The sequence below is a fragment of the Pogoniulus pusillus genome, chromosome 41 (assembly GCF_015220805.1).
Source record: "Pogoniulus pusillus isolate bPogPus1 chromosome 41, bPogPus1.pri, whole genome shotgun sequence".
In the NCBI taxonomy this organism is placed as follows: Eukaryota; Metazoa; Chordata; class Aves; order Piciformes; family Lybiidae; genus Pogoniulus; species Pogoniulus pusillus.
Window position 1 is genome coordinate 4,247,920 of NC_087304.1, and position 134,349 is coordinate 4,382,268.

The window sequence follows — 134,349 nt, forward strand, 5'->3', positions numbered from 1 at the left end:
CACCCCTGGAGTGCTGTGTCCAGTTCTGGGCTCCTGAATTGCAGAGAGATGTTGAGGTGCTGGAAGGTGTTTGGAGAAGGGCAGCAAGGCTGGGGAGGGGCCTGTGAGGAGAGGCTGAGGGAGCTGGGGTGGTGCAGCCTGCAGCAGAGGAGGCTGAGGGCAGAGCTGATTGCTGCCTGCAGCTGCCTGCAGGGAGGCTGTAGCCAGGTGGGGTTGGGCTCTGCTGCCAGGCAGCCAGAGCCAGAAGAAGGAGCCCCAGGCTGAAGCTGTGTCAGGGCAGGTTGAGGCTGGATGTGAGGAGGAAGTTGCTGGCAGAGAGAGTGATTGGCACTGGAATGGGCTGCCCAGGGAGGTGGTGGAGTGGCCGTGGCTGGAGGTGTTGAAGCCAAGCCTGGCTGGGGCACTGAGTGCCATGGTCTGGTTGATTGGACAGGGCTGGGTGCTAGGTTGGGCTGTTTGAGCTTGGAGCTCTCTTCCAACCAGCCTGATTCTACGCTTCTGTAATAGAGGAGCAGGGGGCAGGCAGAAGAGGATGAAGATCAAGCCAGGCCTCACCTTTCCAGCTGTGCATTGAGCCCTGGGGCTGGAGTGTCAGAGTTAGGTAGCATCATGGCACAGTGTCCTGTAGCCCCAGGCTGGCTGAGCAGAGCCACCAAGACAGCAGTGCCTGGCAGAAGTCAGGTTCAGGCTGTGCCCTGGGGTGAAAATGTCCTTCTGTGCTTTTGCTGCAGGCCAAGACAGCAGGCAAGTGGCCCCTGAAGTGGTATGCCCCAGAGTGCATCCTCTACCACAAGTTCTCCAGCAAGAGTGATGTGTGGAGCTATGGTGTGACCATGTGGGAGGCCTTCAGCTATGGGCAGAAGCCCTACAAGGTGAGTTAGAGCTGGAGCCATGGGGGTTGGATGCCACAGCAGAGCTTCCTCCTCCTCCCTGGCAGGCTGCCACACACTGGAACTGCAGCACCTGCTTGGTTCTGCAATTCTATGGCTCTAACCCTGCTGCCAGCTGCAAAACCATTCAGCACTTCCCACTCGTTGCTGTCCTAGAAACTGAAAGGCCCAGAGGTGACTGGCTTCATCCAGCAGGGCAAGCGCCTGGAGTGCCCCACAGACTGCCCAGCAGAGATGTACAGCCTGATGCAGCAGTGCTGGACCTTCAGGTGAGGCTTTGCCCAGCTCAGCTCCTGGCTGGGCAGCAGGTGCCTCAGAACAGCACAGACTGTCTGGGAAGGGACAGCACAAAGCAGATGTTGTCTCCTGCCTCGCTCTCATTCCCTGCTCCATGATGCATCTATTGCTCCATTCTCACATCCCTCAACCTGCCACTACCATTCCTGCTCCCTGTTGCATCTATTGCTTCAGTCTCACATCCCTCAACCTGCTACTACCATTCCCTGCTCCCTGTTGCATCTATTGCTCCACTCTCACATCTCTCCACCTGCCACTACCATTCCCTGCTCCCTGTTGCATCTATTGCTCCACTCTCACATCCCTCCACCTGCCACTACCATTCCTGCTCCCTGTTGCATCTATTGCTTCACTCTCACAGCCCTCAACCTGCCACTACCATTCCTGCTCCCTGTTGCATCTATTGCTCCACTCTCACATCCCTCCACCTGCCACTACCAGTCCTGGAAGATATGGAATCATTGAATTGTTTGGGTTGGGAAAGCCTTCTAAGGTCATCCAGTTGTATAAAGATGCCACAGGCTCTGTGCCTTCACAGGATCACAGATGTTAGGGGTTGGAAGGGACCCAAGGAGATCATAGAGCCCAACCCCCCTGCCAGAGCAGGACCACACAACCCAGCTCAGGGCACACAGGAACACATCCAGACAGGCCTGCAAAGGCTCCACACAAGGAGACTCCACAACCTCTCTGGGCAGCCTGTGCCAGGGCTCTGGGACTCTTCCAGACAAGAAGTTGCCCTTGTGCTGAGCTGGAACCTCCTGTGCTGCAGCTTCCATCCACTGCTGCTTGTCCTGTGCCAGGGAGCAGTGAGCAGAGCCTGTCCCCCCGTCCTGACCCCCAGCCCTCAGAGATTGACAGACATTGATTCAATCCCCTCTGAGTCTTCTCTTCTGCAGCCTAAGCAGCCCCAGGGCCCTCAGCCTCCCTCAGCAGGCAGTGCTGCAGTCCCCTCCTCATCCTCAGAGCCCTCTGCTGGACTCTCTCCAGCAGTTCCTGTCCCTCAAACTGGGGAGCCCCAAACTGAACACAGTATTCAAGATGAGGTCTCCCCGGGGCAGGAGAACCTCCCTTGATCTGCTGGACACACTCTGCCTAACACACCCCAGGATGCCTTCACCCCAGAGCAGTCCCAGCTGCCCCTCTAAGCCCTGCTACACCTGCACTGCTCTTCTCCTCCCCTGGTTCTTGGCTGCTGAGTATCTTCTCCTCGAGCCAATCCACTTCCATCCTCTCTGTTGGTCCTTTCTGCAGGTGGGAGGAGCGCCCAGGGTTCAGCACCGTGGAGAACATCATCCGCTCCTACTACTACAGCATCGCCACCAAGACAGAGAACGGGGCAGACACAGGGGACAAGTCCCAAGCAGCTCTTCCCTGAGCTTCCTTCTCTGCTCCTCAGCACAAACCCTTCCTGCCCGGGACCAAGAAAGGCTCTTAGTGAATTTTGCTTTTTCATCTCTCCAGCACAGGTTTTTGTTTCTCAATTAGCTCCAGACCTAAGGAGGTGATGCTGCCAGGGCAGCCAGGGGCACTCAGCTGTGCCTTGTGTCCCCAGGCAGCTGGCCATGAGGTCTGGGTGCAGCACAGCACAGCACAGCACACACAGCATTCGAGTTCCTTCTTAGCCACTTCCAAATACACTCAGCATAGAACCACAGTGTCAGGGGCTGGAAGGGACCTCCAAAGCTCATCCAGTCCAACCCCTGCCAGAGCAGCAGCATCCAGAGCAGAGCACACAGGAACACATCCAGGGGGGTTCTGAATGTCTCCAGAGAGGGAGACTCCACAGCCCCCCTGGGCAGCCTGTGCCAGGCTCTGGCACCCTCACAGGCAAAAAATTCCTCCTCATCTTTAAATGAAGCTTCCTCTGCCTCAGCTGCCACCACTGCCCCTTGGCCTGGCACTGGCATCCCCCAGCAGAGCCTGGCTGCAGCCTCCTGCCACTCACCTGCACATCTTGAGAACCACTGCTGAGGTCACCTCTCAGCTCCTCTGCTCCCAGCTCCCAGCCCCAGCTCCTTCAGGCTCTGCTCCTAACAGAGCTGTTCCACTGCCTTCAGCATCTCTGTGGCTCTGGGCTGGGCTCTCTCCAGCAGTTCTATGTCCCTCTTGAACTGGGGAGCCCAGAACTGGATTCAGTGCTCCAGATGTGGCCTCAGCAGGGCAGAGCAGAGGGGCAGGAGAACCTCTCTCAGGACCTCAGAGCTGAATTCCAGGCAGGCTCACTAAGGGGGAGTTGACTCCTGCATTTCCCCAGCTCCTTCTCACAGCCACAGGAAACCAACTGCACATTTCTGCTGAGGTTCCCATGGGCTGTGGCAAAGGACAGGGAGCCACTGGGTCCCCTTCTCCTTGCCCTAGGGGAAGCAGCAGTTGCTGCACTGATGGTTCTGGGGGGGAGCAGTGGAGCTAAGCCCCACGGTGCTACTGCTTTGTCCCCTGCCCACTCTGCAAGTCACAGCTCTCAAATCCCAGTGCACTGCCATGTGTCTGCTCAGCACAGAGCATGTGCTTGAGGCTGCTGGATCTCACCTGGCCCCTCAGTGCAGATGAAATCAACACCTTGCTGTCCAAGCCTGGAAATCCATTATCCTGTAAATAAACTACTCTATTTTTCTAACATACCTGTGGCTGAGGCTACTGAACCTGCACAAACATAAATGATTCTATAATCACAGAATCAGGCAGGTTGGAAGAGAGCTCCAAGCTCAAACAGCACAACCCAGCACCCAGCCCTGGCCAACCAACCAGACCATGGCACTCAGTGCCCCAGCCAGGCTTGGCTGCAACACCTCCAGCCACAGCCACTCCACCACCTCCCTGGGCAGCCCATTCCAGTGCCAATCACTCTCTCTGCCAGCAACTTCCTCCTCACATCCAGCCTCAACCTGCCCTGCCACAGCTTCAGCCTGGGTCCCCTTCTTCTGGCCCTGGCTGCCTGGCAGCAGAGCCCAACCCCACCTGGCTACAGCCTCCCTGCAGGCAGCTGCAGGCAGCAATCAGCTCTGCCCTGAGCCTCCTCTGCTGCAGGCTGCACCCCCCCAGCTCCCTCAGCCTCTCCTCACAGGGCTGTGCTCCAGGCCCCTCCCCAGCCTTGCTGCCCTTCTCCAAACACCTTCCAGCACCTCAACAGCTCTCTGCAATGGAGGAGCCCAGAGCTGGACACAGCACTCCAGGGGTGGCCTGAGCAGTGCTGAGCACAGGGGCACAAGAACCTCCCTTGTCCTGCTGCCCACACTGCTCCTGAGCCAGCCCAGGATGCCATTGGCTCTGCTGCCCACCTGGGCACTGCTGCCTCCTCTGCAGCTCCTCTCTCCCACCACCCCCAGCTCCCTCTCTGCCTGGCTGCTCTCAGCCACTCAGTCCCCAGCCTGTAGTGCTGCTTGGGGTTGTTGTGGCCAAAGTGCAGAACCTGCCCTTGGCCTTCTTCAATCTCATCTCACATCTGCAGCTGCTTCAGGCTAACAAGAACCTAGCTGGGATGTCCCTCCAGGAGCCCAGAGCTTCCCTCCTTGATGCTCTCCAGAGCCTTCCAGAGTCACCAACCTGACCATGCCTGGGCTGGCTTGGCTGCAGAGCTGAGGCTCTCTTGTAGCTGATGCTCAGCTGTGTCCAATCTGCAAACCCACCCACCAAGGCTCACACTGCCCTTCCCATCCCCACCTGCAGTGGTTTACCCATGCTGGTGGGACTGTGGTCTCCACCGTTGCAGAGCATGGGGGTGGTTGTGAAGGCCGAAGGTGGGGGGCAGGGGGGGGAAGTGAGGGAAGCAGAAGATCGGAGCTGTGAGATACAGTGACTAGAAAAGCTTATCTGGCACCATCTGCTGCTATCTGAGAGCCAGGCAGCAGCTCACAGAGCTAAACCAAACAGCTACAGCCCAGGCCAGGTCACAGCTCTTATCTAAAGCCTTGATGGGAAGTGGATTTGATCTGCAGAGAGCAGTTCTGGGGAGCAGTTAGGTGCAGATGCTGAGATTAAAACCCCTTGAAGCAGCCTGATGGCATCTCTGTGGCTCTGGGCTGGGCTCTCTCCAGCAGTTCTGTGTCCCTCCTGAACTGGGGAGCCCAGAACTGGACTCAGTGCTCCAGGTGTGGCCTCAGCAGGGCAGAGCAGAGGGGCAGGAGAACCTCTCTTGACCTACTCACCACAGCCCTTCTAATCCACCCCAGACTGGCACTGCCCCTCCTGGCCATGAGCTGTGGACTCCCCAGTTCAAGAGAGATGGCTGGAGAGAGTCCAGTGGAGGCTGGGAAGCTGCTGAGGGGCCTGGAGCAGCTCTGTGAGGAGCAAAGGCTGAGAGCCCTGGGGCTGAGAGACTGCAGAAGAGCAGCCCCAGAGGGCATCTGAGCAATGCTCAGCAAGAGATAAAGGGTGGGAGGCAACAGGATGGGATCAGACTCTGCTCAGTGACATCAACGACAGGACAAAGGGCAATGGGCACAAACTGGCACCCAGAAGGTTCCATCTGACCAGGAGGAGAAAGTTCTTTGGTGTCAAGGTGCCAGTTCCAGGCCAGGATGCTGTAGAGCTTCTCAGCCAGCTGGGCACACCCTGGCTCACGTTCAGCTGCTGTCAAACAGCATCCCCAGGTCCTTTTCTTCTGGGCAGCTTTCCAGCCACTCAAAACTGACAGCCACAGAGCCAGCAAGCCCAAGGCCATGCAGGCAGCTGGGTGAGCTGGCAGGACCCGAGGCAGCCCTGCCCATCAGACATCCTGGCCAAGGGTTGCTTTGTTTCCACCGAAAGCTCTGACGGCATCAAAACCTTTCCACGGAACACTTCGGTTCAGTCCACTCAGCACTTTCAGATGCAAAACTCTTCTGGGGAAAAAAAAATTTCCATCCAGCTGAAGTCATCCACTCCTGGGGCAGATGAGTCTGATGTGGGTGTAGAGTGAGGCCGTGGCAGAGCTGAGGCAGTCGCCACATCCTTTGGCATGATGTAAACGCAGCGTAAGAGGGGCTGGAGAATCAGCTCCCTCCCAGGCCCTACAGCCCCGGGGAGCTGAGTCAGCCTGGACAAAGAGCAGATGGATTTTGGCCACGTTGTCAGTGGGAATCTGGGGGAAATGGCTGGAATGGCAAGCAGGGAAGAGCCTTGGAAAATGAAGTGAAGAGGAAATCCTCTCCCAGCACGGAGCATCCATCGCAGCCTCTCCGCGGTCCCTCAGCCGCTGCTGTGCGGCAGAGCAGAGCTCTCCAGAGGTGCACAGCTCACTCCAGCCCTGCAGCAAAACCCCACTCGTGGACATTCACCTCTTCTGCTTCCCTTCCTGTGACTTTAGAAATGAGCAAACCCTCCCCCCAAAGAAAAACAACCCTTCCCTAGTTTTTCTCAGGGAGGTTTTCTACATCGATTACAGTCACAGAATCGGCAGGCTTGGAAGGGACCTCAAAGGTCAGCCAGCTCCAGCCACCCCCAGCCCCCCACACAGCATGAGCTGCTCCAGGCTGCTGAGAGCCCCATCACAGAACCACAGAATCCAGCAGGTTGGAAGAGAGCTCCAAGCTTAAACAGCACAACCTAGCACCCAGCCCTGCCCAGGCACCAGACCATGGCACTCAGTGCCCCAGCCAGGCTTGGCTGCAACACCTCCAGCCACAGCCACTCCACCACCTCCCTGGGCAGCCCATTCCAGTGCCAATCTCTCTCTGCCAACAACTTCCTCCTCAAAACCTGCCCTGCCACAGCTTCAGCCTGGGTCCCCTTCTTCTGGCCCTGCCTGCCTGGCAGCAGAGCCCAACCCCACCTGGCTACAGCCTCCCTGCAGGCAGCTGCAGGCAGCAATCAGCTCTGCCCTGAGCCTCCTCTGCTGCAGGCTGCACCCCCCCAGCTCCCTCAGCCTCTCCTCACAGGGCTGTGCTCCAGGCCCCTCCCCAGCCTTGCTGCCCTTCTCCAAACACCTTCCAGCACCTCAGCATCTCTCTGCAATTCAGGAGCCCAGAACTGGACACAGCACTCCAGGGGTGGCCTGAGCAGTGCTGAGCACAGGGGCACAAGAACCTCCCTTGTCCTGCTGCCCACACTGCTCCTCAGCCAGCCCAGGATGCCATTGGCTCTGCTGCCCACCTGGGCACTGCTGCCTCCTCTGCAGCTCCTCTCTCCCACCACCCCCAGCTCCCTCTCTGCCTGCCTGCTCTCAGCCACTCTGGCCCCAGCCTGTAGTGCTGCTTGGGGTTGTTGTGGCCCAAGTGCAGAACCTGCCCTTGGCCTTGTTCAGTCTCATCCCCTTGGCCTCTGCCCACCCATCCAGTCTGGCCAGGTCCCTCTGCAGGGCTCTGCTCCCCTCCAACAGCTGCACAGCTGCTCCTAGCTTGGTGTCATCCAGCCTGGCATTAAAATCATCCAGGGATTTGGCTTCCCCTTCTCAAGAGCTCCTGCTCTCTGCACTGTGTTTTATGGATTTTCTGCCTTGCTTCTCTCTATCCAGGCAGCAGAACAAGCAAAGGCTCCTGGAACAGGCTCCATTTGCTTCCCATACTCAACCTGGTTTGCTCCTTCTCTACACAGGGGTCAGAGGCCAGAAGAGGATGCACACAGCCAGCTTGGCAGGGTGGAGATGGGAGGTCACAGCAATGGAGAAGGACACAGCTTCCATAGTCCTCCCTCTGTGGCAAGCTCTGGAGGAGGAAAGGAAAATACATTTCCTAAGCAGAGTTCAAATGCAGAGGGAATGAAGTGGGAATGTGTGGAGCTCATTCTTCCCAGCAGAGCCAATGGAAGGAGGATGCAAATGTTCCTCCTGAGCTGTTTCCAAGGGGCAATGTGACCTGCAGTCAGAGCAGGGCTGGCTACAGGCTCACAGAAGTCAGGGGTTGGAAGGGACCCAAAGAGCTCATCCAGTCCAAGCCCCCTGCCAGAGCAGGACCACACAATCTAGCTCAGGGCACACAGGAGCACATCCAGACAGGCCTGCAAAGGCTCCACACAAGGACACTCCACAATCTCTCTGGGCAGCCTTTGCCAGGGCTCTGGGACCCTTCCAGACAAGAAGTTGCCCCTTGTGCTGAGCTGGAACCTCCTGTGCTGCAGCTTCCATCCATTGCTGCTTGTCCTGTGCCAGGGAGCAGTGAGCAGAGCCTGCCCCCCCCTCCTGACCCCCAGCCCTCAGAGACTGATAAGCATTGATTCAATCCCCTCTGAGTCTTCTCTTCTCCAGCCTAAGCAGCCCCAGGGCCCTCAGCCTCTCCTCAGCAGGCAGTGCTGCAGTCCCCTCCTCATCCTCATAGCCCTCCCTTGGACTCTCCCCAGCAATTCTGTCTCTCTTCAACTGGGGAGCCCCAAACTGAAGGCAGTTCTTCATTTTCCCTTTCTGAGTATTAGAGTCTTGACCCTTCAGACTGCAGCCTGACAGCTCTGTGGCACCTCATGCCCACAGAGAGATCAGCAGGCCCCGTGGCAGGTGCAGGGGAGCTTCGTGAGTGTCCCTGCACACAGGCACATGAGGACTCCCCCTTCAGCTCTGTGCTTCCATGCATAGGAGAGCAAAGCCTCTTCTTTTGTGTGCACTGCTCACACAGGAGTCATCATCTGCCAAAAGTGGGAATCTCCTGGGCATGAGCCAGCAGTGTGCAGCCCAGAGAGCAACCAGAGCCTGGGCTGCACCAGGAGCAGTGTGGGCAGCAGGGCTAGGGAGGGGATTCTCCCTCTCTGCTCTGCTCTGCTCTGCTCTGCTCTGCTCTGCTCTGCTGAGACCCCACCTGGAATCCTGCATCCAGCTCTGGAGCCCCTGGGACAAGAGGGCTGTGGAGATGCTGGAGAGTGTCCAGAGCAGGGCCAGGAGGATGCTGAGAGGCTGCAGCAGCTCTGCTGTGAGCACAGACTGGAAGAGTTGGGGCTGTGCAGGCTGGAGCAGAGGAGGCTCCCAGGGGACCTTCTTGTGGCCTGCCAGCATCTGAAGGGGGCTCCAAAAAAGCTGGGGAGGGACTTTGGAGGCTGTGAGGGAGTGGCAGGAGTGGGGGGGATGGAGCAAAGGTGGAGGTGGGGAGAGTGAGGCTGGAGGTGAGGAGGAAGTTGTTAAGCAGGAGAGTGGTGAGAGCCTGGCAGGGGTTGCCCAGGGAGGTGGTTGAGGCCCCATGGCTGGAGGTGTTTGAGGCCAGGCTGGCTGAGGCTGTGTGCAGCCTGCTCTAGGGTAGGGTGTCCCTGGGCATGGCAGGGGTTGGCACTGCCTGCTCCTTGTGGTCCCTTCCAACCCTGACTGATGCTATGACTCTGTGGGTGCTGTGTGGGCATTAATATCCCAGTGAAGGGTCCTCTGCCTGCTCCAGGCAGAACACCACAGGGCTCTTGTGCTGCCCTTAAGTTCATCCTGAGTTGTTCAGACAGCCTCATCCCATAGCCCAGCAGCCAAAGGGTGCAGTGAGGCACCAGCAGAGCCTGGTCCCACAGTGACAGTGCTGACACTCCAGATGGCAGAGTGGTTTAATAGCAGAACCTCTGCCAACTCTGAAACAATGGCTCAGGCATGACAGAAGGGACCGAGGAGCTTTCCAGCCCCTCAGGCCAGCTGCTTCCCTGGGGTAAGTCCTGCCAAAGCCTTGGACTGAATGCACAGAGCTGCAGTGAGAGAAGCAAAACCCACCCCAACACCAACAACCTCCAAGGGCAGAGCAGTGAGGACTCAGCTAAGGGCTCCCCTCCTGGCAGTCCAACCCCAGGTCAGCAGCCATCCCCTCTCCACTGCTGGCTGAGCTGTCTTACCTCCAGAATTTACCCCTATATGAAGGGGTTTTGCCCTTCATTTTAGGCTGCAGTGGGCAGTGTCTCTGTTAGACCCCTGGAGCAACTGGCAGGGCAGGCTGAGGAGCTGCAGACAGGGACTATTCTTCTTGGTATCCTGGGTGAGTGACCACTGGGGGCAGCTATGCCCTAAAAATACTGTTCTGGCCCTTCCTACCCCCTCTCTGCTGCCAGAACATCACTCTTGAAGCCACTCAGATGTGCATGCAGGTAGAAGCTGGAAGAAAGGAGGTGGCAGAGCCTGGGAGAAAGGAGGTGGCAGAACCTGGGAGAAAGAAGATGGCAGAGTCTGGGAGAGAGGAGGAGGCAGAGCCTGGGAGAAAGGTGATGATAGAGCCTGGAAGAAAGGAAGTAGCAGACTCATGAAGGAGGTGGAGGAACCTGGCAGAAAGGAGATGGCAGAGCCTGGAAGAAAGGAATTGGCAGAGCCTGGAAGAAAGGCGATGATAGAGCCTGGAAGAAAGGCGATGATAGAGCCTGGAAGAAAGGAGCTGGCAGAGCCTGGAAGAAAGGTGATGATAGAGCCTGGAAGAAAGGAGCTGGCAGAGCCTGGAAGAAAGGTGATGACAGAGCCTGGAAGATAGGAGGTGGCAGAGCCTGGCAGAAAGGAGGAGGCAGAGCCTGGAAGAAAGGTGATGATAGAGCCTGGAAGAAAGGAGGTGGCAGAGCCTGGCAGAAAGGAGGAGGCAGAGCCTGGAAGAAAGGTGATGACAGAGCCTGGAAGAAAGGAGGTGGCAGAGCCTGGCAGAAAGGAGGTGGCAGACCTTGGAAGAAAGGAGGTGGCAGAGCAGTGATTTGTTTGCTGGCATGCAGGGGAAGAGTGCAGAGAAGCCAGAAGGGAGTCAAGGTCTCAGCCCCCAGTGCAAGGGAGGGGCACTGTGGTTGCTGGTGTGGGTGCAAGGCTGAGGTGAGGGTTTGAAGATGAGGTTCAGATACAGCCTCTCACCAGGAAAGGTGCAACCTGGCAAGACTCTGGCAGGTCCTTTGCTGCTTGCTGCTGCTCCCAGCACTCAGTGTGCTGAGCTCTGCCACGAGTTAAGCAGAGAAAAGAGAGAGGGACTGCAAGGCTGAGAGACACAAAAGAGCCCTCAAGGAAGCTGGGCAGAGATTGTCCTCACCACTGCCCCCCACGACTGTGGATTTAGAGCTGTTTGTGAATTGGCTCTTCCTGGCAGTGACTTTGACAACAGAAAAGCAGCAAAAAAAGGAATTAAAAGGTTGAGGTTGGGTTTTTTTTTTGTGTGAGAAGCTTTTGCTTTGCAACTTTTGGAGCCATTCTTCAAACTGCAGCTTTGAAAAGTGAAGGGGGGAAAAAAAAAACCAACCCCAACACAACCCAAACTATTTGGAGATCTTTTTGGCTGCAAGGTTTTGATTGTCCAAGCTGAAAAACCACTGGGGAGAAGGAGAAGAAATAAAGAGTGGGTTTCAAAGGTCTGTTATGAAAGCTCAGTTATAGCTGAAAATTGATATCTGCTGTGGGAAGCTGCCCCTGGATGGGAGCACAAAGCCCTGAGGAAAAGGTGGTTTGAGCAAAACAGTTGCCAGAGTTCTTGCCCTGCACAGCAGAGGCATGGGATGGATTTGCCTGAGCTCTGCAGATCAGAGAGTCATAGAGTCAGGGCTGGGACCACAAGGATCATTCAATGGACTCAATGATCCTAAAGGTCTTTTCCAACCTGGTTAATTCTGTGATCCTGTGCAAAGCAGCAGAGGAGTTCATAGAATAGAATCACAGAATCAGGCAGGGTTGGAAGGGACCACAAGGAGCAGGCAGTGCCAACCCCTGCCATGCCCAGGGACACCCTACCCTAGAGCAGGCTGCACACAGCCTCAGCCAGCCTGGCCTCAAACACCTCCAGCCATGGGGTCTCAACCACCTCCCTGGGCAACCCCTGCCAGGCTCTCACCACTCTCCTGCTCAACAACTTCCTCCTCACCTCCAGCCTCACTCTCCCCACCTCCAGCTCTGCTCCATTCCCCCCACTCCTGCCACTCCCTCACAGCCTCAAAAGTCCCTCCCCAGCTTTTTTGGAGCCCCCTTCAGGTCCTGGCAGGCCACAAGAAGGTGCCCTGGGAGCCTCCTCTGCTCCAGCCTGCGCAGCCCCAACTCTTTCAGGCTGTGCTCACAGCAGAGCTGCTGCAGCCTCTCAGCATCCTCCTGGCCCTATCTGAAATGAGAACTGCTCATAAAATCCCAGAATCATCTGGGTTGGAAAAGACCTTTCAGATCTGGCAGAGACCTTTCAAGGTGGAGCAGCTCTGCTGTGAGGACAGAATGAGGAAGCTGAGAGAGTTCATACCTGGACCAGACTCTGGGGGGTATCTTAAAGTTGCTTTCCAGTGCCTGAAGACATCCTCCAGAAAGGCTGCAGAGGGGAGAATGTCTAGAACCAGGCCAAGGGGGATGGTTTGCAGCTGAGCTGGAGGTGTTCAAGGCTGGGCTGGATGAGGCCTTGAGCAGCTGAGTCTAGTTGAAAAGTGTCCCTGCCCATGGCATAGCAGTTGGAGGGTTTGGCCACAACAACCCCAAGCAGCACTAGAGGCTGGGGCCAGAGTGGCTGAGAGCAGGCAGGCAGAGAGGGAGCTGGGGGTGGTGTGAGAGAGGAGCTGCAGAGGAGGCAGCAGTGCCCAGGTGGGCAGCAGAGCCAATGGCAGCCTGGGCTGGCTCAGGAGCAGTGTGGGCAGCAGGACAAGGGAGATTCTTCTGCCTCTGTGCTCAGCACTGCTCAGCACACCCCTGGAGTGCTGTGTCCAGTTGTGGGCTGCTGAATTGCAGAGAGATGTTGAGGTGCTGGAAAGTGTTTGGAGAAGGGCAGCAAGGCTGGGGAGGGGCCTGGAGCACAGCCCTGTGAGGAGAGGCTGAGGGAGCTGGGGGGGTGCAGCCTGCAGCAGAGGAGGCTCAGGGCAGAGCTCATTGCTGCCTGCAGCTGCCTGCAGGGAGGCTGTAGCCAGGTGGGGTTGGGCTCTGCTGCCAGGCAGCCAGGGCCAGAAGAAGGGGAGCCAGGCTGAAGCTGTGGCAGGGCAGGTTGAGGCTGGATGTGAGGAGGAAGTTGTTGGCAGAGAGAGTGATTGGCACTGGAATGGGCTGCCCAGGGAGGTGGTGGAGTGGCTGTGGCTGGAGGTGTTGCAGCCAAGCCTGGCTGGGGCACTGAGTGCCATGGTCTGGTGACTGGGCAGGGCTGGGGGCTGGGTTGTGCTGTTTGAGCTTGGAGCTCTCTTCCAACCTGTCCGAGTCTGTGATTCTACGATTGCATCTCTGAGCTCCCTTCCAGCCTGAGCTGTTCTCCGCTTCTGGCTGCAGAGCACTGCGGTGCGTTCCCTGCGGTGTCCAGCAGGCGGCGCAGCGCGGGCAGGGCTGCAGCCGGGCAGGGAGGCAGAGCAGCGCCAAGGTCAATCGCAGCTCCTGGGGACTGCCCCAGCACAGCCTTAGGGTCTGACTCGAGCTTTTGTGGTCTCCTGCAGTAGAGAGACGAAGCCCTCTGGATGAGGTGTGCAACTCAGGCTGCACACCCCGAGGCAGCAGCGCAGGGCAGGAGCAGCCCTCCTCCTCCTCAAGGAGCACTGGATGGAAGCTGCAGCACAGGAGGTTCCAGCTCAGCACAAGGGCAACTTCTTGTCTGGAAGGGTCCCAGAGCCCTGGCACAGGCTGCCCAGAGAGGTTGTGGAGTCTCCTTGTGTGGAGCCTTTCCAGGCCTGTCTGGATGTGTTCCTGTGTTCCTGAGCTGGATTGTGTGGTCCTGCTCTGGCAGGGGGCTTGGACTGGATGATCTCTTTGGGTCCCTTCCACCCCTCACATCCTGTGAGCCTGTGATCCTCCTCTCCATGTCACATTGGTGCCCATTACCCCTTGGGGCTGCCCCGTGCCACCTCCAGCCACGGCTTCCACCTCTCTCAGCTCACAGCGGTGGCTGCTTGGCTCTCTGAGTGACTCAACACCTACAACAGCAGCTTTTAGAAACCCCAAGCTCGGGAGGGAGGCCACCCCCCTCCCTGCCACTGCACTTTTAAAGTGTGACTGCTAAGGGGAAGCTCGAAAGCAGCTGTGATGCTGAGTGGGAGCCACCTGACCCCCGCCACGATGCTGCCTGCTCTGCCACCTCATGTCGCCGCCTCTTACGCAACGACTGCATGACTCCAGCTTTCCTGGGGCCTGGCTATGCACCCAGCAGCAACAACCAAGAGGCAAAAAGACTCCTGAGTGACCCACTGTCACAGGGCACTCAGCAGTGGGTGTGTGGTGAGGCAGCACCTGGCAGGAGTTGGTCGCCAGCCTTGCGCCCTGCCCCGGGTGGCTCTTGGCCGAGCAGTGCCTGCGGAGCGGCCGCAGGTGTGGTGGCCAGGCTGGAGGTAAGTCCCTGGGGACAGGGAGGTGATGGCTCTGGGGCTTCTTCAGGTGGTGTGGGGTTAGAGAAGGCAGCAATACCCTCCCAGAAAGCCTGTGCTTGTCCCTAGGCTCCGGCTGGCTTTCCTGGCAAGAGGATGGCTTTGGGTGGGAAAATGCATCCATTGTTTTTCCTCTCCTTTTTCCCTCTCTTCTTCTCCTTTCCTCCTCTTTTTTTTTTTTTTTGCTTCTCTTTTATTCTCTTTCCATTTTTATTTTTCCTTATCCCCTTTTCCTTTTTCCCTTTCCCCTTTTCCTTTTCCCCTTTCCCCTTTTCCTTCTTCCCTTTCTCCTTTTCCCCTTTTCCCTTTTGCTTTTCCCTTTTTCCTTTTCCCCCTTTCCCCTTTTCCCTTTTCCCCCTTTCCCCTTTTCCCTTTTCCCCTTTCTCCTTTTTTTTCCCCTCTCCCTTTCTCATTTCCCTTTTCCCCTTTCTCCTTTTTCCCCTTTCCCTTTCTCATTTCCCTTTTCCCTTTCTCCTTTTCCTTTTTCCCTTTCCCTTTCTCATTTCCCTTTCTCCTTTTCCTTTTTCCCTTTCCCCTTTTCCTTTTCCCCTTTTCCTTTTTCCCCTCCTCCTTTTCCTTTTCCCTTCCTCCTTTTCCTTTTTCCCTTCCTCCTTTTCCTTTCCCTCTTTTCCTTCTTTCCTTCCCCCCCTCCCTGTCTCCCTCTCTCCCGTGTTATTCCCAGTCCATCCCTGACCTTCTCTCTTCCTCTGACCTCCTCCCATCCCTCTCTCCTCCCTGCCACACCTGCCAGCACACACGGATGAATCCACACTGGCAGGAGGAGCAAGAAGGAAACCTTCTTTACTTCTAAGTGGGGTCCTCTGATCCACATCCTGCATTCTGGAAGTGTTTGTGTTGAAGCCAGGAGCTGGGAAAGGCTGGGATCAGGAGCAGGAGAGCTTGGCTTTGGTTTGCCTGCTTCAAGCAAAGTGATTTCCAAGGTCTGGGTGATTTCACCCAGGGCTCTGCTGTGTCTCTTTGGCTCAGCAATGTCCTGAGGGCCTAATTCAGCTCCCTAGATAAGGGGGGGTTGGAAGTGATGCTACAAGAAGTGGGAGAAGAGGGAATGAAGAAGCTGCTGCAAGTTTTGGTGGTAGAACAAAACACTTTGGGTCAGGAGTTTTGAAGAGATGTGGAAAAGATGGAGAAGGGAATTGGGAAGATCCAAGACAGGAGACAGCTGCTTTTGTCCTGACCATTGGCACTTGCTATGGAATGGAGCTTGAAAACACAACCATGGTCTGATAGAATCATCTCAGTTGGAAAAGCCTTTTCAGATCCTCCACTCCAACCATTCTCTACCTCTACCAGGGCTGGGGCTAAGTCATGGCCCTCAGCACCACAGCTCTGCCTCTTTGAAGCACCTCCAGGGATGGGGATTCAGCTACCTCCCTGGGCAGCCTGTGCCAGGCTTTGAGAACCCTCCAACGAAACAAAATCCTTCCAGTATCCAACCTAAACCTCTCCTCGTGCAGCCTGAGGCCCAAAATGAGGTGGAGATGATTTTTTTTTTACCAGCTATGTTCTGCTTTGCCTCTTAAAGTCCTGTTAGGAACATCACAACCACAGCACCTTGGCAGCTTCTATAGGGGCTCCACTCTGGTTTAAACCAGAGCTCTCCTGTGCCCCCCCCCCAGGACCTACTCACAGCAGCTGATTTGATCTAGGAGCAATTAGAAAGGTGTTCAGTCCTCTCCTGGTGGTTCTTGACTTCTGATTTCCAAGAGAGAAAGCCACTGCTGTGCTAATGTCAATGGAGAGAAAGCCACTGCTGTGCTAATGTCATCAGCAGCCCTGCTTGGATCAGTGAATCATAGAATGGTTTAGGTTGGAAGGGACCTTCATGATCATCCAGTTCCAACCCCCTGCCATGGGCAGGGACACCTTCCACTAAACCAGGCTGCTCGATGTCTCATCCAACCTGACTCTGAACATCTCCAGGGAGGGATCATCCCTGAGCAACTTGCTCCAGTGCCTGCCCACCCTCGCTGTCAAGAAGTTCTGCCTCACCTCCAGTCTCAATCTGCCCTCCTCAACTTGTCTCAGAACAGCTCTTAGCCTCTGCTTGATTTTAAGCTTTGGCCTCATCGATTTCAGAGCCTGCAGTGACTTCCTTGTGCTATGGAGAGGAAGAGCCTTGCCTTTGGGTCTAGAGCACCTCTCACTTCTGCCTCATGATGAGGCATCGGCGCAACATCTGGGGTAGCCTTCAGATAGTTGTGATCTTTATCTCTGTGAATTGATCTTCACTTTAAAAAAAAAACCCAAGAAACAAACCCAGCCTCCTTTGACAGCAGTTTTGGTCAGGTTCAGTTTGAACCAGATGGAATTTTCCATCCCTCTGGGTAGGCAGAGATAGGTGGAGAGCAGCTGCAGGGCTGCGCACGCTGCCGCCGGCACACGGCGCAGGAGCGTCCAGCTGCGAGCTCCTGGGTGAGTTCTCCTCTGCTCTGGTGGGCTGGAGAGGGACTTTGCATGAGGATCTCCTCTAGCCCCTTTCAGGTACTGGCAGGTTGCTTTTTCCAGTGAGAGAGCCTTGGGTGTGCTGATTGCTGAGCAGCTCCCCACGAGCCCTCCTGCAGCCCAGCAGGCAGCTGAGCACTGGCTGCAGGCAGAGGAGTGTGGGCAGCAGGGCAAGAGAGGGGATTCTGCCTCTAGGCTCTGCTCTGCTCAGACCTCACCTCCAATCCTGCCTCCAGCTCTGGTGTTTCCAGTAGAAGAAGGACACAGAGCTGCTGGAGTGAGGCCAGAGGAGGCCACAAAGATGCTCCAAGGGTTGGAGCAGCTCTGCTGTGAGCACAGGCTGAAGGAGCTGGGGGGGGTGCAGCCTGCAGAGGAGAAGGCTCCAGAGGGACCTTAGAGCTGCCTGGCAGTGCTTGAAAGGATCCTGCAGGAAGGCTGCAGGGAGACTTTTGCTGAGGGTGGCTGAGACAGGCCAAGGGGGAATGGTTTGGAGCTGAGGCAGAGCAGGGTTGGACTGAAGCTGAGGAAGAAGTTCCTCAGTAGAAGGGTGGTGAGACTCTGGGACAGGTTGCACAGGGAGGCTGTGGATGCCTCCTCCCTGGGAGATATTCCACACCAAGCTGGATGAGGCCTTGAGCAGCTGAGCCTAGTTGAGAGGTGTCCCTGCCCACGGTGAGGAGGTTGGAGTAGAGGAGCTCTGAGCTCCATTCCAACCTGAGCCATTCTAAGGTTCTGTGCTTCTCCCATCAGTCATGTTAGCAAGGACTAGAGGCTGGAAAAGACACCACACTGAGTTACCCCAAGGTGAGGTACACCTCAGTAAGTGCAGCCACACCTTGCTGTTAGCACAGCAACCCAAAAGTGGCCATTTAATTTATGGAGAAGAAGGAAGAGGTTGGTCCCTGCCACCTGCCTGCTGCACAGCCTGTGGGGGGCTGTGTGCTGTCTGCTGCTCCTCTGTGAGCTCAGACACAGCTCTGGTGCAGGTCCTGCAAACCTCTGAACCTTCATTCCCAGAAGCTGGCAGTTGGTCTCTTCTCCCAAGGGCCAAGAGGGCCAATGGGATCCTGGGGTGCATATGGAAGAGTTTGTCCAGCAGCACTGCCTGGGGAGGAGAGGCTGAGGGCCCTGGGGCTGCTTAGGCTGCAGAAGAGAAGACTCAGAGGGGATTGAATCAATGTCTGTCAGTCTCTGAGGGCTGGGGGTCAGGAGGGGGGGACAGGCTCTGCTCACTGCTCCCTGGCACAGGACAAGCAGCAGTGGATGGAAGCTGCAGCACAGGAGGTTCCAGCTCAGCACAAGGGGAAACTTCTTGTCTGGAAGGGTCCCAGAGCCCTGGCACAGGCTGCCCAGAGAGGTTGTGGAGTCTCCTTGTGTGGAGCCTTTGCAGGCCTGTCTGGATGTGTTCCTGTGTGCCCTGAGCTGGATTGTGTGGTCCTGCTATGGCAGGGGCTTGGATTGGATGAGCTCTTTGGGTCCTTTCCAACCTCTGACATCTGTGAGCCTGTGAACAAGCAACAGGACAATAGGAAATGGCCTCAGGTTGCCCCAGGTGTGGCTCAGGTTGGACATCAGAAGCAATTTCTTCCCCAAAAGGGTTCTCATAGGCTGGCACAGGCTGCCCAGGGAGGTGGATCCCCATCCCTGGAGGTGTTGAACAGAGGTAGAGATCTGGTGCTGAGGGAAGGAGAGAGAGATCCTTGGTAGTGGTGGTGAAATGATCGACCTAGAGGTTGAGAGCTCGATTGCAGCCACAGCAGAGTGAGGCTCCCCAGCTGCTGGGTGAGAAGTGTGCCTTGGTTAAAGCCAAGTGTCTATCACCCCCTAGGTCTGCTCTGAATCAGTTCCTGTCAGGTACAGACCTTCTTGGAGGGCCACTGGAAAGTGCAATTCACCAAAGCCTGCTCTGATCTGCTGCTCTGGGGGGAGATAAGAGAAAGAAGGGAAGATAGGTTTGAACCAGATCTCTGAACACTAAGATGGGCTTTTGTCAGTGGAAGGCAATCACTTTTACCCAAAATGAGGCTCTCTTGGCCAGGTAGATAAAGAGGCTGCACCAAAAAGCCCTCCTCAGAACATCTTCTGCATGGGCCAGAGGTGTGAGCAGAACGTGGCTGATGCTCTGGCAAGAGGTTAGCAACCTCCTCCTGCACTGCAGGAGCTCAGATACCAAAGCACCTTAGGAAATGGCAGTTGCTTAATTTGTGTGACCAACACAGTCCTCCTGTCACTGCTGCTCTTCATCTTTCCACTGGTCCCTGTGGCCACAGGCTGAGCCTCACCTTGGACGCTTGCTTCCTGCAGCCTGCACTCACCAAGAGCTCCCCCCAGGCAAATGTGTGAGTTTAGGTGTGAGTTTGTGGGCTGCAGATGTGAATACCAGGTGTAGTTTTAGACTCTGTGGCCTAAGACTTGATGCTTTCATGTATTGCCTCAGCTTAATCTTCATCCTTGCCCTTAAAAGGCCAGATCCTGCCTCGGACCAGAGCTTCCCCTGCCTCTCGCTGTCCACCCAACCTCCTTCCAGAGCTTCCCCACCTCCAAGGGAGGAGGTGTAGCTGTGGCCTCCCTCTGCTTTGACTCCTGCCTCTTCTCCCTCACCTCTCACTACTCCTTTCCACCTGCTTCAATCCATGCAGCACTAAGTGGGGATCTGAAGGAAGTTCCCACCTGGGCAAAGTGTGAGGAATTTGACCTGGGAGAGCTTAAACCAATGTGCTGAGATGAGTTTGCTGGGAGGAGCAGTCAGGTTCTGTGTCCCTTCTTTGTTCTGCCTCCTGAATGCCTGTTTGGGATCCTTTTCCCTTCCCATCCTTCCCAACTGTCTCAAGCCCTGAGTGTTGCTTACAGTAAAGCTTGAAACCTCTTAAGGGCATCTCCTCATGACAGGTGCCGGGAGCGAGAAGAGGACTGCTGCAGCCAGTGTGGGTTTGGAGTTCACGGAGTGAAAAAGCCACTTGTGGGTCTCTGACTCATTCAACAAAGCAATCACGTCAGCCAGGGGCCTGAAAAATTCCTGGTAAGTGATTAAGCCCTGAAAGAATCACCAAGTGCTGCCTCCTGCTGCCGTCAGAAACCGCAGCGCTGCTGCCTGCCATTCACACCTTGCTGCTCGCAGGGCAGAAGTGACTTGCACAGAGGCAGCAGCACAGAATCACCCAGGGTAGCAAAGCCTCTCAGCATCACCTAGCCCAACCCAGAACCCTGCTCTACAAGAGTCACCTTAAACCATCTCCCTAAGCACCACATCCAAACCATGCAGGTTGGCAAAGCCTCTCAGCATCACCAAGTCATAGAATCATAGAATCAACCAGGTTGGAAGAGAGCTCCAAGCTCATCCAGTCCAACCTAGCACCCAGCCCTATCCAATCAACCAGACCATGGCACTAAGTGCCTCATCCAGGCTTTGCTTCAACACCTCCAGGGACGGTGCCTCCACCACCTCCCTGGGCAGCCCATTCCAATGCCAATCACTCTCTCTGGGAAGAACTTCCTCCTAACATCCAGCCTAGACCTACCCCACCACAACTTGAGACTGTGTCCCCTTGTTCTATTGCTGGTTACCTGGGAGAAGAGGCCACCCCCCACCTGGCTACAATGTCCCTTCAGGTAGTTGTAGACAGTAATAAGATCACCCCTGAGCCTCCTCTTCTCCAGGCTAAAGCCCAACCCAGAACCCTGCTCTACAAGAGTCACCTTAAACCATCTCCCTCAGCACCACATCCAAACCATGCAGGTTGGCAAAGCCTTTCAGCATCACCAAGTCCAACCCAGAACCCAACTCTCCAAGAGTCACCTTAAAGCATCTCCCCAAGCACCACATCCAAACCACCCTGAAACACATCCAGGCTGGGGGACTCCAGCCCCTCCCTGGGCAGCTCATCCCAGTCCCTGACCACTCTCTGCGTGAAAAACCTTTTCCTGATGTCCAATCTCAACCTCCCCAGCCTCAGCTTGAGGTCATTCCCCCTTCTTCTGTCTCCAGCTACCTGTGAGCAGAGCCCAGCAGCAGCCTCTCCACAATGTCCCTTCAGGGAGCTGTAGACAGCACTGAGGTCTGCCCTCAGCCTCCTCTTCCTCACACCACCCATCCCCAGCTCCCTCAGTTGCTCCTCATAATATTTAATCTCCAGGCCCTTCTCCAGCTTTGTTGCCCTCCTCTGGACCTGCTCCAGCACCTCCACAGCTCTCATGGATTGCAGTGCCCAATTTTAATTCAAAGCCAGAGGAATTTCCCCCCCAAATGTATTGATGCCAAAGGACCTCCTTTGGTTTGGTCTTCACTTACTCCCAGAACCTTTGCACAGTCATAGAATCACAGAATGATTCTCAGTGATCTCTGGAAGTCACTTCCATGAGGGTGGTGAGAGCCTGGAATGGGTTGCCCAGGGAGGTGGTGGAAGCCTCATCCCTGGAGGTGTTTAAGGCCAGGCTGGCTGAGGCTGTGGGCAGCCTGCTCTGGTGTGAGGTGTCCCTGGGCATGGCAAGGGGGTTGGAACTGCCTGATCCTTGTGATCCCTTCCAACCCTGACTGATTCTATGACTCTGATTCTATGATTCCAACCTCTAATGTTCTGTAAATGGTAGGGGCTGGAAGGGACCTCTGGAGGTGATTGAGTCTAAACCCAGTGCCAAAGCAGGGTCACCTAGGGCAGGTCACACAGGAACACATCCAGAAAGGTCTTGAAAGCGTCCAGAGAAGGAGATTCCACAACCTCTGTGGGCAGCCTGCTGGAGAGCTCCAGCACCCTCACAGCAAAGATGATTTTCCTCATGTTCTTCTTCAGGTTCACATGGAACCTCCTATGGCTCAGCTTCCACCCACTGCCCCTTGGCATCACCCAGCAGAGCCTGGCTCCAGCCTCCTGCCACTCACCCCTTACATCTTTATAGCCACTGATGAGGTCACCTCTCAGGCTCCTTCTCTCCAAGCTCCAAGCCTCAGCTCCCTCAGGCTCTCCTCATAAAGAAGATGTTCAACTTCCTTCATCATTTTTGTGGCTCTGTGCTGGACTCTCTCATAGAATGAAGCAGGTTGGAAGAGAGCTCCAAGCTCACCCAGTCCAACCTATCCACCAGCCCTGGCTAATCACCAGACCATGGCACTCAGTGCCCCAGCCAGGCTTGGCTTCAACACCTCCAGCCACAGCCACTCCACCACCTCCCTGGGCAGCTCATTCCAGTGCCAATCACTCTCTCTGCCAGCAACTTCCTCCTCACATCCAGCCTCAACCTGCCCTGACACAGCTTCAGCCTGGGTCCCTTTCTTCTGTTGCTGGCTGCCTGGCAGCAGAGCCCAACCCCACCTGGCTACAGCCTCCCTGCAGGTAGTTGTAGACATTATTGGGATATTCAGAGAGCTCAGAGTGCTGAGGGACAATCCTGACAGGAACCAACAGCAGTGCATGCCACGTGGAGAGGATCTCAAACTGGCAGTCCATGGGAATCACAGAAGCACAGAGTCATAGCATCAGTATGGGACTGAGGTAAATCAGTTCTGCTCCCTGTGCCTTCCTTATCTGCACAAGAAGAGCAATGACTTTTACTTCCTTTGTAAGGCAGGATGAGATCAGTGGGAGATAAGCAGCAAGTAAGAGCAACCTCGTCCCAGGCAGAAAGAGACATGAGGGTGCTGGGAGTGAGGAGCTGCAGAGGAGGCAGCAGTGCCCAGGTGGGCAGCAAAGCCAATGGCATCCTGGGCTGCCTCAGGAGCAGTGTGGGCAGCAGGACAAGGGAGGTTCTTGTGCCCCTGTGCTCAGCCCTGCTCAGGCCACCCCTGGAGTGCTGTGTCCAGCTCTGGGCTCCTGATTGCAGAGAGATGCTGAGGTGCTGGAAGGTGTCCAGCTCCTGTTCAGCTTTTCCTCTCCCCAAACCCCCAGGTCCTGTTCCTCAGAGCTGCTCCAGCTCACGTTGAGCTTTTCCTCCCCCCAGACCCTGCCTGTTCCTCAGGGCCACTCCAGCTCACGTTGAGCTTTTCCTCCCCCCAGACCCTGCCTGTTCCTCGGGGCCGCTCTCAGCCGTTCCCCACCCAACCCGTACCTGTGCTGGGCGTCGCAGAGGCGGCAGCCCGCGGCCGCGCTGGCCCCATGGAAGGTTCCCTGTCGGTGTGCCCCAGCGAGCCGGACCGGCGGCGGCAGCAGCAGCAGCAGCAGCAGCGGCGGCGGCCGCAGCAAGCCGAGGTGCCCCCGGGCAGCGCTGGCAGGCCCGTCGGGGTGCCCCGGCGGCAGCGGGAGTTCATGCCCGCCGAGCAGAAGGACAGCAGGTACTGGGAGAAGCGGCGCAGGAACAACGAAGCGGCCAAGCGATCGCGGGAGAAGCGGCGCCGCATCGACGTGGCCATGGAGGGGCAGCTGGCTGCCCTCGGGCAGGAGAACGCTGCCCTCCGCGCCGAGCTGCTGGCCCTCAAGCTGCGCTTTGGGCTCCTCGCCCCCCACGCCGACGCCTCCCGCGGGCAGGTCCTGCAGGAGCTGCTGGGAGCCTACCTGGGAGGGCACGGAGCAGCCGCCCGGCTCCTGGAGGCAGAGCCCTTCTGGGGGCAGTCCTGCTGCTTCTTCAGGCCGAAGGTGCTGCGGGCAGACAGCTTGCCCTGCGGATTCTTCTGCCCTTCCAGAAGCGTCCTTGGCTGCCACTCAAAGCCTGCACCCACGGACACGCAGCCCGAGGGGCTGGAGGTAGCCCTCAGCCCTCCAGCTTGCCCTCGGTTCCTCGACTACCCCTGCCCAGACAGCTACACCTTCCACCTGCCCTCCTCAGGCAGTGCCTGCTTCTTGTGCCCTGCCTCTAGCCCAGCCCAGGTGAGCAAAGACAGCTGCGGCGCTCCCTCGGATGAAGATGATGAGCAGAAAGTGCCTAAAGATCCTCCTCTGCCCCCAGGCAGCCTGCCCTGCCCTGCAGAAGATCATCCCAAGAGCAGAAGCTGTGTTGCACTACCTCACAAGCTCCGGATTAAGACCAAAGCCCTCAGTGGCTTGGAGGAGAGCAGCACCTGGGAGTGCTGGGGGAGAGCATCCTTGGCTTAGTGGAGCCAATGGGAGCCCTTCCAGAGACGTGAAGGCTTTTGCAGGTGAGGGTGGGAGGGGAATGAGCCTTTATTACAAGGAGGCAGATGGAAAAGACAAGGGATGAAGGGGACAGGTTCCTGCTGGGGAGATTCCTGCTGGGCTCTAGAAGCAAGCAAACAGGTGGACATTGGAATCAGCTCCCAGGGGAAGCAGTGGATTCCCCTACACTGGACAGCTTTCAGCCTCAGCTTGCCAGGGAGCTGGGCCAGCTCGTTTCAACTGTGCTGTGACCTCAAAAGGTTGGAGCAGGTGGTCCCTGGGGCCCCTTCCAACCTGGCATTGGGTGAAAAGGTTGGAGCAGGTGGTCCTTGGGGCCCCTTCCAACCTGGCATTGGGTGAAAAGGTTGGAGCAGGTGGTCCTTGGGGCCCCTTTCAACCTGGCATTGGGTGAAAAGGTTGGAGCAGGTGGTCCTTGGGGCCCCTTCCAACCTGGCATTGGGTGAAAAGGTTGGAGCAGGTGGTCCTTAGGGCCCCTTCCAACCTGGTATTGGGTGAAAAGGTTGGAGCAGGTGGTCCCTGGGGCCCCTTCCAACCTGGCATTGGGTGAAAAGGTTGGAGCAGGTGGTCCCTGGGGCCCCTTCCAACCTGGCATTGGGTGAAAAGGTTGGAGCAGGTGGTCCTTGGGGCCCCTTCCAACCTGGCATTGGGTGAAAAGGTTGGAGCAGGTGGTCCCTGGGGCCCCTTCCAACCAAGCATTGGGTGAAAAGGTTGGAGCAGGTGGTCCCTGGGGCCCCTTCCAACCTGGCATTGGGTGATCTCCGTGCACAGCCACAGCCAGAGAGTGATGCTTGCAGACAGAGAAGCCCCTGGGGTGTAGTGTGAGGGAGGCAGCTGTACTGTACTCACTGGCATGAAGGGAAACCAGAGCGTGGCAAACACTCTTCAGGTGTGAAACTTGAGGCAGTGTTGCTTTCAGATTCAAAGAAACCACAAGAGCTTCAATTTCCTGTCCTCTTCCCTCTGTCCTCTTCCCATCAGAACAGGCAAGGACAGCCCAGAGCAAGAAGGTGGCTTAGAAATGATTTCTCCAGAAGAAATTGCCTGCCCTGTGCTCCCTCCCTGCCCTGGCACTGCTGGACCAGCTTTTGTCACTGTTGGGGTTGTTCAGCCTGGAGAAAAGGAGGCTAAGGGGAGACCTTCTGGCTCCCTACAGCTCCTGAAAGGAGGTTGGAGACAGGTTGGGGTCAGCTTCCATGGGGCAGCAACATTCCCTTGGGCCAAGGAGGCAAATGGACTCCTGGAATGGCATCCCATAGAGTGCAGCCAGCAGGGCAAGGGAGGTTCTGCTGCCCCTCTGCTCTGTCCTGATGAGACCACAACTGGAGCATTGTGTCCAGTTCTGGGCTCCCCAGTTTGAGAGGGGCAGAGAGACACTGGAGAGCATCCAATGGAGGCTACAAGGATGATCATAGAATCACTGAATCACAGAATGAAGCAGGTTGGAAGAGAGCTCCAAGCTCAAACAGCACAACCCAGCCCCCAGCCCTGGCCAAGCACCAGACCATGGCACTAAGTGCCCCAGCCAGGCTTGGCTTCAACACCTCCAGCCACAGCCACTCCACCACCTCCCTGGGCAGCCCATTCCAATGGCAAATCACAGGACAAGAGGAAATGGCCCCAGGTTGCCCCAGGGGAGGTGTAGGTTGGAAATGAGGAACAATTTCTTCCCCCAAAGAGCTGTCAAGACCAGGAACAAGCTTCTGAGGGTGGTGGTGGAGTCATCCTTGGAGGGGTTTGAAAGCTCTGTCAGTGTGGTGCTCAGAGCCATGTTTCAGCAGTGCAGCTGGTAACACTGGGTTAGTGATTGATCTTAAAGGGCTTCTCCAGCCAAAACGATTCTCTGATTCCAGGGGTTTGATGCTCACAGTGGGGGAGGTACCCTACAGGACCTACCTCTCCTCCCCCCCCCCCACCCCATCTCTGCTGCTTGAGACCCAGGGTGAGGCAACCCTGAGATGTTTAAGCTTGCAGCTGCCCCAAGGTGGCTCTTTGTGGGCAGCAGGCAGAGTTCATCTGAAGAAGATGAAGAAATGAGTAACATTTCCTGTTTGTTGTGTACCTTCAATCACAAACCAGAGGCCAAACCTGGAGCAGGGCCTCATGGTGCTGCAAGCTGCTGGGCCAGCGTGGAGGGGGCAGAAGGGTGAGACAGCAGCAGGAAAGCATGAGAGGGTGTAAGGGGAGGCAGCCTTGGTCTCACACCTGGCTCACCTCTCTCCTCCTCACAACCCCTCCACCACTTCATCATCCTTCTCTGGACCTTCTCCAGCACCTCAGTGCCTTTCACTAGTGATGCTCTAACCCCAGTGGGGAGCTGCAGTGCACAGCTGGCTCAGCTCACACTCATCACAACCCCTTCAACACTTCACCATCCCTCTCTGGGCTTTCTCCAGCACCTCAGTGCCTTTCACTAGTGATGCTCTAACCCTCATGGGGAGCTGCAGTGCACAGCTGGCTCAGCTCACACTCATCACAACCCCTCCACCACTTCACCATTCCTCTCTGGACCTTCTCCAGCACCTCAGTGCCTTTCACTAGTGATGCTCTAACCCCCGTGGGGAGCTGCAGTGCACAGCTGGCTCAGCTCACACTCATCACAACCCCTCCACCACTTCATCATCCCTCTCTGGACCTTCTCCAGCACCTCAGTGACTTTCACTAGTGATGCTCTAACCCCCGTGGGGAGCTGCAGGTGCTGGAGGCTGCAGTTCTGTTGTTTCCCATGCAGAGAGCTGCTGTGGGGCTGGACTGAGTGACCGCAGGCAGTGAGAGCTTCTCTACCTCTTATCTCTTGCTGGCCTTATCAGCCACCAGAGCTGCTCTGCAGAGCTCTAGGCTGCCTGAGGTCCACCCCTGTCCCTTTCCTGCTCAGCTTTGCCTTTGAACACCCTACCAGTTGTGCATACTGGTCCCAGTTCTCCTCTCAGCTTAGCTACCCCAGTGCCTTTTTGGCCCTCTCTGTTCAAACAGGGAAGAGTATTTTGGGAAGCAGGAAGGGCATTGGGGATGGGTTATGAAATGCCCCCCGGGAATGCAGAGAGGATTCTTCTGCCCACCTGCACCTCTGGCAGCAGGACCAGGCAGAAGCAGCTGATCAGAGCCTCAGAAGCAGTTTGGTGCACCCTGAGCTGCACAAGGCAGTGCCTCGGTGCCTGTGGTCTTGAGCTTCCAGGGGACTAAGTGCTCTGAGGGCATGCTGAGAGAGTTGGGATTGTTCAGCCTGGAGAAGAGAAGGCTTTAGGGAGAGCTTCTGGTGGCCTTTCAGTGCTTAAAGGGGCTGAGCAGTGAGCTTGGGACAGGCATTTTAACAGGGCCTGTTGTGACAGGACGAGGAGCAATGGTTTGAAGCTGGAGCAGGGGAGATGTAGGTTGGACATAAGAAGTTCTTTGCAATGAGGGTGGTGAGACACTGAACCAGGTTGCCCAGGGATGTGGTTGAGCTTCCATCCCAGGAGACACTTGAGGTCAAACTCAATGGAGACCTGAGCAACCTGCTCTTGTGGAGATGCCTCTGCTGACTGGAGAAGATGACCTTTGAGGGTCCCTTCCAACCTGCTGCATGTCCCTGGAGGTGTTCAAGAAAAGCCTGGATGGGTCACTTAGTGCCATGGTCTGGCTGATTGGATAGGGCTGGGTTGGACTGGATGAGCTTGGAGGTCTCTTCCAACCTGCTTGATTCCATGATAGGCTTAGGTGCTAGGTTGGACTGGATGAGCTTGGAGGTCTCTTCCAATCTGGCTGATTCTATGGTAGGGTTGGGTGCTAGGTTGGACTGGATGAGCTTGGAGGTCTCTTCCAACCTGGCTGATTCTATGATAGGGTTGGGTGCTAGGTTGGACTGGATGAGCTTGGAGCTCTCTTCCAACCTGGCTAATTCTATGATTCCATGATAGGGCTGGGTGCTAGGTTGGACTGGATGAGCTTGAAAGTCTCTTCCAACCTGCTTGGTTCCATGGTAGGGTTGGGTGCTAGGTTGGACTGGATGAGCTTGGAGCTCTCTTCCAACCTGGCTGATTCTTTGATTATCTGATTCTGTGCTCCTATTCCTTGGGTGTGCAGAGTCAGTGTTTGTGTAGCTACCTTCCAGCTTCTTTCTCTTATCAGACTCTTCAATTTGTGCCCAACTATGAAGGGGAAAAAACCAAACAACAACCCCAACAAACCAAAAACCCAACAAACCAGAATGGAGCCCAAAAGAAGCAACACCCTCCCAGGAGGCTGTAAATATGATGTAGCAAACATCACTGAGAAGTGTGAACAAACAAAGCTCTTCAGCTCTGCTCTGCCCCTCTGCTATCAGTTCCTCTGAAGACCACAATCTCTCATCTCTGGCATGCAGCCTTACTCATACTTGATAAGAGCCTTCAAACATCAGAGGGACCCAGGGAGGTTTGGCAACTCCTTGACCTCAAAGAAACTACACAAATAGCAACACTCTAGGGGAATAAAAACCTTCCCTCACTCTGTTTGGTTTTGGTTTTCATTTTTTTTTGGGGGGGAGGTGTGCCAGACATTAAAAAGTCTTCACAGTTGTGATGGGTTAGGGCTGGGTGTAAGGAAAACAGCAGATAACTAAAACCTGGCCCCAAACTCAACCTCAGTCCCAAAACCTGAACTAAAACCTGGCCCCAAATTCAACCTCAGTCCCAAAACCTGGCCCCAAACTCAACCTCAGTCAGTCCCAAAACCTGAACTAAAACCTGGCCCCAAACTCAACCTCAGTCAGTCCCAAAACCTGAATTAAAACCTGGCCCCAAACTCAACCTCAGTACCATAACCTGAACTAAAACTTGACCCCAAATTCAACCTCAGTCCCAAAACTCAACCTCAGTCCCAAAACCTGAACTAAAACCTGGCCCCAAATTCAACCTCAGTCCCAAAACTCAACCTCGGTCCCAAAATCTGAACTAAAACCTGGCCCCAAACTCAACCTCAGTCAGTCCCAAAACCTGAACTAAAACTTGGCCCCAAATTCAACCTTGGTCCCAAAACCTGGCCCCAAACTCAACCTCAGTCCCAAAACCTGAACTAAAATCTGGCCCCAAATTCAACCTCAGTCCCAAACTCAACCTCAGTCCCAAAACCTGAACTAAAATCTGGCCCCAAGTTCAACCTCAGTCCCAAACTCAACCTCAGTCCCAAAACCTGGCCCCAAACTCAACCTCAGTCAGTCCCCAAACCCTCTCCTATGAGGACAGGCTGAGAGAGTTGGGGCTCTGCAGCAAGAGCAGTGTGGGCAGCAGGGCCAGGGAGGGGATTCTACCCCTTTGCTCTGCTCTCCTCAGACCCCACCTGGAGTCCTGGGGGCAGTTCTGGAGCTCTCAGCACAAGCAGGACAGGGAAGTGTTGGAGCCAGTGCAGAGGAGGCCACCAAGATGCTGAGAGGGCTGCAGCAGCTCTGCTCTGAGCACAGGCTGAGAGAGTTGGGGCTGTGCAGCCTGGAGAAGAGAAGGCTTTGAGGAGCCCTTGGAGTGGCCTTGCAGGATCTGAAGGGGGCTACAGGAGGACTGGGGAGAGAGTATTGACAAGGGCTTGGAATGAGAGGAGGAGGAGGAGGAATGGGTTTGGAGTGACAGAGGAGAAATTGAAAGTGGATGTAAGGAAGAAATTGTTTGCAGTGAGAGTGGTGAGACACTGGCAGAGATTGAGGGTGGTGAGAGACTGGCACAGGTTGAAGGTGGTGAGACACTGGCACAGGTTAAGGGTGGTGAGACACTGGCACAGGTTGCCCAGGGAGGTTGTGGAGCACAGAAGCACCCAATGTGATCAAAGAGGGGGATTGGAACTGGCTGAGCTTTGAGGTCCCATCCAACCCAAACCATTCTATGGTTCTATGAACCTCTAGCAAGAAGCAAACCAGATGCTTCCATCTGATTTCTCCTTGTCCTGGTCCCGTGGAAGGTGTCCTTGCCCATGGGAGATGTCCTTGCCCATGGCAGGGGGTTTGGATCTGGATGACCTTCAGGGTCTCTTCCAACCCAAACCATTCTGGGATCCTGCACCCTGGGTGTGAGGGAAGTGCTGCCCAGGCAGAGGAGAAGCCTGGCAAAGGGTTTGTTGCTTGCAGATCAGCAAGTTGCACCGTGGCAAGAGGTGTGAGGAGTGCTGTGGCTGTGCACATGTGTCTGCATCCTTCTGAAGGGGACAACCCCCCCACTGTTAACCACAGCATTGCGTGAGGACACCAGTGGGGGGAATGCCAAACACCCAAGAAGAGGCTCTGGGTGTTAGAAACCAGAGGCCTTGTTTCATCTGCAGGTTTCCCCCTTCCTGTGCTTGTTTTCTGCCCCTCTGCTTGGGATGAATAAGTTCTCCATGGGACAGCAACATTCCCTTGGGCCAAGAAGGCAAATGGGCTCCTGGAATGGCATCCCATAGAGTGCAGCCAGCAGGGCAAGAGAGGTTCTCCTGCCCCTCTGCTCTGTCCTGATGAGACCACAACTGGAGCATTGTGTCCAGTTCTGGGCTCCCCAGTTCAAGAGGGGCAGAGAGACACTGGAGAGTATCCAATGGAGGCTACAAGGATGATCATAGAATCACAGAATGAAGCAGGTTGGAAGAGAGCTCCAAGCTCAAACAGCCCAACCTAGCACCCAGCCCTGCCCAGGCACCAGACCATGGCACTCAGTGCCCCAGCCAGGCTTGGCTGCAACACCTCCAGGCACAGCCACTCCACCACCTCCCTGGGCAGCCCATTCCAGTGCCAATCACTCTCTCTGCCAGCAACTTCCTCCTAACATCCAGCCTGACCCTGCCCAGTCACAACTTGAGGCTGTGTCCCCCTTTTAACCCCTCCCAGTGCTGTGTGATGCTAGAAAGCACTCAAGTGAAAGGGAAGGCAGCAGTGAAAGGTTAACACTTGCCCTGGGTGAGCAAGGAGGCAAAGATCCCTGCTCTGAACTCGCCTCTGCTGCTGAGGTCATCTCCCAGCAGTTTGCTTTGGGGCTTTTCTTTTCTGCTTGGTTTGGGGTTTTTGATGTTTGGGTTTTTTTTTTTCTTAGAAGACCAATTTAAATCCCTTTGAGTTTTGGGGTTGAGTTGGTTTTTTTTTTTCCACTGTGCTTGCTCACACCTTAGTGGAGAAAGGAGCCTGCTGAACATCATGGGGAGCTCTCTGGTCGTCAGCCTCTCCACAGCCATAGCTCACACCTCCCACACTCTCCCTGCAAGAAAAACCTGGCACAGGCTGAGGAGGAGATGACAGCAGAGAGGGGAAATAAAACCCAACCCAGGCTTTCCACTGAAGGATTGCAGTGGTTGACTAAGCTCAGGCCCCTGCCCTCCAGTAGCTTACAAGGAGGTTGGGGTAGGAGGTGTTGTAATGGCAGGTGGAGGAGGAATGGGTTTGAAGTGGCAGAGGGGAGATGGAAAGTGGATGTTAGGAAGTTCTTTCCAATGAGGGTGGTGAGACATTGGCAAAGGTTGCCCAAAAACCTTTCCTATGACGTGCTGAGGTAGTTGAGGCTCTGCAGCATGGAGAAGTCTTTGATGAGACCTTGGAGTGGTCTTCCAGGATCTGAAGGAGGCTCCAGGAGGGCTGGGGAGGGACTACTGATAAAGGTTGTAATGAGAGGGGAAGGAGGAGGAATGGGTTTGAAGTGGCAGAGGGGAGACTGAAAGTGGATGTTAGGAAGAAGTTGATTGCAGTGAGGGTGGTGAGAGACTGGCACAGGTTGAGGGTGGTGAGACACTGGCACAGGTTGAAGGTGGTGAGACCCTGGCACAGGTTGCCCAGGGAGGCTGTGGAGCACAGAATGGGATCTTTGATCAAAGATCCCATTCTGTGCTTCTGTGCTCCACAACCTCCCTGGAGGTGTTCAAGACCAGGCTGGATGAGGCCTTGAGCAACCTGTTCTAGTGGGAGCTGTCCCTGCCTATAGCAGGGGGGGGTTGGAACTGGCTGAGCTCTGAGGTCTCTTCCAACCTAACCCATTCCATGATCCCTTTTTCCTGGTCCCTTACTTCCCAGAGATGTGCCATAAGGACTTTTAGCACCCAAATAGAAGCCACTGGTGAAAGAGCACCCAGCACAGAGCTGCCCCATCCCCTGCAGCCTCTGAGCCTGGCTTACATACTTAAAATCACCAAAAAGTGATTTTTTTTTCTGGGGTTCATTAAAAAGATTGGGGCCAACAGGTCAAGGGAGGTTCCCCTCTGTCCTAATGAGGACACATCTGAAGGACTGGATCCAGTTTTGGACTCTCCAAGAGAGACAGGGAATTACTGGAGGAAGCCTATCAGAGGCTCCATAGCTGCTGGTGGGGGCTGGAGCAGCTCTGATGAGGAGCAAAGGCTGAGAGCCCTGGGGCTGAGAGCATTGCTGCCTACAGCTGCCTGCAGGGAGGCTGTAGCCAGGTGGGGTTGGGCTCTGCTGCCAGGCAACCAGCAACAAAAGAAGGAGACCCAGGCTGAAGCTGTGTCAGGGCAGGTTGAGGCTGGATGTGAGGAGGAAGTTGTTGGCAGAGAGAGTGATTGGCACTGGAATGGGCTGCCCAGGGAGGTGATGGAGTTGCTGTGGCTGGAGGTGTTGAAGCCAAGCCTGGCTGGGGCACTGAGTGCCATGGTCTGGTTGGTTGGACAGGGCTGGGGGGCTGGATTGGGCTGTTGGAGCTTGGAGCTCTCTTCCAACCTGCTTGGTTCTATGATTCTATGATCTGAGCAATGCAAATAACTATCTACAGGGTGGAGGTGATGAGGATGGGGCTGAGCTCCTCCCAGTGGTAGGATATGGAGCAGTGGATACAAACTGGAAGCAAGGAGGTTTAGCTGGAGTTTATAGGAACTGGTGGATAGCTCAGGATAGGGCACCTGAGCCTTTATCCCAGGCTGCTGCTGAGGCTGCTTCTTCCCCTTCTGGAAGCTCTGCTGTGGCCAATGTGTCCCTGAGGAGCACAGACATTTGTTGGCTTCAGCTGTAGAGCTGCAGCCTGGGTCTGTGGCTGGCAGCTAAAGCTCTCAGCTGGGGATGGTGCAGGGCTGTGGGGCAGAAGACAGTGCACAGTACAATGTCCTTTATGGTTGCTTCTGCTGCCTGGGCTGTAGCTGTGCAACGACTCAGCTGCTCCCACTGCTGTCCTCTCAGTAGCATCTCTGGTGGACAATTCTTGGCCCCTCTTCGTTGTACTCATCCCTTCGAATCCACCAGGTTTGGAAGTTCATGAGGGAGGTGAGGATGGATCCTCCTGTCCACGCTGAGTGCCTGCCCAGAGGGGTTGCAGCCACTTTGACCTCTGTCTTGGGGGGCAGGATTTGGAGGAGCTGACTCTGAAACCTGCTCTGCAGCCCCTCAAAGAGAGAGGACCCCCCACAGAGGAGGATGTTTCTGTACATCACTGACCTCATTTCTTTGGGCAGTTGGCTGAGGCTCCTCTGAGCCATCTCATGGATGCCCACGTAGGAAATGCCCCAGTTTGGTGGAGGGTTGAAGAGCATTTCTGGGCAGTGAAACCTCTCCTTGCTGAGGCTGATGGTCTGCCCATCGGGCAGGGCATAGTCCAGGGTGTAGTTGCCTGGAGGGAGCTGGCACTCAGCCTCCAAGTTGGAGGCAACGTAGCAGCACTTCTGCTTGATGTCTTCCACCACCTCCTGGCTGAGCACATGCCCTGTGCCCCTCAAAAGCTGCCTCAGGTACCAGGAGAGCTGGGACCCTGCCAGGGCGCTCCTCTCGCTGGCACGGCGCAAGCTGTAGCCCTCATGGACTGGCACAGCAGAGCTGGCGGCGTAGCCCACGTCCACCACCAGGCCACTGGTTCTGCCGTGGGCATAGGCAGAGAGGACAGGCTGCTGGGCAACGAAGAAGGCAGGGCAGCCCAGGGCCTCGAAGGCTAACTCCACCATGCCCTCCCGCTGGGCGCTGGGGCTGAGCGGGGGCTCGGTGAGCAGCAGTGCATGCTCCTCGGCTGCCACCTGCAGCTCCTGGGCGAGCAGATGCTGCCACAGGGCTCCAGCTGCTTCCCAGTCGGTGATGAGAGCCTTCTGCATCAGCTCCACGGCAGGCTCAGGGCGAGGCAAAGCTGCCTCAGCAAGGAAAGCTTCAGGCTTGTTTTCTCCTGCCCCTGGGGGCCAAGCCAAGGGGCACCCCCCCAGCAGGGTGCTGACTTCAGCCCTGGGTGCCTGCTCGCCAGAGAACCCTGCCCTGCAGCTGCTGCTGCCCAGGTCAATCACCACTGCTCCTGTTCTCAGCTCCAGCTCCTTGCTTGAGGAGGTGCTGGGGGTGTTTAACCCAGAGCTGCCCGAGCCTGCTGCCAGCTGAGCAGGGCAGACACTGGGCAGTGAGTCCCTGCTCCTGGGTTGTCCTGGCCCCCACTTTGGGGAGCTCATGGTCCCTGCAGAGCTGGCCTGCAGTGCACCCACCCCCAGGGGACAGCCAGCCCTGAGTGAGCTTGGGAGCAGAATACCTGACAAAGGGAACTATGATGTCAGCTGGGGCTGGGGAGCTGGCAGCAGGGCCCCCTGGGGTACTGCATGCCCTGAAGTCTTACCTAGACCCTCCTGCCTGGCCTCTGGTCCACACCGAGAGGGACAGATCTGCTTTGCTCTGGGGGGGCCTGAGCAAATATCATGCTTGAGCAAAGAGTTTTGCCAGGGCAGGTTCAGGCTGGATGTTAGGAGGAAGTTGTTGGCAGAGAGAGTGATTGGCACTGGAATGGGCTGCCCAGGGAGGTGGTGGAGTGGCTGTGGCTGGAGGTGTTGAAGCCAAGCCTGGCTGGGGCACTTAGTGCCATGGTCTGGTAGGTTGGGCAGGGCTGGGTGCTAGGTTGGGCTGTTTGAGCTTGGAGCTCTCTGCCAACCTGCTTGATTCCATGATTCTATGATCATCCTTGCAGCCTCCATGGGATGCTCTCCAGTGTCTCTCTGTCTCTCTTGAACTGAGGAACCCAGAACTGGACACAATGCTCCAGTTGTGATCACCAGGACAGTGCAGAGGGCTGGGTGGTCAGCTAGGGCTGGGGGCTAGGTTGGGCTGGATGAGCTTGGAGCTCTCTTCCAACCTGCTTCATTGTGTGCTTCTATGAAACACTCACCCTGCCCACTCCACTTCTTTGCTGGCTCTTTGTCCCCTGAGGTGCTGCTGTGCCCAGGGAGTCTTTTCTCCCAGGGCAGGGGAGGTGACAGGGCCAAGATGTTCTTGAGGCAAAGGGAAAATGCTAAATATAATTTATTAAACATTTTTCTAGGACTGGTAAACGTTTTTCTTTCCTTCATCAACGGAGGAACAGCTCTGGGAGCAAAAGAGGTCTGGGAGCAGACCTCAGCTCTTCTGTCAATGCACTTTGCTTGTGCTCGGGTGTGGGAAGTAGACTCCATAGATGCTTTGTTGAACCTGGTAGAGATCTGACTTCCTTCTTAGGCAAGAGGCAATCTGGTGGGAGAAGAATTATGGTAATGATCCCCCCCCTCCTCCCAAAACAAAAGTGAGCCTGCACCTTGCCCTTTGCTAGGTGCAGCCCAAATCATGTTTCCAGGTAGGACTCTGACTAAGATCACAGGATGTGAGGGGGTAGAAGGGAACCAAAGAGCTCATCCAATCCAAGCCTCCTGCCACAGCAGGACCACACAATCCAGCTCAGGGCACACAGGAACACATCCAGACAGGCCTGGAAAGGCTCCACACAAGGACACTCCACAACCTCTCTGGGCAGCCTGTGCCAGGGCTCTGGGACCCTTCCAGACAAGAAGTTGCCCTTGTGCTGAGCTGGAACCTCCTGTGCTGCAGCTTCCATCCATTGCTGCTTGTCCTGTGCCAGGGAGCAGTGAGCAGAGCCTGTCCCCCCCTCCTGACCCCCAGCCCTCAGAGATTGACAGACATTGATTCAATCCCCTCTGAGTCTTCTCTTCTGCAGCCTAAGCAGCCCCAGGCCCCTCAGCCTCTCCTCCTCAGGCAGTGCTGCAGTCCCCTCCTCATCCTCACAGCCCTCCCTTGGACTCTCTCCAGCAGTTCCTGTCCCTCTTCACCTGGGGAGCCCCAAACTGAAGGCAGTGCTCAAGCTGAGGTCTCAGCAGGGCAAGGCAGAGGAGAACCTCTCTGTATCTTCTGGACACACTCTTCTGAATGAACCCCAGGATCCCATTAGCCCTCTTGGCCACAAGGCCACATTGCTGCCCATGGACAAAGATGCTTAACTGAAGCTGCCCAGACACAACCTCCAGATCTCAATCTGAGCTTTTTTGGCTTCTTCTAAATCTTGCTGAGTGTAAACTTTTACCCCTGAGCCTCTAAGGGTAGAGATGTTCTCTGTGGATTCAGCTGCTCTCCACCAGCAAACACTGCTGTTAAGGTGTCCCCCACCAAATCAACACCAGAGGTCAGCCAGGGATGTGCTCTGCCCTTCCCAGGGGCACACAGCTGGAGGCCAGGGGAGGTCTAGGCTGGATGTTAGAGGGAAGTTGTTGGCAGAGAGAGTGATTGGCACTGGAATGGGCTGCCCAGGGAGGTGGTGGAGTGGCTGTGGCTGGAGGTGTTGCAGCCAAGCCTGGCTGGGGCACTGAGTGCCATGGTCTGGTGCCTGGGCAGGGCTGGGTTGGACTGTTTGAGCTTGGAGCTCTCTTCCAACCTGCCTGGTTCTCTGATTCTGTGTTTCTGTGAGTCTGTGATTGTGTATTTCTGTGACTCTTTGATTCTGTGTTTTTATACTTCTATCTCTCTATGATTCCAGCCCTGCCAGGCTGCAGCAGTCTCTGCCTACACAAGCCTGGATGTGACTGCTGCAGGTGGTTAATGTCATCCAGGTTATTCCACATGGCAGCTTCTGCAGGCCTTTAGCTGCATCCTGACTACCCTGCAGAGCTTCGAGCAGGGAAAGGCTTGAAGGTGCTGCAGTAGGTCACAGAATCAGTCAGGGTTGGAAGGCACCACAAGCATCATCTATTTCCAACCCCCCTGCCATGGGGCAGGTCTCTTAGTTCAACCTGCTTCTCATCTTGGCATTTGCCTGACCTTTTGGTTTTCAGGTCCTTTGCAGAGGGGAAAAAAAAGAGATCTCAGTCATGCCTCACTGCTTCCTCTCCTAGAGATCTACATGGCTGACTGAAAACCCTCCCCCTCCTCCTGGGCACAAGCTGGCAGTGGCTGAAAGAGGGTTGGAGAAGCCACTGGTCGTTGTGCAAGGTAGTGGGGAAGGTCCTGCTCCCATTGGGCTTCTTGAGGATGTGTCTGTCTGTCCCTCCTGCAACCCTCCCCCAAGCTGGTTGGGCACAGGTAGAAGTAGGAAGTGAGAGATTCACTTACCAGGAAGCATAACAAGAGGAGGAGGATGAAGCCAATCAGGATGAAAACACAGATGAGGATGATTGCCCAGAACTGAAGCTCTGTGAAGGCAAAACAGAGGCAGGGCAATGGTTTGGAGCCCTCTGCATGGGATTCAGAGGGAGATGTAGCCCTGGCAAGGCTCAGCAGCATTGAGCAGCTCAGGAGTGAGGTCACACTGCTGAAAGGCAGCATCTGACCTTCCCTGGCTGCAGGGCAGCTGTGCCCAACAATGCCAAGAGGGGCAATGGACTTGTAGAGTGGAGTAAGCATCTCCAAATCAGTGCCCATCAGAGCCCTCAGAGGGTCTCAGGTGGCTTCAGAGGGACAAAACTCTTCCTCAGCTGCTGGCTGGACATTCTGGGGGCTGCAGGGTCAATCCCTCCCCCAGATCACTTACCAGGTCTTTCAGACTGATGTTCCTCTGTCTTGATTGGAGAGTAACCTGGAAATGAAAGGGAAGGGACAGGTGAGAGATGGAGTGCCCTGGAGCTGCTTAAACCACCACTAAAGAGCACTGCCAGAAAGCCCCCCCAGGTGCTCTCACCTTCAACCACCAGGCTCTGCTCTTCCAGCCTGTAGCTGGAGCCCAGCTTGCTGAAGCCTTGTGTCAGGCCTGCCAGCTCCTCATACACCTCCTGCTTCTCTAAGGTCCTTGAGGAGGCCAGGATGAATTTGCAGATGGAGACAACCTCAGTGTAAGGCTTCCCATGGACAGGCCTGGAGGGTGACAGCCAGAGGGGTGATTATGGGACAGCAGAAAGAGAAGCAGAGCTGAGCAGAGGCAAGGAGAGGGGTTCAAAACCAGGCTTGGGGTTGCAGATAGAATCAGAGAATCACAGAACCAAGCAGGTAGGAAGAGAGCTCCAAGCTCAAACAGCCCAACCTAGCACCCAGCCCTGCCCAGCCACCAGACCATGGCACTCAGTGCCCCAGCCAGGATTGGCTTCAACACCTCCAGCCACAGCCACTCCACCACCTCCCTGGGCAGCCCATTCCAGTGCCAATCACTCTCTCTGCCGGCAACTTCCTCCTCACATCCAGCCTCAACCTGCCCTGACACAGCTTCAGCCTGGGGCCCCTTCTTCTGGCCCTGGCTGCCTGGCAGCAGAGCCCAACCCCACCTGGCTGCAGCCTCCCTGCAGGCAGCTGCAGGCAGCAATCAGCTCTGCCCTGAGCCTGCTCTGCTGCAGGCTGCACCCCCCCAGCTCCCTCAGCCTCTCCTCACAGGGCTCTGCTCCAGGCCCCTCCCCAGCCTTGCTGCCCTTCTCCAAACACCTTCCAGCACCTCAACATCTCTCTGCAATTCAGCAGCCCAGAACTGGACTCGATGTCTCAGCAGGATTTTATTAGCATGGGATGGTTTGTGCTGGCTGAGCCAGGAGCTCACAAAGCCTTGTGAAATCCTTTCCCCTGGTATGAGTCCAGGGAAGACATCTCTGAGGGGTAAATCAGCTGAGCTTTTTCTCTGTGTGTGTGTTGTTATTCCTCTCAAGAGATGCTGGGGAGGGCACACAGAAGCAGGTTTTGTTCTCAGGCTGGGCAGTTCTGCTCTGCTCAGGTTGCAGGGGAGCATTGTTTGAACAAGCTAGAAGAGAGCAGGTAGGTATTTGTTTTGCTCTGGAATTGGTGATGCATGCAAAGAGCTTTGCTAGCATGGAAACAAGGGGACACAGCCTCAAATTGTGCCAGGGCAGGCTCAGGCTGGATGTTAGAGGGAAGTTGTTGGCAGAGAGAGAGTGATTGGCATTGGAATGGGCTGCCCAGGGAGGTGGTGGAGTGGCTGTGGCTGGAGGTGTTGAAGCCAAGCCTGGCTGGGGCACTTAGTGCCATGGTCTGGTTGATTGGCCAGGGCTGGGTGCTAGGTTGGGCTGTTTGAGCTTGGAGCTCTCTTCCAACCTGCTTCATTCTGTGATACAAAACCACCTCTCTTGCTTGGGCAGAAGCCTTCTTGTGGTTGTGCTGGTTTGAAGCTAGCTAGGAAGTTCTGGTGAGAAGAACTAGATAACAGTGCTGATGTCTACTTCACTCATAGGCTTGCTGAGAGGTATAAGAACAAGAATCCAAACATAGATAAGGGAGTTGTTCTGTTTCTTGGGGCATTGCCTGAGCTGCATTTCTCTCTCCAGCCTCTCTGATTCATCCACTTTGCTTCCTAACCCCCTGGCCAAACCTCCATTCTTCCTTGGGACTGGGGTAAGGTAGAGAGGGGTGGGAGAAGGTGGAAGAGCAGTTGGGAGCCCTTCCTGGGAACTCAGGTTTCTGGCAGGGCTGTTGTGTTTCTGTGTTCCCTATTTCTGTATGGAACTGTCCAGACTGTAACTCTCTGCTTGTGCATTGAGCTAAGCTGTAAATGTAAAGCTTCATTCAACTCCCAGAGCTGCTGAGTCTAGCCTGGGTGATTTCCAAAGGGTGGGGGGGTGGGGGGGTGGGTAACACCCAAACCATCAGAGTGGTTAAGGGCAGATCTGAGTGAATGAAAGTTGTCTCCTGCCTGTCAGCCAGGGCACAGAGGTTGGCAAGGAGGCACAAGCAGCATCCAAGAGGCTCTGCCCTATCTTCTACCTGCCCTTTTGGGGCTCAGGTGGAAACACTTCTGAAGCAGGACTTACCCAAAGCTCTCAAGAGTACAACCAATGAAGTAATCCTTCAGGCTGCTGCTTCTGAATACTTCCAGCTAGGGAGAAGAAAGAAAACAGTTGGTGAAAAGTGAGTAGATTTAATGCAACCTTTAGTCTGGGCAGAGGGATCAAGCTGCTGCTGTCAGTTTTACCTCTTTCTCAATGTTCTCTTTGGTCACTTGGTACCTCTGGGAGCTGGGGTCCTGCAGCTCTGGGGAGTAAGGCAGGTTGGAGATTCTGAAGTTCAATCTGAAGTTTTCTTTCCCAGACTTGAGAGGTGTTCTGTGAGTTGCTGCTTCAATTGCTAGTTCCAGGTCTGGAAATGGAGAGGCAGAGTCAGTAGAAGCTGCAGCAGAGAGCAACTGAGGCTCCTCCAGCAAGCAGACCTTTAGCTTGCAAGACTTGAAGTCTTAATACTGGAACTGAATTGAGTTGCACTGAGGTCTGACTGCCCAAAGAGGCTGTGGAGTCTGCTGCTCTGTAGAGCTTCCAACCCACTCTGGTCATTGTGCTCCTGGGCAAGCTGCTGTGGGTGCCCTGCTGGGGCAGGGAAGTTGGGTTGGGATCACAGGATCACAGCACCATGCAGGCTGGCAAAGCCCCTCTGGATCACCAAGCCCAACCCAGAACCCTGCTCTCCAAGACTCACCTTAAAGCATCTCCCCAAGCACCACATCCAAACCACCCTGAGACACACCCAGGCTGGGTGACTCCAGCACCTCCCTGGGCAGCTCATTCCAGTCCCTGACCACTCTCTGCATGAAAAACCTTTTCCTAATGTCCAATCTAAACCTGCCCTTGTTCTGTCTCCAGCTACCTGTGAGCAGAGCCCAGCAGCAGCCTCTTCATAATGTCCCTTCAGGGAGCTGTAGACAGCAATGAGGTCTGCCCTCAGCCTCCTCTTCCTCACACCACCCATCCCCAGCTCCCTTAGTTGCTCCTCATCAGATTTATTCTCTATTTCATAGAATCAGTCAGGGGTCAGCCATAGCATCACAAGGAGCAGCCAGTTCCAACCCCCCTGCCATGCCCAGAGACACCCTACCCTAGAGCAGGCTGCACACAGCCTCAGCCAGCCTGGCCTCAAACACCTCCAGCCATGGGGCCTCAACCACCTCCCTGGGCAACCCCTGCCAGGCTCTCACCACTCTCCTGCTCAACAACTTCCTCCTCACCTCCAGCCTCACTCTCCCCACCTCCACCTTTGCTCCATTCCCCCCACTCCTGCCACTCCCTCACAGCCTCCAAAGTCCCTCCCCAGCTTTTTTGGAGCCCCCTTCAGACCCTGGGAGCCTCCTCTGCTCCAGCCTGCACAGCCCCAACTCTTTCAGGCTGTGCTCACAGCAGAGCTGCTGCAGCCTCTCAGCATCCTCCTGGCCCTGCTCTGGACACTCTCCAGCACCTCCACATCCCTCTTGTCCCAGGGGCTCCAGAGCTGGATTCTCTGTGATGATCTCCAGACATCCCTTCCAACCTCTCTATGTTGGGATTTAGGGAGTCTGCTTTAGCAGGGGTGAGGTTGAAACTGGATGATCTTTAAGGTCCCTTCCAAGCCAAGCCAAACCTGAAATGGGGCAGCTGCAACCTGAGCTCTACTTACTGTCCACTGAGAATCCTTGCAGCTGGTAACTGCTTCCCAGCCACAGGCCACTTGTGTTGGAAGCTCCATCCTGGAAAGCTCTTTCAACTACAGCCCTGTTGATGCTGGGCTCTGACTGGAAGAAGCAGTTGCAGTCAACCATTATGGATCCAGCCCTGTGGACAGAAAGCAGAGGTTGTGAGGGGAACAGGCTGAGGAGTGTGGAACTTCTTCAGGAGAGAGAATCACAGAGTCAGAGAATGGTTTAGGTTGGAAGGGACTTAAAGTATCATCCAGTTCCCACCCCCTGCCATGGGCAGGGACACCTCCCTGACACAGGTCACTCAAGGCCTCATCCAACCTGGCCTTGAACACCTCCAGGGAGGTTGTGGAGCACCTGGATCAGCCAGCTCCAACCCCCCTGCCATGCCCAGGGACACCTCACACTAGAGCAGGCTGCCCACAGCCTCAGCCAGCCTGGCCTTGAACACCTCCAGGGATGAGGCTTCCACCACCTCCCTGTGCAACCCCTGCCAGGCTCTCCCCACCCTCATGCTGAACAACTTCCTAACATCCAGGTTGACTCTCCCCATCTCCAGCTTTGCTCCTTTTCCCCCAATCCTATCACTTCCTGACAGCCTCAAAAGTCCCTCCCCAGCTTTCCTGGAGCCCCCTTCAGATCTTGGAAGGCCACCTGGGAGCTTTCTCCTCTCCAACCTGAACAGCCCCAACTCCCTCAGCCTCTCCTCATAGGAGAGGTGCTCCTGCCCTCTGCTCATCCTCATGGCCCTTCTCTGACAGCCTAGAAATGAGTGCTTAGGGCACAAATGAAACCATTTCCAGCATGAGAAGGGAGGAATTCTGCAGAGGACACTGGCTCTTGGCTGCTGGGCAATGGTGCCAGGGTGTGGGCACCTCTCAAACAACATCAGATGGTATCACAGACCTCAGCCTTGTGATGCTGCAGTTGAGGAACTGGTCTCGTAGGCTGCTCTGGAGGTAGAGTTGATTCATCTGAAACAGAAGTGCCATGGTAAGCAGCAGAGACTTTCTGGCTGGTGAAACAGAAGAGCTGTTTGTGTGTTCATTTGTTTCATGGTGTGCAGGTTTGAGGCTAATTGAGACCTTTCAAACGAGAGCAATGAGGTCGTTGGTGGTGAATAGAAAATAAGCATAGAATGGTCCTGGCTGGAAGGGACCTCTAGAGGTCATCTTGGCCTCATCCAACCTGGCCTTCAGCACCTCCAGGGAGGGGACATCCACAACCTCCCTGGGCAATCTGTGCCACTGTCTCCTCACTCTCACTCTCAAGAATTTCTTACCATCATGGAATGGTTTAGGTTGGAAAGGACCTCAAAGATCATCCAGTTCCAGTCCCCAGCCACAGGCAGGGTCACCTCCCACTAGAGCACTTCTTCATCTCCAGCCTCAATCTCCCCTCTCCCAGCTCAAAGCCATTGTCCCTTAGCCTATCACCACAGGCCCTTGTCACAAGTCCCTCCTCAGCTCTCCTGTAACTCACTTCAGGCACAGGAAGGCAGCTCTGAGGTCCCTCTGGAGCCTTCTCTCCAGGCTGACCAAGCTCAGCTCTGGCAGTGTTTTGCACAAGCCACAGAAAGGTCTGGGGCAGAAGGGAGCTTGAAAAACATCAAGTCCCAGACCTGCTGCCAGGGGCTAAAGTGGTTTCTCTGTGAGCACACAGTGGGCAGCAGAGACTCAGAGAATCATAGACTCAAAGACTCATAGAATCATAGACTCAGACTCAAGGATGCATAGAATCACAGAATCATAAAATCATGAACTCATAGACTCAAAGACTCACAGAATCAAAGACTCAAAGAAAGAATCATAGAGTCATGGACTCAAAGCCTCATAGACTCAAAGCTCACAGACTCACTCAAAGGCTCGAAGAATCATAGACTCACAGGCTCAATGAGTCATAGACTCAAAGCTGATAGACTCAAAGGCTCATAGAATCAGAGACTCAGAGACTCAAAGCCTCATAGAATCATAGCCTCACAGACTCAAAGCCTCATAGAATTATAGCCTCATAGGCTCACAGACTCACTCAAAGGCTCAAAGAATCATAGATTCACAAGCTCAATGAGTCATAGACTCAAAGCTCATAGACTCAAAGGCTCATAGAATCATAGAATCAAAGGCTCACAGACTCACTGAAAGGCTCAAAGAATCATAGACTCATAGGCTCAATGACTCATAGGCTCACCCAAAGGCTCACAGACTCAAAAGCTCTTAGAATCATAGACTCATGGACTCATAAAATCAAAGGCTCTCAGACTCACCCAAAGGCTCTCAGACTCACCCAAAGGCTCTCAGACTCATAGGCTCAATGAGTCATAGAGACTCAAAGGCTCTCAGACTCACCCAAAGGCTCTCAGACTCACCCAAAGGCTCTCAGACTCACCCAAAGGCTCTCAGACTCACCCAAAGGCTCTCAGACTCATAGGCTCAATGAGTCATAGAGACTCAAAGGCTCACAGACTCACCCAAAGGCTCACAGAATCATAGGCTCAATGAGTCATAGACTCAAAGCTTCATAGAATCATAGACTTGTAGACTCATAGACTGGTCCAGGCCAAAAGGGACCTCTAGAGGTCATCCAGTCCTGCCCCGCTACAGTCAGCAGGGACATCCCCACCAGCCCAGGTCACCCAGGGCTCCATCCAAGGCCAACCTCAGCTTTTAAACCCAGAAGTGATTCCAAGGCCAACCTCAGCTTTCAAACCCAGAATTGATCCCAAGGCCAACCTCAGCTTTCAAACCCAGAAGTGATTCCAAGGCCAACCTCAGCTTTCAAACCCAGAATTGATCCCAAGGCCAACCTCAGCTTCCAACCTGTAGACATTTTCATTCCCAGCTGTTTGGAGTTTATTGGGGTTTGGTTTTGTAATTTAGGACACAAACCCACTCCAGCTGCTGCAAAATGTGGCCTGTGCAGAGAGGATGGCATCTGAGGTGCAGCTCCTTACCTTCTTGCTGATGCTTTCCACTGCTGCTTTGTACTCTGGAGACCGAGAGTCTGAGTTGCTCAGGTTTTCATTGACTATTCTAAAGCTCAGCCTGTAGCCCAGCCTGGCAGGAGCCTCAGCCATGGCAGGCTTCCTGATAACAGCTGCTTCTCTGAGGGGGAAACCTGGAGGAAAGGTAGAGGATCACAGACACAATCTGGTTGGAAAAGACCCTGCTGCTCCAGCAGCTCCATGTCCCATCTTGCTCATGGATGCTTACCATCAACATAGAGGCTGTTGTTGTCCAGGCTGTAGTGCCCCAGTTTAGTGACACCATCTGTCATGGTGCTCAGCTCATGGTAAACCTTTTCTCTGTTGAACTTGGCAAGGTTGGCATCGTTTTGGTAGCTGCAGACAGCATCTATGCCTGTGTGATCCCTGTGTCTGCCAGACCTGAGTGAGAACATCAGACACATGCCTTAAGACAGTGCTGGTGCTTACAGGACAGCCTGTGTCACCTCTGTGACTAGGAACAGTGAGACCTGCCAGTGCCATTGGGGTCTGACCTCCAGGGATGGCAACTCCAACTGGGCAGCCTGTGCCAGTGCCTGACCACCTGCTCAGGGAAGAACTTCCTCCAACATCCAACCTAAACCTCCCCTGATGCAGCTTGAGGCCATTTCCTCTTATCCTCTCATTAGTAACTGGGGAGAAGAGTCCAGCCCCAACCTCACTGCAACCTCCTTTTAGGTAGTTGCAGAGGGCAATAAGGTCCCCTCTGAGCCTCCTCTTCTCCAGACTAAACACCCCCAGCTCCCTCAGCCCCTCCTCATAGCTCATGTTTGCCAGCCCTCTCCCCAGCCTTGTCACCCTTCTCTGCACCCACTCCAGCACCTCAATGTCCCTCCTGTACTGTGGTGACCCAAACTGGACAGAGCACTCGAGGTATGGGCTCATGAGTGCTGAGCACAGGGATATGATCATCTCCCTGCTCCTGCTGGCCACCTCCTTGCTCCTGCTGGACACCTCCCTGCTCCTGCTGGTCACCTCCTTGCTCCTGCTGGACACCTCCCTGCTCCTGCTGGTCACACCATTGCTGATCCAGGCCAGGATGCTGTTGGCCTCCTTGGCCACCTGTGCACACTGCTGGCTCATGTTCAGCCGCTGGCCACCAACACCCCCAGGTCCCTTTCTGCCAGGCAGCTCTCCAGCCCCTCGTCCCCCAGCCAGGAGAACTATAACTTAACCAAACTGAAGGTGCCTAAGAGCAGAGAAAGAAGATGATTCATTGCAATGTCAAGACTCTCACCTGAACCTCAGCAGCTTGCATCCCTTGTAGACAGAGCCTATGCTGCTGTTTCGGAGAAGGGAGTCAACCTGAAACCAAACCCCCCCCCCCCCCCCGCCAGTTACAACTGAGTTCAATGCAGGAGGATTAAGATCACCACCAGAAGACCAGGCAGGTGAAGCCAGACTCACATAGTGGTTGATAACTTTGACTGTGGAGAGGAACCTGCGGGAGCTTGGGTCAGTCAGATCTGCTGTGTAGCGGAGGTTGGTCAAGGTGAAATTCAGGGTGAAGTTGCTGGCTGCTGGGCTGGGTGCAGGAGTTGTCCTCAGAGCTGGATTCCAAGGGGAGAAGGATTAGGATTTTTTTGTACTGTTTAAATTAGAACAAACAAACCAAAACCCAAACCTATCTTCACATTTAAACACAATCCCAATCCTAGTCTCGAGCAACCAAGGTTAGCTGAGAGGTGTCCCAGTTTGTGGCAAGGAGGTTGGAGTAGATGCTCTGAGGTCCCTTCCAACCTGAGCCACTTTGTAGTTTGTAGATTCATAGTTGCATAGAATGGTTTGGGTTGGAAGGACTTTCAAGATCATCCAGTTCCAACCCCCCCTGCCACAGGCAGGGACATCTCCCACCAGCACAGGTTGCTCAAGGCCTCATCCAAGCTGGCCTCGAACACCTCCAGGGAGGGAGCATCCACATCCTCCCTGGGCAACCTGTGTCAGTCTCTGCCCACCCTCACTGTTGGGAATTCCTCCCTCATCTCCACTCTCACACTCCCCTCTCCCACCTCAAAGCCATTTAACCTCATCTTATCACTCCAAGCCCTTATTCCAAGCCCCTCTCCAGCTCTCCTGTAGCCCCCTTCAGGTACTGGGAGGCTGCTCTAAGGTTTCCCTGGAGCCTCCTCTTCTCCAGGCTGAACAGATCCAACTCCCTTAGCCTGTCCCCATAGCAGAGGTGCTAGACCAGACCTCCACTCACGCAAGGGGTAGCTTCAACAGGCATAAAGCTGATGAAGCTACTCTGGAGAATCTCTTTCCCCTCTGATTTTCTGGGTGCACCACACCTTTGAGAGCTCACCCAACACTCAGCCTTAACCTCAGAACTTACCTGATCTCTGAAGTGGTTCGTTGTAACCTGGGAAGGAAGCACAACAGGAATGTCAGCAGAGCAAACTACACACTGCAGAGGGAGATGAGAAGCTTCAAGGGATGGCTTGGAAATGAATAATCAGAGCAGGCTGCAAGTGTGAATCTTAAACAACCAACCTGAAGCTCAAGGTGCTTTGAACTAGAGAATGAGAAAGCAGAAGTGTGACTGGTTCAGGTAAAGAGTGGTGGGGTGAGATGTTCCTGTGCAGAGTGGCTGAGGGCAAGGCTCAAGTCACAGGCAGTCAGGGGATGGGAGGGACACAAAGAGATCATTGAGCCCAACTCCCCCTGCCACAGCAGGACCACAGAAGATACAAAGGATGCTTTGGACTCAGATTGAAAATAAATTCAGGGACAAATATTGAAATTCATTACTAAATGAGGAAGAAAATGAATAAAGTACTGGATCTAGAGAGCAACCAGTGTGAAATAGAGGGGAGAGAAAAAAGAATTCACCGTTAACATAGAGGCTGTCCTTGTCCAGGCTGTAGGGACCCAGCTTGGTGATGCCCTTGGTGTGGTTGCTGACTTCGTGGTACAGGCCCACCCTGTCCAGGGGCAGCCCAGAGGGCTCCTTCCTGTAGCTGCAGACGGCGTCCACCCCCGTCTCGGCCCCTGCCCTCACTGGCCTGCAAGAGACAGCACCGTGCCTGAGCACCTCCTCTGTGCCCGCTCGCTGCACGGCCACGCCTGGCCCCTGGGCAGCTCTCTGCACAGGGACACAAGCTCTGCAGCTTTGGCATAGCTGCAAGGAGAGCAGGAGTACCACAAGCTCTTATCTGGTGGCTGAAGCTCCAAAGGGACACTCTACATGACCCCTACCTGAAGCCTTTGGTCTCACACCCCAGGAACTTGGCTCCAATGCTGCTTTTCTTCAGCAGTCGGTCGAGCTGCCCAGGACAGAGGTTCCACAGTTAAGCTCTGCCCAGAGCCCTGCACTCCTGATGGATTCTGAGGCCATGGAACACCTCAGCTGCTGGGCACTGTGCTGCTTACCAAGGTGTTCATGACCCTGCGTGTGCTGCTGAACTTGGCTGAGTCAGGATCGCGCAGGTCGGAGCTGTAGGGGAGGTTGGTGGTGGTGAAGTTGATGGTGAAGTGCTCGAGGGCTGCAGCTGTCGTTGGGGGGCTGGGAGCTGCAAGAGGCACAAATAAGAAGTGAGCACATGCAAGAGTCACAATGTTATGGTTCAAGATGTAGAAATGCTGAGACTTGCTACTAGTCTCCATTTCCATACAGAAGGCTGGAAGGTTTCTTGCCACTCCCAGAAATCACCAGCCCTGACCCCCAACTCTCCCAGCCACCACGAAGCCTGCCAGTAAGGCACTTGCTGACTTCTGCTACATGCCCACCCCTTGAAGGTACTCACTGGTCAGGATTGGCTGCTCATTGTACCCTAGAAAGAGACAGACAGAGAGAGAGAGAAAGGTGATGAGTCGGAGGTATAGTTTGGGTCGGGGTAAAGCTCAAGATAGCAGCCAAGGGCAATCAGGGAGAGGAGCATAGGTCACCGTTGACATAGAGGCTGTCCTTGTCCAGGCTGTAGGGGCCCAGCTTGGTGATGCCCTTGGTGTGGTTGCTGACTTCGTGGTACAGACCCACCCTGTCCAGGGGCAGCCCAGAGGGCTCCTTCCTGTAGCTGCAGACGGCGTCCACCCCCGTCTCGGCCCCTGCCCTCACTGGCCTGCAAGAGACAGCACCGTGCCTGAGCACCTCCTCTGTGCCCGCTCCCTGCACGGCCACGCCTGGCCCCTGGGCAGCTCTCTGCACAGGGACACAAGCTCTGCAGCTTTGTCATAGCTGCAAGGAGAGCAGGAGTACCACAAGCTCTTATCTGGTGGCTCCTGAAGCTCCACAGGGACACCCAGCACCACCCCTACCTGAAGCCTTTGGTCTCACACCCCAGGAACTCGGCTCCAATGCTGCTTTTCTTCAGGAGTCGGTCGAGCTGCCCAGGACAGAGGTTCCACAGTTAAGCTCTGCCCAGATCCCAGCACTCCTGAACGTTATGAAGCCATCACAGGCATGGACATTAGGATGCACATTGCTGCTTACCAAGGTGTTCATGACCCTGCGTGTGCTGCTGAACTTGGCTGAGTCAGGATCCCGCAGGTCAGAGCTGTAGGGGAGGTTGGTGGTGGTGAAGTTGATGGTGAAGTGCTCGAGGGCTGCAGCTGTCGTTGTTGGGGGGCTGGGAGCTGCAGGGAGTACAGATGCAGAATGAGCACTTGCAAAGGACCAGGCTGGTATGGTTCAAGATGGCTAAATGCAGAGATCAGCTCCCAGCCCTAATGCACCGAATGAAGTCCAGCAGATTTTACTGCTTCTCTCATGCAGCATGACCCTGGACATTGTTGCCCCTGCCTGACAGCAGCAGCCTCTAACGAGGCATTTTCTACCTTCTGAACCCAGCCCAACCCCTTCAAGATACTCACTGGTCAGGACTGGCTGCTCATTGTAACCTGGGAAAAGAGAGAGAGAGAGAGAGAGAAGGTGATGAGCTGGAGCTGGGCTGAGGCATGTTAAGGACCACACATGGCAGCCCCATGCCGGGAAAGGAGGCAGGGAGAGGAGCATAGGTCACCGTTGACATAGAGGCTGTCCTTGTCCAGGCTGTAGGGACCCAGCTTGGTGATGCCCTTGGTGTGGTTGCTAACTTCGTGGTACAGGCCCACCCTGTCCAGGGGCAGCCCAGAGGGCTCCTTCCTGTAGCTGCAGACGGCGTCCACCCCCGTCTCGGCCCCTGCCCTCACTGGCCTGCAAGAGACAGCACCGTGCCTGAGCACCTCCTCTGTGCCCGCTCGCTGCACGGCCACGCCTGGCCCCTGGGCAGCTCTCTGCACAGGGACACAAGCTCTGCAGCTTTGGCATAGCTGCAAGGAGAGCAGGAGTACCACAAGCTCTTATCTGGCTCCTGAAACTCCACAGGGACACTCAACATGACCCCTACCTGAAGCCTTTGGTCTCACACCCCAGGAACTTGGCTCCAATGCTGCTTTTCTTCAGCAGTCGGTCGAGCTGCCCAGGACAGAGGTTCCACAGTTAAGCTCTGCTCAGAGCCCTGCACTCCTGATGGATTCTGAGGCCATGAAACACCTCAGCTGCTGGGCACTGTGCTGCTTACCAAGGTGTTCATGACCCTGCGTGTGCTGCTGAACTTGGCTGAGTCAGGATCCTGCAGATCAGAGCTGTAGGGGAGGTTGGTGGTGGTGAAGTTGATGGTGAAGTGCTCGAGGGCTGCAGCTGTCGTTGTTGGGGGGCTGGGAGCTGCAGGGAGTACAGATGCAGAATGAGCACTTGCAAAGGACCAGGCTGGTATGGTTCAAGATGGCTAAATGCAGAGATCTGCTCTCAGCCCTAATGCATGGAATGAAGTCCAGCAGATTTTACTGCTTCTCTCATGCAGTATGACCCTGAACATTGCTGCCCCTGCCTGACAGCAGCAGCCTCTAACGAGGCACTTTCTACCTTCTCATCCCAGCTCAACCCCTTCAAGATACTCACTGGTCAGGACTGGCTGCTCATTGTAACCTGGGAAAAGAGAGAGAGAGAGAGAGAGTAGGTGATGAGCTGGAGCTGGGGTGAGGCATGTTAAGGACCACACATGGCAGCCCCATGCCGGCAGAGGAGGCAGGGAGAGGAGCATAGGTCACCGTTGACATAGAGGCTGTCCTTGTCCAGGCTGTAGGGACCAAGCTTGGTGATGCCCTTGGTGTGGTTGCTAACTTCGTGGTACAGGCCCACCCTGTCCAGGGGCAGCCCAGAGGGCTCCTTCCTGTAGCTGCAGACGGCGTCCACCCCCGTCTCGGCCCCTGCCCTCACTGGCCTGCAAGAGACAGCACCGTGCCTGAGCACCTCCTCTGTGCCCGCTCCCTGCACGGCCACGCCTGGCCCCTGGGCAGCTCTCTGCACAGGGACACAAGCTCTGCAGCTTTGGCATGGATGCAAGGAGAGCAGGAGTACCACAAGCTCTTATCTCATCCCTGAAAGACCCAAGGGACACTCAGCACAATCCCTACCTGAAGCCTTTGGTTTCACACCCCAGGAACTTGGCTCCAATGCTGCTTTTCTTCAGGAGTCGGTCGAGCTGCCCAGGACAGAGGTTCCACAGTTAAGCTCTGCCCAGATCCCAGCACTCCTGAACGTTATGAAGCCATCACAGGCAAGGATATTAGGAGGCACAGTGCTGCTTACCAAGGTGTTCATGACCCTGCGTGTGCTGCTGAACTTGGCTGAGTCAGGATCGCGCAGGTCGGAGCTGTAGGGGAGGTTGGTGGTGGTGAAGTTGATGGTGAAGTGCTCGAGGGCTGCAGCTGTCGTTGTTGGGGGGCTGGGAGCTGCAGAGGCACAGATAAGAAGTGAGCACATGCAAGAGTCACAATGTTATGGTTCAAGATGTGAAAATGCTGGGATTTACTATTAATGTCCATTCTTATAAATAAAACTAGAAGAATTCCTGCTTTGTTTCTGGACCATGATCCCTAGACACAAGCAGCCCCTGCCTGGCAGCAAACGAGGCTCTTACAGCCTTCTGATCACAGCTCAACCCCTTCAGGATACTCACTGGTCAGGACTGGCTGCTCATTGTAACCTGGGAAGAGACAGAGAGAAAATGTTATGAGCTGAAGCTGGAGTCAGGCATGTTAAGGACCTGGCATGGCAGGCACATGGCAGCCAAGGGCAGGCAGGGAGAGGAGCATAGGTCACCGTTGACATAGAGGCTGTCCTTGTCCAGGCTGTAGGGGCCCAGCTTGGTGATGCCCTTGGTGTGGTTGCTGACTTCGTGGTACAGACCCACCCTGTCCAGGGGCAGCCCAGAGGGCTCCTTCCTGTAGCTGCAGACGGCGTCCACCCCCGTCTCGGCCCCTGCCCTCACTGGCCTGCAAGAGACAGCACCGTGCCTGAGCACCTCCTCTGTGCCCGCTCGCTGCACGGCCACGCCTGGCCCCTGGGCAGCTCTCTGCACAGGGACACAAGCTCTGCAGCTTTGGCATAGCTGCAAGGAGAGCAGGAGTACCACAAGCTCTTATCTGGCTCCTGAAACTCCACAGGGACACTCAGCACAATCCCTACCTGAAGCCTTTGGTCTCACACCCCAGGAACTTGGCTCCAATGCTGCTTTTCTTCAGCAGTCGGTCGAGCTGCCCAGGACAGAGGTTCCACAGTTAAGCTCTGCTCAGAGCCCTGCACTCCTGATGGATTCTGAGGCCATGAAACACCTCAGCTGCTGGGCACTGTGCTGCTTACCAAGGTGTTCATGACCCTGCGTGTGCTGCTGAACTTGGCTGAGTCAGGATCCTGCAGATCAGAGCTGTAGGGGAGGTTGGTGGTGGTGAAGTTGATGGTGAAGTGCTCGAGGGCTGCAGCTGTCGTTGTTGGGGGGCTGGGAGCTGCAGGGAGTACAGATGCAGAATGAGCACTTGCAAAGGACCAGGCTGGTATGGTTCAAGATGGCTAAATGCAGAGATCTGCTCTCAGCCCTAATGCATGGAATGAAGTCCAGCAGATTTTACTGCTTCTCTCATGCAGTATGACCCTGAACATTGCTGCCCCTGCCTGACAGCAGCAGCCTCTAACGAGGCACTTTCTACCTTCTCATCCCAGCTCAACCCCTTCAAGATACTCACTGGTCAGGACTGGCTGCTCATTGTAACCTGGGAAAAGAGAGAGAGAGAGAGAGAGTAGGTGATGAGCTGGAGCTGGGGTGAGGCATGTTAAGGACCACACATGGCAGCCCCATGCCGGCAGAGGAGGCAGGGAGAGGAGCATAGGTCACCGTTGACATAGAGGCTGTCCTTGTCCAGGCTGTAGGGACCAAGCTTGGTGATGCCCTTGGTGTGGTTGCTAACTTCGTGGTACAGGCCCACCCTGTCCAGGGGCAGCCCAGAGGGCTCCTTCCTGTAGCTGCAGACGGCGTCCACCCCCGTCTCGGCCCCTGCCCTCACTGGCCTGCAAGAGACAGCACCGTGCCTGAGCACCTCCTCTGTGCCCGCTCCCTGCACGGCCACGCCTGGCCCCTGGGCAGCTCTCTGCACAGGGACACAAGCTCTGCAGCTTTGGCATCGCTGCAAGGAGAGCAGCAGTACCACAAGCTCTTATCTCATCCCTGAAACACCCAAGGGACACTCAGCACAATCCCTACCTGAAGCCTTTGGTTTCACACCCCAGGAACTTGGCTCCAATGCTGCTTTTCTTCAGGAGTCGGTCGAGCTGCCCAGGACAGAGGTTCCACAGTTAAGCTCTGCCCAGATCCCAGCACTCCTGAACGTTATGAAGCCATCACAGGCAAGGATATTAGGAGGCACAGTGCTGCTTACCAAGGTGTTCATGACCCTGCGTGTGCTGCTGAACTTGGCTGAGTCAGGATCGCGCAGGTCGGAGCTGTAGGGGAGGTTGGTGGTGGTGAAGTTGATGGTGAAGTGCTCGAGGGCTGCAGCTGTCGTTGTTGGGGGGCTGGGAGCTGCAGAGGCACAGATAAGAAGTGAGCACATGCAAGAGTCACAATGTTATGGTTCAAGATGTGAAAATGCTGGGATTTACTATTAATGTCCATTCTTATAAATAAAACTAGAAGAATTCCTGCTTTGTTTCTGGACCATGATCCCTAGACACAAGCAGCCCCTGCCTGGCAGCAAACGAGGCTCTTACAGCCTTCTGATCACAGCTCAACCCCTTCAGGATACTCACTGGTCAGGACTGGCTGCTCATTGTAACCTGGGAAGAGACAGAGAGAAAATGTTATGAGCTGAAGCTGGAGTCAGGCATGTTAAGGACCTGGCATGGCAGGCACATGGCAGCCAAGGGCAGGCAGGGAGAGGAGCATAGGTCACCGTTGACATAGAGGCTGTCCTTGTCCAGGCTGTAGGGGCCCAGCTTGGTGATGCCCTTGGTGTGGTTGCTGACTTCGTGGTACAGACCCACCCTGTCCAGGGGCAGCCCAGAGGGCTCCTTCCTGTAGCTGCAGACGGCGTCCACCCCCGTCTCGGCCCCTGCCCTCACTGGCCTGCAAGAGACAGCACCGTGCCTGAGCACCTCCTCTGTGCCCGCTCCCTGCACAGCCACGCCTGGCCCCTGGGCAGCTCTCTGCACAGGGACACAAGCTCTGCAGCTTTGGCATCGCTGCAAACACAGTAGCACTACCACAAGCTTTATCTGGCTCCTGAAACTCCACAGGGACACTCAACATGACCCCTACCTGAAGCCTTTGGTCTCACACCCCAGGAACTTGGCTCCAATGCTGCTTTTCTTCAGGAGTCGGTCGAGCTGCCCAGGACAGAGGTTCCACAGTTAAGCTCTGCTCAGAGCCCTGCACTCCTGATGGATTCTGAGGCCATGAAACACCTCAGCTGCTGGGCACTGTGCTGCTTACCAAGGTGTTCATGACCCTGCGTGTGCTGCTGAACTTGGCTGAGTCAGGATCCTGCAGGTCGGAGCTGTAGGGGAGGTTGGTGGTGGTGAAGTTGATGGTGAAGTGCTCGAGGGCTGCAGCTGTCGTTGTTGGGGGGCTGGGAGCTGCAGGGAGTACAGATGCAGAATGAGCACTTGCAAAGGGCCAGGCTGGTATGGTTCAAGATGGCTATATGCAGAGATCTGCTCTCAGCCCTAATGCACGGAATGAAGTCCAGCAGATTTTACTGCTTCTCTCATGCAGTAAGACCCTGGACATTGTTGCCCCTGCCTGACAGCAGCAGCCTCTAATGAGGCACTTACTCCCTTCTCATCCCAGCTCAACCCCTTCAAGATACTCACTGGTCAGGACTGGCTGCTCATTGTAACCTGGGAAGAGAGAAAAGATGATGAGCAGGAGCTGGGGTGAGGCATGTTAAGGACCATACATGGCAGACCCATGGCAGAAGAGGAGACAGGGAGAGGAGCATAGGTCACCGTTGACATAGAGGCTGTCCTTGTCCAGGCTGTAGGGACCCAGCTTGGTGATGCCCTTGGTGTGGTTGCTGACTTCGTGGTACAGGCCCACCCTGTCCAGGGGCAGCCCAGAGGGCTCCTTCCTGTAGCTGCAGACGGCGTCCACCCCCGTCTCGGCCCCTGCCCTCACTGGCCTGCAAGAGACAGCACCGTGCCTGAGCACCTCCTCTGTGCCCGCTCCCTGCACGGCCACGCCTGGCCCCTGGGCAGCTCTCTGCACAGGGACACAAGCTCTGCAGCTTTGGCATGGATGCAAGGAGAGCAGGAGTACCACAAGCTCTTATCTCATCCCTGAAAGACCCAAGGGACACTCAGCACAATCCCTACCTGAAGCCTTTGGTTTCACACCCCAGGAACTTGGCTCCAATGCTGCTTTTCTTCAGGAGTCGGTCGAGCTGCCCAGGACAGAGGTTCCACAGTTAAGCTCTGCCCAGATCCCAGCACTCCTGAACGTTATGAAGCCATCACAGGCAAGGATATTAGGAGGCACAGTGCTGCTTACCAAGGTGTTCATGACCCTGCGTGTGCTGCTGAACTTGGCTGAGTCAGGATCCCGCAGGTCAGAGCTGTAGGGGAGGTTGGTGGTGGTGATGTTGATGGTGAAGTGCTCGAGGGCTGCAGCTGTCGTTGTTGGGGCGCTGGGAGCTGCAGAGGCACAGATAAGAAGTGAGCACATGCAAGAGTCACAATGTTATGGTTCAAGATGTGAAAATGCTGGGATTTACTATTAATGTCCATTCTTATAAATAAAACTAGAAGAATTCCTGCTTTGTTTCCGGACCATGAGCCCTCGACACAAGCAGCCCCTGCCTGGCAGCAAACGAGGCTCTTACAGCCTTCTGATCACAGCTCAACCTCTTCAGGATACTCACTGGTCAGGACTGGCTGCTCATTGTAACCTGGGAAGAGAGAGAGAGAAAATATTATGAGCTGAAGCTGGAGTCAGGCATGTTAAGGACCTGGCATGGCAGGCACATGGCAGCCAAGGGCAGGCAGGGAGAGGAGCATAGGTCACCGTTGACATAGAGGCTGTCCTTGTCCAGGCTGTAGGGACCCAGCTTGGTGATGCCCTTGGTGTGGTTGCTGACTTCGTGGTACAGGCCCACCCTGTCCAGGGGCAGCCCAGAGGGCTCCTTCCTGTAGCTGCAGACGGCGTCCACCCCCGTCTCGGCCCCTGCCCTCACTGGCCTGCAAGAGACAGCACCGTGCCTGAGCACCTCCTCTGTGCCCGCTCCCTGCACGGCCACGCCTGGCCCCTGGGCAGCTCTCTGCACAGGGACACAAGCTCTGCAGCTTTGGCATCGCTGCAAGGAGAGCAGGAGTACCACAAGCTCTTATCTCATGCCTGAAACACCCAAGGGACACTCTACATGACCCCTACCTGAAGCCTTTGGTTTCACACCCCAGGAACTTGGCTCCAATGCTGCTTTTCTTCAGGAGTCGGTCGAGCTGCCCAGGACAGAGGTTCCACAGTTAAGCTCTGCCCAGATCCCTGCACTCCTGAACGTTATGAAGCCATCACAGGCAAGGACATTAGGAGGCACAGTGCTGCTTACCAAGGTGTTCATGACCCTGCGTGTGCTGCTGAACTTGGCTGAGTCAGGATCCCGCAGGTCGGAGCTGTAGGGGAGGTTGGTGGTGGTGAAGTTGATGGTGAAGTGCTCGAGGGCTGCAGCTGTCGTTGTTGGGGCGCTGGGAGCTGCAGGAAGTACAGATGCAGAATGAGCACTTGCAAAGGGCCAGGCTGGTATGGTTCAAGATGGGGAAATGCTGAGATTTGCTACTAATCCCCATTCCCTCAAAGAAAACCAGAAGGATTCCTGTTTTGCTTGAGGATCATGAGCCCTCGACACAAGCAGCCCCTGCCTGGCCACAAACGAGGCTCTTACAGCCTTCTGATCACAGCTCAACCCCTTCAAGATACTCACTGGTGAGGACTGGCTGCTCATTGTAACCTGGGAAGAGACAGAGAGAAAATGTTATGAGCTGAAGCTGGAGTCAGGCATGTTAAGGACCTGGCATGGCAGGCACATGGCAGCCAAGGGCAGGCAGGGAGAGGAGCATAGGTCACCGTTGACATAGAGGCTGTCCTTGTCCAGGCTGTAGGGGCCCAGCTTGGTGATGCCCTTGGTGTGGTTGCTGACTTCGTGGTACAGGCCCACCCTGTCCAGGGGCAGCCCAGAGGGCTCCTTCCTGTAGCTGCAGACGGCGTCCACCCCCGTCTCGGCCCCTGCCCTCACTGGCCTGCAAGAGACAGCACCGTGCCTGAGCACCTCCTCTGTGCCCGCTCCCTGCACGGCCACGCCTGGCCCCTGGGCAGCTCTCTGCACAGGGACACAAGCTCTGCATCTTTGGCATGGATGCAAGGAGAGCAGGAGTACCACAAGCTCTTATCTCATCCCTGAAACACCCAAGGGACATTCAGCACAATCCCTACCTGAAGCCTTTGGTCTCACACCCCAGGAACTTGGCTCCAATGCTGCTTTTCTTCAGGAGTCGATCGAGCTGCCCAGGACAGAGGTTCCACAGTTAAGCTCTGCCCAGATCCCTGCATTCCTGAATGTTAAGAAGCCATCACGGGAAGGACAATAGGAGGCACTGTGCTGCTTACCAAGGTGTTCATGACCCTGCGTGTGCTGCTGAACTTGGCTGAGTCAGGATCCCGCAGGTCGGAGCTGTAGGGGAGGTTGGTGGTGGTGAAGTTGATGGTGAAGTGCTCGAGGGCTGCAGCTGTCGTTGTTGGGGGGCTGGGAGCTGCAGGGAGTACAGATGCAGAATGAGCACTTGCAAAGGACCAGGCTGGTATGGTTCAAGATGGGGAAATGCTGAGATTTGCTACTAATCCCCATTCCCTCAAAGAAAACTAGAAAGATTCCTGCTTTGCTTGAGGATCATGAGCCCTCGACACAAGCAGCCCCTGCCTGGCAGCAAACGAGGCTCTTACAGCCTTCTGATCACAGCTCAACCCCTTCAAGATACTCACTGGTCAGGACTGGCTGCTCATTGTAACCTGGGAAGAGACAGAGAGAAAATGTTATGAGCTGAAGCTGGAGTCAGGCATGTTAAGGACCTGGCATGGCAGGCACATGGCAGGTAAGGGCAGGCAGGGAGAGGAGCATAGGTCACCGTTGACATAGAGGCTGTCCTTGTCCAGGCTGTAGGGACCCAGCTTGGTGATGCCCTTGGTGTGGTTGCTGACTTCGTGGTACAGGCCCACCCTGTCCAGGGGCAGCCCAGAGGGCTCCTTCCTGTAGCTGCAGACGGCGTCCACCCCCGTCTCGGCCCCTGCCCTCACTGGCCTGCAAGAGACAGCACCGTGCCTGAGCACCTCCTCGGTGCCCTCTCCCTGCACGGCCACGCCTGGCCCCTGGGCAGCTCTCTGCACAGGGACACAAGCTCTGCATCTTTGGCATGGATGCAAGGAGAGCAGGAGTACCACAAGCTCTTATCTCATCCCTGAAACACCCAAGGGACACTCAGCACAATCCCTACCTGAAGCCTTTGGTCTCACACCCCAGGAACTTGGCTCCAATGCTGCTTTTCTTCAGGAGTCGGTCGAGCTGCCCAGGACAGAGGTTCCACAGTTAAGCTCTGCCCAGATCCCTGCACTCTGCTGGATTGTGAGGCCATGGAACACCTCAGCTGCTGGGCACTGTGCTGCTTACCAAGGTGTTCATGACCCTGCGTGTGCTGCTGAACTTGGCTGAGTCAGGATCGCGCAGGTCGGAGCTGTAGGGGAGGTTGGTGGTGGTGAAGTTGATGGTGAAGTGCTCGAGGGCTGCAGCTGTTGTTGTTGGGGCGCTCTGAGCTGCAAGAGGCACAGATAAGAAGTGAGCACATGCAAGAGTCACAATGTTATGGTTCAAGATGTGAAAATGCTGGGATTTACTATTAATCTCCACTCTTATAAATAAAACTAGAAGAATTCCTGCTTTGTTTCTGGATCATGATCCCTAGATACAAGCAACCACTGCCTGTCAGCAGCCTCTAATGAGGCTCTTTCTGCCTTCTGACCTCATCTCAACCCCTTCAGGATACTCACTGGTCAGGACTGGCTGCTCATTGTAACCTGGGAAGAGACAGAGAGAAAATGTTATGAGCTGAAGCTGGAGTCAGGCATGTTAAGGACCTGGCATGGCAGGCACATGGCAGCCAAGGGCAGTCAGGGAGAGGAGCATAGGTCACCGTTGACATAGAGGCTGTCCTTGTCCAGGCTGTAGGGACCCAGCTTGGTGATGCCCTTGGTGTGGTTGCTGACTTCGTGGTACAGGCCCACCCTGTCCAGGGGCAGCCCAGAGGGCTCCTTCCTGTAGCTGCAGACGGCGTCCACCCCCGTCTCGGCCCCTGCCCTCACTGGCCTGCAAGAGACAGCACCGTGCCTGAGCACCTCCTCTGTGCCCTCTCCCTGCACGGCCACGCCTGGCCCCTGGGCAGCTCTCTGCACAGGGTCACAAGCTCTGCAGCTTTGGCATCGCTGCAAACACAGTAGCACTACCACAAGCTCTTTTCTGGCTCCTGAAGCTCCACAGGGACACTCAACATGACCCCTACCTGAAGCCTTTGGTCTCACACCCCAGGAACTCGGCTCCAATGCTGCTTTTCTTCAGGAGTCGGTCGAGCTGCCCAGGACAGAGGTTCCACAGTTAAGCTCTGCCCAGATCCCTGCACTCCTGATGGATTCTGAGGCCATGGAACACCTCAGCTGCTGGGCACTGTGCTGCTTACCAAGGTGTTCATGACCCTGCGTGTGCTGCTGAACTTGGCTGAGTCAGGATCCCGCAGGTCGGAGCTGTAGGGGAGGTTGGTGGTGGTGAAGTTGATGGTGAAGTGCTCGAGGGCTGCAGCTGTCGGTGTTGGGGGGCTGGGAGCTGCAGAAAAAAGAGATAAGAATTGAGCACATTGCAGGACCCAGGGAGTCAGAGCTGAGAGACTGCAAATACAGAGGTGTCCTGCCAGCCTCGGACTTGATAATGGATATAGGCAGGGACCTTGTTTCTCCCACGCAAGACCCAGCTCCCTAACCCAGTTCTCTAGAACAAGCTCCCCACGAGAGCTGCTGAGTGCAGCCCATCCCTGCATGGTACTCACTGGTCAGGACTGGCTGCTCATTGTAACCTGGGAAGAGAGACAGAAGGTGATGAGCTGGAGCTGGGGTGAGACATGTTAAGGACCACACATGGCAGTCACATGCCGGCAGAGGAGGCAGGGAGAGGAGCATAGGTCACCGTTGACATAGAGGCTGTCCTTGTCCAGGCTGTAGGGACCCAGCTTGGTGATGCCCTTGGTGTGGTTGCTGACTTCGTGGTACAGGCCCACCCTGTCCAGGGGCAGCCCAGAGGGCTCCTTCCTGTAGCTGCAGACGGCGTCCACCCCCGTCTCGGCCCCTGCCCTCACTGGCCTGCAAGAGACAGCACCGTGCCTGAGCACCTCCTCTGTGCCCGCTCCCTGCATGGCCACGCCTGGCCCCTGGGCAGCTCTCTGCACAGGGACACAAGCTCTGCAGCTTTGGCATAGCTGCAAGGAGAGCAGGAGTACCACAAGCTCTTATCTCATGACTGAAACACCCAAGGGACACTCTACATGACCCCTACCTGAAGCCTTTGGTCTCACACCCCAGGAACTCGGCTCCAATGCTGCTTTTCTTCAGGAGTCGGTCGAGCTGCCCAGGACAGAGGTTCCACAGTTAAGCTCTGCCCAGAGCCCTGCAGTCCTGAATGTTATGAAGCCATCACAGGCAAGGACATTAGGAGGCACAGTGCTGCTTACCAAGGTGTTCATGACCCTGCGTGTGCTGCTGAACTTGGCTGAGTCAGGATCCCGCAGGTCGGAGCTGTAGGGGAGGTTGGTGGTGGTGATGTTGATGGTGAAGTGCTCGAGGGCTGCAGCTGTCGTTGTTGGGGGGCTGGGAGCTGCAGGAAGTACAGATGCAGAATGAGCACTTGCAAAGGGCCAGGCTGGTATGGTTCAAGATGAGGAAATGCTGAGATTTGCTACTAATCCCCATTCCCTCAAAGAAAACTAGAAGGATTCCTGCTTTGCTTGAGGATCATGAGCCCTCGACACAAGCAGCCCCTGCCTGGCAGCAAACGAGGCTCTTACAGCCTTCTCATCCCAGCTCAACCCCTTCAAGATACTCACTGGTCAGGACTGGCTGCTCATTGTAACCTGGGAAGAGAGAGAGAGAAAATGTTATGAGCTGAAGCTGGAGTCAGGCATGTTAAGGACCTGGCATGGCAGGCACATGGCAGCCAAGGGCAGGCAGGGAGAGGAGCATAGGTCACCGTTGACATAGAGGCTGTCCTTGTCCAGGCTGTAGGGACCCAGCTTGGTGATGCCCTTGGTGTGGTTGCTGACTTCGTGGTACAGACCCACCCTGTCCAGGGGCAGCCCAGAGGGCTCCTTCCTGTAGCTGCAGACGGCGTCCACCCCCGTCTCGGCCCCTGCCCTCACTGGCCTGCAAGAGACAGCACCGTGCCTGAGCACCTCCTCTGTGCCCGCTCGCTGCACGGCCACGCCTGGCCCCTGGGCAGCTCTCTGCACATGGACACAAGCTCTGCAGCTTTGGCATGGCTGCAAGGAGAGCAGGAGTACCACAAGCTCTTATCTGGCTCCTGAAACTCCACAGGGACACTCAACATGACCCCTACCTGAAGCCTTTGGTCTCACACCCCAGGAACTTGGCTCCAATGCTGCTTTTCTTCAGGAGTCGGTCGAGCTGCCCAGGACAGAGGTTCCACAGTTAAGGCCTGAATATCTCCCTGAGCTTCTCAATGTTACAAAGCCTCCAGGGCAAAGGACATTAGGAGGCACTGAGCTGCTTACCAAGGTGTTCATGACCCTGCGTGTGCTGCTGAACTTGGCTGAGTCAGGATCGCGCAGGTCGGAGCTGTAGGGGAGGTTGGTGGTGGTGAAGTTGATGGTGAAGTGCTCGAGGGCTGCAGCTGTCGTTGTTGGGGGGCTGGAAAAAAATGTGAAGGAGCTGCTGGGAAGTGCTGAAGTGCCTGCAGTAGGAGAAGGAAAACTCATGGCTGGAGTAGAGGTGGGTGTAGCTGTAGACATAGGTGGATAACTACTCCCAGTGGCAGTAGAGATGGGAGTTGTAGGTGTGTCTGTCCGTGCAGCAGATGTGGAGGTGTCTGTGAGGCTGGGGGTGGTAGCTGCTGTTGTGTCCTTCAGCATGGTGATGACAGGAGATGCAGTAGTTCTCCCAGATGTGCTAGCAGTGACTGCAGTGGTGGATATAGAGGTGGACACAGGTGCAGTGCTGAAAACAATTCTGGAGGTAATCCCAGAAGTAGTTGGTGCTGCAGTGGGAGAGGCTGAAGCTGTAGTGTGAGGAGCAGACATGGTCCTGGCAGCTGTGCTGGAGGTTTCTATCATGGCTGAGCTTGCAGCAGTGGTGGCCTCCAAGGTTGATGTCCCTGCAGCAATAGCAGTGGAGGTTGTGGCCACAGTAGAGGTTGGTATAGAGGTGGTCACTGTCTGAGCAGCGCTCAGAGCAGCAGTAGTGGTGGTGGGAACTTGAGGGCTTCCATGTGGAGCAGAGGAGGAGCCTGCAGGGCTGCTGCTGAATGCTGCTGCTGTCTGCACTGGAGTGGTGCTGACAGCAGCTGCAGCAGATGTTCCTGATGTGCTGGGAGTGACTTTAGAGGTTGAAGCAGCTTCTGAGGTGGATACTTCTGCAGTGCTGCCGACAAGTGTGGTAGTTAGCTCAGCAGCAGTGGTTTGTGCTGCACTGGAAGAGGCTGCAGCAGTGGTGTGAGGAGCAGATGTGGTCCTGGGAGCTGTGCTGAAGGTTTCCATCATGGTTGAGGTTGCAGCAGTGGTGGCTTCAAGGGTTGATGTGCTTGGAGCAGTAGCAGTAGAGGTTGCAGTCACAGAAGATGTTGGTATAGATGAGGAGACTCTTTGAGTAGTGCTTAGAGGTAGAGTAGATTTGCTGCCCAGAGCTGAGCTCGTGTGTGGAGCAGAGGAGGGTGAGCCTGCAGGGCTGCTGCTGAGTGCTGCTGATGTCTCCATGAGTGTGATTGTCACAGGAGCTGTAGAAGATGTCCCAGATGAGCTGGAGGTAGCTGCAGTGTTTGTATTGGCTTCTGAGGTGGACACTTCTGCAGTGGTGGACACAAGTGTGGACGTTTCCTGAGCAGCAGTGGTTTGTGCTGCAGAGGAAGAGGCTGCAGCAGTGGTGTGAGGAGCAGATGTGGTCCTGGCAGCAGTGCTGGAGGTTTCCATCCTAGTGGAGCTTTCAGCAGTGGTGGTCTCAAGGGTTGAGGTCCCTGGAGCAGTAGCAGTTGATGTTGTAGCCACAGAAGTCACTGATGTAGATAAGGTCAGAGGACTGGAAGTGCTCAGAGCAGAGGTAAACAGGGCTGTAGAGGCAGAGGAGGATGAGCCTGCAGGGCTGCTGCTGGCAACTGCTGTTGTCACCATGGGTGTGCTTTTCACAGGAGCTGCAGCAGATGTCCCAGATGAGCTGGAAGTGGCTGCAGTGTTTGTGTCAGCTTCTGAGGTGGACACTTCTGCAGTGGTGGACACAAGTGTGGACGTTTCCTGAGCAGAAGTGGTTTGTGCTGCAGTGGAAGAGGCTGCAGCAGAGGTGTGAGGAGCAGATGTGGTCCTAGGAGCTGTGCTGGAGGTTTCCATCCTGGCTGAGCTTGCAGCAGTGGTGGCCTCAAGGGTTGATGTGCCTGCAGCTGTGGAGGTTGTGGCTGCAGAAGAGGTTGGAGTAGAGGTGGTCACTGTCTGAGTAGTGCCAAGTGGAATCAAAGCTGTGGTGGCAGGAGCTGAGCTTGTGTGTGGAGCAGAGGAGGATGAGCCTGCAGGGCTGCTGCTGGGACCTTCTGTTGACTCTGAGGCTGTGCTGCTCACAGGAGCTGCAGGAGATGTTTCTGATGAGCTGGGAGAGCCTGGAATGGTTGTGACAGGTTCTGAGGTGGACACTTCTGCTGTGCTGGAGCCAATTGTGGAGGTTCCCTCAGCTGCAGTGGTTTGTGCTGCAGTGGAAGAGGCTGTAGCAGAGGTGTGAGGAGCAGATGTGGTCCTGGCAGCAGTGCTGGAGGTTTCCATCCTGGCTGGGCTTGTAGCAGTGGTGGTTTCAAGGGTTGATGTCCCTGGAGCAGTGGAGGCTGTGGCCACAGAGGAGGTTGGCATAGAGCTGGTCACTCTCTCAGTAGTGCTGAGTGGCAGAGTAGAAGTGGTGGCAGGAGCTGAGCTTGTGTGTGGAGCAGAGGAGGATGAGCCTGCAGGGCTGCTGCTGGCTGTGCTGCTCACAGGAGCTTCTGTAGATGCTGCAGCAGAGCTGGAAGTGGCTTCAGTGGAAGTTGCAGATTCTGAGGTGGAGAGTTCTGATGTGGTTGAGGGAACTGCAGAGGTTGCCTGAAGAGCAGACTTCTGTTCTGCAGTGGAAGAGGCTGCAGCAGAGGTGTGAGCAGCAGATGTGGTCCTGGCAGCTGTGCTGGAAGCTTCCATCATGGCTGTGCTTGTAGCAGTGGTGGCCACAAGGGTCGTGGTCTCTGGAGCAGTAGCAGTTGATGTTGTGGCCACAGATGACATTGATGTAGATAAGGTGAAAGGACTGGAAGTGCTCAGGGTAGAGGTAAAAGTGGCTGTAGGAGCTGAGCTTGTGTGTGGAGCAGAGGAGGAAGTGTCTGCAGGGCTGCTGCTGGCAGCTGCTGTTGTCTCTGTGGCTGTGCTGGTTCCAGGAGCTGCAGCAGAAGTTCCTGATGAGCTGGGAGTGACTGGAATGGTTGTGACAGGTTCTGAGGTGGACACTTCTGCTGTGCTTGAGGAAATTGTGGAGGTTCCCTGAGCAGCAGTGGTTTGTGTCTCAGTGGAAGAGGCTGCAGCAGAGATGTGAGGAGCAGATGTGGTCCTGGCAGCTGTGCTGGAGGTTTCCATCATGGCTGTGCTTGTAGCAGTGGTGGCCACAAGGGTCGTGGTCTCTGGAGCAGTAGCAGTTGATGTTGTGGCCACAGATGACATTGATGTAGATAAGGTGAAAGGACTGGAAGTGCTCAGAGTAGAGGTAAAAGTGGCTGTAGAGGCAGAGGAGGATGAGCCTGCAGGGCTGCTGCTGGCAACTGCTGTTGTCTCCATGGGTGTGGTGTTCACAGGAGCTGCAGGAGATGTCCCAGAAGAGCTGGAAGTGACAACAGAGGTTGTGTCAGCTTCTGAGGTGGACTTCTCTGCTGTGCTGGAGGTTGCCATCCTGGGTGAGCTTGCAGCAGTGGTGACCTTAAGGGTTGATGTGCCTGCAGCTGTGGAAGTCCTGGCCACAGAAGAGGTTGGTATAGACGAGGTCACTCTCTCAGTAGTGGTTAGAGAAAGTGTAGATGTGGTGGCAGGACCTGAGCTTGTTTGTGGAGCAGAGGATGAGCCTGCAGGGCTGCTGCTGAATGCTGCTGTTGTCTGCACTGGAGTGGTGCTGACAGCAGCTGCAGCAGATGTTCCTGATGTGCTGGGAGTGACTTTAGAGGTTGAAGCAGCTGCTGAGGTGGATACTTCTGCTGTGCTGCCAACAAGTGTGGTAGTTAGCTCAGCAGCAGTGGTTTGTGCTGCACTGGAAGAGGCTGCAGCAGTGGTGTGAGGAGCAGATGTGGTCCTGGGAGCTGTGCTGAAGGTTTCCATCATGGTTGAGGTTGCAGCAGTGGTGGCTTCAAGGGTTGATGTGCTTGGAGCAGTAGCAGTAGAGGTTGCAGTCACAGAAGATGTTGGTATAGATGAGGAGACTCTTTGAGTAGTGCTTAGAGGTAGAGTAGATTTGCTGCCCAGAGCTGAGCTCGTGTGTGGAGCAGAGGAGGGTGAGCCTGCAGGGCTGCTGCTGAGTGCTGCTGTTGTCTCCATGAGTGTGATTGTCACAGGAGCTGTAGAAGATGTCCCAGATGAGCTGGAAGTAGCTGCAGTGTTTGTGTTGGCTTCTGAGGTGGACACTTCTGCTGTGCTGGAGACAGCTGTGGAGGTTCCCTGAGCAGCAGTGGTTTGTGCTGCAGAGAAAAAGGCTGCAGCAGTGGTGTGAGGAGCAGATGTGGTCCTGGCAGCAGGGCTGGAGGTTTCCATCATGGCTGTGCTTGTAGCAGTGGTGGTCTCAAGGGTCGAGGTCCCTGGAGCAGTAGCAGTTGATGTTGTAGCCACAGAAGTCATTGATGTAGATAAGGTGAAAGGACTGGAAGTGCTCAGAGTAGAGGTAAACAGGGCTGTAGAGGATGAGCCTGCAGGGCTGCTGCTGGCAACTGCTGTTGTCTCCATGGGTGTGCTTTTCACAGGAGCTGCAGCAGATGTCCCAGATGAGCTGGGAGTGGCTGCAGTGGTTGTGTCAGCTTCTGAGATGGACACTTCTGCAGTGCTGGACACAAGTGTGGAGGTTCCCTGAGCAGCAGTGGTTTGTGTCTCAGTGGAAGAGGCTGCAGCAGAGGTGTGAGGAGCAGATGTGGTTCTGGCAGCAGTGCTGGAGGTTTCTGTCCTGGCTGAGCTTGCAGCAGTGGTGGCCTCAAGGGTTGTCCTGCCTGTAACAGAGGAAGCAGAGATGCTCCCTGGAGAGGAGGTTGCTATAGAGGTGGTCACTCTCTGAGCAGTGCTGAAGCTGGAAGCAAAGGTGGTTGCAGCAGCAGTGCTTGTGTGTGGAGCAGAGGAGGATGTCTGTGCAGAGCTGCTCCTGGGTGCTGATGATGTCTCCATGGGTGTGGTGTTCACAGGAGCTGCTGGAGATGTCCCAGATGAGCTGGAAGTGGCTGCAGTGCTTGTGTCAGCTTGTGAGGTGGACACTTCTGCTGTGCTGGAGGTTTCTGCCCTGGTTGAGCTTGCAGCAGTGGTGGCCTCAAGGGTTGATGTGCCTGCAGCAGTGGAGGTTATGTCCACAGAAGAGGTTGGTATAGACGAGGTCACTCTCTCAGTAGTGGTTAGAGGAAGTGTAGAAGTTGTGGCAGGAGCTGAGCCTGTGTGTGCAGCAGAGGAGGATGAGCCTGCAGGGCTGCTGCTTGCAGCTGCTGATGTCTCCATGGCTGTGCTGGTTCCAAGAGCTGCTGGAGATGTTGCTGATGTGCTGGGAGGGACTGCAGAGGTTGTTACAGAATCTGTGGTAGACACTTCTGCTGTGCTGGAGCCAGTTGTGGAGGTTGCCTCAGATGTGCTGGAGGCTTCCATCATGGCTTGGCTTGTAGTGGGGGCCTCAAGGGTTGTGGTCCCTGGAGCAGTAGAAGTTGATGCTGTGTCCATAGAAGACATTGATGTAGACGAGGTCAAATGACTGGAAGTGCTCAGAGCAGAGGTAAACATGGCTGTAGGAGCTGTGCTTATGTGTGGAGCAGAGGAAGAAATGCCTGCAGGGCTGCTGCGGGCAGCTGCTGTTGTCTCCATGGGTGTGGTGGTCACAGCAGCTGCAGGAGATGTTCCTGATGTACTGGGAGTGACTGCAGAGGTTGTTTCAGATTCTGTGGTGGACACTTCTGCTGTGCTGGAGACAGGTGTGGAGGTTCCCTGAGCAGCAGTGGTTTGTGTCTCAGTGGAAGAGGCTGCAGCAGAGGTGTGAGGAGCAGATGTGGTCCTGGCAGCAGTGCTGGAGATTTCCATCCTGGTTGAGCTTGCATCAGTGCTGGCCTCAAGGGTTGTCCTGCCTGTAACAGAGGAAGCAGAGATGCTCCCTGGAGAGGAGGTTGCTATAGAGGTGGTCACTCTCTGAGCAGTGCTGAAGCTGGAAGCAAAGGTGGTTGCAGCAGCAGTGCTTGTGTGTGGAGCAGAGGAGGATGTCTGTGCAGAGCTGCTCCTGGGTGCTGATGATGTCTCCATGGGTGTGGTGTTCACAGGAGCTGCTGGAGATGTTCCTGATGTGCTGGGAGTGACTGCAGTGCTTGTGTCAGCTTGTGAGGTGGACACTTCTGCTGTGCTGGAGGTTTCTGCCCTGGTTGAGCTTGCAGCAGTGGTGGCCTCAAGGGTGGATGTGCCTGCAGCAGTGGAGGTTGTGGCCGCAGAAGAGGTTGGAGTAGAGGTGGTCACTGTCTGAGTAGTTCCACGCAGAGGAGTAGATGTGGTGGCAGGAGCTGAACTTGTGTGTGGAGCAGAGGAGGATGAGCCTGCAGGGCTGCAGCTGGGACCTTCTGTTGACTCTGAGGCTGTGCTGCTCACAGGAGCTGCAGGAGATGTTTCTGATGAGCTGGGAGAGCCTGGAATGGTTGTGACAGGTTCTGAGGTGGATACTTCTGCTGTGCTGGAGCCAATTGTGGAGGTTCCCTCAGCTGCAGTGGTTTGTGCTGCAGTGGAAGAGGCTGCAGCAGAGGTGTGAGGAGCAGATGTGGTCCTGGCAGCAGTGCTGGAGGTTTCCATCCTGGCTGGGCTTGTAGCAGTGGTGGTTTCAAGGGTTGATGTCCCTGGAGCAGTAGAGGCTGTGGCCACAGAGGAGGCTGGCATAGAGGTGGTCACTCTCTCAGTAGTGCTGAGTGGCAGAGTAGAAGTGGTGGCAGGAGCTGAGCTTGTGTGTGGAGCAGAGGAGGATGAGCCTGCAGGGCTGCTGCTGGGTGTGCTGCTCACAGGAGCTTCTGTAGATGCTGCAGCAGAGCTGGAAGTGGCTGCAGTGGAAGTTGCAGCTTCTGAGGTGGAGAGTACTGATGTGGTTGAGGGAACTGCAGAGGTTGCCTGAAGAGCAGACTTCTGTTCTGCAGTGGAAGAGGCTGCAGCAGAGGTGTGAGGAGCAGATGTGGTCCTGGCAGCTGTGCTGGAGGTTTCCATCATGGCTGTGCTTGTAGCAGTGGTGGCCACAAGGGTCGTAGTCTCTGGAGCAGTAGCAGTTGATGTTGTAGCCACAGATGACATTGATGTAGATAAGGTGAAAGGACTGGAAGTGCTCAGAGTAGAGGTAAAAGTGGCTGTAGAGGCAGAGGAGGATGAGCCTGCAGGGCTGCTGCTGGCAGCTGCTGATGTCTCCATGGCTGTGCTGGTTCCAAGAGCTGCTGGAGATGTTGCTGATGTGCTGGGAGGGACTGCAGAGGTTGTTACAGAATCTGTGGTGGACACTTCTGGTGTGCTGGAGACAGTTGTGGAGGTTACCTCAGCTGTGCTGGAGGCTTCCATCATGGCTTGGCTTGTAGTGGTGGCCTCAAGGGTTGTGGTCCCTGGAGCAGTAGCAGTTGATGTTGTGTCCATAGAAGACATTGATGTAGACGAGGTCAAAGGACTGGAAGAGCTCAGAGCAGAGGTAAACATGATTGCAGGAGCTGTGCTTGTGTGTGGAGCAGAGGAGGAGCCTGCAGGGCTGCTGCTGAATGCTGCTGTTGTCTGCACTGGAGTGGTGCTGACAGCAGCTGCAGCAGATGTTCCTGATGTGCTGGGAGTGACTTTAGAGGTTGAAGCAGCTTCTGAGGTGGATACTTCTGCAGTGCTGCTGACAAGTGTGGTAGTTAGCTCAGCAGCAGTGGTTTGTGCTGCACTGGAAGAGGCTGCAGCAGTGGTGTGAGGAGCAGATGTGGTCCTGGGAGCTGTGCTGAAGGTTTCCATCATGGTTGAGGTTGCAGCAGTGGTGGCTTCAAGGGTTGATGTGCTTGGAGCAGTAGCAGTAGAGGTTGCAGTCACAGAAGATGTTGGTATAGATGAGGAGACTCTTTGAGTAGTGCTCAGAGGTAGAGTAGATTTGCTGCCCAGAGCTGAGCTCGTGTGTGGAGCAGAGGAGGGTGAGCCTGCAGGGCTGCTGCTGAGTGCTGCTGATGTCTCCATGGGTGTGGCAGTCACAGGAGCTGCAGGAGAAGTTCCTGATGTGCTGGGGGTGACTGGAGAGGTTGTGGCAGATTCTGGAGTGGACACTTCTGCTGCGCTGGAGACAGTTGTGGAGGTTCCCTCAGCTACAGTGGTTTGTGTCTCAGTGGAAGAGGCTGCAGCAGAGGTGTGAGGAGCAGATGTGGTCCTGGCAGCTGTGCTGGAGGTTTCTATCCAGGTTGCACTTGCAGCTGTGGAGGCTTTAAGTGTTGATGTCCTTTCAGCAGTCGAGGTTGTGGCTACAGAAGAGGTTGGAGTAGAGGAGATCTCTGTCTGAGTAGTGCTTAGAGGAAGTGTAGATGTGGTGGCAGGAGCTGAGCTTGTGTGTGCAGCAGAGGAGGATGAGCCTGCAGGGCTGTTGCTGGCAGATACTGTTGACTCCATGGCTGTGCTGGTTCCAGGAGCTGCTGGAGATGTTTCTGATGTACTGGGAGTGACTGCAGAGGTTGTGGCAGATTCTAGAGTGGACACTTGTACTGCTGTGGAGACAAGTGTGGAGGTCTCACCAGCAGTGGAATAGGCTGCAGCAGAGGTATGAGGAGCAGATGTGGTCCTGGAAGCTGTGCTGGAAGCTTCCATCCTGGTTGAGCTTGTAGCAGTGGTGCTGTCAGATGCTGAAGTGCCTGCAGCAGTAGCAGTTAATGTTGTGTCCATAGAAGACATTGATGTAGATAAGGTGAAAGGACTGGAAGTGCTCAGAGTAGAAGTAAAAGTGGCTGTAGGAGCTGAGCTTGTGTGTGCAGCAGAGGAAGAAATGCCTGCAGGGCTGCTGCTGGCAGCTGCTGTTGTCTCCATGGGTGTGGTGGTCACAGCAGCTGCAGGAGATGTTCCTGATGTGCTGGGAGTGACTGCAGAGGTTGTTTCAGATTCTGTGGTGGACACTTCTGCTGTGCCGGAGACAGGTGTGGAGGTTCCCTGAGCAGCAGTGGTTTGTGTCTCAGTGGAAGAGGCTGCAGCAGAGGTGTGAGGAGCAGATGTGGTCCTGGCAGCAGTGCTGGAGGTTTCTGTCCTGGCTGAGCTTGCAGCAGTGGTGGCCTCAAGGGTTGTCCTGCCTGTAACAGAGGAAGCAGAGATGCTCCCTGGAGAGGAGGTTGCTATAGAGGTGGTCACTCTCTGAGCAGTGCTGAAGCTGGAAGCAAAGGTGGTTGCAGCAGCAGTGCTTGTGTGTGGAGCAGAGGAGGATGTCTGTGCAGAGCTGCTCCTGGGTGCTGATGATGTCTCCATGGGTGTGGTGTTCACAGGAGCTGCTGGAGGTGTCCCAGATGTGCTGGAAGTGGCTGCAGTGCTTGTGTCAGCTTGTGAGGTGGACTTCTCTGCTGTGCTGGAGGTTTCTGCCCTGGTTGAGCTTGCAGCAGTGGTGGCCTCAAGGGTGGATGTGCCTGCAGCAGTGGAGGTTGTGGCAGCAGAAGAGGTTGGAGTAGAGGTGGTCACTGTCTGAGTAGTTCCACGCAGAGGAGTAGATGTGGTGGCAGGAGCTGAGCTTGTGTGTGCAGCAGAGGAGGATGAGCCTGCAGGGCTGCTGCTGGGACCTTCTGTCGACTCTGAGTGTGTGCTGCTCACAGGAGCTGCAGGAGATGTTTCTGATGAGCTGGGAGAGCCTGGAATGGTTGTGACAGGTTCTGAGGTGGACACTTCTGCTGTGCTGGAGACAGTTGTGGAGGTTCCCTCAGCTGCAGTGGTTTGAGCTGCAGTGGAAGAGGCTGCAGCAGAGGTGTGAGGAGCAGATGTGGTCCTGGCAGCAGTGCTGGAGGTTTCCATCCTGGCTGGGCTTGTAGCAGTGGTGGTTTCAAGGGTTGATGTCCCTGGAGCAGTAGAGGCTGTGGCCACAGAGGAGGTTGGCATAGAGCTGGTCACTCTCTCAGTAGTGCTGAGTGGCAGAGTAGAAGTGGTGACAGGAGCTGAGCTTGTGTGTGGAGCAGAGGAGGATGAGCCTGCAGGGCTGCTGCTGAGTGCTGCTGATGTCTCCATGGGTGTGGTGGTCACAGGAGCTGCAGGAGATGTTTCTGATGTACTGGGAGTGACTGGAGAGGTTGTGGCAGATTCTGGAGTGGACACTTCTGCTGTGCTGGAGACAGTTGTGAAGGTTCCCTCAGCTGCAGTGGTTTGTGTCTCGGTGGAAGAGGCTGCAGCAGAGGTGTGAGGAGCAGATGTGGTCCTGGCAGCTGTGCTGGAGGTTTCTATCCAGGTTGCACTTGCAGCTGTGGAGGCCTCAAGTCTTGATGTCCTTTCAGCAGTCAAGGTTGTGGCTACAGAAGAGGTTGGAGTAGAGGAGATCACTGTCTGAGTAGTGCTTAGAGGAAGTGTAGATGTGGTGGCAGGAGCTGAGCTTGTGTGTGCAGCAGAGGAGGATGAGCCTGCAGGGCTGCTGCTGGCAGATGCTGTTGACTCCATGGCTGTGCTGGTTCCAGGAGCTGCTGGAGATGTTTCTGATGTACTGGGAGTGACTGCAGAGGTTGTGGCAGATTCTAGAGTGGACACTTGTACTGCTGTGGAGGTCTCACCAGCAGTGGAATAGGCTGCAGCAGAGGTGTGAGGAGCAGATGTGGTCCTGGAAGCTGTGCTGGAAGCTTCCATCCTGGTTGAGCTTGTAGCAGTGGTGCTGTCAGATGCTGAAGTGCCTGCAGCAGTAGCAGTTAATGTTGTGTCCATAGAAGACATTGATGTAGATAAGCTGAAAGGACTGGAAGTGCTCAGAGTAGAAGTAAAAGTGGCTGTAGGAGCTGAGCTTGTGTGTGGAGCAGAGGAAGAAATGCCTGCAGGGCTGCTGCTGGCAGCTGCTGTTGTCTCCATGGGTGTGGTGGTCACAGCAGCTGCAGGAGATGTTCCTGATGTGCTGGGAGTGACTGCAGAGGTTGTTTCAGATTCTGTGGTGGACACTTCTGCTGTGCTGGAGACAGGTGTGGAGGTTCCCTGAGCAGCAGTGGTTTGTGTCTCAGTGGAAGAGGCTGCAGCAGAGGTGTGAGGAGCAGATGTGGTCCTGGCAGCAGTGCTGGAGATTTCCATCCTGGTTGAGCTTGCAGCAGTGCTGGCCTCAAGGGTTGTCCTGCCTGTAACAGAGGAAGCAGAGATGCTCCCTGGAGAGGAGGTTGCTATAGAGGTGGTCACTCTCTGAGCAGTGCTGAAGCTGGAAGCAAAGGTGGTTGCAGCAGCAGTGCTTGTGTGTGGAGCAGAGGAGGATGTCTGTGCAGAGCTGCTCCTGGGTGCTGATGATGTCTCCATGGGTGTGGTGGTTCCAAGAGCTGCTGGAGATGTTCCTGATGTGCTGGGAGTGGCTGCAGTGCTTGTGTCAGCTTGTGAGGTGGACACTTCTGCTGTACTGGAGGTTTCTGCCCTGGTTGAGCTTGCAGCAGTGGTGGCCTCAAGGGTTGATGTGCCTGCAGCTGTGGAGGTTGCGGCCGCAGAAGAGGTTGGAGTAGAGGTGGTCACTGTCTGAGTAGTGCCAAGTGGAATCAAAGTTGTGGTGGCAGGAGATGAGCTTGTGTGTGGAGCAGAGGAGGATGAGCCTGCAGGGCTGCTGCTGGGACCTTCTGTTGTCTCTGAGGCTGTGCTGCTCACAGGAGCTGCAGGAGATGTTTCTGATGAGCTGGGAGAGCCTGGAATGGTTGTGACAGGTTCTGAGGTGGACACTTCTGCTGTGCTGGAGCCAGTTGTGGAGGTTCCCTGAGGAGCAGTGGTTTGTGCTGCAGTGGAAGAGGCTGTAGCAGAGGTGTGAGGAGCAGATGTGGTCCTGGCAGCTGTACTGGAGGTTTCCCTCATGGCTGGGCTTGTAGCAGTGGTGGTTTCAAGGGTTGATGTCCCTGGAGCAGTAGAGGCTGTGGCCACAGAGGAGGTTGGCATAGAGCTGGTCACTCTCTCAGTAGTGCTGAGTGGCAGAGTAGAAGTGGTGGCAGGAGCTGAGCTTGTGTGTGGAGCAGAGGAGGATGAGCCTGCAGGCCTGCTGCTGGGTGTGCTGCTCACAGGAGCTTCTGTAGATGCTGCAGCAGAGCTGGAAGTGGCTGCAGTGGAAGCTGCAGATTCTGAGGTGGAGAATTCTGATGTGGTTGAGGAAACTGCAGAGGTTGCCTGAAGAGCAGACTTCTGTTCTGCAGTGGAAGAGGCTGCAGCAGAGGTGTGAGCAGCAGATATGGGCCTGGCAGCTGTGCTGGAAGCTTCCATCATGGCTGTGCTTGTAGCAGTGGTGGCCACAAGGGTCGTGGTCTCTGGAGCAGTAGCAGTTGATGTTGTGTCCATAGAAGACATTGATGTAGATAAGGTGAAAGGACTAGAAGTGCTCAGAGTAGAGGTAAAAGTGGTTGTAGGAGCTGAGCTTGTGTGTGGAGCAGAGGAGGAAGTGTCTGCAGGGCTGCTGCTGGCAGCTGCTGTTGTCTCTGTGGCTGTGCTGGTTCCAAGAGCTGCAGCAGAAGTTCCTGATGTGCTGGGAGAGACTGGAATGGTTGTGACAGGTTCTGAGGTGGACACTTCTGCTGTGCTGGAGCCAGTTGTGGAGGTTTTCTGAGCAGCAGTGGTTTGTGCTGCAGTGGAAGAGGCTGCAGCAGAGGTGTGAGGAGCAGATGTGGTCCTGGCAGCAGTGCTGGAGGTTTCTGTCCTGGGTGAGCTTGCAGCAGTGCTGGCCTCAAGGGTTGTCCTGCCTGTAACAGAGGAAGCAGAGATGCTCCCTGGAGAGGAGGTTGCTATAGAGGTGGTCACTCTCTGAGCAGTGCTGAAGCTGGAAGCAAAGGTGGTTGCAGTAGCAGTGCTTGTGTGTGGAGCAGAGGAGGATGTCTGTGCAGAGCTGCTCCTGGGTGCTGATGATGTCTCCATGGGTGTGGTGTTCACAAGAGCTGCTGGAGATGTTCCTGATGTGCTGGGAGTGGCTGCAGTGCTTGTGTCAGCTTGTGAGGTGGACACTTCTGCTGTACTGGAGGTTTCTGCCCTGGTTGAGCTTGCAGCAGTGGTGGCCTCAAGGGTTGATGTGCCTGCAGCAGCAGCAGTTGATGTTGTGTCCATAGAAGACATTGATGTAGATAAGGTGAAAGGACTGGAAGTGCTCAGAGTAGAGGTAAAAGTGGCTGTAGAAGCTGAGCTTGTGTGTGGAGCAGAGGAGGAAGTGTCTGCAGGGCTGCTGCTGGCAGCTGCTGTTGTCTCTGTGGCTGTGCTGCTCACAGGAGCTGCAGGAGATGTTCCTGATGTGCTGGGAGTGACAGGAGAGACTGTGACAGGTTCTGAGGTGGACACTTCTGCTGTGCTGGAGAGAAGTGTGGAGGTTCCCTGAGCAGCAGTGGTTTGTGCTGCAGTGGAAGAGGCTGCAGCAGAGGTGTGAGGAGCAGATGTGGTCCTGGCAGCAGTGCTGGAAGTTTCCATCCTGGTTGAGCTTGCAGCAGTGGTGGCCTCAAGGGTTGATGTGCCTGCAGCTGTGGAGGTTGTGGCTGCAGAAGAGGTTGGAGTAGAGGTGGTCACTGTCTGAGTAGTGCCAAGTGGAATCAAAGCTGTGGTGGCAGGAGCTGAGCTTGTGTGTGGAGCAGAGGAGGATGAGCCTGCAGGGCTGCTGCTGGGTGTGCTGCTCACAGGAGCTTCTGTAGATGCTGCAGCAGAGCTGGAAGTGGCTTCAGTAGAAGTTGCAGCTTCTGAGGTGGAGAGCTGTGATATGGTTGAGGGAACTGCAGAGGTTGCCTGAAGAGCAGACTTCTGTTCTGCAGTGGAAGAGGCTGCAGCAGAGGTGTGAGGAGCAGATGTGGTCCTGGCAGCTGTGCTGGAAGCTTCCATTATGGCTGTGCTGGTAGTAGTGGTGGCCACAAGGGTCGTGGTCTCTGGAGCAGTAGCAGTTGATGTTGTGGCCACAGATGACATTGATGTAGATAAGGTGAAAGGACTGGAAGTGCTCAGGGTAGAGGTAAAAGTGGCTGTAGGAGCTGAGCTTGTGTGTGGAGCAGAGGAGGATGAGCCTGCAGGGCTGCTGCTGGCAGCTGCTGTTGTCTCTGTGGCTGTGCTGGTTCCAAGAGCTGCAGGAGATGTTCCTGATGTGCTGGGAGAGACTGGAATGGTTGTGACAGGTTCTGAGGTGGACACTTTTGCTGTGCTGGAGGCAGTTGTGGAGGTTCCCTGAGGAGCAGTGGTTTGTGCTGCAGTGGAAGAGGCTGCAGCAGAGGTGTGAGGAGCAGATGTGGTCCTGGCAGCTGTGCTGGAGGTTTCTGCCCTGGTTGAGCTTGCAGCAGTGGTGGCCTCAAGGGTTGTCCTGCCTGTAACAGAGGAAGCAGAGATGCTCCCTGGAGAGGACGTTGCTATAGAGGTGGACACTCTCTGAGCAGTGCTGAAGCTGGAAGCAAAGGTGGTTGCAGCAGCAGTGCTTGTGTGTGGAGCAGAGGAGGATGTCTGTGCAGAGCTGCTCCTGGGTGCTGATGATGTCTCCATGGGTGTGGTGTTCACAAGAGCTGCTGGAGATGTCCCAGATGTGCTGGAAGTGGCTGCAGTGCTTGTGTCAGCTTGTGAGGTGGACACTTCTGCTGTACTGGAGGTTTCTGCCCTGGTTGAGCTTGCAGCAGTGGTGGCCTCAAGGGTTGATGTGCCTGCAGCAGCAGCAGTTGATGTTGTGCCCATAGAAGACATTGATGTAGATAAGGTGAAAGGACTGGAAGTGCTCAGAGTAGAGCTAAACAAGGCTGTAGGAGCTGTGCTTGTGTGTGGAGCAGAGGAGGAAGTGTCTGCAGGGCTGCTGCTGGCAGCTGCTGTTGTCTCTGTGGCTGTGCTGGTTCCAAGAGCTGCAGCAGAAGTTCCTGATGTGCTGGGAGTGACTGGAGTGGTTGTGACAGGTTCTGAGGTGGACACTTCTGCTGTGCTGGAGACAGGTGTGGAGGTTCCCTGTGCAGTAGTGGTTTGTGCTGCAGTGGAAGAGGCTGCAGCAGAGGTGTGAGGAGCAGATGTGGTCCTGGCTGCAGTGCTGGAGGTTTCCATCCTGGCTGGGCTTGTAGCAGTGGTGGTTTCAAGGGTTGATGTCCCTGGAGCAGTAGAGGCTGTGGCCACAGAGGAGGTTGGCATAGAGCTGGTCACTCTCTCAGTAGTGCTGAGTGGCAGAGTAGAAGTGGTGGCAGGAGCTGAGCTTGTGTGTAGAGCAGAGTAGGAGGTGTCTGCAGAGCTGCTGCTGGCAGCTGCTGTTGTGCCCATGAGTATGGTGGTGCCAAGAGCTTCAGTAGATGCTGCAGGAGAGCTGGAAGTGGCTGCAGTGGAAGTTGCAGCTTCTGATGTGGAGAGTTCTGATGTGGTTGAAGACATTGTGGAGGTTGCCTGAAGAGCAGACTTCTGTTCTGCAGTGGAGGAGGCTGCAGCAGAGGTGTGAGGAGCAGATGTGGTCCTGGCAGCTGTGCTGGAGGTTTTCATCCTGGTTGAGCTTGTAGCAGTGGAGGCCTCAAGGGTAGAAGTCCCTGGAGCAGTAGCAGTGGAGCTTGTGCCCATAGAAGACATTGATGTAGATAAGGTCAAAGGACTGGAGGTGCTCAGGGTAGAAGTAAAAGTGGCTGTAGGAGCTGAGCTTGTGTGTGGAGTGGAGGAGGATGAGTCTGCAGGGCTGCTGCTGGCAGCTGCTGTTGTCTCTGTGGCTGTGCTGCTCACAGGAGCTGCAGGAGATGTTCCTGATGTGCTGGGAGTGACTGGAGTGGTTTTGAGAGGTTCTGAGGTGGACACTTCTGCTGTGCTGAAGTCAAGTGTGGAGGTTCCCTGAGCAGCAGTGGTTTGTGACTCAGTGGAAGAGGCTGCAGCAGAGCTGTGAGGAGCAGATGTGGTCCTGGCAGCAGTGCTGGAGGTTTCCATCCTGGTTGAGCTTGAAGCACTGGTGGTGTCAGGTGCTGAAGTGCCTGCAGCAATGGATGTTGTGGCCAAAGAAGAGGTTGGAGTAGAGGTGGTCACTGTCTGAGTAGTTCCACGCAGAGGAGTAGAAGTGGTGGCAGGAGCTGAACTTGTGTGTGGAGCAGAGGAGGATGAGCCTGCAGGGCTGCTGCTGGGTGTGCTGCTCATAGGAGCTTCAGTAAATGATTCAGTAGAGCTGGAAGTGGCTACAGTGGAAGTTGCAGCTTCTGAGGTGGAGAGCTGTGATATGGTTGAGGGAACTGCAGAGGTTGCCTGAAGAGCAGACTTGTGTTCTGCAGTGGAGGAGGCTGCAGCAGAGGTGTGAGGAGCAGATGTGGTCCTGGCAGCTGTGCTGGAGGTTTCCATCCTGGTTGAGCTTGCAGCAGTGGTGGTGTCAGGAGCTGAAGTGCCTGCAGCAGCAGCAGTTGAAGTTGTGGCCAGGGTTGATGTTGGCACAGAGGTGGTCACTGTCTGAGTAGTGCTGGTGGTAACAGTGCCTGTGTGTGCAGCAGAGGAGGAGATGTCTGCAGGGCTGCTGCTGGCAGCTGCTGATGTCTGCTCTGGAGTGGTGGTGACAGCAGCTGCAGCAGATGTTCCTGATGAGCTGGAAGTGGCTGCAGTGGAAGTTGCAGCTTCTGAGGTGGACACTTCTGCTGTGCTGAGGACAAGTGTGGAGGTTCCCTGAGGAGCAGTGGTTTGTGCTGCAGTGGAAGAGGCTGCAGCAGAGGTGTGAGGAGCAGATGTGGTCCTGGCAGCAGTGCTGGAGGTTTCTACCCTGGCTGAGCTTGCAGCAGTGGTGGCCTCAAGGGTTGTCCTGCCTGTAACAGAGGAAGCAGAGATGCTCCCTGGAGAGGAGGTTGCTATAGAGGTGGTCACTCTCTGAGCAGTGCTGAAGCTGGAAGCAAAGGTGGTTGCAGCAGCAGTGCTTGTGTGTGGGGCAGAGGAGGATGTCTGTGCAGAGCTGCTCCTGGGTGCTGATGATGTCTCCATGGGTGTGGTGGTTCCAAGAGCTGCTGGAGATGTCGCTGATATGCTGGAAGTGGCTGCAGTGCTTGTGTCAGCTTGTGAGGTGGACACTTCTGCTGTGCTGGAGGTTTCTGCCCTGGTTGAGCTTGCAGCAGTGGTGGCCTCAAGGGTGGATGTGCCTGCAGCAGTGGAGGTTGTGGCCGCAGAAGAGGTTGGAGTAGAGGTGGTCACTGTATGAGGAGTACTGAATGGGAGAGTAGAAGTGGTGGCAGGAACTGAGCTTGTGTGTGGAGCAGAGGAGGATGAGCCTGCAGGGCTGCTGCTGGGTGTGCTGCTCACAGGAGCTTCTGTAGATGCTGCAGCAGAGCTGGAAGTGGCTTCAGTGGAAGTTGTAGCTTCTGAGGTGGAGAGTTCTGATGTGGTTGAGGGAACTGCAGAGGTTGCCTGAAGAGCAGACTTCTGTTCTGCAGTGGAAGAGGCTGCAGCAGAGGTGTGAGGAGCAGATGTGGTCCTGGCAGCTGTGCTGGAGGATTCCATCCTGGTTGAGCTTGCAGCAGTGGTGGTGTCAGGAGCTGAAGTGCCTGCAGCAGCAGCAGTTGAAGTTGTGGCCAGGGTTGATGTTGGCACAGAGGTGGTCACTGTCTGAGTAGTGCTGGTGGTAACAGTGCCTGTGTGTGCAGCAGAGGAGGAGATGTCTGCAGGGCTGCTGCTGGCAGCTGCTGATGTCTGCTCTGGAGTGGTGGTGACAGCAGCTGCAGCAGATGTTCCTGATGAGCTGGAAGTGGCTGCAGTGGAAGTTGCAGCTTCTGAGGTGGACACTTCTGCTGTGCTGAGGACAAGTGTGGAGGTTCCCTGAGGAGCAGTGGTTTGTGCTGCAGTGGAAGAGGCTGCAGCAGAGATGTGAGGAGCAGATGTGGTCCTGGCAGCTGTGCTGGAGGATTCCATCCTGGTTGAGTTTGCAGCAGTGGAGGCCTCAAGAGTTGATGTGCCTGCAGCAGCAGCAGTGGAGGTTGAGGCCACAGAAGAGGTTGGAGTAGAGGTGCTCACTGTTTGAGTAGTGCTGAATGGAAGAGTAGATGTGGTGGCAGGAGCTGAGCTTGTCTGTGGAGCAGAGGAGGAAGTGTCTGCAGGGCTGCTGCTGGCAGCTGCTGTTGTCTCTGTGGCTGTGCTGGTTCCAAGAGCTGCAGCAGAAGTTCCTGATGTGCTGGCAGAGACTGGAATGGTTGTGACAGGTTCTGAGGTGGACTCTTTTGCTGTGCTGGAGGCAGTTGTAGAGGTTCCCTGAGGAGCAGTGGTTTGTGCTGCAGTGGAAGAGGCTGCAGCAGAGGTGTGAGGAGCAGATGGAGTCCTGGCAGCTGTGCTGGAGGTTTCTGCCCTGATTGAGCTTGCAGCAGTGGTGGCCTCAAGGGTTGACATCCCTAGAGCAATAGTGGTGGAGGTTGTGGCCACAGTAGAGGTTGGTATCAAGGTGGTCACTCTCTCAGTAATGCTCAGTGGAAGAGTAGATGTGGTGCCCAGAGCAGTGATTGTGTGTGCAGCAGAGGAGGATGAGCCTGCAGGGCTGCTGCTGGGAGCTGCTGTTGTCTCCATGGCTGTGGTGATCACAGGAGCTGCAGGAGATGTCCCAGATGAGCTCGAAGTGGCTGCAATGGTTCTGTCAGCTTCTGAGGTGGACTTTTGTGCTGTGCTGAAGGATTCCATCCTGGTTGAGCTTGCAGCAGTGATGGCCTCAAGGGTCGAGGTCCCTGGAACAGCAGCAGTTAATGTTGTGTCCATAGAAGACATTGATGTAGAGAAGGAGGAAGGACTGGAGGTGCTCAGGGTAGAGGTAAACATGGCTGTAGGAGCTGAGCTTGTGTGTGGAGCAGAGGAGGAAGTGTCTGCAGGGCTCCTGCTGGAAGCTGCTGTTGTCTCTGTGGCTGTGCTGCTCACAGGAGCTGCAGGAGATGTTCCTGATGTGCTGGGAGAGACTGGAGTGGTTTTTACAGCTTCTGAGGTGGACACTTCTGCTGTGCTGGAGACAAGTGTGGAGGTTCCCTGAGCAGCAGTGGAAGAGGCTGCAGCAGAGGTATGAGGAGCAGATGTGGTCCTGGCAGCTGTGCTGGAGGTTTCTACCCTGTTTGAGCTTGCAGCAGTGGTGGCCTCAAGGGTTGTCCTGCCTGTAACAGAGGAAGCAGAGATGCTCCCTGGAGAGGAGGTTGCTATAGAGGTGGTCACTCTCTGAGCAGTGCTGAAGCTGGAAGCAAAGGTGGTTGCAGCAGCAGTGCTTGTGTGTGGAGCAGAGGAGGATGTCTGTGCAGAGCTGCTCCTGGGTGCTGATGATGTCTCCATGGGTGTAGTGGTTCCAAGAGCTGCTGGAGATGTCCCAGATGTGCTGGGAGTGACTACAGAGGTTGTGTCAGCTTGTGAGGTGGACTTCTCTGCTGTGTTGGAGGTTTCTGCCCTGTTTGAGCTTGCAGCAGTGGTGGCCTCAAGGGTTGATGTGCCTGCAGCAGCAGCAGTTGATGTTGCGTCCATAGAAGACATTGATGTAGATAAGGTGAAAGGACTGGAAGTGCTCAGAGCAGAGGTAAAAGTGGCTGTAGAGGCAGAGGAGGATGAGCCTGCAGGGCTGCTGCTGGCAACTGCTGTTGTCTCCATGGGTGTGGTGTTCACAGGAGCTGCTGGAGATGTCCCAGATGAGCTGGGAGTGACTACAGAGGTTGTGTCAGCTTCTGAGGTGGACTTCTCTGCTGTGCTGGGGGTTTCCATCCTGGTTGAGCTTGCAGCAGTGGTGGCCTCAAAGGTGGATGTGCCTGCAGCAGTGGAGGTTATGTCTGCAGAAGAGGTTGGAGTAGAGGTGGTCACTGTATGAGGAGTACTGAATGGGAGAGTAGAAGTGGTGGCAGGAACTGAGCTTGTGTGTGGAGCAGAGGAGGATGAGCCTGCAGGGCTGCTGCTGGGTGTGCTGCTCACAGGAGCTTCTGTAGATGCTGCAGAAGTGCTGGAAGTGGCTGCAGTGGAAGTTGCAGATTCTGATGTGGAGAGTTCTGATGTGGTTGAGGAAATTGCGGAGGTTACCTGAAGTGCAGACTTCTGTTCTGCAGTGGAAGAGGCTGCAGCAGAGGTGTGAGGAGCAGATGTGGTCATGGCAGCAGTGCTGGAGGTTTCTGCCCTGGTTGAGCTTGCAGCAGTGGTGCCCTCAAGAGTTGATGTGCCTGCAGCAATGGATATTGTGGCCACAGAAGAGGTTGGAGTAGAGGTGGTCACTGTCTGAGTAGTGCTGAATGGAAGAGTAGAAGTAGTGTCAGGAGCCGTGCTTGTGTGTGGAGCAGAGGAGGAAGTTCCTACAGGGCTGCTGCTGGCAGCTGCTGTTGTCTCTGTGGCTGTGCTGGTTCCAAGAGCTGCAGGAGATGTTCCTGATGTGCTGGGAGAGACTGGAGTGGTTGTGACAGGTTCTGAGGTGGACACTTCTGCTCTGCTGGAGAGAGTTGTGGAGGTTCCCTGAGCAGCAGTGGTTTGTGTCTCAGTAGAAGAGGCTGCAGCAGAGGTGTGAGGAGCAGATGTGGTCCTGGCTGCTGTACTGAAGGTTTCTGCCCTGGTTGAGCTTTCAACTGTGGTGGCCTCAAGGGTTGATGTGCCTGGGGTAGTGGAGGTTGTGGCCACAGACGAGGTTGGAGTAGAGGAGCTCACTGTCTGAGCAGTGCTGAGGGGAACAGTAGATGTGGTGGCAGGAGCTGAGCTTGTGTGTGGAGCAGAGGAGGTTGAGCCTGCAGGGCTGCTGCTGCCAGCTGCTGTTGTCACCATGGGTGTGATGCTCACAGAAGCTGCAGGAGATGTCCCTGATGTGCTGGAAGTGACTGCAGTGGAAGTTGAAACTTCTGATGTGGAGAGTTCTGATGTGGTTGAGGAAATGGTGGAGGTTGCCTGAAGAGCAGACTTCTGGTCTGCAGTGGAAGAGGCTGCAGATGTCCTGTGAGGAGCAGATGTGGTCCTGGCAGCTGTGCTGGAGGATTCCATCCTGGTTGAGCTTGCAGCAGTGGTGGTGTCAGGAGCTGAAGTGCCTGCAGCAGTAGCAGTGGAGGTTGTGGCCAGAGTTGATGTTGGCACAGAGGTGGTCACTGTCTGAGTAGTGCTGGTGGTAACAGTGCCTGTGTGTGGAGCAGAGGAGGAGAGGTCTGCAGGGCTGCTGCTGGCAGCTGCTGATGTCTGCTCTGGGGAGGTGGTGACAGCAGCTGCAGGAGATGTTCCTGATGTGCTGGGAGAGACTGGAGAGGTTGTGTCAGCTTCTGAGGTGGTCACTTCTGCTGTGCTGGAGACAGGTGTGGAGGTTCCCTGAGCAGCAGTGGAAGAGGCTGCACCAGAGGTGTGAGGAGCAGATGTGGTCCTGGCAGCTGTGCTGGAAGTTTCTGTCCTGGTTGAGCTTGCAGCAGTGGAGGCCTCAAGGGTTGATGTCTCTGGAGCAGCAGCAGTGAAGGTTGTGGCCACAGAAGAGGTTGGACTAGAGGTGGTCACTGTTTGAGTAGTGCTGAATGGAAGAGTAGATGTGGTGGCAGGAGCTGAGCTTTTGTGTGGAGCAGAGGAGGATGTCCCTGCAGGGCTGCTGCTGGCAGCTGCTGTTGTCTCTGTGGCTGTGGTGGTCACAGGAGCTGCAGGAGATGTTCCTGAATTGCTGGAAGTGGCTGCAGTGCTTGTGTCAAATTGTGAGGTGGACACTTCTGCTGTGCTGAAGCTCATCCTGGTTGAGCCTGCAGCTGTGGTGGCCTCAAGAGTTGATGTGCCTGCAGCAGTGGAGGTTGTGGCCACAGAAGTGGTTGGAGTAGAGCTGGTCACTGTCTGAGTGGTGCCAAGTGAAAGAGTAGAAGTGGTGGCAGGAGCTGAGCTTGTGTGTGGAGCAGAGGAGGATGAGCCTGCAGGGCTGCTGCTGGGTGTGCTGCTCACAGGAACTTCTGTAGATGCTGCAGCAGAGCTGGAAGTGGATTCAGTGGAAGCTGCAGCTTCTGAGGTGGAGAGCTGTGATGTGGTTGAAGACATTGTGGAGGTTGCCTGAAGAGCAGACTTCTGTTCTGCAGTGGAGGAGGCTGCAGATGTCCTGTGAGCAGCAGATGTGGTCCTGGCAGCTGTGCTGGAGGATTCCATCCTGGTTGAGCTTGCAGCAGTGGTGGCCACAAGGGTCGAGGTCCCTGGAGCAGCAGTTGATGTTGTGCCCATAGAAGACATTGATGTAGATAAGGAGAAAGGACTGGAAGTGCTCAGGGTAGAGGTAAAAGTGGCTGTAGGAGCTGAGCTTGTGTGTGGAGCAGAGGAGGATGAGCCTGCAGGGCTGCTGCTGGCAGCTGCTGTTGTCTCTGTGGGTGTGCTGCTCACAGGAGCTGCAGGAGATGTCCCTGATGTGCTGGGAGTGACTGGAGTGGTTGTGACAGGTTCTGAGGTGGACACTTCTGCTGTGCTGGATACAAGTGTGGAGGTTCCCTGAGCAGCAGTGGTTTGTGCTGCAGTAGAAGAGGCTGCAGCAGAGGTGTGAGGAGCAGATGTGGTCCTGGCAGCGGTGCTGGAGGTTTCTGCCCTGGTTGAGCTTGCAGCAGTGGTGGCCTCAAGGGCTGTGGTCCCTGGAGCAGTAGCAGTGAAGGCTGTGGCCACAGAAGAGGTTGGAGTAGAGGTGGTCTCTGTCTGAGCAGTGCTGAATGGAAGAGTAGATGTAGTAGCAGGAGCTGAGCTTGTGTGTGGAGCAGAGGAGGATGAGCCTGCAGGGCTGCTGCTGGCAGCTGCTGTTGTCTCTGTGGCTGTGCTGCTCACAGGAGCTGCAGGAGATGTTCCTGATGTGCTGGGAGAGACTGGAGTGGTTGTGTCAGGTTCTGACGTGGACACTTTTGTGGTGCTGAAGCTCATCCTGGTTGAGCTTGCAGCAGTGGTGGCCTCAAGGGTTGTCCTGCCTGTAACTGAAGATGCAGAGATGCTCCCTGGAGAGGAGGTTGCTATAGAGGTGGTCACTCTCTGAGCAGTGCTGAAGCTGGAAGCAAAGGTGGTTGCAGCAGCAGTGCTTGTGTGTGGAGCAGAGGAGGATGTCTGTGCAGAGCTGCTCCTGGGTGCTGATGATGTCTCCAAGGGTGTGGTGGTTCCAAGAGCTGCTGGAGATGTTCCTGATGTGCTGGGAGTGACTGCAGAGGTCTGGGTAGCTCTTGAGGTGGTCAATTCTGCTGTGCTGGAGCCAAATGTGGAGGCTCCCTGAGCAGCAGTGGTTTGTGCTGCAGTGGAAGAGGCTGCAGCAGAGGTGTGAGGAGCAGATGTGGTCCTGGCAGCAGTGCTGGAGGTTTGCATCCTGGCTGTGCTTGTAGCAGTGGTGGCTTCAAGGGTTGATGTCCCTGGAGCAGTAGAGGCTGTGGCCACAGAGGAGGTTGGCATAGAGCTGGTCACTCTCTCAGTAGTGCTTAGAGAAAGTGTAGAAGTGGTGGCAGGACCTGAGCTTGTGTGTGGAGCAGAGGAGGATGAGCCTGCAGGGCTGCTGCTGGAAGTTACCCTTCTTCCCATGGGTGTGGTGGTGCCAGGAGCTGCAGCAGATGTTCCAGATGGGCTGGAATTGGCTGCAGTGGATGTTGAAACGTCTGATGTGGAGAGTTCTGATATGGTTGAAGACATTGTGGAGGTTTCCTGAAGAGCAGACTTCTGTTCTGCAGTGGAAGAGGCTGCAGCAGAGCTGTGAGGAGCAGATGTGGTCCTGGCAGCTGTGCTGGAGGTTTCCATCCTGGTTGATCTTTCATCAGTGTAGAGCTCAGGGATTGATGTGCCTGCAGCAGTGGAGGCTGTGGCCACAGAAGAGGTTGGAATAGAGGTGGTCACTGTCTGAGTAGAGCCAAGTGGAAGAGTCGATGTTCTGGCAGGAGCTGAGCTTGTGTGTGGTGCAGAGGAGATGTCTGCAGGGCTGCTGCTGAATGCTGCTGTTGTCTGCTCTGGAGTGGTGGTGAAGGCATCTGCAGCAGATGTTCCTGATGTGCTGGGAGTGGCTGCAGTGGTTGTGTCAGCTTCTGAGGTGGACACTTCTGCTGTGCTGGAGACAAGAGAGGAGGCTCCCTGAGCAGCAGTGGTTTGTGCTGCAGTGGAAGAGGCTGCAGCAGAGGTGTGAGGAGCAGATGTGGTCCTGGCTGCTGTACTGAAGGTTTCTGCCCTGGTTGAGCTTTCAACTGTGGTGGCCTCAAGGGTTGATGTGCCTGGGGTAGTGGAGGTTGTGGCCTCAGAAGATGTTGGAGTAGAGGAGATCACTGTCTGAGTAGTGCTGAGGGGAACAGTAGATGTGGCGGCAGGAGCTGAGCTTGTGTGTGGAGCAGAGGAGGATGAGCCTGCAGGGCTGCTGCTGGCAGCTGCTGTTGTCTCCATGGCTGTGCTGGTTCCAAGAGCTGCAGGAGATGTTTCTGATGTACTGGGGGTGACTGCAGAAGTTGATGCAGATTCTGGAGTGGAAGAAGCTGCAGCAGAGGTGTGAGGAGCAGATGTGGTCCTGGCAGCTGTGCTGGAGGTTTCCATCCTGGTTGAGCTTGCAGCAGTGGTGGCCTCAAGGGTTGATGTCCCTGGAGCAGTGGCAGTTGATATTGTGGCCACAGAAGAGGTTGGTATCAAGGTGGTCACTGGCGGAGTAGTGCTGAGTGGAAGAGCAGATGTGGTGTCCAGAGCTGAGCTTGTGTGTGCAGCAGAGGAGGTTGAGCCTGCAGGGCTGCTGCTGGCAGCTGCTGTTGTGTCCATGGGTGTGGTGCTCACAGGAGCTGCAGTTGATATCCCAGATGAGCTGGAAGTGGCTGCAGTGGAAGTTGCAGCTTCTGATGTGGAGAGTTCTGATGTGGTTGAGGAAATTGTGGAGGTTGCCTGAAGAGCAGACTTCTGTTCTGCAGTGGAAGAGGCTGCAGCAGAGGTGTGAGCAGCAGATGTGGTCCTGGCAGCTGTGCTGGAGGTTTTCATCCTGGTTGAGCTTGCAGCAGTGGTGGTGTCAGGGGCTGAAGTGCCTGCAGCAGCAGCAGTTGAGGTTGTGGCCAGAGTTGATGTTGGCACAGAGGTGGTCACTGTCTGAGTAGTGCTGGTGGCAACAGTGCCTGTGTGTGGAGCAGAGGAGGAGATGTCTGCAGGGCTGCTGCTGGCAGCTGCTGTTGTGCGCTCTGGGGAGGTGGTGACAGCAGCTGCAGCAGATGTTCCTGATGTGCTGGGAGAGACTGGAGAGGTTGTGTCAGCTTCTGAGGTGGTCACTTCTGCTGTGCTGGAGACAGTTGTGGAGGTTCCCTGAGCAGCAGTGGTTTGTGTCTCAGTGGAAGAGGCTGTAGCAGAGGTGTGAGGAGCAGATGTGGTCCTGGCAGCTGTGCTGGAAGCTTCCATCATGGCTGGGCTTGTAGCAGCAGTGGTTTCAAGGGTTGATGTCCCAGCAGCAGTAGAGGCTGTGGGCACAGATGAGGTTGCTATCAAGGTGGTCACTCTCTCAGTAGTGCTTAGAGAAAGTGTAGAAGTGGTGGCAGGAGCTGAGCTTGTGTGTGGAGCAGAGGAGGATGAGCCTGCAGGGCTGCTGCTGTCAGCTGCTGATGTCTCCTTTGCTGTGGTGGTGAAAGTATCTGCAGGAGATGTTCCTGATGTGCTGGGAGAGACTGGAATGGTTGTGACAGGTTCTGAGGTGGACACTTCTGCTGTGCTGGAGCCAGTTGTGGAGGTTCCCTGAGCAGCAGTGGTTTGTGCTGTAGTGGAAGAGGCTGCAGCAGAGATGTGAGGAGCAGATGTGGTCCTGGCAGCAGTGCTGGAGATTTCCATCCTGGTTGAGCTTCCAGCAGTGGTGGCCTCAAAGGCTGTGGTCCCTGGAACAGTAGAGGCTGTGGCCACAGATGAGGCTGGTATCAAGTTGGTGACTGTCTGAGTAGTACTGAGTGGAAGAGCAGATGTGGTAGCAGGAGCTGAGCTTGTGTGTGCAGCAGAGGAGGATGAGCCTGCAGGGCTGCTGCTGGCAGCTGCTGTGGTCACCATGGGTGTGCTGCTCACAGGAGCTGCAGGAGATGTTCCTGATGAGCTCAGAGTGGCTGCAGTGGATGTTGAAACTTCTGAGGTGGAGAGTTCTGATATGGTTGAAGACATTGTGGAGGTTGCCTGAAGAGCAGACTTCTGTTCTGCAGTGGAAGAGGCTGCAGCAGAGGTGTGAGGAGCAGATGTGGTCCTGGCAGCAGTGCTGGAGGTTTCTGTCCTGGTTGAGCTTGCAGCTGTGGTGGCCTCAAGGGTTGATGTCCCTTGAACAGTGGAGGTTGCCTCCACAGAAGAGGTTGGAGTAGAGGTGGTCACAGTCTGAGAAGAGCTAAGATGATGACCAGATGTTGTGTCAGGAGCTGAGCTTGTGTGTGGAGCAGAGGAGGATGAGCCTGCAGGGCTGCTGCTTACCTCTGCGGTCATCTCCTTTGTAGTGGTGGTGAAAACATCTGCAGGAGATGTTCCTGAAGTGCTGGGAGTGACTGGGGTGGTTGTGACAGGTTCTGAGGTGGACACTTCTGCTGTGCTGGAGACAGTTGTGGAGGTTCCCTCAGCAGGAGTGGAAGAGTCTGCAGCAGAGCTGTGAGGAGCAGATGTGGTCCTGGCAGCTGTGCTGGAGGTTTCTGTCCTGGTTGAGCTTGCAGCAGTGGAGGCCTCAAGGGTCGAGGTCCCTGCAGCAGCAGCAGTTGATATTGTGTCCATAGAAGACATTGATGTAGATAAGGTGAAAGGACTGGAAGTGCTCAGAGTAGAGGTAAAAGTGGCTGTAGGAGCTGAGCTTGTGTGTGGAGCAGAGGAGGATGAGCCTGCAGGGCTGCTGCTGGCAGCTGCTGTTGTCTCCATGGCTGTGCTGGTTCCAAGAGCTGCAGGAGATGTTCCTGATGTACTGGGAGAGACTGCAGAGGATGTGGCAGATTCTGGAGTGGACACTTGTACTGCTGTGGAGCCAGCTGTGGAGGTCTCACCAATAGCAGTGGTTTGTGCTGCAGTGGAAGAGGCTGCAGCAGAGGTGTGAGGAGCAGATGTGGTCCTGGCAGCTGTGCTGGAGGTTTCCATCCTGGTTGAGCTTGCAGCAGTGGTGGCCTCAAATGCTGTGGTCCCTGGAACAGTAGAGGCTGTGGCCACAGATGAGGTTGGTATCAAGTTGGTGACTGTCTGAGTAGTGCTGAGTGGAAGAGCAGAAGTGGTGGCAGGAGCTGAGCTTGTGTGTGCAGCAGAGGAGGATGAGCCTGCAAGGCTGCTGCTGGCAGCTGCTGTGGTCACCATGGGTGTGCTGCTCACAGGAGCTGCAGGAGATGTTCCTGATGAGCTCAGAGTGGCTGCAGTGGATGTTGAAACTTCTGAGGTGGAGAGTTGTGATATGGTTGAAGATATTGAGGAGGTTTCCTGAAGAGCAGACTTCTGTTCTGCAGTGGAAGAGGCTGCAGCAGAGGTGTGAGGAGCAGATGTGGTCCTGGCAGCTGTGCTGGAGGATTCCATCATGGTTGAGCTTGCAGCAGTGGTGGTGTCAGGATCTGAAGTGCCTGCAGCAGCAGCAGTTGAGGTTGTGGCCAGGGTTGATGTTGGCACAGAGGTGGTCACTGTCTGAGTAGTGCTGGTGGTAACAGTGCCTGTGTGTGGAGCAGAGGAGGAGATGTCTGCAGGGCTGCTGCTGGTAGCTGCTGATGTCTGCTCTGGGGAGGTGGTGACAGCAGCTGCAGGAGATGTTCCTGATGTGCTGGGAGAGACTGCAGAGGTTGTGTCAGCTTCTGAGGTGGTCACTTCTGCTGTGCTGGAGACAGGTGTGGAGGTTCCCTGAGCAGCAGTGGTTTGTGTCTCAGTGGAAGAGGCTGCATCAGAGGTGTGAACAGCAGATGTGGTCCTGGCAGCTGTGCTGGAGGATTCCATCCTGGTTGAGCTTGCAGCAGTGGAGGCCTCAAGGGTGGATGTGCCTGCAGCAGAGGAGTTTGTGGCCACAGCAGAGGTTGGAGTAGAGGTTTTCACTGTCTGAATAGTGCTCAGTGGAAGAGTAGATGAGGTTGCAGGAGCTGAGCTTGTGTGTGGAGCAGAGGAGGAGGTGTCTGCAGAGCTGCTGCTGGCAGCTGCTGTTGTCTCCATGAGTATGGTGGTGCCAAGAGCTCCAGTAAATGCTGCAGCAGAGCTGGAAGTGGCTGCAGTGGAAGTTGCAGCTTCTGAGGTGGAGAGCTGTGATATGACAGCAGTGGAAGTCGTGGCCACAGCAGATGTTGGGACCAAGGTGGTCACTCTCTCAGTAGTGCTGAGTGGAAGAGTAGATGTAGTGGCAGGAGCTGAGCTTGTGTGTGGAGCAGAGGAGGATGAGCCTGCAGGGCTGCTGCTGAGTGCTGCTGCTGTCTGCTCTGCAGCTGCAGCAGATGTTCCTGATGGGTTCATGGTTGTCATTACAGCTGCACTGTCTGGAGTGGATGCTCCTGGAGTGGATGCTCCTGGAGTGGATGCTCCTGGAGTGGATGCTCCTGGAGGGGCAAAAGTGATTCTGTTGCAGACTTCCTAATATCTACCCCAAGTTTCCTCTTAGCATTTCCTCTTCTCCTCCTTAACCTCCTTAACTTCAACCTCTTTTTGTTCTTTACTCCTCAGCCTAATCCAAACTTTTCAGGTTTCTTTTCCCTTGTTTGTAATTTTAGCCTGGGTCCTGAAGCTGCTTCATCAGCCACAGAAAAAACACCTGAGGGAGCATCTGCAGATCAAGGAAGAGGTCACTGCAACTTTCCCACTCCCACATTTCCCTTGAAAGGAATTCCAGTGGAGTCTCCCTGGTTCTTTGTGCATTCCCAGGCATGTCCAACTCAAAGTTATACAATCACAGAATGGTTTGGCTTAGGAGGGACCTCCAAAGGTTATCAGTGATTTTGCAGATGACACCAAGCTAGGAGCAGCTGTGGAGCTGTTGGAGGGTAGCAGAGCTCTGCAGAGGGACTTGGCTAGGCTGCATGAGTGGGCAGAGGCCAAGGGGATGAGACTGAACAAGGCCAAGGGCAGGTTCTACACTTTGGCCACAACAACCCCAAGCAGCACTGCAGGCTGAGGCCAGAGTGGCTGAGAGCAGGCAGGCAGAGAGGGAGCTGGGGGTGCTGGGAGAGAGGAGCTGCAGAGGAGGCAGCAGTGCCCAGGTGGGCAGCAGAGCCAATGGCATCCTGGGCTGGCTCAGGAGCAGTGTGGGCAGCAGGACAAGGGAGGTTCTTGTGCCCCTGTGCTCAGCACTGCTCAGGACACCCCTGCAGTGCTGTGTCCAGTTCTGGGCTCCTGAATTGCAGAGAGATGCTGAGGTGCTGGAAGGTGTTTGGAGAAGGGCAGCAAGGCTGGGGAGGGGCCTGGAGCACAGCCCTGTGAGGAGAGGCTGAGGGAGCTGGGGGGGTGCAACCTGCAGCAGAGGAGGCTCAGGGCAGAGCTGATTGCTGCCTGCAGCTGTCTGCAGGGAGGCTGTAGCCAGGTGGGGTTGGGCTCTGCTGCCAGGAAAGCAGCAACAGAAGAAGGGACAGAGCCTGAAGCTGGAAGCTGTGTCAGGGCAGGTTGAGGCTGGATGTTGTTAGGAAGTTGCTGGCAGAGAGAGTGATTGGCACTGGAATGGGCTGCCCAGGGAGGTGGTGGAGTGGCTGGAGGTGTTGAAGCCAAGCCTGGCTGGGGCACTGAGTGCCATGGTCTGGTGCTTGACCAGGGCTGGGTGCTAGGATTGAAGATCCCATTCTTTGCTCCACAACCTCCCTGGGCAACCTGTGCCAGTGTCTCCCCACCCTCACTGCAGTAGAATTTCTCCTGCTAAGTGATGTTTGTCAATCTCTGACTTCCAAAGAGCAGCAACAACCCAAATGGGCACCGAAAGAAACAACCCCAAAGCCTCTTACCAAGCCCAGCATTGTTCTGTTTGCTGCTTATGTGAGCAGCAGATATGCAAACTAAACATTCCTTCGTGGCAAACAGGTGAGAAATCTGCTCCTCATCCATGCCTAATTCTCTGAGGGGCATCACAGTAGCTGTGTCTGTGTCAGCATCAAAGAATTCCTCTCTCCCTTTGAGTTGTTCCAGATTATCTCCACTCTCTGCTTCAAAGGAGGGGCTCAGCCTATTGTTAATCCCTCTCAGCAATCACACCCCAAGGGCTCTCCCCTGTCAGGTTGGTTGTGTCACTTCCTCAGGTGTATCAACCTGGTTAGGTAATGCCTGTGCTTGGCACCAACAGAGTCAGAGAGTCATGGAGTCAGTGGTGGAAGAAGAGAGTCATGGAATCGTAGAGTCATGGAATCGTAGAGTCATGGAATCAGCCATGGAAACATAGAGTCATGGAATTATAGAGTCATGGAGTCATAGAGTCATGGAGTCATAGAGTCATGGAGTCATAGAGTCATGGAGTCATAGAGTCATGTAAGAAGAGAGTCATGTAAGAAGAGAGTCATGGAATTGTAGAGTCAAAGAATCATAGAGTCATGGAATCAGCCATGGAATAATAGAGTCATGGAATTATAGAGTCATGGAATCACAGAGTCATGGAGTCACAGAGTCATGGAGTCACAGAGTCATGGAGTCACAGAGTCATGGAGTCACAGAGTCATGGAGTCACAGAGTCATGGAGTCACAGAGTCATGGAGTCATAGAGTCATGGAGTCATAGAGTCATGTAAGAAGAGAGTCATGGAATTGTAGAGTCAAAGAATCATAGAGTCATGGAATCAGCCATGGAAACATAGAGTCATGGAGTCATAGAGTTATGGAATCAGTCATGGAATCATGGAAATATAGAGTCAAAGAATCATAGAGTCATGGAGTCAGCCATGGAATAATAGAGTCATGGAATTATAGAGTCATGGAATCCCAGAGACAAAGAATCATAGAGTCATGGAATCACAGAATCATGGAATCATGGTCATGGGATCATGGAATTACTCATGGAAGCATAGAGTCATGGAATCATAGAGTCAAAGGATCATAGAGTCATGGACTCAGTCACAGAAACATAGAGTCAAAGGCTCATAGAGTCAAAGGCTCATAGAGTCAAAGGCTCATAGAGTCAAAGGCTCATAGAGCGGTCTGGGCCAGAAGGGACCCCTAGAGCTCATCCAGTCCTGCCCTCTCCCTGGGCAATCTGTGCCACTGTCTCCTCACTCTCAAGAATTTCTTACCATCATGGAATGGTTTAGGTTGGAAGGGACCTCAAAGATCATCCAGTTCCAGTCCCCAGCCACAGGCAGGGTCACCTCCCACTAGAGCACTTCCTCATCTCCAGCCTCAATCTCCCCTCTCCCAGCTCAAAGCCATTGTCCCTTAGCCTATCACCACAGGCCCTTGTCACAAGTCCCTCCCTAGCTCTCCTGTAGCTCACTTCAGGCACAGGAAGGCAGCTCTGAGGTCCCCCTGGAGCCTTCTCTCCAGGCTGACCAAGCTCAGCTCTAGCAGCGTTTTGCACAAGCCACAGAAAGGTCTGGGGCAGAAGGGAGCTTGAAGAACATCAAGTCCCAGACCTGCTGCCAGGGGCAGTTCTGGGCTCCTGAATTGGAAATGTTGAGGTGCTGGAAGGTGCCCAGAGCAGGGCAGCAAGGCTGGGGAGGGGCCTGGAGCACAGCCCTGTGAGGAGAGGCTGAGGGAGCTGGGGGGGTGCAGCCTGCAGCAGAGGAGGCTCAGGACAGAGCTGATTGCTGCCTGCAGCTGCCTGCAGGGAGGCTGTAGCCAGGTGGGGTTGGGCTCTGCTGCCAGCAAAGCAGCAACAGAAGAAGGGGACCCAGGCTGAAGCTGTGTCAGGGCAGGTTGAGGCTGGATGTTGTTAGGAAGTTGCTGGCAGAGAGAGTGATTGGCACTGGAATGGGCTGCCCAGGGAGGTGGTGGAGTGGCTGTGGCTGGAGGTGCTGAAGCCAAGCCTGGCTGGGGCACTGAGTGCCATGGTCTGGTGTTTGGCCAGGGCTGGGGGCTGGGTTGGGCTGTTGGAGCTTGGAGCTCTCTTCCAACCTTCTTCATTCTATGAGCCTAACACTGACAAGTCCTTGTCTAAGCCATATCCCTCAGCACCACATCTCCAGGACTCTCACATACCTCCCTGGGCAGCCTGTTCCAATCTCTGCCCATGCTTACAGTAAAGAGATTTTCCCTCCTCTCCAACCTAACCCTCCCCTGGTGCTATTTCAGGCCATTTCCTCTACTTCTGTCACCTGATCCTAGGCAGAAGAGCCCAACCTCCACCTCACTGCAACCTCCTCTCAGGGAGCTGCAGAGAGCAGTGAGCTTTGCCTTCAGCCTCCTCTTCTCCAGGCTGCACACCCCCAGCTCCCTCAGCTGCTCCTCCCCAGCCCTCTTCTCCAGACCCTTCCCCAGCTTGGTTGCTCTTCCGATGCTCTGCTCACGCTGCCAGCAGACCTGAGCTTGCTGCTCACCCACCCAGGGCCACTTGGCTGTGAGCCACCCCCAGACAAGAGAGGCTTAGCTGCCACAATGCTGTGCACAGCAAAGGAGTGAACAAGCAAACTCCCCTCCCTGGCATGCCTTGGTAGCTGTGATCCTGTGCTAGGCAAAGCACAGCTCTGTCCTGCACACACAGATCACTCCCTGCTCCTTCCCTCTTCCTTTAGCCTTGTTGTGGTCTTAGAACCCAAAGTGGTTCCAGTGAGGCTGCAGCACTTTTGTAGGGGTGAAGGCTTGGAAGGCCACAGAGGATTCAAAATAGCAGGCAGGGGCAATGCCAGTGCCTGCAGCACAGCCTTGGAAGCTCAGAGGCAAGAGGCAGTGGAGTTGTGGGGTCTCACCACACATAGATGTGGGCTCACTCTGGACATCAACCAGTCCAATCCTCCTGCCAGCAGCTCACACAGGAACACATCTTGAAAGGCTCCACACAAGGAGACTCCACAGCCTCTCTGGGCAGCCTGTGCCAGGGCTCTGGGACCCTTCCAGACAAGAAGTTCCCCCTTGTGCTGAGCTGCAACCTCCTGTGCTGCAGCTTCCATCCATTGCTGCTTGTCCTGTGCCAGGGAGCAGTGAGCAGAGCCTGTCCCCCCCTCCTGACCCCCAGCCCTCAGAGATTGACAGACATTGATTCAATTCCCTCTCAGTCTTCTCTTCTCCAGCCTAAGCAGCCCCAGGGCTCTCAGCCTGTCCTCCTCAGGCAGTGCTGCAGTCCCCTCCTCATCCTCACAGCCCTCCCTTGGACTCTCTCCAGCAGTTCCTGTCCCTTTGCACCTGGGGAGCCCCAAACTGAAGGCAGTGCTCAAGGTGAGGTCTCAGCAGGGCAGAGCAGAGGAGCAGGAGAACCTCCCTTGCCCTGCTGCCTGCACTCTCCATAACCCACCCCAAAGAGAGCATTTGGTCTGTTGGCCACAACAGCACATTGCTGCCCCAGGGAGAGCTTCTTGTCCAGCAGCACTCCCAGGAGCTGCTTTCCAGCAGGTCAAACCCTAAGCTGCCCTGGGGCTGCTCCTCCCCAGGTGCAGGACCCTCCACGTGCTGACTTCTTATCCAGTTCCCCTTGGCCCAGCCCTGCAGCCTGCCCACCTCTCACAGCCTGGTGAGAGCCAACCCTGCCAGCTTGGCATCCCCAGCAAACCTCCCTGAGGGTCCCCTCTGTCCTCTCATCCAGGTTGCTGATGGAGATGCTGAAGGAGACTCCAACCCAACTCCCCTGACAGAGCTTTGCCTGGCATAGGAGAGACCAAACTCAACTCACCTGCAAAGCAGCACAGCACAACAGCAACCAGCATCAACCTCTGCTTGCACCGAGCTAAATTCCTTCTCCAGTCCATCCTTTTGCCCTTCCAAGTGTCTGCTTTTTACCAGCTGAGTCCAAGCTCCCCTTCGAGTGCCTGCTGGGCTCTCAGGAGCCAGGCAGTGACTCCTGCAGGCGACTGAAGAGGATGAGTCTGATGGCCCAGGGGGAAATGTTCTTTAAGCTAAAGCACCTTGCATAATTGGCAGCACTTGGTGGAGGCTCTGGGCAGTGACCACACCTGCTCGTCCCTCACAGCCAAGGGCTTTATAATTAGAACTTGGTACTTTCCCTCTAGGTAAGGTAAATAAGAAACCTGCTGCTTGAAAAGGTCAACAGGAGTTAATCTGAGCATGAACTGATCAGGAATGGGGACTGGTCTACACCCTTCTGAAGGCCACAAGCACACATTCATCTCTCAGATATTTAAGTTTAGGGTGGGCACAGGACAGAAAGCAAGACAGGGGTTGGGATGGGATCTGCCTTTTGTGGGTTGGGGCTGTTCAGCCTGGAGAAGAGCAAAGAATCAGAGAATGAAGCAGGTTGGGAAAGACCTCTGAGATCATCGAGTCCAACCTCATAGAATCAGGCAGGTTGGAAGAGAGCTCCAAGCTCAGCCAGCACAACCTAGCACCCAGCCCTGGGCAGTCACCAGACTATGGCACCAAGTGCCTCATCCAGGCTTGGCTTGAACACCTCCAGCCACAGCCACTCCACCACCTCCCTGGGCAGCCCATTCCAGTGCCAATCACTCTCTCTGCCAGCAACTTCCTCCTCACATCCAGCCTAGACCTGCCCTGGCACAACTTGTGGCTGTGTCCCCTTGTTCTGTTGCTGGGTGCCTGGCAGCAGAGCCCAACCCCACCTGGCTACAGCCTCCCTGCAGGTAGTTGTAGACAGCAATGAGGTCCCCCCTGAGCCTCCTCTTCTCCAGCCTGCACCCCCCCAGCTCCCTCAGCCTCTCCTCACAGGGCTGTGCTCCAGGCCCTTCACCAGCTTTGCTGCCCTTCTTCAAACACCTTCCAGCACCTCAACATCTCTCTTGAATGGAGGGGCCCAGAACTGGACACACCTCTCACCTCACCCTTCTCATGAGCTAACCCCTGGCATTAAGTGCCTCATGCAGCCTCCTCTTAAACACCTCCAGGGATGAGGACCCCACCACCTCCCTGGGCAGCCCATTCCAGTGCCAATCACTCTTGCTGGGAAGAACTTCTTCCTAACATCCAGCTTGAACCTGCCCTGCCACAGCTTGAGGCTGTTCCTAGTTCCAAACCCCCTGCCATGGGGAGGGACACCTCCCACTAGACAGTGTGGCTCAAGGCCTCATCCAAGCTGACCCTGAACATCCCTGGGCAAGCTGTTTTTGGGGCCAAACCCTTTTCACACAAAGGCCCCAGGACTTGGGGTGCATTTTCTGGGCTCCACAAAGGTTCACCTTGCAGAGAAGCAAGAACTTGTCGAGAGGCTGCTGCCTGCCAGAAGATGATTGCACTAAAGGACAGCTGATGCCTGCCATGACCACCTGCACAGATGGGCAGAGCCCAAGGGGATGGAGTTCAATAGCTCCAAGTGCAGGGTGCTGCACTTTGGCCACAACAACCCCATGCAGAGATACAGGCTGGGGTCGGAGTGGCTGAGAGCAGCCAGACAGAGAGGGATCTGGGGGTGCTGATTGATGCTCAAGCATCTCAATGTCCCTCCTAAACTGGGGGGCCCAGAACTGAACACAGCACTCAAGGTGTGGTCTAACCAGTGCAGAGTCCAGGGGCAGAATGACCTCCCTGCTCCTGCTGGCCACACCATTGCTGATGCAGGCCAGGATGCCACTGGCTCTCTTGGCCACCTGGGCACACTGCTGGCTCATGTTCAGGTGGGTATCAATCAGCACCCCCAGATCCCTTTCTGTCTGGCTGCTCTCAGCCACTCTGACCCCAGCCTGTAGCTCTGCATGGGGTTGCTGTGGCCACAGTGCCACACCCTGCACTTGGAGCTATTGAACTCCATCCCCTTGGGCTCTGCCCATCTGTCCAGGTGGTCAAGGTCCTGCTGCAGAGCCCTTCTGCCCTCCAACCCAGCCACATCTGCCCCCAGCTTGGTGTCATCTGCACACTTGCTGATGACTGACTCCATGCCCTCATCCAGGCCATCTATGAAGATGTTAAAGAATGCAATTTCCATTTGGTTTATGTGCTGGAGAGAGACTCTTGATGGCTTAGTGAGCACTGCTTGGTGACACCACAGAGAGGTGAGAAGTTCCTCCCAGTGCTTCTGCAGTTGCATCAAGCACAGATGTCATGGTCCAAGGGACTGACGTGAGCAGGTCCTTGCCAGGTTGTGCAAGCAGTTGGGTAAATTGAATGCACATCCTTGACCTTTGCTCAGGTGTCAGCAGGGGAGAAACTATTTGTCACTCATAATTGGCTTCTGCTTGGCTAGACACTGCCTTGGACATGACCACAGAGTCACAGAATCAGGCAGGGTTGGAAGGGACCACAAGGAGCAGCCAGTTCCAACCTCCCTGCCATGCCCAGGGACACCTCACACTAGAGCAGGCTGCCCACAGCCTTATCTAGCCTGGCTTTAAACACCTCCAGGGATGAAGCTTCCACCACCCTCCTGGGCAACCCATTCCAGGGTCTCATCCCCCCTGTAATGATCTTTGCCTCTATCTTTATGGATGAAAAGGGTTAAAAAGCTCGAGGGGAATCATCCCAGCTTGCTGTTGAGTCATGTGGGCAGCAAGAGAGCTGTAGGGTTAAGAAAGATGGGGGAGGGAGGAGGAAAACTGAAACACAGGAGCCTTGGGAATAGTCCTGAGAAGCCTCAAGGTCTGTGCAGAAACCAATCCCTGCTCCACTGGGGGTTTTAAAGAGAAATAACCACTGAAGTCAGCTTGTTCATGGAGCCATGGAGTGGCTTGGGTTGGGAGGGACCTTCAAGATCAGCCAGTTCCAAGCCCACTGCCATGGGCAGGGACAGCTCCACCAGCACAGGTTGCTTAAGGCTCCATCCAACCTGGCCTTGAACACCTCCAAGGTGGAGGGAGTCATCCACAACCTCCCTGGGCAACCTGTGCCAGGCTCTCCCCACCCTCACTCTAAAGAACTTCTTCTTCCTCTCCACTCTCCCTCTCCTCTCTCCCAGCTCAAAGCCACTGTGCCTCATCCTGGCACTGCCAGCATTTGTCAGAAGTCCCTCCCCAGCTCCCCTGTAGCCCCTTTCAGGTACTGGCAGGTTGCTCTTTCCAAAGAGAGAGCTTTGGGTGTGCTGATTGCTGAGCAGCTCCCCCCCGAGCCCTCCTGCAGCCCAGCAGGCAGCTGAGTGCTGGCTGCAGGCAGAGGAGTGTGGGCAGCAGGGCAAGAGAGGGGATTCTGCCTCTTGGCTCTGCTCTGCTCAGACCTCACCTGAAACCCTGCCTCCAGTGCTGGCATCCCCAGCAGGAGGGCACAGAGCTGCTGGAGTGAGGCCAGAGGAGGCCACAAAGATGCTCCAAGGGCTGGAGCAGCTCTGCTGTGAGCACAGGCTGAGGGAGCTGGGGGGGTGCAGCCTGCAGAGGGGAAGGCTCCAGGGGGACTTCAGAGCTGCCTGAAGGGATCCTGCAGGAAGGCTGCAGAGAGACTTTTGCTGGGGGTGGCTGATACAGGCCAAGGGGGAATAGTTTAGAGCTGAGGCAGAGCAGGGTTGGACTGGAGCTGAGGCAGAAGTTATTCTGTACCAGGGTGGTGAGACTGGCACAGGCTGCCCACAAAGGCTGTGGCTGCTCCCTGGAGATGTTCCAGGCCAGGCTGGATGAAGCCTTGAGCAGCTGAGCCTGGTAGAGAGGTGTCAAGGTTGGAGCAGATGAGCTCTGAGCTCCCTTCCAACCTGAGCCATTCCAAGCAGCTATGCCAAGGCAGCAGTGGTTGCTGTGTGGGATGAGATGAGACCCTTTAGAGGAGCTCAAGTGGCTTCCTGCTGCTCTCTCCCCAGCACCACTCACCTAACCCAACCTCATTTGCCCTGAAGCAGCACTCAGGTGGTTTCACCTCCCTGGCAGCAGCACCTCCCTGAGTACACTCCTTAGCTTGGAGGTGGCAATGAAAGTGAAGAGAAAGGCCTGACTCGTCCCAAAGGAATGCAGCACCTTCAGAACGCCTCCTGCTGACTCTGCCTGCTGAGCGCTTCCCTTTAGCCTTCAACACCTCTTAGTTCAGCCAGGAGCAAACTTCCCTCGGTCCTCAACCAGGAACAGATCTCCTTCAGCCCTCAAACAGGAGCCTTCAGCCTGCTGGGGCAGAAGAAAACCTGAGCAGGCAATCGTGGGGGCTGCTGGAAGCAGCTTGGAGAGCATCCCACGAGGGAGCAGCTTGGAAAGCAGCTCATGGGGGAGCATCCCACGGGGGAGCATCCCACGGGGGAGCAGCTTGGAAAGCAGCCCACGGGGGAGCAGCCCACGGGGGAGCAGCCCACGGGGGAGCAGCTTGGAAAGCAGCTCATGGGGGAGCAGCCCACGGGGGAGCATCCCACAGTGGAGCAGCTTGGAAAGCAGCTCATGGGGGAGCAGCTCATGGGGAAGCAGCCCACGGGGAAGCAGCTCAAGGGGAGCAGCTTGGAAAGCAGCTCATGGAAGAGCATCCCATGGGGGAGCATCTCACGGGGGAGCAGTTCACGGGGGAGCATCCCACGGGGGAGCAGCTTGGAAAGCAGCTCATGGAAGAGCATCCCATGGGGGAGCATCCCACGGGGGAGCATCCCACGGGGGAGCAGCTTGGAAAGCAACTCATGGGGGAGCAGCTCATGGAGGAGCAGCTCATGGAGGAGCAGCTCATGGAGGAGCATCCCACGAGGGAGCAGCTTGGAAAACAACTCATGAGGGAGCATCCCACGGGGGAGCATCCCACGGGGGAGCAGCTCACGGGGGAGCAGCTTGGAAAGCAGAAGCAGCTTATGGTGGAGCAGCTAATAGTGAAGCAGCTCACAGTGGAGCATCCCACGGTGAAGCAGCTCACGGTGGAACATCCCACGGGGAAGCAGCCCACGGGGGAGCCCCCTCTTTAGCCGCCCGGTGCTCAGGACGGCTGAGCGGAGCAGGCTGTGCCTGCTGGAGCAGGTTCTCCCGATCGGGTTTGCAGCAGAAGACTTCCTTCTGCTGGTGCTGCTGCAGAACTGCATTGGGGAGCAGCTTCCCTCTCTTTCCACACTCTTTCCGCCTCGTTTGCTTCTGGATTAGGGCATTGTTTGAGAGGCTTTGCTGTTGTCTGAGCAGATATCCTCCCTCAACAGCTCCTTTGCCAAGCTTGTCCTGCACCCAAAGCCCAGCTCTGGCACAGGTTGCTGCTTGAGCACTCTCAGGAGGTGGTGGTGCAACAACTCACAGAGTCCTGGACTTGTGCTGTCTGGAGAAGCCCTCTGAGACCATCCAGTCCAACCCTCAACCCAACTCCACCATGGCCACCAAGCCATGGACTCAAGTGCCATGGCTACAGGTTTCTTGAACACCTCCAGGGCTGGGGACTCCACCACCTCCCTGGGCAGCCTCTGTCAGTCCCTGACCACTCTTGCACCAAAGATATTTTGCCTCATCTCCAACCTAACCCTCCCGTGGCACAATTTGAGGTCATTTCCTCCCTGATCCTAGGGAGCAGAGCCCAAACTGCTCAGGCCACCCCTTGAGGGCTGTGCCCAGTTCTGGGCTCCTGAATTGCAGAGAGCTGCTGAGGTGCTGGAAGGTGTTTGGAGAAGGGCAGCAAGGCTGGGGAGGGGCCTGGAGCAGAGCCCTGTGAGGAGAGGCTGAGGGAGCTGGGGGGGTGCAGCCTGCAGCAGAGGAGGCTCAGGGCAGAGCTGATTGCTGCCTGCAGCTGCCTGCAGGGAGGCTGTAGCCAGGTGGGGTTGGGCTCTGCTGCCAGGCAGCCAGCAGCAGAAGGGGACACAGCCTGAAGCTGTGTCAGGGCAGGTTGAGGCTGGCTGTGAGGAGGAAGTTGTTGTCAGAGAGAGTGATTGGCACTGGAATGGGCTGCCCAGGGAGGTGGTGGAGTGGCTGTGGCTGGAGGTGTTGAAGCCAAGCCTGGCTGGGGCACTGAGTGCCATGGTCTGGTTGGTTGGGCAGGGCTGGGGGCTGGGTTGGGCTGTTTGAGCTTGGAGCTCTCTTCCAACCTGCTTCATTCCATGATTCTGTGAACTCCTCACCTCACTCCAACCTCCTTCCAAGGAGCTGTAGGCAGCTGTGAGGTCTCCTCTCAGCCTCTCCCTCTCCAGACCAAACAATTGCAGTTCCTTCAGCCGCAGTCCCTCAGATAACAGCAGAGCAGGACAGAAAACAACTCTCCTCTGCCAAGGACAAGAGGAAAGGGCCTCAAATTGTGCCAGGGGAGGTTCAGACTGGATGTTAGGAAGAATTTCTTCCCAGCAAGAGCCCTCAGGCACTGGCCCAGGCTGCCCAGGGAGGTGGTGGAGTCCCCATGGTGGAGTCCCCATCCCTGGAGGGGTTTAAAAGCAGCATGGGTGTGGTGCTGAGGGAGGTGATGCAGTGGCAGAGGTGGCACAGGGAGCTCTGGGTGAGCAGTTGGGCTTGGTGACCTCAGAGCTCCCCTCCTGCCTCCCCAGCTCTGTGATTCTGTGGTCTGGGAGATGATCCAACCCCAGAGGAGCTGCTTCAAACCACCCAACGAGAGGACAGGGACAGCTGAATGCCAATGGGGCTGTGAAGCCTCTTACCTGCAGCGTTGGTGCCCGTGGAGGCTGGGGTGGGTGTTGTGCCCACAGGGGCAGTGAGGCTGGGCACTCCCTCGGGGCCAAGGCTTGAAAGGCTCCCTCCAGCCCCTCCAGTGCCCCCCACGTTGGGCACAATGACATCCACCTCAGCCAGGATGGCAGCTGTGCCAGGCTCCTGTGTGCTGCTGCTGCTGTCTGCTGGAGGCACAATGCCCTCCACGCTGGGCACCAGGACATGCACCCCAGCCAGGCTGGTATCTGTGGCAGGCTCCTCCCTGCTGCTGCCAGCTGGAGGCACAATGCCCTCCACACTGGGCACCAGGACATCCACCTCAGCCAGGATGGTAGCTGTGCCAGGCTCCTGTGTGCTGCTGCTGTCTGCTGGAGGCACAATGCCCTCCATGCTGGGCACCAGGACATCCACCCCAGCCAGGATGGCAGCTTTGGCAGGCTCCTGTGTGCTGCTGCTGTCTGCTGGAGGCACAATGCCCTCCATGCTGGGCATCAGGACATCCACCCCAGCCAGGATGGCAGCTTTGGCAGGCTCCTGTGTTCTGCTGCTGTCTGCTGGAGGCACAATGCCCTCCACACTGGGCACCAGGACATCCACCTCAGCCAGGATGGCAGCTTTGGCAGGCTCCTGTGTGCTGCTGCTGTCTGCTGGAGGCACAATGCCCTCCACGCTGGGCACCAGGACATGCACCCCAGCCAGGATGGCAGAGTGGCCCTTGCTGCTGGGGGCTGTCTGGAGGGCAGGCTGTGCTGAGGTCACTCCTGCAGCCTGGTCGCTGGGGAGCAGCAGTGAAGTGCCTGCCCTTGGCATCCTGCTGGGCTTTGGCATGTGGGTAAAGAGCTCTGTGGGCACCACTGTGACCTTGGCAGCTTGGTGGCTCTCTTCATCTGCAGCTCCTTGCCCGAGGAGGGGTGGCCCCAGCAAACCCCTGGCTGCTGGGGCTGCCTTTCCACCCACCCCCAGGCCGTGGTTCTCCTCCGGAGCTGTCTCTTGTCCCAGCAGCGCAGGTTCAGCCTCCTGCAGCGTCCCCCTCGCTGCTGCCACCAGGTCACTGCTGCTGTGCACCACCAGGCTGCTTGCACCTGCTGAGGACATCAACACTTAGCCCAAAGCAGACACAACAGAGCCTCTGAGCACGAGGGTTTGCTTGTTTGTTGATTCCTTCCCTTTTGAACCCTCCTCTCCTGCGAGATCTGAGCAGGCTGCTTATCACCAGAGCCCTGGGAGAGAGGCTGAGGGAGCTGGGGGGGGTGCAGCCTGCAGCAGAGGAGGCTCAGGGCAGAGCTCATTGCTGCCTGGAGCCAGGTGGGGTTGGGCTCTGCTGCCAGGCAGCCAGGGCCAGAAGAAGGGGACCCAGGCTGAAGCTGTGGCAGGGCAGGTTGAGGCTGGCTGTGAGGAGGAAGCTTTTCACAGCAAGAGTGCAGTCCCAGCCAGAGGGAGCTGGGCAGGCTGCAGAGGTGGGCACAAGCCAAGGTCAGGAGGTGCAACAAGACCAAGGGCAAGGTCCTGCAGCTGGGGCGAGGCAATGCCAAGCACCAATCCAGGCTGGGCAGTGCCAGGCTGGAGAGCAGCCCTGAGGAGAGGCACTTGGGGGTGCTGCTGGAGGAGAAGCTCAGCAGGAGCCAGCAGTGTGCACTTGCAGCCCAGAGAGCCAAGCAGAGCCTGGGCTGCAGCAGCAGCAGTGTGGCCAGCAGGGCCAGGGAGGGGATGCAGAGACACAGAACCAGCCATGCACCAGCCCCTTCCTCAGCCTCTTCCCCTTCCAGCTTCTCCTCCCCAGCCCTGTCCTCCAGACCCTTCCCCAGCTTCATTGCCCTTTTCTGGACCTGTTCCAGCTCCTCAGTGTCCTTCTTGTGGTGAGGAGCCCCAAACCATCACCTAACAACACTTGAGAGCTCCTCAGGAGCTTTGTAACTTCCTCCCAGCCAGGCTGACAGTGAAGGAGCAAGCAGAGCCCCTCGAAGGCTTCTGTTTAGCCCAAGCTTAAACACAGTCAGAGGGAGATGCAGAGACACAGAACCAGCCATGCACCAGCCCCTTCCTTCCTCAGCCTCTTCCTCTTCCATCATTATCCCTCCCCTCCTCCCCAGAGCATTCCATCAGTTCCCCACCCTGAGCTGCATCCTACCTGTCGTGCAGGGCTCGAAACCAACCACCAAGGCTAGGAGCAGGTTTTGCACCAGACACTGCCCAGAGCAAGGCCTCCAAATCATCCTGCTGCCTTCAGCCTACTTGTCCAAACCAGAGCTGGCTTCAGGCTGCTCTTGCAAAGCAGCAGATCCCAAATGTTGTAGAGGTAACTCAGGGAATATAAAGCATGTTGCTGTGTGAGCTGAAGCAGCTGACACACCTTAAAGTCCTGCTGAGTTTAAGGAGCTGCTGGTGTCTGACTAAGACAGCTGAGGACCCAAGGAGATGATTTATGGCTACAAGGGGGGGGTGAAAAAAAGGGTGGTTGTGTGTTTGTGAGCTCCATTTCCAACTCCCAGGAGGGCACCAGCTCAGCCTTTGTGTGCAGAGGTGGGTTTGGGGCAAGTGTTTGGATTGGAAACCAGAGGGGGGAAAGTTTAGATTTATTGGGCTGTAGTTTGCTTAACAGGTTGAGGGCAAGGGAGGGCTCCAAAAGCAACCTTAGCATTAATCATAGAACCATGGAATGGGCTGGGTTGGAAGGGAGCTCCAAGGGTGTTCAGTTCCAACCTCCCCCTCCCACCTCAAGAAGGAATCACAGCAATATGCAGGTTGGCAAAGCCTCTCAGGATCACCAAGTCCAACCCAGAACCCTACTCTAAAGGATTCACCTTAAACCATCTCCCTAAGCACCACATCCAAACCATCCAGGCTGGCAAAGCCCCTCAGGATCACCAAGTCCAGCCTAGAACCCTGCTCTACAAGGCTCACCTTAAACCATCTCTCTAAGCACCACATCCAAGCCACCCCTAAACACACCCAGGCTGGCTGACTCCATCTCCCCCCTGAGCAGCTCATCCCACCCCCTGACCACCTCATCCCACTCCCTGACCACCTCATCCCACTCCCTGACCACTCTCTGAGTGGGAAAAACCTTTCCCTAATGTCCAATCTAAACCTCCCCACCCTTAGCACTGTTTCACCTCCCCAGGGGACTACTTCCAACCCATCCCAACCTGACCATGCCCTTTCTGTCCTTCTCTTTAACCACTGATTCAATTCCATCTCGAAGCTTATTCCTTCTGGCAGAGCCTGCCAAAGGGTGAAGGCTGAGCAGCTTGGGGCGTGAAGGAGGCAAAAGGAAAGCTAACAAGGTAAGGCCCTTTCATGTCCTCCCTCCTAGCAACATGGCAAACACAAAAGGCTTTGTGGCAGGAGTGGAGGGAGAGGTCAGCCCTTGTCACCACGCAGCAATAAAACAGAAGGGATTTGGGCTTAGTTGAGGATTAAAGGGGCAAACATTTACCATGAACTCCAAAAAGCCAACACAAAACACGAGGAGGGAACCCAAGGGCTCAGTTGCCTGAGTTGGGCTTTACAATGAGGTCTTCTGGTTAGTAATTTACATCCAGGTTTTTTTTTTTAACAGGCTAAGCTTGAAAACACAAAAGGACTTTGCAAGCCTCAAGTTTCCTTTGGAATCCAGAGCTTGGTTCTACTTTTCCTTGCTGCACAGCTTGGGCAGTGGCAGATGAGGGAGGAGGCAAAGCACTGCACTTGTGAGCATCCCTCTGCCAAAGCCCAGGCTGGAGCATGCCAATGCCTCAGTGAGGCTTCAACACCTCATTAAAGGTTTAAACACCTTTCAAGTCCTCACCTGAAGGCATCCATCTTAAATTAAGATCCTCCTGGGGACTTTGTAATTAATGCTACTAAGTAAAAGGGAGAAAGTTAAACAGTGGCTGGAGAGCTGCTTGCCAGAGAAGGACCCAGGGGGTGCTGAGTGATGGCTGAATGTGAGCCAGCAGTGTGCTCAAGTGGCCAAGGAGGCCAATGGCATCCTGGCATGGAACAGCTATAGTGTGGCCAGCAGGTCTCTGGGATGAGGTTGTGTCCCTCTGCTCCTCACTGCTGAGGCCACAGCTTGAGTGCTGGGTTCAGTTTTGGGCCCCTCGCTCCAGGAAGGACATTGAGGGGCTGGAGCAGGTCCAGAGAAGAGCAATCAAGTTGGTGAAGAGGCTTGGACATGAGTGCTGTGAGGGGCAGCTGAGGGAGCTGAGCTTGTTCTGTCTTCAGGAGAGAGGTTAAGGGGAGACCTCATTGCCCTCTTAATCTTGGAGTCACAGAACCAGGCAGGGTTGGAAGGGAGCACAAGGAGCAGGCAGTGCCAACCCCTGCCATGCCCAGGGACACCCTACCCTAGAGCAGGCTGCACACAGCCTCAGCCAGCCTGGCCTCAAACACCTCCAGCCATGGGGCCTCAACCACCTCCCTGGGCAGCCCCTGTCAGGCTCTCACCACTCTCCTGCTCAACAACTTCCTCCTCACCTTCAGCCTCACTCTCCCCACCTCCAGCTCTGCTCCATTCCCCCCAGTCCTATCATCCTCTGAGAGCCTCAAAAGTCCCTCCCCAGCTTTTTTGGAGCCCCCTTCAGACCCTGGCAGGCCACAAGAAGGTCCCCTGGGAGCCTCCTCTGCTCCAGCCTGCACAGCCCCAACTCTTTCAGGCTGTGCTCACAGCAGAGCTGCTGCAGCCTCTCAGCATCCTCCTGGCCCTGCTCTGGACACTCTCCAGCATCTCCACAGCCCTCTTGTCCCAGGGGCTCCAGACCTGGATGCAGGACTCCAGGTGGGGTCTCAGCAGAGCAGAGCAGAGCAGAGCAGAGCAGAGCAGAGCAGAGCAGAGCAGAGGAGGAGAATCCCCTCCCTGGCCCTGCTGGCCACACTTCTCCTTCCCCTTAGTCCTGTCCCTGACAGCCTAAAAAGTCCCTCCCCAGCTTTTTTTGGAGCCCCCTTCAGATCCTGGCAGGCCACAAGAAGGTCACCTCAGAGCCTCCTCTTCTCCAGCCTGCACATCCCCAACTCTTCTCCCTCAAAGCATGCAACCAGTGTCAGAACAAGAAATGACCTCAAGTTGTGCCAAGAGAGGCTCAGATTGGATGTTAGGAAAAATTCCTTCCCAGAAGGGTTCTCAGGAGCTGGCCCAGGCTGCCCAGGCAGGTGGTGGAGTCCCCATCCCTGGAGGGGTTTAAAAGCCTCCTGGATGTGGTGCTGAGGGAAGTGATGCAGTGGCAGTGGCTTAGCAGCAGTGGGAGGATTGGGAGCTCTGGGGCAGCAGTTGGCCTTGATGGTCTCAGAGCTCTCTTCCAACCTCAACAGCTCTGTGATTCTAAGAGACCAATCCCCACCTGGCTCCAGCCTCCTTCCAGAGAGCTGTAGAGATCCAAGAAGGTCTCCCCTCAGCCTCCCTTCCTCCAGGCTGAACACCTCCAGTCCCCTCAGCTGCTCCTCCCCAGCTCTCTTCTCCAGACCCTTCCCCAGCCTCGTTGCCCTTCTCTGGACCTGCTCCAGCTCCTCAATGTCCTTCTCAGAGTGAGAGGGGGGGAAGAAAAACGTTCCTAGTGTGGGAAAGATCCAAGAAAGAAGCAGGAAATGTATTAGAGGCTTCTCAGCAGTGCCTTAGCATTATTTACTCAGGGGATAAAAGCAGTATCAAAGGCTGTTTGTTCCTCTGGCTGAGCAGCAATCTGCCTGATACCACTTTGCTCTTAGCCCTCTGCCCACAGAAACAAGGAATGAATCCAAGCAGATCTCTTCTCCCACACTCCCTGACTGCAGTGCTTGCTTCAGACCACAAGCCTGGATGTGAACCACTCAGGGTCTTGTCTTGCCCTTGATTTGGGCAGTATCCTGGGCTGCATCCCCAGCAGTGTCCTGGGCTTATACCCAGGGAGGGGATTCTGCCTCTCTGCTCTGCTCTGTGCCCTGGGCTGCATCCCCAGCAGTGTCCTGGGCTCATACCCAGGGAGGGGATTCTGCCCCTCTGCTCTGCTCTGTGCCCTGGGCTGCATCCCCAGCAGTGTCCTGGGCTGCTACCCAGGGAGGGATTCTGCCTCTCTGCTCTGCTCTGTGCCCTGGGCTGCATCCCCAGCAGTGTCCTGGGCTCATACCCAGGGAGGGGATTCTGCCTCTCTGCTCTGCTCTGCTCTGTGCCCTGGGCTGCATCCCCAGCAGTGTCCTGGGCTCATACCCAGGGAGGGGATTCTGCCTCTCTGCTCTGCTCTGCTCTGTGCCCTGGGCTGCATCCCCAGCAGTGTCCTGGGCTCATACCCAGGGAGGGGATTCTGCCTCTCTGCTCTGCTCTGTGCCCTGGGCTGCATCCCCAGCAGTGTCCTGGGCTCATACCCAGGGAGGGGATTCTGCCCCTCTGCTCTGCTCTGTGCCCTGGGCTGCATCCCCAGCAGTGTCCTGGGCTCATACCCAGGGAGGGATTCTGCCTCTCTGCTCTGCTCTGTGCCCTGGGCTGCATCCCCAGCAGTGTCCCCAGCTTGTCTTTGTCAGGGTGACCAAAGAAGAGAGCAAAACAAACACTGGGAGGAAGGCAGCCCCTGGTAGATGCTTTGACCTCAACAGACCTTCACTCTCTAGAGGTTGCGTCTGGAGCAGGAGCACAAAGTTTGGGCACTTTATGCTTAGCTTTAAGGAGGTCTTTGCATGAATTGGAGCTGTTGATCATAGAATCAACCATAGAATGGGTTGGGTTGGAAGAGACCTCTGAGCTCACCCAGTTCCAACCCCCTCTGCCATGGGCAGAAGCACCTCCTGCTAGCCCAGGCTGCTCACAGCCCCTTCCAACCTGCTTTTGGACATTGGAGCCTCTGCAGCTTCTCTGGGCAACCTGTTCCACAGCCTCACCACCCTCCTGGGGAATGATTTCTGCCTAATGTCTCATCTAAATCCAGCTCCTGCCAGTTTGAAGCTGTTGCCACTCATCCTGTCGTTATTTCATGCAAAGTCTCTCTCCAGCTGTAGCCTCCTTCTGGCTTCCTCCAGGCAGGCTGCTCTAAGGTCTCCTTGGACCCTTCTCTTCTCCAGGCTGAACGTTCCCAGCTCTCCCAGCCTGGCCTCATAGCAGAGCCCTCCCATCACTGCTGTGGCCTCCAGCAAGTCCCTGTTTGTGCTGTCCTGAGGACTCCAGAGCTGGCCTGAGCACTGCATGGAGGGGTCTCAGCAGAGCAGATCAGAGCAGAGGACAGGGACAGAAGCCCCTCCCTGGGTATCAGCACAGGACACTGCTGGGGATGCAGCCCAGGGCACAGACAGAGCACAGAGGCAGAATCTCCTCCCTGGGTATAAGCCCAGGATACTGCTGGGGATGCAGCCCAGGGCACAGAGCAGAGCAGAGCAGAGGGGCAGAATCCCCTCCCTGGGTATGAGCCCAGGACACTGCTGGGGATGCAGCCCAGGGCACAGACAGAGCACAGAGGCAGAATCTCCTCCCTGGGTATAAGCCCAGGACACTGCTGGGGATGCAGCCCAGGGCACAGAGCAGAGCAGAGCAGAGCAGAGCAGAGCAGAGGAGCAGAATCTCCTCCCTGGGTAGCAGCCCAGGGTACTGCTGGGGATGCAGCTCAGGGCACAGAGCAGAGCAGAGCAGAGGGGCAGAATCCCCTCCCTGGGTATAAGCCCAGGACACTGCTGGGGATGCAGCCCAGGGCACAGACAGAGCACAGAGGCAGAATCTCCTCCCTGGGTAGCAGCCCAGGACACTGCTGGGGATGCAGCCCAGGGCACAGAGCAGAGCAGAGGGGCAGAATCCCCTCCCTGGGTATAAGCCCAGGACACTGCTGGGGATGCAGCCCAGGACACTGCTGGGGATGCAGCCCAGGGCACAGAGCAGAGCACAGAGGCAGAATCCCCTCCCTGGGTATGAGCCCAGGACACTGCTGGGGATGCAGCCCAGGGCACAGAGCAGAGCAGAGCACAGAGGCAGAATCCTCCCCCGGGTAGCAGCCCAGGGCACGGCTGGGGCTCACAGTGCCAGCTCATGTCACCAGCTCATGTCCAGCTTCTGGCCCATCCCTGTGCTCCCAGACATGATTATCAGTGTCAAAAGTGACCACAATTGTTCAGTTGCAAAACCCAAATGTTTCTCTAAGGAAAAGTTTACCTTGGTCCAGTCATTCCCTTCAGGGGATCAACGCAACCAGCACGGAACTGCTCTGTTGGACCTGCAAATATTTGTCTTGCACTAAAGCTTCCCCTGAATCTTGGCATTGTTCTGGCATGGGATCTGTCCAAGGATCATGAGGCTCCAGGAAAGGACCTCTTCTGCAAATAGTAAAGCAGGTGAGAAGTAATCCACCCTCCAGGCTGCCTGTCTGAGGCATTTAGGGCTGCAGCAGCTCTGCTATGAGGACAGACTGAAAGAGTTGAGGCTCTGCAGCCTGGAAAAGAGAAGGCTTCCAGGAGACCTTGGGGTGGGGAAGTCTCCATCTCTGGAGTCATCCCAAACTCACCTGGATGTGTTCCTGTGTGAGCTGCTGTGAGTGACCTTGGCAGAGGGGTTGGGTCTCAAGGATCTCCAGAGATCCCTTCCAACCCCTGCCCTGTTGTGTCTGTGCCACATCCAGCTGGCAGCTGTCACTGGAGGTGTCCCTCAGGGATCAGTGCTGGGCCCCATCCTCTTTAACATCTTCATAGATGATCTGGATGAGGGCATGGAGTCAGTCATCAGCAAGTGTGCAGATGACACTAAGCTGGGGGCAGATGTGGCTGGGTTGGAGGGCAGAAGGGCTCTGCAGCAGGACCTTGACCACCTGGACAGATGGGCAGAGCCCAAGGGGATGGAGTTCAATAGCTCCAAGTGCAGGGTGCTGCACTTTGGCCACAGCAACCCCATGCAGAGATACAGGCTGGGGTCAGAGTGGCTGAGAGCAGCCAAACAGAGAGGGATCTGGGGGTGCTGATTGGTACCCACCTGAACACGAGCCAGCAGTGTGCCCAGGTGGCCAAGAGAGCCAGTGGCATCCTGGCCTGCATCAGGAATGGTGTGGCCAGCAGGAGCAGGGAGGTCATTCTGCCCCTGTACTCTGCACTGGTTAGACCACACCTTGAGTGCTGTGTTCAGTTCTGGGCCCCCCAGTTTAGGAGGGACATTGAGATGCTTGAGTGTGTCCAGAGAAGGGCAACGAGGCTGGGGAGAGGCCTTGAGCACAGCCCTACGAGGAGAGGCTGAGGGAGCTGGGATTGGTTAGCCTGGAGAAGAGGAGGCTCAGGGGAGACCTCATTGCTGTCTGCAACTACCTGAGGGGAGGTTGTGGCCAGGGGGAGGTTGCTCTCTTCTCTCAGGTGGCCAGCACCAGAACGAGAGGACACAGCCTCAGGCTGCACCAGGGGAGATTTAGGCTGGAGGTGAGGAGAAAGTTCTTCCCTGAGAGAGTCATTGGCCACTGGAATGGGCTGCCCGGGGAGGTGGTGGAGTCGCCGTCCCTGGAGCTGTTCAAGGCAGGACTGGACGTGGCACTTGGTGCCATGGTCTGGCCTTGAGCTCTGTGCTAAAGGGTTGGACTTGATGAGCTGTGAGGTCTCTTCCAACCCTGATGACACTGTGAGACTGTGACACTGTGTGGAAGACAAAGTGCACAGCAGTTGACTTGTGCTCTAATGATGATTAATGAGAGAGCTGCAGCAGCTCTGCTGTGAGGACAGGCTGAGAGAGTTGGGGCTCAGTCTCTGTGCCAGTCTCTCACCACCCTCACTTCTTCCTAACATCCACTTTCAGTCTCCCCTCTGCCACTTCAAACCCATTCCTCCTCCTCCTCTCATTCCAAGCCCTTGTCAATAGTCCCTCCCCAGCCCTCCTGTAGCCCACTTCAGCTCCTGCAAGGCCACTCCAAGGTCTCCTCAAAGCCTTCTCTTCTCCAGGCTGCACAGCCCCAACTCTCTCAGCCTGTGCTCAGAGCAGAGCTGCTGCAGCCCTCTCAGCATCTTGGTGGCCTCCTCTGGCCTGGCTCCAACAGTTCCATGTCCTGCTTGAGTTGGGGGCTGCAGAACTGGGACCTAAATATGCAGGGTGAAGAATAAAAGGTTTGGTCTCAGCTGGTCTTTGGAAAAGGCAAGTTGAGACCTTGACAAGGTTCTTCTGTTCTGCTCAGGGGGTTGCTGTGAAGCAAGAGCAGCTGATGTGGTGCTTTGCCATGAGTTGCTGCTGTGTGTCTGGACCCATGGGACAGCAGCAGCTGGGAGCAGAGGGTCAGAGAGTCACAGAATGGGCTGGGTTGGAAAAGGCTTCCAAGCTCATCCAGTCCAACCAGCAACCCAACCCCACCATGGTCACTAATCCATGGCCTCAAGTGCCATGGCCACAAGTTTCTTGAGCATCTTCAGGGCTGGGGACTCCACCACCTCCCTGGGCAGCCTCTGCCAATCCCTGACCACTCTTGAAGCAAATAAATTCTTCCTCATCTCCAACCTAACCCTCCTCTGGCACAATCTCAGGCCACTTCTTCTCCCATCATAGAATCAGCCAGGTTGGAAGAGAGCTCCAAGCTCAAACAGCCCAACCTAGCACCCAGCCCTGCCCAAGCACCAGCCCATGGCACTCAGTGCCCCAGCCAGGCTTGGCTGCAACACCTCCAGCCACAGCCACTCCACCACCTCCCTGGGCAGCCCATTCCAGTGCCAATCACTCTCTCTGCCAGCAACTTCCTCCTCACATCCAGCCTCAACCTGCCCTGCCACAGCTTCAGCCTGGGTCCCCTTCTTCTGTCCCTGGCTGCCTGGCAGCAGAGCCCAACCCCACCTGGCCACAGCCTCCCTGCAGGCAGCTGCAGGCAGCAATCAGCTCTGCCCTGAGCCTCCTCTGCTGCAGGCTGCACCCCCCCAGCTCCCTCAGCCTCTCCTCACAGGGCTGTGCTCCAGGCCCCTCCCCAGCCTTGCTGCCCTTCTCCAAACACCTTCCAGCACCTCAGCATCTCTCTGCAATTCAGGAGCCCACAACTGGACACACTTCTCCTGATTCTCTATGGCCTTCTCTTCTCCAGTCTGAGCAGCCCCAACTCTCTCACCCTGTCCCCATAGCAGATGCTCTCCAACCCTCTGATCATCTTCGTGGCCTCCTCTGGACCCCCTCCAGCAGCTCCTTCTTGCCTTGAGCTCCCCAGGGCTGCTTTTAGCCACAGTGCTCCACACATCCTCACCCCTCAAAGGGTTAAAAGGAGAGCAGTGAGAGGAGAGGGTTGGAAAGACAAATGCTGACAGGAGGCAGGAGATCATTCTGGTTCAGTGCACCCAGGGAAGGGCAGCAGCTGTGGCATGAGGTTCTGCAGCCTGCCCACCCGCTCGGGGTGTGGCGAGAGGCAGTGACGTGAAGGTCAAGTGCTCAGGGCTGTCTGTGGATCCTGTGTGCCCACATTTCTAGCCCTGCATTCCTCAGGAGGGCTTTTCCTCCTTGCTCACAGGTGTCTCCTCACCTGGGTTCCTCTGCAGCCAGGCAGGTGTGACAGGAGACTGAGGGATTCCCTTCTGGAACACCACCACCCTCACCACCACCATCACCCCCCCCCCTCCAAGCCACTTTCAAGGAGGATAAGGATCCCTGAGCAGGTCTTCAGCTGAGATCTGAGTGTGCCACAGGTCCTGCTGCTCTGCACAGGGAGGGGTTGCTGAGCTGTAATGCACAGACAGGCTGAGGCTGCAGGACCTGCAGGTGCAGCCATTGCAGGCTCAGCTGGAGCAGATTCTCCAGCAGGCACTCAGCTCCTGCCCACCACATCAAGGGGCATTCCCTGCAGGGAGAAGGAGATCCAGAAGGGAGAAGCCTCTACTCTGCCCTGCTGAGACCTCATCTTGAGCACTGCCTTCAGTTTGGGGCTCCCCAGGTGAAGAGGAACAGGAACTGCTGGAGAGAGTCCAAGGGAGGGCTGTGAGGATGAGGAGGGGACTGCAGCACTGCCTGGTGAGGAGAGGCTGAGGGCTCTGGGGCTGCTTAGGCTGCAGAAGAGAAGACTGAGAGGGGATTGAATCAATGCTTATCAATCTCTGAGGCCTGGGGGTCAGCAGTGGGGGACAGGCTCTGCTCACTGCTCCCTGGCACAGGACAAGCAGCAATGGATGGAAGCTGCAGCACAGGAGGTTCCAGCTCAGCACAAGAGGCAACTTCTTGGCTGGAAGGGTCCCAGAGCCCTGGCACAGGCTGCCCAGAGAGGTTGTGGAGTCTCCTTGTGTGGAGCCTTTCCAGGCCTGTCTGGATGTGTTCCTGTGTGCCCTGAGCTGGATTGGATGGTGCTGCTCTGGCAGGCGCTTGGACTGGATGAGCTCTTTGGATCTTTTCCAACCCCTGACCTCTGTGAGCCTGTGAAGCCATCCTCCAGCAAGACCTGGGTGGGCTGAAGGAGCAGCAAGACCTGGATGGACTGAAGGAGCAGCAAGACCTGGGTGGGCTGAAGGAGTACCAAGACCTGGATGGGCTGAAGAAGCAGCAAGAACTGGACAGGCTGAAGGAGTAGCAAGACCTGGACAGGCTGAAGGAGTAGCAAGACCTGGATGGGCTGAAGGAGCAGCAAGACCTGAACAGGCTGAAGGAGTAGCAAGAGCCTTGTGAAGTTCAATAGGGATGAGTGTAGGATCTTACACCTTGGAATACACAACCCAAGACTCAGCCTGGGCTCCTCCTGGGCTGGAGAGCAGCCCTGTGGCAGGGGACTTGGGGGTCTTGGTGGACAAGGAGCTCAGCATGAGCCAGCAGTGAGCTGCAGAGGCAAAGAAAGGCAACAGGATGCTGGGGTTGCATCACCAAAGGCGTCAGAGATAAAGGAGCCTTTGTCCCACGCTGCTCAGCCCCGCTCAGACCTCACCTGGAGCTCTGCCTGCGGTGCTGATCCCTGCTGTGCAGGAGAGATGGGCACAGGCTGGGAAGTGTCCCGAGAAGGGCCGAGAGAGGGAGCAGAAGGCTGGGAGTAAATGGGTCTGTAAGGGTCTACAGGGGATGTGGGGGGGTCTGTAGGGGGCTACAGGTGATGTGGGAGGGGGTTGTAGGGGTGTATAGGTGATGTAAATAGGTCTGCAGGGGTCTATAGAGGATGTGGAGGGGGGGTCTGTAGGGGTCTATAGGTGGTGTAAATAGGTCTCAGGGGTCTATAGAGGATGTGTGGGGGTCTATAGGTGATGTAAATGGGTCTGTAGGGGTCTATAGGTGAGGTTAATGACTCTATGGGGGTCTATAGGTAATGTATATGGTTCTATAGGGGTCTATAGGGGATGTGAATGAGTCTGTAAGGGATACATACAGGTCTGTAGGGGGTGTATATGGGTCTGTAGGGGTCTGAGGGGGTGCATATGGGTCTGTGGGGGATGTATATGGGTCTATAGGAGTCTGGGGGGGTGCATATGGGTCTATAGGGGTCTGTAGGGGTGCATATGGGTCTATAGGGGTCTGTAGAGGGTGTGTATGGGTCTATATGGGTCTGTAGGGGATGTATATGGGTCTATAGGGGTCTGGGGGGGTGCATATGGGTCTATAGGGGTCTGGGGGTGTGTATGGGTCTATATGGGTCTGTAGGGGATGTGTATGGGTCTATAGGGGTCTGTAGGGGGTGCATATGGGTCTGCAGGGGTCTGTAGGGGATGTATATGGGTCTATAGGGGTCTGGGGGGGTGCATATGGGTCTGCAAGGGTCTCTCCCACTCCCAAAATGAGCTCCCAAGGAAACGAACCTACAGCCAGGGGTGGGCTCCATGTTCTCATGTTCTCTTCAGCTCCCCCAAGCCCCCGGGCTCGGCTCTTCGCTGTGCCATGACCAACCCCGGACAGCCTCAGGAGGCCAGAGTGGGGGTATCCTATAGCCCCCTCCCGGCTCCCGGGGTCCCAGGTGCCCCCCTCCCTTCTCCCTGTGTCACAAGGGGGGTGGGCGCCTCGGTGCCACTTAGGGGCCCCGGTGCCCGTTGCTGCGGGGCAAAGATGGGTGTCTGCCATCCCCTCCCTGTTTCGCCCTGCGGGGTCCCGGTGCCTCCCCCCCCCCCCCCCCCCCCGCCTTTCTCCCTCTGTCCCGGTGCCCCCCGGGGGTCCCGGTGCCCCCATCACTGCGGAAGGGAGAGGGGGGAGCTTTGCCATCCCTTCCCACCGTGCCCCCATTGTTGTGTCCCCCCCTTCTTCCCGGTGCCCCCCCCCCGGTGAGGCGGGCACGGGGCTGTAGGGGGCGGGGGGAGGCTCCGGGGGCTCCGGTCCGCGCTCGGCGGCGACACAAAGCGGCTCCCGGCGGCGGCGGTGGCGGTGGCGGGGGGGGTCCCGGCGTGGTCCCGCTACCGGGCGGCCCCCTCCATCCATGGCCAAGTGGCTCCGGGAGTACCTGGGCCGGGGGGGGACCCGACGTTCCCCCCCCCGCCCGCCCCAGCCCGACTACAGCGGCGGCGAGCGCCGCCCCCCCGGTACCGGCACCGGCAGCGGGGGTCCACCCGCCCCCGCCGCTCCCTCCGGTACTGCCCTTCGCGGCCCCGCTGCCTCCCCCCGGCACCGGCTGGTGAAGGTCGGGGGAGCGGGGCCCGGGGGGGGCCCTCGCCGGCTGGAGCAGGTAGGAGCTGGGTGGGGGGGGGGGAGGGAGGAGGACGGGGAGCGGGGAGCGGGGAGCGGGGGGCACCGGGTAGGCACCGGGGTAGGGGGAGTGGGCTGGGGGTTGCGACGGGGCAGGACCCGAAGGGGAGCTCGGGCACCGGGGAGGGCGGCGAAGGGCCTGGAGGGTGCAGTGGGGCAGCGTCCGGGGGGACACCGGGGAGAGGACCTGGGGAGCACCGGGAAGAGCCAGGAGCGGGCGGGCAGAGGAACCGGGGGTGGGGGGGGGGGGAGAGATGTGAGTGAGGCACCCGGGAAAGAGTGGGGGGCTGGGGAGTGGGGAGCACGGAGGGGACTGGGGCGGGGGGGAGATGGGGACCGAAAGGGACAGGGATGAAGGACCTGAGGGGAGCGGGGCTGGGGGCCAGGGAGATGCAAAGGTCGGGGATGGGGGGGCGATGGGACCCCCCGAGGGGGGGGGCTGGGGTCACGGGGAGAGGGAACCGGGGGCGGCAGAGTGGCTGGGAGAGCAGGAATGGGAAAGGGGTCAGGGGACAAAGGGACCGGGCGGGAGGGAGCCGGGAAAGGGCTGAGGACACCCAGAGCAGGACCGGGAGGGGTCTGCAGGGTGCTGAGGAGGGCACTTAGGGACTGAGGGACCGGGGTGGGGGTCGCTGGGGGGTCCCATCCCACCCGCAGGGCCCTAACGAGAGCGAGTACTCGGAGCCCTTCGAGGGGGAGCAGGAGGCAGCGCCCGAAGGTGGCAGCGAAGAGCCCGGAGAGGCCACAGGTGGGTGACACCCTCTGGGCATCCCCCCCCAGCACCCACCCCCGCGGGGGGACGGAGGGGGGGGGGGGGGTCCTATAGCCAGGGTGCCTGTCACCCATCCCAACCCCACCGTGCCCCCAGGGTGCCCTCGGCAGGGTGAGAGCTGGCAGCTGAGGCCACGGAGGGGACCCCAACTCTACGACACCCCCAGCGAGGACTGGGAGACGGCAGGGGAGGGCCCCGCGGTGCCCACGCCCCGGGCCAGCCGCCTGCCCCGCCACGACGAGCGCCCGGCCGACGAGTACGACCAGCCCTGGGAGTGGAAGAAGGACCACATCTCCCGGGCCTTTGCAGGTGCCAGTGTGCCAGGCTGCTGGGGGCCACCCCAGGTGCCCCACCCCCGTGCCCCTCCGCACCCGCGGGCACCACCCCTGCCCTCCTGTGTCCCACTCCGGCATCCATAAGTGCCACTCTGAAGCCCCTGCAGCATCCCCCCCACCTCCAGGCTCCCATGGGTGCCAGCCTGGTGACTCCCAACCCTGCATACCCTAGCACCCGTGGGTACTATCCTGTGCCCCCCCAGCACCCATGAGTCCTGGGCCCCTCTATGTCCTGTTATCCAGGAATGGCATCTCTGGGACCTCAGCACCCCTGGGGGTCACAGGAGGGCATCACAGCCAGACAGAGCCACGGTGGGGACATCTGGGATGTTTCTTTGTGGCACTGTTGCCCCCTGGCAGCAGACAGGGGTGCTGGGACCCTGCTTTGGGGTGACATTCCCCCACCCCACCCCCTTTGTCCCTGCAGTGCAGTTCGAGAGCCCTGAGCGCTCCCCCAGCCTGTCCCGGCACCTGCCACGGCCCCCCCGGACCCCCACAAGCAGCAGGCCAAGCTGTCCCCCCAGCCCCAGGCACGTGGACATCTCCCTGCCCCTGGAGAAGCAGGCGTGAGTCTGGGGGCACCAACAGCCTGGTCACAGGGCAGGGGGTAGGGGGGTGCCCTGTGGATGGGTCTCGGGTGGAGGATCCCCTGTGGATGGATGCCCATGGGGTGGAGATGCCCTGTGGAGGGGTCCCCATAGGGTCAGGGGTGCCTCATGGATGAGTCTCCATGGGGTGGAGGGTGCCCCATGGATGGGTACCTATGGGGTGAAGGGTGCCCCATGAATGGGTGCCCATGGGGTGGAGGTGCCCTGTGGATGGGTGCCTATAGAGCTGAGGGTGCCATGTGGATGTGTGCCCCATGGGGTGGAGGGTGGCCCATGGATGAGTGCCCATGGATGGGTCCCCATGGGGTGAAGGGTGCCCTGTGGATGGGTCCCCATGAGGTGCAGGGTGCCCCATGGGTGAGTTCTCAAAGGGTGGGGGGTGGCCCCATGATGTGGTTGGACTCTTTGACCATGGCATGTGTGGGCCCCTATGGTGTGAAGGGTGGCCCCTGGCATGGATGGATCCCTGTAGAGTGTGCAGAGTGCCCTATGGCACAATTGACCCCTTTGACATGGTCAGGTGCCCCATGGCACAGATGGGTCACTGTGGTGTGGAGGGTGCCTATGGCATAGAGAATCCTCATGGGATTGAGGGTGCCCATGGCATGAATTGGTCCTGGTGGTGCTGGGTGCCCCATGGCACGGATGGGTCACTGTGGTGTGGAGGGTGCATGGCATAGAGAATCCTCATGGGATTGAGGGTGCCCATGGCATGAATTGGTCCCCGTGGTGCTGGGTGCCCCATGGCACAGATGGGTCACTGTGGTGTGGAGGGTGCATGGCATAGAGAATACTCGTGGGATTGAGGGTGCCCATGGCATGAACTGGTCCCCGTGGTGCTGGGTGCCCCATGGCATGGAGGGTGTCCAACAGTGCAGATGGGCTCTTGAGGCCCCAGAGCTGCGTGCTGAGGTGCCAGGCAGCGGGTGACAGCTGGCACCACGCAGGTGGTACCACGGCCCCATCGGGCGGGCAGGCGCCGAGACGCTGCTGGCACTGTGCCGCGAGGGCAGCTTCCTGGTGCGGGACTGCGAGACCAGCCCCGACGACTACTCCCTGTCACTCAGGTGAGGGGACAAGGTGGCAGTGTGGAGCCAGCCCTCTGGGGGGAAGGGTCCCCCACGGGTGGGTCCTCGTGCGGCAGAGGTGCCCAGTGGTGTGCTCAGTCCTCTGGACAGCCCTGGCATGGAGTGGGGTGAGGACCCTGAGCCCCACGTGGCCGTGCCAGCCCTGCCACCCTGCTCTGAGGGGTCTCTGTCCCTGAGGGGTCCTTGTCCCCAGGCTCTTCTTGTCCACAAAGTGCTGCTGTCCTTAAAGCCTCCTCTCACCCCAGGCCTGATGCGGTGCCAGCTTCCTGCCAGCGCTGCTCGGCCTGGGGAGGGAGACAGGGACAGGGAGGGGGATAGGGACTGGGATGTGGGCAGGGGACAAGGGACAGAGACAGAGATCAGAATGGGGGCAGAGGACAGGAATGGGGACAGGGGTGGGATGTGAGATGAGGACAGGGAGGAGGATCAGGGTGGGGATGGAGACAGAGAGGAGGACAGGGACAGGGAAGGGGATAAGGACTGGGATGGGGACAGGGAACAAGGGATGGAGACAGAGATCAGAATGGGGAATAGGGGACAGGGGTGGGATGTGAGGTGAGGACAGGGAGGAGGATCAAGGTGGGGATGGGGACAGGGAGGAGGACAGGGACAGGGAAGGGGATAGGGTCTGGGATGGGGACAGGGATGGGATGTGAGATGAGGACAGGGAGGAGGACAGGGACAGGGAAGGGGATAGGGTCTGGGATGGGGACAGGGATGGGATGTGAGATGAGGACAGAGAGGAGGACAGGGACAGGGAAGGGGATAGGGTCTGGCACAGGGGACAGGGATGGGATGTGAGATGAGGACAGGGAGCAGGACAGGGACAGGGAAGGGGATAGGGTCTGGGATGGGGACAGGGATGGGATGTGAGATGAGGACAGAGAGGAGGACAGGGACAGGGAAGGGGATAGGGTCTGGCACAGGGGACAGGGATGGGATGTGAGATGAGGACAGGGAGGAGGATTAAGGTGGGGATGGAGACAGGGAGGAGGACAGGGACAGGGAAAGGGATAGGGACTGGGGACAGGAATGGAGACAGAGGTGGGAGTAGGAGACGGGAATGGGACCAGGGACATGGATGGGTGAGAGGTCACAGCAGGATGCCCGTGGCAGAGGGGCTGGGCTGCGGGCACGGCGCTGGCACCCACGCGTTGGTGTGTTCCTGCGCGTCCCCCCCGTGCCCCGCGTGTGCTTGGGTGGGCAGGCCGGGCTGGGCCGTGCCTCAGTGCCCGCTCCGTGCCCGCAGGAGCAGCCATGGCTTCGTGCACGTCAAGCTGACCCGCACACGGGAGCAGCACTTCACGCTCGGCCGCGCCGGAGCTGCCTTCCCCTCGGTGCCCGAAGCCGTGCGGCACTACACGGCGCGGGCACTGCCCGTCCGCGGGGCACGGCACCTCTCCCTGCTCTACCCCGTGGCAGTGCAGCCTCTGTGACCCTCCTCAGCTGTGCCCTCCCCCCCAACCCACCTTCCCCAACCCTGACCCCACGGCTGGACGCCTCCATTAAATGCCAGCGTGCAGCCCTGGCTCTCTGTGTGCTCTGTGGGCATGGAGATGCCCTGGGCCCTCTGGGGATGCCTTTTGGGCTCAGCTCTGCGGTGACTCTCCAGGATGGCACGGGGACCCTGAAGGTATGGCATGTGTGGGCCCCTATGGTGTGAAGAGTGCCCCCTGGCATGGATGGATCCCTGTAGAGTGTGCAGAGTGCCCTATGGCACAATTGACCCCTTTGACATGGTCAGGTGCCCCATGGCACAGATGGGGATAGGGGACAGGGGTGGGATGTGAGGTGAGGACAGGGAGGAGGATCAGGGTGGGGTTGGTGACAGGAAGGTGGCCCTGTCGCTGCTGGCCCTGCCACTGCTCCCATCCTGGTCCCACCACGCTGCATCCTGCCCTCATGCCTGCTCCCACCAGGAACCCGGGTGGGCAAAGGGGGCGTTCAGATGTGGCCTCCCCATCACTGCAGGCTTTGAGCTTGGGCTCAAAAGCTTGCCCGTATTGGGGGGGGGGCGGGGAGGGGGGTTTGTGATGGTGCTGCCCCTCCCGGAGGTGTCCAGGCTGGGTGCTTCCTGCTCCGTGGGTGCAGCCCGTGGGTGCAGCCCATGAGTGCCGGCACGAAGCGAGGCCACAGGACCACAGAGCCACTTCCCTGAACCGGGGGGGGAGGCCCCAAGAGTCTGCTGCCTCCTGCCCGTGTACCAACTCCCTCCCTCCCCCTGCCCTCCCCCCCCAGCCCTGGCATAGTGGCCGTGAGCTGCCCACACTCAGCAGCCCAGACCGGTGGCATTAGGTGGGCACTGGGCACCACACACAGGACAGTGAGCAGGGAGGGTGCTGCAAAACAGCTTTTTGGGGGTTAGATCCCACAGAAAGGCAGAGCTGGGGGAGGGGTGAGCCCCCTTGCCAGGCGTGGGTGGCACACAGGGGCGTGCATTCAGTCAGGGCCGGGGGGCAGCAGGGGGGCCCGGTGCCTGCTGTGTCCTCACACGGTATGTGCTGCTCTCCGGCGCCCCGGGGAAGGGTGGCAGCTTCCAGGGCGTCTGCGCCGAGAGGGGAATCATATTCTCGTAGATGCCACTGTCTGGGGGGGGGGGGGGCAACGAGTGTTGGAGGGGGCCATGTGCCTCCAAGACATGGCATGGTAGGGGGCACAGTGAGGGCATCCTCCAAGGGACGTTCAGGAGACCCACTGAGCACCCCCGCCCCAGGATGAGCCCCGATGAGCAAGGAAGGTGAGCACAGGGTGGGTCTGGGCACAGGGGTGCATGGGCCAGGGGGCACAGGGGTATATAGGCATGGGGCAGGGTGCAAGGAGGGGTGGGCAGGGTGCAAGGAGGGGTGGGCATGGGGTATTTGGAGGGTGGAAGGGGGGCGGGGTGGGCCTTGGGAGTATTTGGGCATGGGGAAGGATGGGAAGAGGGCAGAGAGGCACGGAGGGATTTGGGGACAAGGTTACCTGGGTTCCTGCTCCAGCAGAAGTGGGCGAGGATGGCCAAGCCCAGGAGAAGGATTATGCCCCCACCAGCCCCCACCAGCCCCCACAGCAGCCCTGCAAACACAGCCAGCTGGGGGCACCGCCTCGGCACCGCTGGCACTCGGCACGGAGGGGGCAGCAGGGACAGCAGGGACCTGCTTACCTGCCTGGTGACCTCCGTGAGCTGCTGCTGGTGAGGAGACAGCAGTTGTGGTCTCCTTGGCCCCATCCCTGTCCCTGTTCCCATCCCTCTGCGGCCACCCAGCACCCTCTGAGCACCTCCCTCCGTGGACCCCCTCAACCCCCTTGGCAATGCCTCCTCCCACAGACCCACTCCACTCCCTTGGTGGTGCCACCTGCCATGGACCCCGCTAGGACCCCACTTACCCGCCGCGGTGCCTGTGGTGACCCTGAGCAGGGTGCCGTTGCCAGTGGCCGTGCCAAGGTCGGGGATCTCGAGGGTGACCCGGCAGAGGTAGAGTCCAGCATCACCACCCCGCGCCCGGGGCAGGCTGAGGGTGGCTCGGGAGGTGTTCCAGGCAGGGTGCAGGCGGAGAGGGCAGCGGCCATAGGCGGCAGGGCTGGAGCGGTTCAGGACCATGGTGCACAGCTCCTCCTGCTCCTTCACCCACTCCAGCCGGAGCCGTTCCCAGGGCTCGGTTGTCAGCACCTGGCACTCCAGGGCCACCCTGTCACCCTCTGTCACCTGCACCTCACCCGGATCCTGGTTCACCTGCAGGGCAGCCGCTGCTGGGAGCAGCGCACGGTGTCGCTTTCCACCCTCGTGGTCCCCAGAGCCAGGCGGGGGGGGCTGAGGGTGCTGGGGCACCGCAGGGACCAGGAGCCAGGCTGTTGCCTGCGTGTGCCACGCACTGCTCCGTATTGTCCCCCTCTGCCCATCCTGTCCCCACGCCGCTGTCCCCATCCTGTCCCGCTCGCTCCTGACCACATCCTGTCCCCACAGCCCCGTCCCCATCTTGTCCCCACGGTCCTGTCCCCACATCCCTCTGTCCATCCTGTCCTGGCCACATCTGGACCCATCTTGTCCCCAGAGCCTTGTCACACACACTGACCCCGGTCCACCAGTCCCCAGCCTGTCCCCAAGTCTGTCCCCACCCCCTGTCTGGTCCCCCCTCATGTCGCCAGCAGCCTCCCCTCCCCCCTCCATCCTGTCCCGGCCATCACTCGGGGTCCTGTTTGAGCCCTGTGTCCCTATTTGACCCTGTCCCAACCCCCGCAGCCCCTCCATAGCGTCCCAGACACTGTCCCCTCTGTCCCCTCAAGCCAGCCCTGTCCCCTAACTCACCAGCAAAGAGGAGGATAAGGACCTCGAGCCCCAGCATCCCCCACACCAGTGCCAGCCCAGCCACCCTGCTCGAGGGGTCCTTGTCCCTGAGGGGTCCCCGTCCCCAAGTTGTCCTCGTCCTCAAAGCAGCGCTGTCCCCAAAACCTGCTGTCACCCCAAGCTGACTCGATGTGACACCGCAGCTTCCTGCCGCCGCTGCGCAGCCCGGGGGCAGGGGGGGCGGGGAGAGGCGACAGGGATGGGGATGAGGATGGGGGCTGGAATAACAGGGATGGGGGCTGGAATAACAGGGATGAGGGCTGGGACGGGGTCAGGGATGCGGATGGGAGCAGGGATGGGGTCAAGGAAGAGAGCTGAGGATGGGTGCAGGGCTGCAGGGGATGGCATCTCCTCAGGTGTCCGGTACTGGGACGTGGGGGTCCATACTGGGAATGTGGAAGTTCAACGCTGCAAGGATGGGGGTCCCGCAGTGGGAGGGCAGGGATCTCTTACACGGATGGTGAGAGTCCTGTGCTGGGGCAGGAGTCCCATACTGGGAGGATGGAGTCTCGTGGTGGAACAGCAGAGCTCTTGTGCTGGGAGGATTCCTCACTGAGATGGGGAGGGTCCACACTGGGAGGGTGGTGGTCCATACTGGGAGGAGGAGGGTCCGTACTGGGAGGGTGAGGGTCCGTACTGGGAGGGTGTGGGTCCATACTGGGAGGAGGAGGGTCCACACTGGGAGGGTGGGGGTCCATACTGGGTGGAGGAGGGTCCACACTGGGGGGGTGGGGTCCATACTGGGAGGAGGAGGGTCCACACTGGGAGGGTGGGGGTCCATACTGGGAGGAGGAGGGTCCATACTGGGAGGGTGGGGGTCCATACTGGGCGTCACATCCTCCCCTTGCCCTGCCCTGCCCTGCCCTGCCCTGCCCTGCCCTGCCCTGCCCTGCCCTGGGAGTTCCGCAGCCCCCCCACCCCCCGCCCCGTACCCGGACTACATTTCCCAGCATGCCTCGGGGCACGCCCCGGTCCCGCCCCCTAGCGGCCGAACTACTCCTCCCGTGATGCCGCCGGGGCGGGGCGGGGCGGGGCGGGGCGGGGCGGGGGGCGCCGCTCCCCCTTTGTTGGTGTCGGCGGCGCCGAGCGGGGCCGGCCCGGTATGGGAGACCAGGTGGGGCCGGACTGGGCTGGACTGGGCTAGACTGGGACGGACTGGGGGAGGGGATGGGGAAATGGAGGGGAGAGGAGAAGGATGGGGGATGGGGGATGGGGGAGGAAGAGGAGGGGGGAGAGGGGGGGAGGGATGAAGGAAGAGAGGATGGAGGGGTGCGGGGGGGTGGGGAGGAGGAAGATGGGAGGGAGGAGGGAGAGAGGGTGGAGGGGAGAGGAGCGGAGGGATGGGAGAGGGAGGGATGGAGGGAGAGGAGTTGGAGGGGATGAAGGTTTGGAGAGGGAGGGAGGAGGGATGGGGGATGCTGGGGGGGGATGGAGGTGAAAGCGGTGGGGGGGTGCAGGGGGGGTGGGGGTGCTGGGAGGGTGGGGGTGCAGGAGGGGTCGCTGGAGGGACATGGGATGGAGGCGTGCAGGAGGGACTGGGGGGTGCAGGGGGGTGAGGGTCTCGGAAGGATGGGGGTGATGGAGGGAGGGAGCAGTGCTGGAGGGATGGGGGGACAGAGGGGCACGGAATGGGGGTACCGGAGGGCTTGGGGGGTGCAGGGGCAGTGCAGGTCTGCCCCCCAGGCTGCCCCCCAGGCTGCCCCCCTGGCTTACCCCCCCGGCTGCCCCCCTGCTCTCACGCACACTCCTGCCATGTCATCCAGCTCCCGCCATGCCGGCAGAGCCCTGGCACTGCCTTGCCCGCGGCGCCTGGCACGGCTGGGCCTGGCACGGCCAGGGAGCTGCGGAGGGCTCCGGAGGAGGGGCAGGTGGGGAACGGGGCGGGGGGGCACTGACCGCAGGGTGATGGGGGCCGGGCAGGAGGCGCTGCGGAAGATCATCACCACCTTGGCCGTGAAGAATGAGGAGATCCAGAACTTCATCTACTCCCTCAAGCAGATGGTGCAGAACGTGGAGGTACCCAGCGCCTGCCCCCTGCCCCCCCCCGCCCCATCCCCAGCCCGCGGGGGGGGGGGGGTGGCACAGTGTGATGGGTGGGTGCTGTGCCCAGGCCAACTCCACGCGGGCGCAGGAGGACCTGGAGGGCGAGTTCCAGTCGCTGTATGCGCTGCTGGACGAGCTCAAGGAGCAGATGCTGATGAAGATCAAGCAGGAGCGTGCCAGCCGCACCTACGAGCTGCAGGTCAGCGCCCGCCCCCGCCCGCCCGCCCCCGCCCCTGGGCACCTTTGCCCACCGCGGCCTCCTCCCCCTCTTCCCTTTCCCCCATGCCAGGCCCAGCTGGCAGCATGCGCCAAGGCCTTGGAGAGCTCGGAGGAGCTGCTGGAATCGGCCAACCAAGCCCTGGGCACAGCCAACAACCACGACTTTGCCCAGGTGAGTCCCTGCCAGGGCAAAGGAGGGGTCCTCATCTGGCTGGCACCTGTGCTGGCAGTGTCCTGGCTCCGGATTGATGCCACCCCAGGGCTGCGTTCACCCTGGGCAGGCAACTTCTTTTCTGTCTGCGCTGGGCACTGGGGCAATGCTGGGCTGGCTGTGCCCGCTGCGGGGCTGGGGGCAGCATGGAGACCCTGCCAGGGGCCATCCCTGAGCTGCCTTTCTCCTGAGAGCATGGGGCACCATGGCAGGGACACAGGGGGCACCAGCAGGTGCCATGAGGGTGCTGTGGCGGGGATGCTGTGCCATGGGGTCCCGTGGCAGGGATGCTGTGCCATGGGGTACCACTGTGGGATTAGAAGGATGCTGTGCCATGGAGTCCCATGGCAGGGATGCTGTGCCAAGGGGTACCTCTGTGGGATACAAGGATACTGTGCCATGGGGTCCCATGGCAGGGATGCTGTGCCAAGGGGTACCTCTGTGGGATACAGGCATGCTGTGCCATGGGGTACTTCTGTGGGATACAGGGATGCTGTGCCAAGGGGTACCTCTGTGGGATACAAGCATGCTGTGCCATGGGGTTCCGTGGCAGGGATGCTGTGCCAAGGGGTACCTCTGTGGGATACAGGGATGCTGTGCCAAAGGGTACCTCTGTGGTATACAAGCATGCTGTGCCATGGGGTTCCGTGGCAGGGATGCTGTGCCAAGGGGTACCTCTGTGGGATACAGGCATGCTGTGCCATGGGGTCCCGTGGCAGGGATGCTGTGCCAAGGGGTGCCTCTGTGGGATACAGGCATGCTGTGCCATGGGGTCCCATGGCAGGGATGCTGTGCCAAGGGGTGCCTCTGTGGGACGCTGAGCTGCTGGGCACCGCGCTGGGGGCACGCTGCTGGCAGCGGGGGGGGGCGCCCTGGCAGTAACCGCTCTGGCTCCTGGCACTGCTGTCTCACTGCTTGTTTTCTTCCTCCTCTTTTCCTCTGCTGTGCTCCCAAGGCTGCCAAACAGATCAAGGATAGGTACGGCCCCTACCCTGTGCCCACCCCCAGTCCCACCCAGCCCAGGGCCCTCCCTGTGCCCCCCTAACTCCCAACCTTCTCCCCAGCCAGAGCCCCCTGGGATGGGTGAGTGGGTGGGTGGGTGAGTGGCCCTGGGTGGGGAGGTACTGGGGTGACTCTGCCCACCCTCACCACAAGCCACGCAGGGCAGGGGGTGAGCAGGCAGGGCTGGCTGGGTGGTTGGCAGGCTCCTGGCCGCGCTGACCCTGCACTCTCCCTGCCCTCCCTGTGCCCACCCCCCCACGCAGCGTGACGATGGCGCCAGCCTTCCGCCTCTCGCTCAAGGCCAAGGTGAGCGACAACATGAGCCACCTGATGGTGGACTTCGCGCAGGAGCGGCGCCTGCTGCAGGCCCTGGCCTTCCTGCCAGGTACTGCCCACGCCCCGCGGGCACACGGCCGCCTGGGGGAGGACAGGGGGCAGTGGGTGGCTGTGCCCCCGTGGCGAGGGAAGGGCTGCGTCGGGGGGCGTGGAGCAGGCGGCGTAGGGATGGGCAGGGGTTAGGGTTTGAGGGGTCTGCTGGGTGGCAGCAGGAGCAGGGTGGGGCAGGTTTGGGACCCGTCTGGTGCCCGCTTTAGAGGGGTGAGAAGGTGCCAGGGATGAGGGGAGTTGAATGCTGTGCCCGGGGGGGGTGCTAGGTGCTGTGCTCTGGGATGCCATGGGTGAGGTCTCTGGGGTGCTGTGGTCAGGGTCTCTGGGATGCCACTTTTGTGGTCCCCAGGGCTCTAGGGTGCTGTGCCTGTGGGTGCCATGCTTTGGGATGCCATGGGTGAGGTCTCTGGGGTGCTGTGATCAGGGTCTCTGGGATGCCACTTTTGTGGTCCCCAGGGCTCTAGGGTGCTGTGCCTGGGGGTGCCATGCTTTGGGATGCCATGGGTGAGGTTTCTGAGGTGCTGTGATCAGGGTCTCTGGGATGCCACTTTTGTGGTCCCCAGAGCTCTAGGGTGCTGTGCCTGTGGGTGCCATGCTTTGGGATGCCATGGGTGAGGTTTCTGAGGTGCTGTGATCAGGCTCTCTGGGATGCCAGTTTTGTGGTCCCTAGGGTCCTAGGGTGCTGTACCCAGGGGTGCTGTGGGTGCCATGCTCTCTGGGATGCCCTCTGTGAGGTCCCTAGGGTACTTTGCCCATAGATCCTGTGGGTGCCATGGCTGGAATCTCTAGGAAGCCAAATTTGGGGTCCTTAGAGTGCAGTACCTGTGGGTGCCACTCCTGGGGTCCCTGGGATGCCAAGTTTGGGGTCCTTAGAGTGTAGTGCCCGTGGGTGCTGTGGATGCCACTCCTGGGGTCCCTGGGATGCCAAGTGTGGGGTCCTTAGAGTGTAGTGCCCGTGGGTGCTGTGGGTGCCACTCCTGGGGTTTCTGGGATGCCAAGTTTGGGGTCCTTAGAGTGTAGTGCCTGTGGGTGCTGTGGGTGCCACTCCTGGGGTTGGTGGGAACAGCTTGGCTGGCAGTGTTGGGGGGGGGAGGGGCAGACTGGCACAGCTGCTCCTGCTGGCAGTGCCCAGCACTCCCGAGATCGACCTGGCGGAGTCGCTGGTGGCCGATAACTGCGTCACCCTGGCCTGGAGGATGCCCGAGGACGACAGCAAGATCGACCACTACGTGCTGGAGTACCGCAGGACCAACTTCGAGGGCCCACCCCGTGCCAAGGAGGACCAGCCCTGGATGGTGGTCGAAGGCATCAAGGGCACTGAGTACACCCTCTCCGGTGAGGGCACACAACCGACCCCAGAACGTGCCAGGCTGGGAAGCGGGCACCGCTCGCAGCAAGGAGGTTGGGGCTGGGTGGCAGTGCCAGGCTCTGCAAGGGACTCACACACACACACGGATGCCCCTCTTGTGCCCTACTTTGTGCCCTGCTGTGCCCACAGGGCTGAAGTTTGACATGAAGTACATGAACTTCCGGGTGCGGGCATGCAACAAGGCTGTGGCAGGAGAGTTCTCCGAGCCAGTCACCCTGGAGACGAGAGGTGGGTGCCAGGGTAGGGGTGGCAGGATGCCCATCGACCCCCTCCCTCCCTCCCTCCCGCCGCTTAGCGCCACCCCTATGCATGCCAGGGGTCTGCAACCCCCCTCGGTCGGCAGGCAAGGGGCTGGGGAGGGGGTGGGCACCCGCTGACGGTGGCTGTCCCCAGCGTTCATGTTTCGGCTGGATGCCAGCACCTGCCACCAGAACCTGCGCGTGGAGGAGCTGAGCGTGGAGTGGGATGCCACAGGGGGCAAGGTCCAGGACGTCAAAGCACGAGAGAAGGATGGCAAGGGCAGGACGGCCTCGCCTGCCAACTCGCCTGCCAGGTGATGCCACCCCCCCCCCACACACACACATTGTGTGTGTGTCGTCCCCTCCCCCGCCACTTCCCTTCCGTGGGCGGTGCCAACCCAGGTCCATCCTGTCCTAGGGTGATGCAGTCGCCCAAGAGGATGCCCTCGGGGCGTGGGGGCAGAGATCGCTTCACTGCCGAGTCCTACACGGTTCTGGGTGAGAGCTGGGGGCACCTGCTGGGTGCTGGGGGGTACTCAGGGCGGGTAGAGGGCATGGCACAGAGGGGAGGGTGGCCCTGAGATGGGTGTAGGTAGGCACGCTGCAGGCACCCAGAGGTGCTGGAGGGGATGGCACAGAGGGGAGGGTGGGTGTAGGTGGGCATGGGGCACCAAGAAGTTCAAGAGAGAAAGGCACAGAGGGGAGGGTGGCTCTGAGGTGGATGTAGATGGGCACACTGCAGGCACCCAGAGGTGCTGGAGGGGATGGCACAGAAGAGAGAGTGGCCCTGAGGTGGATGTAGATGGGCACACTGCAGGCACCCAGAGGTGCTGGAGGGGATGGCACAGAAGGGAGAGTGGCCCTGAGGTGGATGTAGATGGGCACACTGCAGGCACCCAGAGGTGCTGGAGGGGATGGCACAGAAGGGAGAGTGGCCCTGAGGTGGATGTAGATGGGCACACTGCAGGCACCCAGAGGTGCTGGAGGGGATGGCACAGAAGGGAGAGTGGCCCTGAGGTGGGTGTAGGTGGGCATAGGGTACCCAGGGTGCAGGAGGAGATGGCTCAGAGGAGAGGGTGGTCCTGAAGTATACAGGTGGGTGTAGGTGCCTAGGGGGCACTCAGGGGTTCAAGAAGAGATGGCACCAGAAGTGAAGGTGGCCCTGAGGTGAACATAGGTGAGCTTGGGGCACCCAGGGGTGCAGGAGGAGATGGCACAGAGGGGAGGGTGGCCCCGAGATGGCTGTAGGTGCACAGAGGACACCCAGGGCAGGGCAGGGGTGGGTGCAGCAGGCAGAGCCATGCCCTGTGTGCCCACAGGGGACACTCTGATCGACGGCGACGACCACTACTGGGAGGTTCGGTACGACAGGGAGAGCAAAGCCTTCGGCGTGGGGGTGGCATACCGCAGCCTGGGCAAGTTCGACCAGCTGGGCAAGACCTCTGCCTCCTGGTGCCTCCACCTCAACAACTGGCTGCAGGTCAGCTTCAGTGCCAAGCATGCCAACAAGGCCAAGGTGCTGGACGTGCCCGTGCCAGACTGCATCGGCGTCTACTGCAACTTCCACGAAGGTGGGTGGGGATCAGGCACTGGTGGGGTGGGCACAGCGACTGGCACGGGCACCAGTGTGTGCACCAACGTGGTGCCCTGTGTGGTCACCATGGGCATTGCCAGTAACACTGGCACCAGTGTGTGCACCAACGTGGTGCCCTGTGTGGTCACCATGGGCATTGCCAGTAACACTGGCACCAGTGTGTGCACCAACGTGGTGCCCTGTGTGGTCACCATGGGCATTGCCACTAACACTGGCACCAGTGTGTGCACCAACGTGGTGCCCTGTGTGGTCACCATGGGCATTGCCAGTAACACTGGCACCACTGTGTGCACCAACGTGGTGCCCTGTGTGGTCACCATGGGCATTGCCACTAACACTGGCACCAGTGTGTGCACCAACGTGGTGCCCTGTGTGGTCACCATGGGCATTGCCACTAACACTGGCACCAGTGTGTGCACCAACGTGGTGCCCTGTGTGTTCACCATGGGCATTGCCACTAACACTGGCACCAGTGTGTCCACCATAGGCACTGCCAACAATGTGGTAGCCTGTGTGTTCCCCATGGAGGTTGGCACCAGTGTGTCCACCATGGGCACTGCCACCAGTGTGGTGCCCAGTGTGTTCACCATGGGCATTGCCACTAACATTGGCACCAGTGTCCACCGTGGGCACTGCCACCAACGTGGTGCCCAGTGTGTTCACCATGGACATTGGCACTAGCGTGTTCACCATGGGCACTGCCACCAACATGGTGTCCAGTGTGTTCACCATGGAGGTTGGCACCAGTGTGTCCACCATGGGCTCTGCCACCAATGTGGTGCCCAGTGTGTTCACCATGGGCACTGCCACTAATGCTGGCACCAGTGTGTCCCCCATGGGCACTGCCACCAACATCGTGCCCAGTGTATCTACCATGGACATTGCCACCAACATGAGCCCCAGTGTGCCCACCACGAGCTTTGCTCACCAGCAGGTGTAGCATGGGCATTGCCACCACTGTGCCTACCATGGGCACCATCACCAGCATAGGCACAGCCCTGTCTCGGGCATCACCCTTACCATGGACACTGTGCTGGGGCTCTGAAGCTGTGTCCCTCTGTGCCACTGCCCTCCCCCCCATGCCCACTCCCATGCCCACAGGGTTCCTGTCCTTCTACAACGCCAGGACCAAGCAGCTGCTCCACACCTTCAAGGCCAAGTTCACGGCGCCAGTGCTGCCAGCCTTCACGGTAAGGGGCTGCCAGGGCTGGGCAGCTCCTCGGGGGCTGCCAGGGCTGGGCTTCAGTGACCTCTCCCCCTCCCCCCCATCGCTGTGCCAACCTCCCCTCGCCTCAGAACCCTGACCCGTGTGCCCACAGGTCTGGTGTGGCAGCTTCCAGGTCACCTCGGGCTTGCAGGTGCCCAGCGCCGTCAAGTGTCTCCAGAAACGGAACAGCACAGCCAGCAGCTCCAATGCCAGCCTGGCCTAGAGCTGTGCCCACCTCTGCTGCGGGCACCCCCCCAGGCAAGAGCACTGAATGTACCCAAACCTCCTCCCTTCTGCCCTCCAACCTTTCCTGCCTCAGACGCTGCCCTGGCAGGGCTGTGCCAGCCCCCAGAGCTGGGGCGCGCTGGCACCCACAGGACTGCCAGCTGACCCCTCCCCCCCCCCCCCACCTCCTGCCTCTGTGCCACCCTCCCCACCTCCCCGTTTCACTGGCAGTGGGCTGGGCACATTGTGCCTCCTCTGCCACCACTGAGAGCTGCTTCTGGCCTGAAGAATAAACTGGGATGTAGGTGTGAAGTGGTCGTGGCTGTGGCACAGGGGGGGCTTGGGGGGCACCAACCCTTGAGGCTTTTGGAGGGAGTTGGGAGGTGTCCCAGTGCCACCCCCCGTGGCACAAGCAGCTGTGTTGGCACCTGGGGTGGTGTGCCCCAAATGCAGGTGGGTGGGGCACACATTGCTGAGCCTCCAGAATCTCTCCTCCTCCTCCCCCGCCCCAGTGCCACCCTAGCCTGGAACCGGAGCCAAGGGTGGGGGCACTGCTGTCCGAGCTGGTTCCTGGTACAAAGTGAGGAGGCAGTGGGTGCCCTCCACTGGCATCAGTCCTGGCTGAGAGCCTGGCACAGCTGCAGCTTCTAGGCGAGCATGCTGACCCAGGGCAGGACACCCCTCACATGGGCACCACGATGCCATCCACGGTCCTCTGTGTTCCCTCTGCCCATGCTCCACTCCAGAAGCTGCTCAGCCTCCCCTTGTGTCACCTGCAGGAGAGCTGGCACTGAGGGAGATGCTGGGCACAGCTATGCCCTGTCACCCCCTGCCATGTCAGACCACCCTTAGCCATGCCAGCCAAGCCATGTGAGGATGGAGACCTGCCCACAGCTGCCAACTCACCCTGGACTCACAGGGACAGAGGCGGCTCAGGGCAGTGGCAGGGGACCTGGGGGGGACAAAAGACCCTGAGGTGGCACCAGTGGTGCTGCTCCTGCTGCAGGGCCTCTGGGCCCTGGAGGAGCTGGCAGCAGCGCCAGGCCCGTGGGGACCTTTGCTGGGAGGGCACACACACAGGGGCACCCAGCCCCTAGTGCCTCCCTGTCCCCTCTGCCACCTCCATGCCCATACCCAGCCCCTGGTGCCCCTGTCCTCTCTGCCACCTCTATGCCCATACCCAGCCCCTAGTGCCCCCCTGTCCCCTCTGCCACCTCCATGCCCATACCCAGCCCCTAGTGCCCCCCTGTCCCCTCTGCCACCTCCATGCCCATACCCAGCCCCTAGTGCCTCCCTGTCCCCTCTGCCACCTCCATGCCCATACCCAGCCCCTAGTGCCCCTGTCCTCTCTGCCACCTCCATGCCCATACCCAGCCCCTAGTGCCTCCCTGTCCCCTCTGCCACCTCCATGCCCATACCCAGCCCCTAGTGCCTCCCTGTCCCCTCTGCCACCTCCATGCCCATACCCAGCCCCTAGTGCCTCCCTGTCCCCTCTGCCACCTCCATGCCCATACCCAGCCCCTAGTGCCCCTGTCCTCTCTGCCACCTCCATGCCCATACCCAGCCCCTAGTGCCTCCCTGTCCCCTCTGCCACCTCCATGCCCATACCCAGCCCCTAGTGCCCCTGTCCTCTCTGCCACCTTCATGCCCATACCCAGCCCCTAGTGCCTCCCTGTCCCCTCTGCCACCTCCATGCCCATACCCAGCCCCTAGTGCCTCCCTGTCCCCTCTGCCACCTCCATGCCCATACCCAGCCCCTAGTGCCCCTGTCCTCTCTGCCACCTCCATGCCCATTCTCAGCCCCTAGTGCCCTTCCCCTTCTACGGGCACCGGGGTCGGGGGCAGAGCCTCGGTGTTCCCCCGGCGCCGGTACCTGTCCTTACGTTTCCCCCACCCTGGGGCCGGTAGGCACCGGTAGTGTGTCCCGTTGCCAGTGGGGGGGGCTGGTGCCCATCCGTGTGCCCCTGGCGCCGGTGCCCGCTCCCGTGACCCCCCCGCCCCGGTGCCGGTACCGGTGTCTGTCCCTGCGTTCTCTCCCCGGAGCCGGTGTCCGGTGCCGGTGCCAGTCCCTGCGTGCCCCCCCTGGAGCCGATATCCCCTCCCGGTGCCGGTGCCAGTCCCTGCGTGCCCCCCCTGGAGCCGATATCCCCTCCCGGTGCCGGTGCCAGTCCCTGCGTGCACCCCCTGGAGCCGATATCCCCTCCCGGTGCCGGTGCCCGTCCCTGCGTGTCCCCCCCCCCGGTGCCCGTCCCCCTCCCGTGCCGGTGCCAGTCCCTGCGTGTTCCCCCTCCCGGTGCCGGTGCCCGTCCCTCTCCCCCGGAGCCGGTGTCCCCCGGAGCCGGTGTCCCCCCCCCGCCGCTGCCGGTCCCCTCCCGTTCGCGTTCCCTTTCCCGGCACGGGCCCGGGAGGGGCGGAGCGCGCGGGGCCAACCCCCCCCCCCCCCGTCACGTGCCTCCGGTCGCCGCCGCCGCGCGCAGCGGGGGGGAGCGGCAGAAGATGGCAGGTACCGGCGGGGCCGCGCCCGGCACGCAGCGCCCGCGGCAACGCGCACGGGGGGCAGGGGACGGCAGGGGGCAGCAGCGGGCAGGGGACGGCAGGGGGCAGCAGCGGGCAGAGGGCAGAAGGCAGCGGGCAGCGGGTAAAGGGCAGCAGGCAGCGGGCAGCGGGCAGTGAGTAGCGGGCAGCGGGCAGCGGGCAGCGGGCAGCGGGCAGCGGGCA

The 134,349-nt window shown here is 57.3% G+C and overlaps 6 protein-coding genes across 9 annotated transcripts in view; 4 read left to right on the forward strand and 2 right to left on the reverse strand.

Moving 5' to 3' along the window:
• Positions 1 to 2,601, forward strand: part of LOC135192068 (tyrosine-protein kinase ZAP-70) — a 15,828-nt gene extending 13,227 nt beyond the window's left edge. For all 3 annotated transcript variants that reach the window (XM_064174901.1, XM_064174902.1, XM_064174903.1), the window contains 3 exons: positions 732 to 872; positions 1,047 to 1,159; positions 2,442 to 2,601. In XM_064174901.1, coding sequence (XP_064030971.1) covers positions 732 to 872; positions 1,047 to 1,159; positions 2,442 to 2,565 — 378 coding nt within the window. In that variant the 3' untranslated portion in view covers positions 2,566 to 2,601. The remainder of the gene's footprint in view (positions 1 to 731; positions 873 to 1,046; positions 1,160 to 2,441) is intronic.
• Positions 2,602 to 32,917: 30,316 nt separating this feature from the next.
• ACTL9 (actin like 9) lies at positions 32,918 to 34,159 on the reverse strand. The gene has a single exon (XM_064174864.1). It carries the CDS (start codon positions 34,157 to 34,159, stop codon positions 32,918 to 32,920), a length of 1,242 nt encoding a protein of 413 aa, XP_064030934.1.
• An 822-nt stretch (positions 34,160 to 34,981) lies between these two features.
• LOC135192046 (mucin-16-like) lies at positions 34,982 to 88,268 on the reverse strand. The gene is made up of 72 exons (XM_064174865.1): positions 85,817 to 88,268; positions 81,704 to 83,401; positions 74,353 to 74,626; positions 63,169 to 65,133; positions 61,446 to 61,899; positions 61,271 to 61,338; positions 60,905 to 61,077; positions 60,762 to 60,788; positions 60,390 to 60,532; positions 60,215 to 60,282; positions 59,849 to 60,021; positions 59,712 to 59,738; positions 59,349 to 59,491; positions 59,175 to 59,242; positions 58,809 to 58,981; positions 58,666 to 58,692; positions 58,289 to 58,431; positions 58,116 to 58,183; positions 57,750 to 57,922; positions 57,607 to 57,633; positions 57,235 to 57,377; positions 57,061 to 57,128; positions 56,695 to 56,867; positions 56,552 to 56,578; positions 56,180 to 56,322; positions 56,005 to 56,072; positions 55,639 to 55,811; positions 55,496 to 55,522; positions 55,126 to 55,268; positions 54,951 to 55,018; positions 54,585 to 54,757; positions 54,450 to 54,476; positions 54,070 to 54,212; positions 53,896 to 53,963; positions 53,531 to 53,703; positions 53,388 to 53,414; positions 53,018 to 53,160; positions 52,843 to 52,910; positions 52,477 to 52,649; positions 52,328 to 52,354; positions 51,948 to 52,090; positions 51,774 to 51,841; positions 51,408 to 51,580; positions 51,265 to 51,291; positions 50,895 to 51,037; positions 50,720 to 50,787; positions 50,354 to 50,526; positions 50,205 to 50,231; positions 49,825 to 49,967; positions 49,651 to 49,718; positions 49,285 to 49,457; positions 49,136 to 49,162; positions 48,756 to 48,898; positions 48,581 to 48,648; positions 48,212 to 48,384; positions 48,070 to 48,096; positions 47,696 to 47,835; positions 47,522 to 47,589; positions 47,156 to 47,328; positions 46,659 to 46,685; positions 45,734 to 45,876; positions 45,564 to 45,631; positions 44,535 to 44,707; positions 44,276 to 44,439; positions 42,232 to 42,299; positions 41,307 to 41,461; positions 39,859 to 40,022; positions 39,698 to 39,762; positions 37,633 to 37,805; positions 37,486 to 37,530; positions 37,068 to 37,147; positions 34,982 to 35,201 (listed from the first exon to the last, which is right to left on the reverse strand). Exons 1-72 carry the CDS (start codon positions 88,155 to 88,157, stop codon positions 35,103 to 35,105), a joined length of 13,737 nt encoding a protein of 4,578 aa, XP_064030935.1. The 5' UTR covers positions 88,158 to 88,268; the 3' UTR covers positions 34,982 to 35,102.
• Positions 88,269 to 115,685: 27,417 nt separating this feature from the next.
• On the forward strand, positions 115,686 to 120,322 carry SHD (Src homology 2 domain containing transforming protein D). The gene is made up of 6 exons (XM_064174958.1): positions 115,686 to 115,988; positions 116,666 to 116,756; positions 116,877 to 117,089; positions 117,543 to 117,681; positions 118,671 to 118,790; positions 120,061 to 120,322. Exons 1-6 carry the CDS (start codon positions 115,743 to 115,745, stop codon positions 120,245 to 120,247), a joined length of 996 nt encoding a protein of 331 aa, XP_064031028.1. The 5' UTR covers positions 115,686 to 115,742; the 3' UTR covers positions 120,248 to 120,322.
• Positions 120,323 to 124,178: 3,856 nt separating this feature from the next.
• On the forward strand, positions 124,179 to 131,719 carry FSD1 (fibronectin type III and SPRY domain containing 1). 2 transcript variants are annotated; one of them, XM_064175019.1, is made up of 13 exons: positions 124,179 to 124,249; positions 125,056 to 125,151; positions 125,246 to 125,377; positions 125,468 to 125,569; positions 126,564 to 126,586; positions 126,874 to 126,995; positions 128,123 to 128,332; positions 128,496 to 128,594; positions 128,760 to 128,919; positions 129,024 to 129,103; positions 129,925 to 130,176; positions 131,301 to 131,389; positions 131,519 to 131,719. In XM_064175019.1, exons 1-13 carry the CDS (start codon positions 124,238 to 124,240, stop codon positions 131,627 to 131,629), a joined length of 1,488 nt encoding a protein of 495 aa, XP_064031089.1. In that variant the 5' UTR covers positions 124,179 to 124,237; the 3' UTR covers positions 131,630 to 131,719. The 2 variants fall into 2 exon arrangements, with proteins under 2 accessions (XP_064031089.1, XP_064031088.1); XM_064175018.1 differs by lacking the exon at positions 124,179 to 124,249 and having other exon boundaries at positions 125,041 to 125,151.
• Positions 131,720 to 134,079: 2,360 nt separating this feature from the next.
• Positions 134,080 to 134,349, forward strand: part of MPND (MPN domain containing) — a 7,278-nt gene continuing 7,008 nt past the window's right edge. The window contains exon 1 of the mRNA XM_064175048.1: positions 134,080 to 134,134. Coding sequence (XP_064031118.1) covers positions 134,128 to 134,134 — 7 coding nt within the window. The 5' untranslated portion in view covers positions 134,080 to 134,127. The remainder of the gene's footprint in view (positions 134,135 to 134,349) is intronic.

Bases quoted from the DNA above. Each gene is read 5' to 3' on its own strand.
- ACTL9 (XM_064174864.1), bottom strand. From the start codon at position 34,159: ATGAGCTCCCCAAAGTGGGGGCCAGGACAACCCAGGAGCAGGGACTCA.
- FSD1 (XM_064175018.1), top strand. From the start codon at position 125,041: ATGGGGGCCGGGCAGGAGGCGCTGCGGAAGATCATCACCACCTTGGCC. The intron at 128,333-128,495 runs GTGAGGGCACAC...CTGTGCCCACAG, and splicing joins CACTGAGTACACCCTCTCCG to GGCTGAAGTTTGACATGAAG. The intron at 128,920-129,023 runs GTGATGCCACCC...ATCCTGTCCTAG, and splicing joins CCTGCCAACTCGCCTGCCAG to GGTGATGCAGTCGCCCAAGA.
- LOC135192046 (XM_064174865.1), bottom strand. From the start codon at position 88,157: ATGGAAACCTCCAGCACAGCTGCCAGGACCACATCTGCTCCTCACACC. The intron at 39,763-39,858 runs GTAAAACTGACA...TCTTCTCCCTAG, and splicing joins AAGAGAACATTGAGAAAGAG to CTGGAAGTATTCAGAAGCAG. The intron at 37,806-39,697 runs GTAAGTCCTGCT...GTCACCCTCCAG, and splicing joins TGTACTCTTGAGAGCTTTGG to GCCTGTCCATGGGAAGCCTT.
- SHD (XM_064174958.1), top strand. From the start codon at position 115,743: ATGGCCAAGTGGCTCCGGGAGTACCTGGGCCGGGGGGGGACCCGACGT. The intron at 115,989-116,665 runs GTAGGAGCTGGG...TCCCACCCGCAG, and splicing joins GCCCTCGCCGGCTGGAGCAG to GGCCCTAACGAGAGCGAGTA. The intron at 117,090-117,542 runs GTGCCAGTGTGC...TTGTCCCTGCAG, and splicing joins CATCTCCCGGGCCTTTGCAG to TGCAGTTCGAGAGCCCTGAG.